Genomic DNA, 140264 nt, shown 5'->3' with positions numbered 1-140264 from the left:
AAACAGCCAGATGCATTCGAAACAAAAATTATCAACAAGTTCACTTTGTATGGATAAGAGTCCTTGACAGCATTAGTCCCAGATAAGAAATACTCCAGATTGAGAACAGTTGAAAGCCAGACAGACAGACAGACAGAAGCAAAGAAAGAAAGAAAGAAAGAAAGAAAGAAAGAAAGAAAATGAAAGGAAAGAAAGAAAGAAAATGAAAGGAAAGGAAGAAAATGAAAAAGAGTAATAAATGCCCTGTGCCATCACTATTTAAAATGTAACAGGTTCGGGTGTAAATATGGGTACGAAGTGGGGGGGCACTAAAACACTTTTAAAGTGTTGGGACGCAAAAATCTAATTTGCCATGTAGGCATTTACTGGTGCCCTCGGTATTTTTTATTTATTTTTTTTATTTTTTTTTAGTATTCCAGCTGCACTCATCACTCGTCATTCAAAAAATAAAAAAGAAAAAAGAAAAAAGAAAGAAAGAAAGAAAAAGAAAAAGTTACTCGATCAGTTGCAGTAGGGGCATGAGTTTCTGTATATATATATATATATATATATATATATATAAATGAGCAATACTACAGAAGGAGAAATTATCTTATGGTGCTTTCAGTTTCCCGGGCAAGTGAAAAAAATGTATATATGTATATATGTTTTTTTTTTTTTTTTCCACAAGCCGTAGTGAGAGAGCATTGTAAAATAATTTTAGGAATGTATTGTAACTATAAAACTCGACTTATGACAAAAGTATAGCTTTTAATATTTGACGATTTGTGTTAAAACAAAAATTGACCTTCTTGGTTAGTAGCGAGGAGAAAAATCAATGGTATAATTTTCAATAATTCATAACGCGAACGCCATTATGCTAAATCTTAACTATTAATCTTATCCTTTACAAAGTCTCGATTGATTTGTTAATAAAACATCTTCCCGTGCGTGGCAACAGCGGGTATAACTCTTTAAAAACCTCCAGAAGCAAGAAAATTACCAAGTAGCCCGGGAATGCAGATGAGGGCTTTTATTGATCGCCCCTGCCTCTCCCTAATACGCACCAATAAATCCCGCAACCTCTTGTACCTCGCGCTCGTCAGGCAGCACGCACGGCTTTTACAGGATCCGCGAGGGGAGGCAGCGGGCTTTTGCCGGCCGTGGGGGGGAGGGGGGCCGGCCGCGCGGCGCGGTGCGGTGCTGCGCGGCGCTGCGCGGTGCTGCGCGGCGCGGTGCGGGCGGTGCGGTGCCGCGGCGGCGGCCTAGGGGTCGCTGTTGACCGCGGCGGGGCGCGGCGGGGCGGCGCGGCGGGGCGCGTCAGCGGCGGGGCGGCGGGGCGCGGGGCGGCGGGCGCTGCCATTGGCCCGGCTGTCATGTGGTCGCGCGGAGGCATCGGCGCTTCCCCGGGAATGTTTTCCTCGAGATGTCAGCCTGCAAGGGACACAAGCTCTCTTCCTCAAATTCCTGCCCAAAATGTCCTTCCCCAACAGCTCTCCTGCCGCTAATACTTTTTTAGTAGACTCTCTCATCAGTGCGTGCAGGAGTGACAGTTTCTACTCCAACAGCGCCAGCATGTATATGCCACCTAGCACAGACATTGGGACTTATGGGATGCAAACCTGTGGACTCCTACCGTCTCTGGCTAAAAGAGAAGTTAATCACCAAAATATGGGTATGAATGTACATCCTTATATACCTCAAGTAGACAGTTGGACAGACCCGAACAGATCTTGTCGAATAGAGCAACCTGTTACACAGCAGGTCCCCACTTGTTCCTTCACTACAAATATTAAAGAAGAAAGCAATTGCTGCATGTATTCCGATAAGAGAACCAAACTCATTTCTTCAGACGTCCCTTCCTACCAGAGGCTGGTGTCTGAATCATGCCCCATTGAGAACCCCGAGGTTCCCGTCCCAGGATATTTTAGACTGAGCCAGACCTACGCCACTGGGAAAACCCAAGAGTACAATAATAGCCCCGAAACGAGTTCAACTGTAATGTTACAGTTAAACCCTCGCGGCAGCTCCAAACCGCAGATATCTTCTCAACTTCAGATGGAAAAGAAAATGAATGAAAACCCGAACAACCAAGACAGCGCAGCTAAAGTCTCTCAAGTGGAAAGTCCCGAGCCCAAGTCCACGTTGCAAGACGAGAGGAGCTGCCTGCCCGAAGGCTCCGTGTCCAGCCCAGAAGTCCAGGAGAAGGAGAGTAAAGGTCTGTATTACCGAGTTTAAACCGTACCGTGGTGTAACTCCAACACGCCAGCACCCTAAAGCACGCTCTGATATACTAACGAGCATCACAGCCAGCACATTTAATGGTAAGAAGTATCGGGCTGCAGGTGCTGTGCCTCTGAAGATTTTGGCAGGAAAAAAAAAAAAAAAAAAAGATACACAAAAGGGTCCAAAGCTCTGCTTTAGAGACCTGCCTCTCTTGTGCATGCAGACCGGCTCTGTGATGCGGGGAATATCTCTGGGTGCTCCTTAGTGCACTGCAGCAGCCAAAATCAGCCAAATACCCCTAAAAAAGCAGGTCTGGAGGTTGTAAAATACTACCAGCTCAACTTTTCTCTCGTAATATTTCGCTGATTTCTTGTTTGTTTGTTTGTTTGTTTTCACTGAGCCTGGCTGCTCTTTGATTGCATTTAAAGTTAATTACGATCCTATTAAAATAGGTGAGGAATAGGTGCTACCAAGCTGGGTGAAGTTGGAAACAAATGCACAATGCAAGCAGCAGCCCGCTGCCTGCCTGATCAAAACGTGCAAGGTTTGAACGTGATGCTTTAGATAACCTTGGGTTTCTCTCCAAAAAGTGCAACGTTATTTTGAAAGGCGTACGAAAGCTAAAGGTGGTGCTTATCTAATTTTATTTTCCCCTTAGAGGTGCAATAAAGCCTTCGTTTCGAACGGCGTGTGTCGAGGAATCCAAAACCGGGATTTTTTTCCTTATAAAAATGTACTTTGCAACCTCTAGGTCGATTTTTGCCCTACGTGTGCATGGAGATTCTCGTTATATGAATTACAGCTAACGGTCCAGGTCTAGGTTGATGTGGGGCGGATTCCTTTCTGGTGAAAAATAAAATCAAATCTAAAAGGAAAATGGAAAAAAAAAAAAGAGTGAGAGAGAGAGAAAAAAAAGAAACCCGAGGTGGAGGGTGTTGGTTTCACGTGCATCATTTCGGCTGGGGAAACGTCCATGTCTGCTGCTAGGTGTGCGTGTGTAGCTGAGCTGGGGGCTGTTGGGAGGCTGCAGAGGAGCAGGCTGCGGGGCTCTCCTGCAAGCGGGGCATCTCCCCGGCCAGCGCGGAGCCGGCCGAGCCAGCCCCGGGCGGGCTGCAGGCGCCAGAGGGTGCCCGGCGGGCTGCGGGCGGGCCGGGCGCCAGCCGCGAACTTGAGCGAGCCCCTCCCGGGCAGCCCCGGGGGCTCGGGGCCGGTGACGGGGCCGGGGGCTGGGGGTTTGGGGACCCCCCCGGCCCTGCAGAGCCCCGCGCCCTGCCCGCGCCTCGCCCCGCCGGGGCCTCGGCCCCGCAGCCCCCAGGTCTGCCGGCCCCACGGAGGAGGGTTCATGGCCAAGGGTACACTCTAACAGCCGGAGGGAGTTTTGATTTTTTTTCTTCTTCTTCTCCTTTGATTTTGATAGAGGAAATCAAGTCTGATACTCCAACAAGCAATTGGCTAACTGCAAAGAGTGGCAGAAAGAAGAGGTGTCCTTACACTAAGCACCAAACACTGGAATTAGAGAAAGAGTTCTTATTCAATATGTATCTCACTCGAGAGCGCCGCCTAGAGATCAGTAAGAGCGTAAACCTCACTGACAGGCAGGTCAAGATTTGGTTTCAAAACCGCAGAATGAAGCTCAAGAAGATGAGCAGGGAGAACCGAATCCGAGAACTGACCGCTAATCTGACCTTCTCTTAAAGCCTAACCCTGGGGGTGGAAACAGTGAGAAATGGGCACAGCACCACCAGTTGCTAAATGCAGGAGAGACTCTGGCAGAACCCGTCATTTTCCTTTTTTTTTTTTTTCCTTTTTTTTTTTTTTTTTCTGGTAGAATGTGACTCTTCGTCCTTCTTTTAGCGCTGCAAGTGAATATGTATTACTATGACGAGTATATATAAAACCTAGCACGTGTAATTTATTTTTGTTCTCATCGTAATGCAGGGTAACTATTATTGAATATTATCATTTGGTCTTAACTTATTGGAACTGTCGAACATCCAAGCAATGTGACTTTTTCATGTTTTTACTAACAAAATGGTATTTATGTGGGGCTGTTACACGGGCCATAACATTTTGAGTACATTCAATACTTTAAGAAAAAGGGGGGAAAAACTTTGGGGGCGGGGGGAAAGAGAAGCACATTATAATGTAACTATCCTCGCAAATGAACTTAGAGATTGTCCTTCGTAAAATGGAATATTTCATTCTTCTCCATTGTAGACATTTTCTTGTGGTGCATATGTGGAATAGTAGTCGTTCAGCAGCAATATGTCCTTCTTGTGCATGTTCTGTTCGCATGTATAATGCAATAAACTCTGTAAACTACTGCGGTTCCTTTGGTTTTCTACAAACGTTTGAAGTACGGCTGCAGGTTGGTTTCCTGATTTTTCCTTATCAGCAGCTCTTTGGACTGATGTACATTCTTGCCTTCTTGTCCATTTTCTGGTCTTTGTGTGTGTCTGCCTGCTTTTCTTTCTTTCTTTTCTTTTTTTTCCTCTTACCTTCTTTTTAGGGGTGGGGTGGAGACTAGGGCGGGAAATGATGTAAAGCTAATTTATTTATAATTGTGTCTGTAAACAAATGATTAATTGATAAAATGTTGTGTGATGTTCGCAGTCTAACAAACTGAATGCAAAAAAAAAAAAAAAAAAAAAAAGTGAGAGAGACAGAAAGAAAAAAAAAAAAGTAGTAAAATATTATGACCTAAACTGGACATCCTCATCCAATCAACTCATAAATGGTAAGTGATAAAAAAATTTTCTACTACAAGCTGTCAGCAATATGTGTGTCATTTTATTTGACGTTCCTATGTTGATTTAAAAAATAACAGTCACTGCCTGCTTACAATGTGTAGACTTTGATTTCGTGTCCTTACTTGCTTTAAAAAAACATCATACCAAATGCAAAGCTGGGTATAAATTAATGCGAGGAGTTTGCTTCTTGGTCAGCTCAAGAGCCTTTAGAAGATGGTGGATGGGGAAATATTCCCTCAAACATCTGGCAAGGTTGGGCTTTTGCGAGCAGGAAAGCTCCCAGGCATGCTTACAGAAGTACACCATCCTCTCCAGCCCTACTTTTGTGCCCCTGCACCATTTTTGTTTGCTCAGAGCTCGTTTTATTTCCCGCAATTCCATTTTAGTAGCACACGTCCAGATAATGAACTTCATGACTCTTAACCCTTTCGGCGCATAGCTGAAAAATATTATTTGCAGGGTCCCTGCCCTGACAGAGGAGGAAGGGGGTGCGGGTGAGCGGGTGGGAGCAGAAATACCGAGCAGAGCTGGCTTGCAAATGAACATGACACCAAACCGAAGTGTGAATACTTGGGCATACTTTCACCTTCAAATACTACTGGAAAAATAGCGTGGCTGCTGGCTGCGCTGGGAAAGCAGCTCGCCCACAATCAACGCCCAGTCTTCCCCTAAGCAGTTGCTAAATCAAGAAATGAAGCGCAAGATAGTGCCAACGTTTTCTGCCTTGGTGACACTGATGTTGCTCATGTTGCAGCTGGTGGCGTTGCATTTTGCTCGCTTGTCGCGGATATTGAATTTCAGCAAATGCTTTCTCATGTTTGCTCGTAGGGCAGAGGAATATTTTCCTCAGCCCAAAGCATCACCATTTTGAAGCTGTGGGAGCCGCAAGCACATAGGTATGCAGTGCTTGCTCTTGTTTCGAAAACAAACAACAAAGCGGTGCTCAAAGCCCACCTCTTTAAATATTGCGCACACTTGAACCATCTTTATTTTTATTTTTCCTTTAAAGATACTCGCTTCATCACCGAAGAAGTTTCGGCAGTGGGGACTAATTAACTGGCTCCATACCAAGTGTTCAACGTATATAAAAAAGGAGGTTCACACTAATCTGCCCGCTTTATCAATTTCTATCTGTGTGCAGCGAGGGGCAGTTCCTCGCCATACAACAAGCCCTGCTTCTAGAGAAAATAAAGGGAAGTCTGAAAATGCAAAGGAAAATGCTAGATCGAGATGCCCAAAAACTAAACAGAAAAAAATAAAAAAGGAAAAAAGGAAGAAAACAAGCTAAGAGAGTAATAAATCATTAAATAAACAGGAATTTCAGTCCCTTCCTCATACCGGCCCGCGAGTAGGAAGTGTTTTCGCAGTGCTGTTGTTTGTGTCCTCAGCGGGCTCTGCTGTGGGCTCTCCACTAACTGTGTGCGTTTCCTCCAGATCCCGACACAGCCACCTTCCCCCGCTCAGAAGAGCAGAAATGTGCGGAAGACCATGGGTAATCTGGTTTTCAATACTAACCGGGCATCTTGTGGCTCGGGGAAGGGGTACCGGCTCGGGGAGGGGAGAGAAGGAAGAGAAAGCGAGGAGGGCAGAAAGCTCCCGCAGGCATTGAACGTGGCCAGCCGGGGCTGGCCGGCCCCGGTCCCCCTGAACTCGGGCGGAGGAGACAGCGGGGCCGGGGCTGCTGCGGGGCCTCCTCGGGATCCCCTCCGGCCGGGCTGCCCGGGGGCTCCGCGGCCCAAATTTTTTCGGGTGCAGCAGGGGCGTGCGCCCAGCCACGCGTCGGCCGTGCTGGGAGACACAGGCTTCGCTGTTCCCATCCGTCCGTTTTATTAGGGACACATTAATCTATAATCAAATACACCTCATAAAATTTTTATTGAAAGGCATAAAATCATTACAGAGGTCTTCCACCTGTTTTAAAACAACACAATGGGCATCTCTTTTAAAACGCGGATCCTTCCCATGGAAACTTTCTGCCGAGGGAGGGGGGCACGGGGACGGATAATACTACCCGCACACGCTCTGAAATATGGAAGTACCGCAATGTGCTTTTACTGTAACATTTTCCTGTTTTATGAGAAGTCGTTACAGTCCCAGCTTGCGATGGTTTGTTTTTACAGGCAAGAATCCCCCCTTCCCAGCGGGTTTCCTCAGCAGCTCGGAGTGTGATTAGCAAGCCAAGGCTGTTGGATTTATTTAAACACCCTGCCTCTCGTTGATTAAGAAATGAATGGCAGAAATCACTCAGACGACATGAAGAAATAGTCCGCGCCCGCCGCGGCCGTGGGCTGCCAGCGCGGCCACGCCCGCCGCGCCCCGGGCGGGCAGGGCAGGGCGGGCAGCGGGCAGGCAGCGGGCAGGCAGCGGGCAGGCAGGGCAGGCAGGGCAGGCAGGGAAGGCAGGGAAGGCAGGGCAGGCAGGGAAGGCAGGACAGCGGGCAGGGAGCGGGCAGGCTGCGGGAAGGCTGCGGGAGGCAGCGGACAGCGGGTGGTGCGGACGGCGCGGGCGGCCCCGGCGCGGTGCGGGTGCGCGGCGCGCTGTGCGGTGCTGTTGTTGATGATGATTTTTTTTTTAATCACAGCAGCCCCAGTTTAGCGGATTGATTTACTCGCAGTATTGGTAAATATGATCACGTGGGCCCCGCGACCAATGGTTGAGGCTTGCAGTCTGCAAAATACTACGATTGTTCTCAGGGAGGGTATCATATACAGTTAACAGTGTAACCTTTTATATGACTAAGAGGGGAGCCTAAAATGTCGTCTAGTGGCACCATAAGTAACTATTATGTCGATTCTCTCATAGGCCATGAAAGCGAAGAAGTTTACGGGAGTAGATTCGTCCAGGGAGGTCACAGTGCGACCTCCAGGCCATCAGGTGTTGCAGAGAGTTCAGATTTTTCCTCCTGTAGCTTTGCGCCAAAATCCACCGTGTTCTCCACCTCCTGGTCCACGGTTCACCCTCAGCCGTCTGCGGCAATGACCGGCATCTACCACCCCTACATGCACCAGCCCCACTTAGGGGCAGCCGACGCCGGCCGCTACGTGCGCTCCTGGATCGAGCCCTTCCCGGGCTTCCCGGGCGGCGGCGGCGGCGGCGGCGGCAGCGGCGGCGGCGGCGGCGGCGGCGGCGGCAGCAGCGGCTCCGCGTCCAGCTCCGGCTCCTCCACTGGGCGCCACTACGGGATAAAGCCGGAGACGGGAGCAGCCGCCTCCTCGTCTTCCTCCTCCTCCTCCTCCTCCTCCAAAAGGACTGAGTGCTCCTCGTCCCGGGAGTCCCAGGGGATCGGTGTGCCCGAGTACACGTGCAGCTCCTTCCTCCAGGAGCCCCGGGAGAAGGCGGCTGCCAGCAGCTCCAAGGACCCCGCCGCCTGCAGCCACAACCCCAGCCCGAGCAGCGATCTGAAGGAGGAGAAACAGCAGCAACTTGACCCAAGTAAGTAAAAAAAAGGAGAGAGAGAGAGGGGGAGAGAGGCAAGGAGAGAGGCAGGGAGAGAGGGAGAGAAAGAAAGAAAGAAAGAAAGAAAGAAAGAAAGAAAGAAATTGCCCCTTTGATTTATTGCCGAAACCTGTAAGGCTCGAATGTGCAAAACTGATAGTTTTACTAACCTATAAAAACGTCTAGACGCCTACCCCAGCGCAAGCAGCAACAAGCACCCATAAAAGACTCCACATAACCACCTACCATCAAGACATCATTTGTACAGTAAACAGACTGGGGCATTAAGGCTTTTATGATAATTCCTCCGAAGTTGTGAAAACAGTCCATCCTTCGTTAAATTAATTTAACGACCTTTCTCCCCCCACCCCCCTTCCCTATATACCTCCCTTCTTTCAGATAACCCTGCAGCAAACTGGATCCACGCTCGTTCAACGAGGAAAAAGCGTTGTCCCTACACAAAGTATCAAACTCTGGAACTGGAAAAGGAATTTCTCTTTAACATGTACCTCACCCGAGATCGCCGTTACGAAGTAGCTAGGATTTTAAATCTCACAGAGAGACAGGTCAAAATCTGGTTTCAGAACAGAAGAATGAAAATGAAAAAGATGAACAAGGAGAAAGGCAATAAAGGAGACTAACGCTGGGGTAGAAATGCAGCTGGGGAATATTGCTTTAGTTTTGAGTTTGGGGCTTTGGGAGATATTTTTTTTTTAATTTTTAATTTCGGTTTGGTTGGGTTTTATGCTTCCCCTGCCCCCCTCAGCCCCGCATACGTTTCTCCTCCTCCTCTCGCGCCCCCCCCACCCCAGGAACTTTAAATCAATCTGGTCTTTTTTAGATAGAAGTGAAACGTGGTCTATGTCAGGTATTTTGGGAAATTTTGTCTTGCTCGCCAACGTGTTTTGCAGAGTCGCTTCATCCCCCCCTCCTCCTTCCCAGACCGTTTGGTTGATGATGTTGTGAGTGCACGTTAGCTTTGGGAACTTTATCTGATGTTAAATGTTTGACATGTTTCTTAAAAGTGATGTAGTCTAGGTAGTTACTTTGCCAAAATAAAGGTAAGGAAAATAACTATAATTATGGTAACAGGATATATATTAAATTACAGTCGCTTCAATCAGTGGGGGTGTTGTGTCGTCCACAAGTTATTAAAAGGAAACCTTACCCCGACCCTCTGCTTTCTAGGTCTGAATTGCGCTCCTTCGCAATAGATGCCACAGCGAGGCCACGAGAGCCCCCCCCCCCCCCCCTTTAGTGCACTGTTAGGAGGTTGTCTCAGACCCGAAGCCGTTCGCAACAGGCCTCACGTTTCCCGGTCCCCCGGCTCGCTGCCGCTCCCGCCCCCGGTAAATGCTGTACTACCCACCACGTCTCTGCCTCCCGACCTGCTGTAACTGTTGTCCGCTATTACACAATAAAGGCTGCGAACGAAAAGCGCTGCGCTCGGAGCAGAAATCTGTGCGTCCCTCACCCTGCCCTGCCCGCAAAGCCCCTCACAGCCCCGCAAAACCCCGCACAGCCCCGCGCCTCCCGCCCGCCGGCCCCGACGCTCCTCTCCGCGCCGCTCCGCGCTGCAGCGGGCACGGCGGCCCCGCTGCCAGCCCCGGGCCGGGGAAAAGCTCCCCTGGCTCCAGGGGCTCGGCCGGGTGCGCCCGCCTCTTTGCTGGCTTTGTGCGCGGCCTTCGGGCTCGCTCGGGGAGCTCTGGGGGTCATTTAGGAAAGATTTCCGCACCGCTCCTCCTAATAAGCCAAACGGCGCTTATTCGCCCAAACCGTTCTTGTTTTGTTTTCCTTTTCTTTTTTTTTTTTTTTTTTTTTTTTTTTTGGCCGTTTCTGTTCCCCACGCTCTTTAATCTGGAGGTTGGGGAGCTCTGGAGGGACCAGGCTACTTCCAAACCTGCAGCGATATTGGCGAAAGCTCATTTCGCAGCACGTCTCATGCCTTCAACATTTATAAACACACGTGGCTTTATCAAGATAATTGAGATGAAGTTCATTGTAAAAAATGCTTTGTTTAAAGAGCAACCATTAAAATGAAGGACCCGTAAATATTTACGAGCAGTTCGGTTAATTCAAGATTAAGGGGAGAGCCGAGAGACCTCGCGTTTAATGTTTTCTACCTCTCTCTCTCTCTCGCTAAAAAAAAAAAAAAAAAAGGCAAAAAACATGTAGTGCCAGGAAAAGGTGTTGCATTGCTTCCCATCTATTGTCGAGAAGATACCTATAATTCTTTTAAAACAGGAAGAACCGTGGTATAATAAAACCATTGAGATGGCTAGACGTCTGGACCTAATGAGTTTACGATATGCTATGGCGCTTTTCTTTGAAACCACCTTATTTTGATGTTTGTGTTTGTTAGAGGAAGAAAAAAGCCAAAAATGCAGACAAACTAGGTCTTAAAATCTTGGACTATAAATTTCAACACGTCAGCGTTGGGCCAAGGCAACAGTCTCAAAAAAGACACGAAGGTCACGAAACAGATTTTACCAAGTCCACTGATTAATGGAAATGTATTTTGTTGGATATTCTACCGTGCTGAATCCTACCGTCTTAGCGTTCATATTTTCGAAAATAACCGGTCTGTGTGTGTGTGATCTACAGCTAACAACACGTAAACTATATTATTGCCACTGAGCACTGTTAGGTTGGTTCTAGCAGAGGCTCTGCTAAGAACTTGTCACCAAGCCCACACCATTTCCTTTTAATATTTTATCTCAGGCACAATGACGTATTTTACCTAGTATATTTTCCTTTTTTTTTTTTCATTTTCTTTTTCTTTTACTTACTTCTGATACTGTGTGCGCTTATTTCAAAATGGCAGAAAGAAAATGAAACGTCTCGAACGTCAACGCGCAGTTCCTCCATGTAAATCGCTTTTAGTGTCAAACTAAACAATAATTTAATCCCTACCCGTTGGTTGTGTTAATGTATGTTTGTACATATGCACAGTCGCGTGCACAGGCACACACATTATCCCGAATAATTCACAGGCATGTGTGATGGAGCGGGGGTAAACAAAGATTCATCTTTACTTTCGTTTACATAAATCAATCTATAGATACATAAACGCACGGGCAAACAAAATAACATGTTCAAGACAAAAACGGAGAGCTCTGAAACTACCACACATGGAGTATTCATGGTGTAATATGTGGGGAAACATGATCGAAAACGCGATAGCAGCGCTCTTCAAAGCTCAGGCGTCTTTGCTGGCTGCCATGTGTAAACGAGGCGCATTCTTTGTATGTAGTTAATTATAGCACTGGCAAAAAATTAAAAGAGGGTCACCGAAATGTGCTGAGAAAATGGCACTGGAAACTCCGACAGACACCACAACCACCACCACCCCCTCCCAAAAGAAGAAAAAAGAAAAAAAAAAAACGAGGAAGAAAAGCAAAACCAAAAAAGAAAGGAAAGGAAAAGCTGCTCGTGACCGAGATCGTCGAGAGGCGAACATAACACCGCGCCGATCTCTGGCGGCGGAAGCGGCGCCCTCCTGGTTCTGGCGGACCCCCCTTGGCGGCGGGGCCGGGGGCCGCAGTGGGGCTGCCCGTCCCCGTCCCCGTCCCCGTCCCTGTCCCTGTCCCTGTCCCTGTCCCTGTCCCTGTCCCTGTCCCTGTCCCTGTCCCTGTGTCCCTGTCCCTGTCCCCTGTCCCTGCTGCCGCACGCCGCCAGAGGGCGCCCGCGCTCCACCCTAGGCGCGGGGCCGCGCCCCGCCGCTCCGCACCGCTCCGCGCCCCGCGCAGCGCTGCGCGCCCCCCCAGCCGGGACCCCGCTTTCGCTGCCGGTTCCGCAGAGCCCCGCGGGGACGGTGCCGGGCATCCCGGCGGGACCCGCATGCGGGGGACGGCCGCGGAGCCTTGGTTGTAGCTCCGCGGGAGGCCGCGGAAGCAGCCGCTGCCCCCCCGAGCCACGCAGGGCTCGGGCGGTGCTTTTGTGTCTCCCCCCTGCCCGGCCGCCCCCGCTCCGACCTCGGGGGGTAGCGCTGCGCTGCTCTCTCGCTGCTCTTTCCCTTTAGCACCAAAAATCCGTGTGCCCCCCAACACCCGGGGCCTCTCACGTCCCCCCCCAGCCGGTCTGTGGGGTTAAGGGGGGGGTTGTGTCAGCGCAGAGCAGCCTCGGTGAGGAGAGCATTTGGGCACCGTGCCGCTCTGGGCTCCAAAACCTAGGGCACGGGGGTCCCTGCGCCTCAGGCCTCGCTAGGCCGGGCGGAGAGCGTCACTGTGCCCTCGCTGGGCTTGGCACAGCCTCACCACGGCCGGTGGGCTTTTACCGGCCTCCGTAAGGCCCTGCTTATGTGCGGGGACCCGGGCCGACCGCCGAGACAAAGAGAGCGGCACGGCGAGGGCCTCGGACACGGGGCGGGGGCGGGGGCGGCGGGGTGTGATGGGGAAGGAGCCTGCGATGTCTTTTATGTAACCACAAATACTTTTTGTCAATTCACACCAGACGGTCACACGTGGCTCTGGCGGGGCCCGTATTAGATTTCACCTCCATTTTTTCTTCTCTGTTCAAAGCAGGGCGGACTCGAGCTCCTGGGGGTGTCTGCCCTAAAAAAAGCTGGTTCCCGCTGCAGGAAGAGCAGTCAGCCAGAAGCGTTGGGAAGAGAGGATGGGGAAGACGGCGCTCCTCGGACTGGGGCAGTGGGGCCTGCGCAGCCTCCCGGGCCTCCTTCCCCGAGCCTCCGGCGCGGAGAAGGCCGAGGGCAGCGCTCAGCGCCCGGCTGCGCTCCCCCCGCGGGGGCCCGGAGCGAGCCCGGCGGGCAGCGCCTTCGCTCCTTCCTTCCCTCCTTCCTTCCTTCCTTCCTTCCTCCATCCCCGGGAGCTGGGCTCGCCTGTTTCGCTCGGACGGCGTCCCCGAGCGGAGCTGACGGCTCACCCACACGCCTTTCTTCCTCCCTCTCTCTGCCTCGGTAATGACGTCCTCCAAGGGTGAAATGATGGAAAGTATATTCATAGGCATGATTTCCATTAAGTATCAATTAACCTGCAGCCTCAGCCATGCGTGCACGGCGTCAAGGGTAAATGTGCATCTCATTTCCCAGCACTCCGCTCGCCTGCGAGGAAATGACCCGGAGGGCCCCTGCCCCTGCGAGCTGCCGCCCTCCCGCACCGGGACCCCCGGGCCGCCCTCGCAGCCTCCCGGCCTCCTGGCCGCGGCTCCCCCGGCGGCTCGGCCTCGGCGGGACGGGCGGCGGCGCCCCGGGCAGAGCGCCCGCGGTTATCGCGAGGCATCTGCGCGGAGCCTCGCCCCGCGCGGCGGGGGACCGGCGGCTCCTGGCGAGCGCGCACCGGCGGGGGGAGCGGGGGCGCCGCGGCTGGGGTGGATCCGGGCAGGGCCGGGCCGGGTTTTTTTTCTTGCCTGAGGAGCGGCACATGTAAACTGAAGCCAAAAGTCCCCCCTGAGCTCATGAGCGTGTGCGTGCGTGTGTGTGTGTGTGTGTGTGTGCGTGCGCGGGCTGCTGTGTGCCTAATAGGAAATAGTAAAAGCAGTGAGGCAGGTCATTTTGGGAGCGATTATATTCCAGTCCTGGTCACCGCATACACGGAGAGCAGGAGAGGGGAGCGCACTGGCGAGCGGCGGCGGCGGCACCATGAGCGCGGCGTAGAGGCACCGGCGGCGGCGGCGGCGGCTGCGGCGGGGGGGAGCAGCGCCCCGTGCCCGCGCCCGCGCCCCCGCCGGCCGCTGCCCCCTCCCCGATGAGCTCCTACTTTGTCAACCCGCTCTACTCCAAGTACAAGGCGGCGGCGGCGGCGGCGGCAGCGGCGGCGGCGGCGGCGGCGGGGGAGCCGCTCAGCCCCCCGTACTACGACTGCCACTTCTCGCCCGAGGTGAGCGGCCGCCACGCCGCCGCCGCCGCCGCCGCCGCTGCCGCCGCCCTCCTCTACGGGAACGGCGGGGCCGCCGCCGGCTTCCCGCAGCCCGCGGCCGGCGGGGCGGGGGGCGGCGGCGGAGCGGCCGCGGACTTTTACCAGCCGGCCGGGGGGAGCCCCACGGCCGCCTACCAGCCACCTCCTCCTCCCCCTGCCGCGCCTCCGCCTCCTGCCCCCTGCAGCGGGGTTACCTGTCACGGGGAGCCCGCTAAATTTTACGGATACGATAACTTACAGAGACAGCAGATTTTTACGACACAGCAAGAGGCCGAGCTGGTACAATATCCTGACTGTAAATCGTCCAGTGCTAATATTGGCGAGGAACCAGACCACTTAAATCAGAGCTCGTCTCCTGCTCAAATGTTTCCCTGGATGAGACCACAAGGTTGGACGCAGTCAAAATTTGCTTCCATCTCACGTCTGAGTTCGAAACTTTTCTTTTCCTCCTCCCGCTTCTTTCCCCCTGCCTCCCGCTCGCTGCCTCTGCCTCCCTCTCTCCCTGCCTCTCTCTCCGCGACTCCTGTAACCGCGACGGCTCGTGATAATAAAATAAGACAGGGAGCAAACAGGAGCCTCCGGGAAGGCGGCTGCCACCCGAGAGCAGCCCGCAAAAGTCGCCTCCCTGGCACCCGGGCGCAGCTGACACGCACGGCAAGGCGGGAGGCTTGAGGGCGGGGGGCAGCTGCCAGATAGAAAAAAGGTGCCCCCCAAACTCGGCCCCGCCACCTCCGAAGGAGCCTGATGCATCTGCGTGGCTGGGCTTTGGGGGTCTATTTTTGTATATATTTTTTTTCCTGCGCCCGTATGTATGGCTCTGGGCTCCTCCGGGTCCTCCGCGGTCTGCTTTTGCCCCGCGTCTCCGTGCCGCTTCTCTCGAGGGATTTGTGGAGGGGCCCGAGCTCTGGCTGCCCGGCCCGCTGCTGAACGCCGTGCTTTGAACGACAGCACCAACCCCCAAAATCCTGTGTTTTTGTTTTAAACAGCAGCGCCGGGTAGGAGGAGAGGAAGACAAACATACAGCCGATTCCAGACTCTAGAGCTGGAAAAGGAGTTCCTTTTTAACCCCTATCTGACCAGGAAGAGAAGGATCGAGGTGTCCCACGCACTAGGACTCACCGAGAGGCAGGTAAAGATCTGGTTTCAGAACAGAAGGATGAAATGGAAAAAGGAGAACAACAAGGACAAATTCCCCGCTTCCAGACAGGAGGGAAAGGAAGGGGAGGCCAAAAAGGAAGCACATGATCTGGAAGAAGACAGAGCAGAAGGCCAGACGAATTAAATTTTGCCCTAAAAGCCTTGGAGAAAGGCTATCGAAATAACGAGCGCCACAGCCCGAGACATCTCGGCCCCGTGTCCCCCTGGACGTGGTCCTGCGGGGGACGAGTGACCCCGTGTCCTCCGCCTGACGTCCCCCTGCTTCGGGTGCTTCGGTGCTTGCGGTTTTGTTGCGTCTTGGTCTTAACCGTTCCCGGAACAATCTCTAGATTTAACAGTTCATCTAGTCTTTTTTTTTTTTTTTTTGAAATTTGATACAGAGTTTGTAGCAATACATTTCTAATGATATATATATATAAATATATATTATTTTTTGCAATATTAAAAGACGGTGATTGCGGGAATCGACATAAACTTCCAATGATAAATACCAATAAACGAGACATTTAACAATGCTTTATTAATCAAGACAAGTGCACTCGTACTATTTTAATTCTTGTTCTTATCTAAGGTTGAATAAATTAAATAAATTTAATAAATTTGAATAAAAGATCTTAGAAATATATAAATCTTCTACTATTGATATTTGATTAAAATAAACCAAATTTATTCAAATATAAAATCGACCGGCTTCCTGACATCCTTTCTGTAATACACTCCTCCAACAAGCGCCGGAGCCTCTGGGATAATCCCATCCGCCTTTCCCCTGCCTTTCTTCTCACACTGGAAATTTGGGAGGTGATGGAAATGGCCCCTTCCAGTTCAAGCTCTGCCTTGGCCCCCAGTCCCGGGCGGGGTCCCTGTGCACCCCCCTTCGCCACCGGCGTGTCGGGGACGCGGAGGTGCCGGGTCTGACGGACAAGAGGACCACGACCCGGGCTCCTCCCGTGGGTGACCCCACGCTCCCTGTCGGCCCCGGGACCCCCCCGACGTGTGCTCCTGGGCCTTGCTTTCGTGCCGAGCAGCGCAGACCTCGACCCCGCGGCGCCGTGCGCGCTGCCATTCCGAGGGGAGGGGGGCAGCAGCAGGACCCCCCCGGGGCCCGGCCGGCTTCGAGGGGCTCCGCCGCGGCCCCCACCCGTGGGGGACTCCCGGCCCGGCGACGCCCGGTGAGGCCAAGCCGGGTCCAGCCTCCCCGACGGGGGGCGGGTGAACAGGGAAGAGCAAAGTGTTTGTGGCCTTGCGTGGGGGTTTCTCGGGAGCTGGGACGGTTTGTGGACCCAAAGCAGGCATAAATACAGAAAAAAATAGGGCATTCCCCCGACGTTGCGGCCCCGGGTGGGTGCATTTTGCTGCTGCCTCACGCGAGTGCGGGGAAGCCGAGCCCAGGCGCAGACGCTGCCGCCGCGCCCGGAGCGGTTTCCGCAGCCACGGGAGGAGAAATCCGCTCTGAGCAGCAAAGCGCTTTCATTTATCCCCCCCTTTCTTCCCTCCCCTCCCTCTTGCTCGCGGCGGGGTCGGGCAGATCGCGCTGTCTGACGGGGCGGCTGGGAGCAGCCTTTGGGGAACAGCGGGCGGAGGGGACAAACCCCACCAAGATTTCGGCGTCGCTTTTTCCCCGGCGCCTCGTGCCTCCAGAGAGCGATGGCTGCCTGGAGGGAAGCGCAGGAACGCGGTGCGACGTGCGACAAACTCGGGCTATCTGCCCGAGAAGCAAGAGCGCTGCCCCTCGTCGGAGCAGGCACGAAGCCGGGGCCTCGCTAGGAGCCCGTCCTCCCCGGCCTTTCGCCCACTGCCCGCTCCCCCCGGGACACCGGCGGCCTCCCCGCCCCTGCAGGGTCCCCACACCACCGAAAAGGCCGGGGCTATCTGGCTCGGGTTTGGGATTTATACAGGGGGATTTGTTCATTTCTTTCCCCTTCCCCTCCCCGCTCTCCGCTGCCCAGCAAGGCACGCTTCAATTCCTGCGAAGCGCCAGCTCTAGAGGGAGGCAGAAACAAGCGGAGTTATTGTTCTGGTTTTATTTTAATCGCGTAATTGGTTAAAGCTTGTAAACGCGTGGAAACTGCGGCAAAGCCGTGAAGTAAACATTTTGCTGCATGAATTTGCATAAGTGCGCCGGTACCCCTAGTGTCCGGGAAGGATGTGGGTCTGGCTGTAAGGAAACCCAGCCGCCTGGCAGTGCAGCAGGCTGCCCTTTCGGAATAATTCCCGCACCGGCGGCACCGGCACGTCGCCTCCCGGGGCCTCCCAGCCTCCGTCCTCCGCAGCCGTGGTGGTGGAGGCTCGGGGAGAGGCGGAACGGGGCCCTCCGCGTCCCCCCCTCCGTTTCTCAGGCTAGCGTTTGCTCGGGAAAGAGCTGCTGCCGTGGTTGGTTTTAATTTCCAGACAAAGAGAACGAAATTAAAATATTCCTGACAAAGTTTCCGTTAGCGTTGCTTTCCCAGGGCCGACTGGGAATGCAGCCACGCAGCCACAAACTAACACTGGTTTGTAAGGGCCTAGTGGTAACGGGGACTGTCCCTATCTTTTTTTTGCCAAAAAAAAAAAAAAAAAGAGACTTTTTATGTACTTATAAAGGTATTTCCCGCCCGTAGCCTGGCAGCCGAATCTCTCCCTCGTTTTTACTCGGAGTCCTGCTGAGAAGAAGAGAAGCGAGGCAGGAGCTGGCCCTGACGGCCGGCAAACCCTCCGTGAAACAGGGGCCGTCGAGCTGCGGAGCCAGCAGCGGGCTCTGGGGAGGGATATGCCGCAGACGTGCGGGTCGTGGCAGAGAGGGGCCGCCCGTGAGAGCCGCAGCGCGGTGGCCCGGCGCCCTGGGTGTGGGCAGGATTTGTCCCTTCCCGCGCGGGGCAGCTCTCCGCGGCCGTGGGTGCTGCAGAGGCCCCGGGGAAAACGCCCGGTGCCTCGGCCAAGCGATGCGCGGCACGGGTGTGATTTTCACGGGCGTCTAATTCACTGAAGCAGCGTGTTGAAAAGACCCCAAGTCGTTAGGAGGGTTTATTTTGTCTAGCTTTATTTTCCAGGCAGGTACGACCAACACGGAGGACACCGACGGAGGGCTCTTGCTGTTCTCTGAAACAAAAACGAGCGAGAAACAAGCACAATTTTCGTTCCCTGAGCCGAGCACTCCCTGTGGGCAAGGGGCAGTGTTTTAGCCTTTTCGGAGTGTTTTCTGCGAATTACATTTTCCCCTCTCGGTGGCTCCCCCTGGTCCGAGTGGCCCCGCGGAGGTTTTGCGGCGGAGGCAGCCCCGCACGAGGAGGCTGCGGGGAGTCCCCGCTCCATGACAGCGCCCGGCGCAACCTGGGGGACCCCCAAACTTCGCCGTGGGGACACGGCATCAGCTCGGCTCAGGCTAGCTCTAGGTCGGCGGCGACTTCGGCTTCAGTAGTGGGCGCTAAAGGAAACACGTTTTCTTTTGGGGCCCGGCTCCGCGGGGGGGCGGAAGGCAGGCTACGGCCCCCTTTCGTTGGGGCAAGAAGCGGGTCCACCGGGGGGGCAGTTAAGAGCCTCCCTCTTATCTCCCACCCCCGTGGGGCTCCGCGGACTGGCGGCTGCTGCGCGGAGGGCGAGCCTTGTCCCCGCTGCTCCGCGGAGCTCCGCGCCCCTGCCCGCGCCCGCGGGGCCCCGCCACCCCTCCGGGGGCGCGCAGGCCGCGGGCAGGCGGGACCGAGGAGGGGAAAAAAAAAAAGAAGTGCAGCGCGCAGGCGAAAGAAACATGGCGCTGGGAAGCAGTATGTGCAAAATCCGCAAGGAATTGCAGTAAATTCCTTTTTGTTTGAAGAAAATTTACAACTTGGTAATAGACCTTTTTATGACCTATTTGGGCTCGTCATTGGCTGCGGCTGGTCATGTGCAGGCAGCGAGCGCTTTCATGGCCTTTTCCTGATTTCCCTGGCGAATTTCCCCCTGCATTCTGCCTTCAGAGAGCCTCAGCCCCTCTTTTCCTAACCTTTGTCTACGCTGAGGTGTACGGCAGTCGCCGTGATGTTTGTGCACCGCTCCCCGCATCCCGCGGCCGGCCCCGCCGCCGCTGCCCCGACACCTCCCCGGCCCCGCGACGCCTCCTCGGCGGAGCCCCGCTTCGCCCGGCGCTCCGCGCCCCCGCCGCTGCCTCCGCCACTCGGATTGCTACGCGGGCGCAAAATGGATTACAGCGACCCTCCCGGGCTCCTCTGCAGGCGGGCAGAGCCGCGAACCGGTAAGCACTCGGCTCCCCGCGGGCTGGCCGCCGCCGCCGCTCCGAGCCCGCGCACGGCCCCGCACGGCGGGGGAAGCGGGGCACGGCGCCGAGCCCTGCCCCCGGCCCTGCGCCGTCACCTGTCCCTCGGAGCCCTTATTACTGCCGCTATTCTCATTAGCGGGGTGGCAGCTAGCGCCGTTACTGCTGCTGCTATCCCAAGCGGTCCCGGCCGGGCGGTGCGCGGTGGGGCGCGGAGCGAGCCGCGGCCCCGCGCAGGGCAGCGCAGGGCTGGCAGCAGGGCGAATCCTCCAGCAAGAGGCCCCGTGGCTGTGGCTGTGCCTCCCCCGCCGGGCTGGAGCCCTGCGCCCTGTTTGCGCGCCGGGGCTGCCCTTTGAGGAAGGGCGCTGGCGTAAGCTGGCAGCGGAACAGGTGCTTCCTGCCGCCCCGCCGGGAGCACGGCGCTGCTGCCCCCGGCCGCCGCTTCCCCACCGCCAGCCCCGGGCGGCTGCAGCGGGGCGAGTGCGAGAAACCGCGGGGCTTGTGCCGCGGTGCGCACAGGAGATGGGATTTGTCCGCCTTGCCTGCAGACGCGTGCAGGTCCCACACCGCCTTGCCTATCCGTGTGTGTACACCCGCTGCCTGTGTGTGTGTCTGTACTTGGCTACACCTCTGTGGAACACACTCCGAATTATATTATTTTGAACGCGCCTCTATAAATTCTTAATCTTTTTTATTATTATTATTATTATTATTATATTGTATATCTCCGCTTTTAAAATGTTAATCCGCCGTAGAAAATCCGCTGCCTTGTATTTAGCGCTCACAGCGTTGGTCGATGATGGAAACGCACCATGCCATTGCACTGGAGGAATTTACCAAATCGCCATTTACCTCAAAGGCAGCCACTTATTTAACGGTAAAGCAAAATGCCTTGATTAAACCATACCCAAGAAGGGTGGAAAGGCGTGGAACCTGTCCCTCATACATATTTTGAAGCCACGGGGGAAATTCTTCTTTAATCCGCCCTCGAACACCTATTCGGCTTGCAAAAGCAGAGCCAGAGCCAGGCTAAGAGATGGGGTGCCTTTCCCTCCTGCTCTCGCTGTCCGTGCTAGCTGACCGCTCTGTGCTGCTACAGGATTTGGGGATTATTTGGGAGGAATCGTTTGCAACACAGCACCAGTCTTCGAGAGTAACTTGGAAAGTATGTATTACGTTAGGTATCAGCCTCTGAATACCTCCTAGGTGACACAGTAATTATAGTTGCTTGATAATAAATCTCAAAGAATTTCGAAAAATCCTGTCCTTCAGCGCTTTTCAAATTATTCGTAGCCTGCGGGAAAACAAGAAAACAAAAGCAGGGTGTTCTAACGAATTCTGATGTGCGTGTGTGTGTCCACATGTTGACACATACGGATACACACATGCATTTATGATCCCACTAGTTTATGTGGGTGTTCGGCTTCTTTTTTCCCCTCCTAAACGGCTTCCTTCCTTCTGTCCTTTTCTCTTTTTTTTTTCTTTTTTTTTTTCCCTTTCATTCCTTTCATTAACATTAAAACACACATATGTATGTGTAAGCTCTTAAATACGCCTACGTGCGTCTATTCCTAACAACGCCTTTATGCACATATCTATATATATACGGCATATATGAGGATCGCATTGTTATTTATATTTATATAAATACCTATAGAGAGCCTATATGTCTGTATATGTGTATGTGCGCTGAAAATTGTGGAATACAGTTTTCGCGTTCAGATTTCTCACACCTGCTTCATTTTTCCACCGTGGTTAACAAAATTTATTACTCATCTCTCTCTCTCTTTTTTTTTTTTTTTTTTTTTTGAAAGGAAACAGATGATTCCTAACCTATACTTTACTGACGTAGGGGCTGTAAAAGAACAACAACAAAAAATAACAACCAGGAAATTGCAGCTCGCGCTCCCTGGCAATACCCAGGTATTGCTGGCGCCGACTGCCATTTCGGAAGTCAGGCTGGGGTCCCGATTAGCCGCGGAAAGTTGCCTGGAGGAGAAGGGCAGCCTCGGCTCCCCGAGTCTGGCAGGGGGGTGCTGCAAGGGGGAAAGCGGTGCGACCTGTGGACCCGAGAAACCCAGTAAGACTGAGAAAAGAAATACACGTTGGTTTTGTGCTCTGAAGAACCGCTAATCCCACCGATTCGTTTATGTCCCAATAATGTTTCTCTTTTCCCAAACAAATATATTTCTCACGGGGTGTTTTATGAGCGCTGGGGGCAGAAAAAAAATCGGAACAAAGACAGTATTTCACCCCTTGGTTGGCAGGCAGCTGTTAAAGGTATTTACGGCTCTACTGCAGTGCGGCACTCAATGCTGCTGTAGCGCGAGGGGAAAAAACAGGAAGTGAAAGGGAAAGATGAGGCACAATAAAGCTTGCAGCGGGGCTTTGGGGCCGGGCTGGGCGCGGAGGAAGGGTCCCTGCCAGAGACAAGAGGCAATAAAAGCGCATTCAGTGCCCGCGGGGGCTGCTCACAGCCCGGAACCTCCGCGGATGCGCCTGGGGGAGGGGGCGGCCGGGGAGGAGGGCACGGTGGGATCTCCCCCACCCGTGCCCCTCCGGCCTCCCCTCGAGGAGCACCCTGCGAGGCCGTGGGGGCCGTGGGGACGGCCGTCCCGTCCCAGCCACCCCGCCGAGCGCCTCCAGGTGCGCCCCGAGGGGGCGGCCCCGACGCGCGGCGCCTCCGCGGTCCCTCGCGGAGCCCTGCGCGGCCGCAGCGGGCCGGGGCGGCCGGAGGCTCTCGGGCCGCTCGGGGCTGCGCCAAGCTCCGCGGAAGCCCCCGCTGTCGAGGCCCGGCCGTGGGGTGGGCTTGCGTTGCGTGTTAGGGACGCCCCGGCCCCGACGGCGCCGTCCAGGGTCACCTGCCCGCGGTGCCCGCCCTCGGGGCCGCCGGGCCTCGGCGCGGTGCTGCCGCCGGGGGCGCGGCAGGGCCCGGCGCCGCCACCAGCCATTTTGTCTCCCACGGCCTCTTCCAGGAGAAGGCGCTGTAGGACAAGCCTGGCCGCCTTCCCTGCCCGGGAGAGGGGCCCTCCGCCCCGCCGCCCCCCGCTGCCCGCCCCAGTCCCCGGCCCGCAGCCCCGGCCCACGCCCACGGGAGAGGCCCACCGGAGGGCCGGGGGCACCGCCGCTCTTTGGGGGCCTTCCCCCTGGAAGTCTCCCCTCTACCTCCAGCGACGCGGCCCTGCGCGCATCCTTGCGGCCCCTCCGCGCCCCCCGCGACGGGCAGCGACCCGGGGCTCACGGCGAGCGCCCCGCCGCCCTCCCGGCCCCCAGAGCGGCTCCAATGTCAGGCAGCCACCGCATCCCCGCTCGCCCCTTCGGCCTTTTCGGTGCCCGCTGTGCCCCCCGAGCCTGGACGGCGAGTCCCCCTTCCTGCCCCTCACCTGCAGCCCCCGGGGCTCGCCTTCCCCCGCCGTGCCCGGACGTGACCCCGGTGGCCCCCCGGCTGTGCCTGCCCGAGCCCGCCGCTCCCACGGCCCCCGGGCTCCCCTCCCTGCCCCTCGCTCCTCGCCCTCTTCCCCCGCGGCCCCGGGGAGCCGCCGCTGCTGCCCCCGTTTGATGTCGGGGCGCGGCTGCCGCCGCCCTGCCTGCTCCCGGGGCTCCGCTGCCGCCGGCTCTGCCCGCGGGATGCTGAGGGCAAGTGGCCTTTGCATCCCCACATCCTGCTCGGCGAGGGTAGGGGCGTTGGGGTGACTGCAGGAAGGTCGGGGGTGCGATAAAAGCAGGCAGCGCTAATGGCGTCGGACGCTCTCAGGGCGCTCGGTCGGGCTTCAAAGGGAGAGCTGGAGCCTGTCATTTGGTCCTGGGGGTAGGATGCTGGTCGTGGCGGCTATCAGGTAGCATCAGGAGCGACGGCGCTTTACCCATGCGATTCAATTTCCCCAACCCTTTTATCGCAACAATTACCAGAGGTAAACCAATTATTATTGGGTTATTTCAGTCCACAGCTTATCCACCTCCAGATCATCAGCCCCGAAGATGAGAGCTGTCATAAAAACCTAGAGAATGAACTGGCCAGAGCTTCAAAGTCAACTTTCATATCTGCATGTTAGAATAAGAAATGTGAAAATGCCCATAATTCCCTCTTCAAGGTACCAGGGCTGGCATTATTCAGTTGCAGAAGCATTCATGTCGCCCCTAAGATCACAGGGAGCTCCATATCTCTCCTATCAACCCCTCTCCATCCCACAGCCCTTTCCCAGCCCCAGCCCCACACCTCCAGGACACTTTGGCCCCCGGCCATGTTCGGCCCGGGCCGCCACTGCCTCCCCGTTTCCCAGGCCCCGATGTCTCGGAGCCGGTGGCCAAACCCCGGCCTTTTCCTCCATTCCCTGCGTGCCCGGGATGCAGTCCCCACATTAGCGACTCAGGATGCAGCCCCCCGGGGGGCAGAACAGCTCCCACCCCAACCCCTTGCCGCCACCCAGAGCTCCTGGGCGAAGCTCCCCGGCGTCCCCCGGTCCCATAGGCCCTGGCCCGGCAGCAGCGGGCAGAGCAGGGCCGAGCCGTGCATCGGGGGGGGGGGGGGGGGGGGGTTGTGCTGGGTGGTGAAGCACGGACACAGAGCAAGGGGGCCAGCGGTAGGCAGAGCATCCCCGAGCCGTAACGAGGCAGCAGGGAGCCTCGGGACGCCTCCTGGTCTCTGGCAACAGGAGAATTGATCGGCTGTGACCCCAACAACATAAGGAGTAGGACGGGAGCTAAAGCTGCCCCTTTTTGGGAAATTCACGGGGATACGACCGGGGCTCGCCGCCGGCCCCGGCGGTGGGAAACGGCCGAGAGAGCGCAGACCAGGAGGGACGAGACTCCCGAGTCTGACAGGCAGCACCCAGCCGGGGACAACCGGGGCCAGCAGGGGCCAAGTGGGGCCAGCAGGGGCCACCCGGGGCCACCGCCCCGCAGGGAGCTGGGGCTGACGCGCTTTGGGGCGCTGAGCCCCGCGGCAGGGGAGCGGGCGCCGCTGGCCGCAGAAGTCCGCGGGTGGTCACCGTCGGGGCGGACAGGGCTCCCCGCCCTCTGGGGAGGGACAAGCCCCTCCTCGGAGGCACCAGCAGCTCCTGGCCACTGCGACTTCCTCGTCGCAGCCGTGATAGATGGGGAGCTGATGCCCGGGGTTCTTTATGCAAGGGCGACTGTGTGAGTGCCAGGGACATTTGACTTCCTGTGCTCAGGCTCCTTGAAATTCTCATTTGCTAACTAACACCCTGCTCCCTTCACACCAGAGCTGTTTTATTGTTTTATAACCCTCCTTAAACTTCCAGTCCTCAAAGATCTCATTGTGGCAGGCTTCACACTTTCTCTCTTCCCAAAGCCCAGTGCCCTCGCTGCTTGCAGCAGTTTGGTCGCTTGCAAACGTCCGTCGGGTGCCTGGCAAGCCCGCAGCCCTTGGCACCGCTCCCGCGAGCAAAGCGCAGGAGGTGAAAGAGTCAAAACCGTTTTTCAGGGGCTCCTGACCAAAAAGTCGTAAAGGTCCGGGGAAGACAGAGGGACCCCCCGGCACCCCGACCTAACTCCGCGCTTTGTCCCGTCGGTGTGCCTCCCTGTCCCCTAAGAGATGCGAAGGGATGCAGGGAAGGGCTTGAAGTGGTACCCACGGCGAAATGCGGCCGCTCCTCTCTCAAGAGCAATTTGGGAGCGCTCAGTCCCCTCTTGGCAGCTTTCCCTGCAAGATGCTCGTTAAAAAGGCCGGCATAACGCCACGGAGCTGACCTTCCGCCCATCCCCGCTACCCTGAGCCAGTCCCGCTTTCCAGAGCAGATTCAGCGGACCTTTATTTAGCGAATAAAAGTTTAAAGCTGAAGGTTATTTATGGTTCCGCGGAGATAGGTCCTGAGTGGCTATTTAGAAGCACGTGATTCCAATAAACTTTGTTTTATGGCTTGAGAGTTGACAAGCCAAAATATAATTCCCACCATAAATTAGTTTAAGAGCATACAAGTGCAGATGCTTTCGTTCCTGGAAGCAGTAATCGGGGAAGTGTTAGCAGGGAGCCGTCTGCGGGAATGCGGCCGTGCAGGCACCCCCGCTCCCCGGTCCCCCCGGCCCCGGGGAGAGCGCGCAGTAAGTCCGCTACAGCCTTCCTTCGGCCCGGCGCGCTCCAGTCGCTCCGGTGTCTTTGTGCCTCTGGGAACTGGGCGAGCGAGCGAGGTCCAAACGCTGCTTCGCCCGGAAAGCCTTGCCCGAGCCTTGCGCTGGGCAAACGGACAGGTAGAGCTCGAGGGGCCGGGGCAGTGCTGGCATTAGCTGGCTGCGCCCTGGCTGAGGTTTCCGAGTGTGGTGAAGCATCTTATTCGAAACTAACCTGGGAAAAAAAAAAAAAAAAAAAAAAGATTAAAAAAACAAACCAAAACAAAACCAAAAAAAAAAAAAAAGAGAGAAAAAAAGGGGAACAGAACAGTAAGGTAATGCTCAGAGCCGAACGGCCGATATTGTTCCACTGACCTCGCCGTGCTATCCAGAGTGCACAAAACTAAAAATATATTAAAAACCAAAAACTGTCTTGGGAATCTCTATCTAGTGAGCTGTTGATACCTAAGCTATTGCTCTGTGTGTAATATAACTCTCCAAGGTATGGTAGGAAAGCAATAGAAGAGGTGAAAAATCGCTTAGAGGAGAAAAAAGAATCACAAAACAATATTGGCGTTTTACTTTTAAATATGCAATGCTTTTCAGGAGCATTAGACTGAATATGTGTTGTTTTCCTTAATGTGAGCTTTGAATGTATTTCTTAAAAGATGTGAAGGAAAGTTCAAGTCAAATTTGTCCTCCTATAATGCAAACAAAGACGCACGTCTCGAGTTTACCGTTTGGATAATTGTGTGATCTTAAAGGGCTACTCTTATCTCAGAGAGTCCGAGATTTATTCCTATAAAAGTGTCGTTCTTTTTGTTCTTAGCTTGCATACAATGCTGTATTGCATATTGTGACATTTTCTGGGTGATGTTTTGGCGAAGGTGATCTGAATATTTCATTTGTAAGTGACTGAATTGCCACAGAACAAAAAAAAAAAGGCCTTTGTTATTCTTGTTTTTTCCTTCAGTGAAAGAGGGAGGTCTGACTTTTCATCCCTTTAGAAATTATGTGGTATAAAATCTAGACTATGAATATTAAAAGTGAAAGATCACACCCCAGGCACAGGGAAAGCATGTATTCATAAAAACTGTCTGAATGCAATGTGGTCCTCATTCGGAAGGGGCTTCCACCCCATCACTCCGCTGCTCGCAGGATTTACCACCAGCTCCTCTCTGCCTTCATCTATCAAATGTGTTCTGTAACTGTTCTCAAGCAATATCACCCGTATGTGGAATACAACAGTAACAAACGTTTTTATTGCAACAGGTTCGGCAACATGGAAGGACACCCACGGTAAGTAGCCTCTTATTTCTTGCAGAATTGGAGTTGGTTGGAAATGCTGTTTCTTCCCCTCGGACCGGAACAATTAAACGCGAGGTATCCCCGCTGAACGTTGCCGCAAGCAATCGAACAGAGAGGGCTGCGTCAGCGTGGGAATGCTTTGGGGAAGGCTTTGGGGAAGGCTTTGGGAAGGCTTGGGGAAGGCTTTTGGGGAGTCACCGTGCGCCACGGCGTCCCAGTCAGCCCCGGCTGGGGACAGGGCGTGGGGACAGGGGCTGGTGGCGCTGCCTCGGGGCCGCACAGGTGTCAACCCTTGGCCACCAGCAGTGTCGCCGTCCCCGCGGTGGCACCGCATAGCGCCTCCCCGGCGGGTCCCCAGGCAAAGCCGGGCCCCGGAGCCCAGCGCCCGCTCCCCCTCCGTTTCTCCTCGGCTCCTTCGGCCTCGGTCGCAGCGCGGCCGGGGGGTACCGGCCGGCGGTGGCGGTGGCCGTTCGTGCGCGGGGTGGCGATGCCGGAGGTCAGGGCAGGAGGGGAGAGGAGCGGAGCGGAGCGGGGCGAGCGCTCCCCTCCGCGCCTGGGGCGGCTCCGCGGGCGGGCAGCGTGCTGCAGGGTGGGCGGGGGGGGTCTGGCTGCGTGAGGGGCTCGGGCTTCGGGCTGAGGCTGCCCTCAGAGAGGAAAAGCAAGGCTGCGGTGTCTGGGGATTCAGTACGTGCACGTCGCCCTCCCCGCTCCTGCAGATCGCGCTCTGACTGGGAGCGTGCACAGGAGCGGAGCCGCGTTTGGTCGCGTTTCTCCCTGTTTCCTCTCCCTGCTCGCGATAAATAATCTCTTTCACTACTTCGGGCCGGGCGTCTCGTTCTCGTTTTGCCTTGCGTTGCGATATGGGGTTTGGAGCCATTTAAATACGAAATAAACAATAGCCTCGAGCGCTGCATTTTTAATTTTGTTCCGTAGGTAACTTTCCTCCTCTCATAGCTAGCCCTGCGCTACGTAGATGCCCTTGGCGTTTTATTCCCGGGCTGGCCCTAAATGTATGGATTACTTGTTTTCTGCCAACCTACATTTAGCATACTGATTATGAACAGGCATACAAAAAGCCTGATAGATCAAAAGCATTTTGTATGGGCAGTTGAACAGGAGGTGAATATATAACGCTTTTGTTCATCAATAACTCTTTGGCTTTGACCTGTCTGAGCAAGTCGTGCAATAAGGTGAAACGCAGGTCACAGCGTCTAACAAATATGAAAATGTGTGGTATTAGGCAGAGCAGGGACTTGCCGCTTCCCCACCCCAGCGCTGCCCCCCGGGCAGCCCTCGGAGGGCTTGTCCGCTCCGGGGGGGCTGCCCCGAGAGCGAGCTGGCTTTGGGGGGCGGGTGCTGCCCGGCCCGCTCGGCAGGGCGGGGGATGCCCCCCCGGAGGGGGCACCCCCTCCCTTCAGGGAAAGGAGGGGAAACCGGGAAGAGCCGCTAAAATTGCTGGGAGGAGATTGAAACGATCGGGGGGGCGAGGGGGGAGGAATTAGGGACACGAAGTCGTTTCGAGTTGCACTTGCTGTGGAGATGATCCCACGGCAGTCGTAAGAAAGCAGAAGTTTAAAAATAGCATCCCCCAGATCGGGCAGCTGGGAGCTGCAGCCAGGCAAACAAACCGGTGCAGATCGCTCGGACAAACGTAACACCCCCAAAAGTGCCCTCTGCAGCGGCTGGATGTATCACACCCGCACCATTATTTGTCCTTATGTTGCACGTTTGAAATAGTCGAAGGAGAAGAGGTTGACCGCAGGACAGCAGCGAGGAGCTGGGTCAGACACAATTCATGAACTTTTGTACTCCTGTGTGCTGCTGTCGACAAAGTAAAAATAATGAAACTTGGTGATATGTTTGTAAATGATTTCGGCTGACCTCTCGCCCTGCCCTTCACCATAAACGCTACGGCGGGGAGAACCTGGGAGGGTGCGAGGCTGCGGCTCACACGCAGCCGCGGGATAATAGCTAGACCGGCATAATGGGACGAAGGTAAATTTGGAAATTCTCTGCTTCCCGAGAACAGCTCCCTCCAGCCTCTAATCTCGTCTTTTTCACAAATCGCTGTTTCTGTTGTCGTCTGTTTTACTTCTGTTTCGATTTTTTTTAATTCTTTTTTTTTTTTTTTTGGGGGGGGGGGGGGAAGTTCTAATTAGGGAGAATCTGTTCAGATTCGTATTAGACTAAATAGATAAACACCTATTTTCTGTGTGATTTTAACTGTTATTATTCTAAATAGCGCAATTCGACTGGTAGCGTCCGTTTTCTGTAGCAAGGACGTAAACGGCAAGCATTTAAAGTGCTCAGCAGGTCCTTCTGAGAATTTGTTAGTCGAAATTCGTCGCTATAAATTGGTGCAGAGTCATAAAGCTCTATTTCATCAATAATAGCAACCGTGAATCTTTCCTGAAATCCCACCTTCCTGCAAACCCGTATTTCAGATCTCAATCCCAACAGAATAGTTTGCATTCCTCAGAAGACAGTAAGGAATAAGAGAATGGCAATGACCTGCTATATGGTAGATGAAAACAGAATGTTATTACGTTGTCTATATATACCCTGTAGAACCGAATTTGTGTGATATTCATATAGTCACAGATTCGATTCTAGGGGAATATATGGTCGATGCAAAAACTTCACCTTTCTGCAAATGGTTAGAAGTTTAGATACTGACGGAATCAAAAGACGTGTGCGTGTTGAACACGGAGAAATTCTAAAAGTTTTGCTGCCTCTCTCCTATTTACCAGATTTCAGAACGTCTCTTAAAATTTCACTTGTCGTTCAATCGTAACTCTCCCTGGCAGACTGTGAAGTTAAACAGTTAATCTCACAAGTTGTACAAAATGCCTGAAAAAAAAAATCTACCAATCAGTGAATGAATCTTTAAAAAGATACTGATACATTAGCTAGACGCGCTAGACGTTAGAGAGTTAGCAAAATTTTCCTGTCAAGTGTCCAGATCTCACCAAAATATTTACGACACCAGCAAAAGCAGCACTCGACTCACTGGAATGTATTTCCTTGTGCTCCAGGAATGATACTGGTGAATGAAGACTGAATTTATCTCATTAAACCTGTGATATTTTTAACCTAATTAAATGCCATCTCCAGTCCATTTGACTGAACTTTGGTGTCTAAAAATGGACAGTTTCTTGTTATCTGTACGATTTCATATGCACATACGCCCAGACTTTTGTATAAGCGTGTGCGAGCCTGTGTGCGTGCACACGTATGCACACGTATATATCGAGGCTTGCACAGTGAATGAGAAGTTACTGATTGCCTAATTTTATTCAGCAGAACTAAATTCTGGTAACTTTTGGATGACCTCTGCAAGACAAAGACAGGACAGATCTATTGTACATCATATTACCCTCTTCTTTGATGCCTTTTCTTTTTCTTGCCTTCTTATCAGTTTCCTCCCTTTAATCGCCCTGCAGCTCCTCGCTCTGCATTTCTTTCGATATTTTATTTTAAGGCACGTAACAAACCCTGGTGGAAATTCTGGCTGGTAAATCAGACGAGAGGGCAGCGGAGGTTAGGAAAGTCAGCCCAGACAAAAGGCTGCCTGTACCTGGGGGTCAGGGAGGCGGCGGCCGCTTGATGAATATTCCTAAAACTCCGGTATCTGATTTGGAGGGTGAAACCTGCCGGAGAGGGGTCACTTGCTTAAACGTATATTATTTAGTTAAATTCGTGGAAATTATGAGCTGCACACAAATCCGGTGATCAGCTCCCTGCCTCCCCATTGGCCGGGCCAGTCACATGCACGCCTAACTTTATTCAGTTGACAGCAAGTAGGAGGGCTCTATGGAAGGAGAAAAAAAGACAACACGAGAAAAATTAGTATTTTCTACCTTCAGAAATTAATGGCCATGAGTTCGTATATGGTGAACTCTAAGTATGTGGATCCCAAATTTCCTCCTTGCGAGGAATATTTGCAGAACAGCTACCTAGCCGAGCAGGGGGCCGAGTATTACAGTGCCTCGCAGGGCTCCGATTTCCAGCATCAGGGGCTCTACCCACGGTCAAACTACAGCGAACAGCCCTTTAGCTGTAGCAATGCCCAAGGCTCCGCCGTGCAGCCGCGGGGTCATGGACAGGAGCAATCCGGCCCACCGAGCCACTTCCCCGGTCAAGCAGAGCATTGTCCACCGCCTCCAATGTCCAACTCACGAGCCTGCGGCCAGCAGCCAGCCCTCAAAGCCCCAAACGGGTCAGCAGTTAAGCAGCCAGCAGTAGTTTATCCCTGGATGAAGAAAGTCCATGTTAACTCGGGTAAGGATCCTCTTCTTACTTTGCTCTTCTCCCCCGCTCCCGATTGTCCTCAGAGATGCTTTGGTCGAGTCCTTGCGAGACTCGTGGACGAGGGTTTGAAGCCGAGGTAGCCAATTACACTCGTCATAAATTTTTATTGCCGAGGAAATAGGCCGGTGGCCGTGTGGGGCTTTGCCGAGCAGGAGAAAACTCGGCTGCAGGAGCCGGGGAGAGACTCGCAGCCCACCTAGCTTGGGGCCGTGGCGCCCGCGCTGCGCACGGGGGAGAGCAGCACGTCCATTGTGAGCTCCTGGGCTGGAGCCAGCCCGGCCACATGCTCGCAGCTCGTGAGGTTTTGTTTTGTAAAAGTCGAACCGGAAAGTCAAGATTAGCTTTGTAAAGTTCTCCGTATTTTTTTCCCAGTGAACCCCAATTACAGCGGAGGGGAACCTAAGCGCTCCCGAACAGCTTACACCAGACAGCAAGTCCTAGAACTGGAAAAAGAATTTCATTTTAACAGGTACCTGACCAGGCGCCGCCGTATCGAGATAGCCCACACTTTGTGTCTCTCTGAGCGCCAGATCAAGATCTGGTTTCAGAACAGAAGAATGAAGTGGAAAAAAGACCACAAACTGCCCAACACTAAGGGCAGGTCTTCCTCCTCTGGTTCAAACCCACATTTACAGACTGTTCCCAAGGACCATCAGACTGACTTGACAACTTTATAGAAGAGGTGAAATTTTCCATTTCATCCTTCGATTCTGACCAGTACTGTACATAACTGACACTATCCAAGCAGAACCTGCATGTAGCAGCTAAGGACTCGAGAAACTGTCATCTTTCTTTAAGGTACTGTTGTACAAAGGAGACAAAATGACGCTACTTTGGACTTTATTTTATTTGCCTCTGCTAGCACAAACTTAAAAAAAATAAGGAAAAAAAAAGCATCATGCAGGCAGTGGGAATTGGGAAAATATTAAACGAGACCTTCTGTCCATAAAAAGTAATAAATCATTGAAAATGAAACTGTCCTGTGTTTCAGTTTTGAATTTGAAAGCTTGATGCTTTATTTTGGGATTTTTGCTTTTAATTGTCTTTTGATCCCATGCAATTTCGGGATGATGCATTTGGGCAAGTTGAGGACAGGAAATTTATAGCATAGTCTTTCATTTGAGCATAAAGACTAGTATTTGTGAACTTTTTGTGCTGCTTTACCTTTCTTGGTGTAATGAAAATACTTGCTCATTTCCATAACGTCTCAGAAGATGTGCATAGGAGTTAAGTGAAAACGGGTTATTTTATGCTCTGCTAGTGTTAGCGTATTTATTTATTTGTTACGTAGAAGAGTGACGATAAAAAGAAAAGAAAAAGAGTCAAACCAAAAATGGGAAAGGCGAGCTGAAATGCAGGATTTCTCCTTCCCAGTGTCATGAACACATGCATAATGTTTACTTGTCTTGAATGTACACAACTTTCTTGTCCCATTTTTTCGAATTTCCTTCTCTGTGACTAGGAAAAGTGTCCCTGCTCCTTACCGTGTCCCCTCCAGGGCTAACAGGCTAGAAATCCGTTTCCAAAGCCTGCTCTGCTCAGCGCTGTCCTTTAAACCAGCGGTACCTCATTTAAAAACGAAAAATAAACTAAAAAGAAAACCCCGGAGTGAAAAATCAATGCGATTGCTGGGATCGTCCGAGCCATTCGAAGCTCAAAGCTAAACGCGTTCTTTCTGTCCAATTTTAAATTTATTTGCTGCCCAACAGAGGGACAAGCTGTGTGGGTTGTGTCTTTGTTTCGGGGGGGTTATTTTGGTCTGTTTTTTTGTGTGTTTGGTTGTTTAGTTGGTTTGTTTGTTTGGGGGCTTTTTTTTTTTTTTTTTTTTTTCCAAGAATAGTGATTGTTTTTAAGCAAACTACGACGCATGAGTGAAATGATTGGAAACCTCAGCAAGTTAAACCGTGGGTAAGGTTTGCATGGGAGCAGAGCTGGTCTGATACCCCAGTATTTGTCTACGGCTGCTGCTTGCATCGTGCCAAAGTTGTAGTGCATTGAGCCTCCATTGTAACTACCAAACCCAGCCAAACCAGCTCCCTCAGCCACCTACACCACCGCTCCGGCGATTTTAAAGCTCAGCCCTTATCTTCTCTGCCCTCAGGGCAGCCTGGGAGAGGGACCATATAATCGACATTTTAACTAGATGATTCCATTATTAAAGGGAAAAGGGAGAAGAAGGAAACCCAGGGCAAACGCTGAAGCTGCACTTCTGCAAAGGGAGCTCGAAACAGCAGCGTGTGAGTTAAGTGCCCATCTCTGGGCTGAGTGCTTCCCACTGAGGACTCGCTGCTTTCTGAGCTCACTCGGGAAAACACTGGCAAAAATGGGCTTGAATGAATTCGAAAATAAAGGGCGAGCTTTTCAAAATGAGGGTATTCGTCAGGATTAACTATGGCCAGCGGTTAATTTCTGCCCTTTTCTCATCCCTAGAAGTCCGCGAAGTGTCTTGTAAGACTTGGTCTTTTGTTTTAGAGCCTGGAGAAAACTCTTTGTTCTTTCTTAGGGTTAGCCCAGTTCTCAGACTTGCACATGGCAATACTTGAATATCTCCACGTCGTGATATTAAAGATGGATATTCCTGCATTATTCGCATCATTGTCTCTATGACAAAAAGCACAGAGTTCATACATAGTAAAGACGTCTTTTTTCTGACGCCTTCACGTTGAGAAGCTGAAAAGGTATTTTACTGAAGTTCGGCTAAATTGCAGGAACAGGTTCACCCAGAGGACAAATTTTCTATTCGATTAGTTGTATTTCAGCCGGGAAGAGTGACCTCTAAACCCTTAACCTTTTGGACCCAAACTGCTCTTCCCTTTCTCTGCCATGGAGAGCAGTGAGCAGCGGCGCTTGAGGAGGGAATTCCTTAGACGAGTTTTCAAGTTTTGTTACACCCAGTCCCTGCGGTAGGAGCCTTTCGTCTCCAGAGCTGGCCAAAGCCCTCCCTTTGCTCTTGGTGTGCATCTAGGGAAAGAAAAAAATAAAAAGGGGGGGGGGGGGGGGGGGAAGAGGCGGAGAAGGGGGGAAAAATCCCTCTCTGGCTGCTCTTCTTGAAAATATCCCCCTCTCGGACCCCCACTGCTTACTTAGAGCCTGTGATAAGTTGGCTCGGAGCAGGGCAAACACGTTACTCGGGAGCGAGATGCCAAGTTTGGCCTCTGTGGTACGATTCTGAAAAATAATGTCCTCGGATAAGGAAACCCTGGCTTTGTGCTTCTTATCGACCGAGATCGCTCCCCAAGTTAAAGGGCCCGATTCTGCTCCCAGCTTTCCTTCCCCCGCCCACTGAAGTCAAGCAGGGATGTAGCTGCGGCAGAATTTGTCTCATTGTCTTTTGAAATGTTAATATCTCCAGGACGAGTGTTGGGTTCAGCAGGCACAGCTCTTACAACCCTCTTTGCAAGTCCCCTTTGAGCAAGGCTGGGGCACTGTAAGTTTACATAGTTGTAATTGCGTTGTAAGCCCCGAGAATATGTGAACTGGAGGCAGAAAGGACCAAAATAAATAAATAGTTTCCAGCTGCCCATGCTCTGAAGGGTCAGGAATGTGGGCACTAGCGACCAGGAGCACTCACTGGACGTTATCTCCCGTGGAAAACGAACCTGAGATTTCATTTCCATTGTTTTTTAGGCCATCCCCAGAGTTATTTTGTGCAGGAAAGGGGGCTGTTTGTTTTTGTTTTTCATGGATGAAACATTGTGTATTGAAGCCTTTGTTAAACGATCACATTGTCCAGCAATACTCATCTCTGTCAAAGTGTGATGCTTTTTATAGACTTTACCAATGTTTTGCTGCCATCGATTAAAGCGTTATTTATACTATTTGTCGCCTGTAGTTTTGATGTAAGCCCTCCATATACGTTTGAAATAATAAAAGGTGTAGAGAAATAGCTTCTGTTTTGTACCTTGAACAAACAGTCCTTACGAGGTGGGTCTCTTCTGTGGAAATGCTTGGCCCTCCCATCATTACAATGTTAAAAGATGGGTGACTCTGCATAGCATCCTTCCAAATGTCCCTTTGAACAGGTTTGCTGATTGCCCCAGCCGTAATGGTGTGACTCTAGGCCAAGCTGGAGTCTATATTTACATTTAGGCTGCTGTTAAAAGTGCCTGTCATCCATTTGCTACTGCTTTGCATTTAACAAGCCCTCCTAGAATGACTCCCGGATTTATGCATGTGTGGTAGGAAGCAAGGAGCCACACCTGAAGTCACCTCGATCCCCACACAGATGTGTGCCTTTTAGGTGAGCCCGGGAAGAAGCCAATTAAGAAAGAAATGGCAAGCTGAAATTACATTGCAGCGAGCAGCTTTCTCTGAGCAGCAAGTTTCACTTTTTCAGCTGATGCAATAGAAAGATCACACGAAAACACAAACTTGGAGAGTCGAAACTTTCCCATGCACCTAAGGCAAACATCATTTTTTCCAGCCCTGCGTAAGCACCTCAGACAACAATACGTCCCTCTGACTAGGAGAAGTCGATGGCACTGTTTTTGTCAGAAGTATTTGTCAGGGAGGACTTGTCCTCTCTTGGAGCGTGGTCAAGGCACGAGTCCAAAAATACAGTATCTTGTTCAGATGCTGAAAGGAGCGTAGTGCACAAAACAAGGCAAGTGCCCTCAATGCCTGAAGAGCGGGGGGGCGAGGGGGGGCTGTGTATTCACAAGCACACTCTCACTAAGTTTAAATGCTGAGACACATTTTGTGATTATACTTTCTCTGTCTGCTGTTTAATGGCTCCTCCTGTTACTACCGATACATCAATACAGTTCTGTATATTATATCACCACTAGTCGTTAAGGTAAGAATGAAGAGGAAAGGCAGAGTCAATAGCAAACACCCCTCACTGTACAGTACAGTAAATAGGGACCTCTCAATGCAGAGCCACACAGCCTCCAACGGCCATGTTTGTTAGCCCTTTCCCCTGATTTTTTTTTTTTTTTTTTTTTTTTGCAAGCCTAGAGACCAAAATAATCTTGCTAGGAACAGTCATAACAGGCAGAATTTCAAAGTGCAAGGAAGATGATAAGAATAGATTTCTACAAGTCCTGACCACGTGATTTGCGAAATAATTAATTCAGCACGTCCCTTAAGAAACACGGAGTCGTCATTAATCTGCCAAGCAAAGGACTCTATCAGACTTGAAAACTGAAGAGATCCCAAGAATATAATATACAAAGGGTGCAGTCCCTCTCTCTGCACACCTAGCTCTTTGGTAGCTGCCGAAAAAGAGACGCCCGGTATGTAACCATTTTTTTTTTGTACTTTTATTCCTTCTTATTTAAGCCTTAATGAACTTAGCTGTCAAACGCGTGACAAATAGGGCACGCTGCTTCCTGATTTCCAGCTCGGCAGCGGCCGGGAGCCGGACCGGGCGCAAGCGGTGACCTTTGGTTCCCAGGGAGCGGGGGGAAGCGGAGCGCGGAGCGCCGCGGAGCGCCGGGAGGAGGCTGCCGCGGCCCCGGGCGGCGCCGGCGCTGGCCGCTGCCGCCTGCGCGGGGAGGCGCGGAGAGGCGCGGAGCGCCCCGCGGAACAGCGCGGCTGCCAGGGCATCCGCCGCCCGCTTCGAGCCGCGGGGAAAGGCCCCGGACTTCTTTTCAGCCGGGGTAGTAAATCTGGCCCCGCGTCCTGACAGCGGGGCTACCGCGGAGGCTGCGCACCCGCGGAGCCAGCCCCGGGGGCGCCGTGCCCCGCGCCCCGCCGCCGCCCCAAGGCCGGCCCCGCTCCGCTCCCGCGCCCCGCTCCGGCCGGCCCCGGCCCCTGTCTGTCGGCCCCCGGTCCCCGGAGCACGGCCGCGGCCGCCTGCCGGGTCCCAATCGATAGCCCGCGCTGAGGAGAATCGGAGGGCACGGTGCTATGGAAAGGCGCTCTCCACAAACTCTGTGAAATATGGACCACGAGCCTGAGGTTTCTCTGTTAAATCCCAGAGTCAGCTGGAAATACTTTCTGCAAACAGGATATTCTTTATTATCCCTTGCTGGAGTAATTTCTAAAAAACCCTAGATGGTAGCTTTTTATTACTTCCGTTTCGGTGGCAGGACAGAGACAAAGTTTCCGATGTTATGAATTATACATTCAAACAATAACACATTAATTCAATTATTCAAAGATGACAAATGTTTATGTGCTTTGGTAGTGACTAAGGAACAGATTTGCTACTTCACCAGAACTCCTACGTTTTTATCAATGAAGTTTTATATTATCCTGCTGGTCCGGGAAAGAAACCAAACTCCACCAAGGCGCGCAGTAAAATGGACCCGACCATAAATCGAAGCCCTTTCATAAGAGCGTTTATTCCTGCATATAGCCCGGGCTATTTTATCAGTTTGACAATTGCCGGAGTTGTTGTTATAAATCATCATAAGTAATTCCTGAAAGGGTGCGAGGCTGCTGGGGGGCGGGCGGAGACTGTAAATCTTTCTGTTTTATTGCTCTATGAACATATGCTCCGATTGAAGAAGTCTTAGATCCTTTACTGGAGACAAATTCACGCAAAGCTGGAGTCCCACCAGCTCCGAGGATTAACATTTCCTTAATACTTTCTTAGTCCCCTCTGCGATGTCTTAATTCTGGTGGCGAGGGCGCTCCTTTCTTCCTGCCGGCCTCCATTTTTACCTTAAATTTCACATTTTTTAGCCCTAGCCTCCGAGCAGCCACCTCGCGGCCGCGGGACTTTTTCCAGGGCTTTCCGAGCTGCCCCCCGAGGAGGCATTTTCTTCCCCAGCCTCCTCGTGCTCTGGGCTCGACTGGAGCCCAACTTTCCCCTCTCTGTGGTGTGTGGGAAGAGAAAGACCTCGTCGTCATCCCAAATGCCCGAAGCCCTGCAGAAGAGCCTTCGGCCGTGTGTGTACACACGCGAGCGTGCACAGGGGCATGCGGGGCTCCGCGTGTGTACACACGGGCGCGGGGGCTCCGCGAAAGTACACAGACGCCGAAATATATGGCTGACGGAAAAGGATATAAAGAACCATTCCCTCTTACTTGAGGCGAGATTTAAGTGCATCATTTCGAAGAAATATAGGATTATAAATCCGAAGCCGTACACAATAATTTACATTGAACTTACGCTTCCATCACCGGACTCCAATCTTTTTATAACTGGTTTGCAAAGTCAGGAAAAGCAATGTAATTTAGATAAATGTTACAATGCACTTACGGTTAGTATTGTAAGGTAATACGTTACTGTCACATCCCCGTGCTTTGGATGGTAATGAAATCATAGCAGATGTTAGATTAGGTGTGGTGTATTTATAGCTACTGATATGTTAGAAAATCAAACAGAGAAGCTAATATATATGTATTTTGCCGAACTGGAATTGTTGGGGAGCTTTGTGGGCACACATGACGGATATACACCGGGGTTGCTCCGTGTCTCTACACACACACGGAGAGGGGAGGCAGGCTCAGGGCAGACATACACACGCACAAATGTCATGAGTTTTTTTTTTTTTTTTTTTTTTTTTTTTTTTTTTTTTTTTCCCCGACGCTTCTTTAGCCTCCAGACATCCAGACAGGGGTAGTCCCAGCAGCCCAGCATTTTTCCCGGGACGGAGAAGGAGAAACCCAAAAACCCGCGCTTGCCGGTCGGCCCGGGCGCCTTGCCGCCGGAACAGCGCTGCTGCCGAGCTGCCCGAGGCTCAGGCGGTGGGGTGCAGCCGGTCCCCAATTCCTCCTCTCGCTCCACTCCCTGGCCGTACCCGGCGGAGTTCACCTCTTCCCCGGCGCTCGGGCGGGCGCGGAGCGGCCCCGCCAGCCCCGCGGGGAGCGTAAGTGCGGGAGCCGGCCGGTGCGGTGCGGTGCGGTGCGGAGCGGTGCGGAGCGGCCGGGGAGCGGGGCGCGGGGCGCGGGGCGAGGGGCGAGGGGGTGTCGCCGCCCCCGGTCCCGTCTGGGCAGCCCCGCTGCGAGGGGGTGAGGGGAGCGGGCCAGCCTCAGCCCCGGCGAGCTGCTCCCGCGATCACGTGGGCGAATGTGGCTGGATTTTAGGGCAGTGCCTATATTTCTGGTCAGAAAGGGGGTTCTCCTGCTCTTCCCCAAAATTCATCCATGGCCGCGCGATTTAAAAACAAAACAAAACGAGAGCCGGCCAGTTGCCGCCTTTAATTCCAGAAGGCTGATGGCTAAAGGGTTGTGTGTTGATTTTTTTTTATCCCTAAATCCCAACAAATTCCGATTTCCACTCGGTCTCTTTTATTGGTAGTTGAGCCTGTGCCTGTTTTCGTTCTATCGGGAATTCTGGAGTGTGGAAATGTCTGTAAAACCGCAAGATCAGGCTTAGGACAGTATTGTCTGCAGACAAAGGGTGAAGGATATATTCTAAAAGCTGCAAGCACAGATCCTGAAAAGTGAGGAGCCCAGGTTTATGATAAATTGACACACAGGTAAGCAACTGCATGACAAAATGGGACCTTTAACCACAGGGGCTGCATTATCGCCTTTACTCAGGGACTGTCTGGAATTTGTTTGTAATCTCTGCCCACGACGGCTGCAAATGCATGAAGTAATCTCCACCTCCTTGTGCGTTTTAAGCTGTATCTCCTTTTTATTACGCCGTTTGAATAAAAAGCGAACTCCTTCCCAAAGGCTAGGAGAAAAGGTTTATCATTCTCCTATCCCCCATTTTCGCTGGTTTCAGGAAGGGAATTACAAATAACGAAAAAAAAAAAAAAAAGAGGGGGAGACAACTTTGCTGGACGCTCCCATCGCCAAAGATTGAGCATCCCATTAATTCGTTGCCGTGGGTAGCCGGGCAGGGGGTAGCCGTGTGGATTTGCACAGTGCGATTTGAAATAGGCTCATAGGTAATGGAGCCCCTACGTGTGGTGTCTTAAATACTCCTGCCGAGCGCGTTGTCGTGCCTTCTCCCCTCTCCGTGCTCCTCGGGGCCGCTGCTCGCCTCCCCCGGTGTGGTGGTGCTGCCGTTGCCGCTGCTCTCACGCCTCCGAGCCGCAAGGGCTGGGGAGGCTCGGTGTGATATTTGTCTCCCGAGAAGTTTGCGGCCGTGCGCTGGGGCGGTGTGATCAATGCCGTGCCAGGAGGATGCCCGAGGCTGGCCTGGGGCGGCCGCGGGGCTGCAGCCGCTGCAAAGGGCCCCGCAGCCTCCTCGCGTGCACCCGCGGCTCGGCTCCCTCCTGGGCTGCTTTCGGCTCCCAGGAGCGGCCGTCTCTACCCCGGGGCCTGCCCGCAGCCCGGCCGAGCTCTCGGGCCGTGTGTTTTGGGGGGAACCCCCTGGAAAAGCTCGCTTTGTGGCGGCAAGCAGCGGCGGGGATTAGGCTGCGCCAGGTCCCGCCCGCCCCGAGCCACCCGGGCGAGTCCTCCTCGGGGGCCGCCGCAGCAGGGCGATGGGGCGAGGGGACAAAGTTGGGGGGGTCTCCTCTCTCTCTCTCTCTCTCTCTCTCTCTCTTTTTTTTTCTCTGTTGCATCTTGCTCTGCTCGATCAGAAGTTAAAGGCAGTGAACATTTTTCTTAGCTGTATGCCTCCAAGCTGCTGGCCTGCCAAGTTAGTCAGCTGAATCCAATTACTGCAAGCAGCATTTCATTTGGCTCGATGGAAGCACTCACTTATAACTTCACCTAAAATTTCAATAATACCTATATTGGGCCCATGCCTGAATAATTCTAAAGATTTCCCTGGGTTGAGCTCTGGCAACTTCTTCTCTGCAGTCGGCTCGGTCGGAGCAGAGCTCAAGCCCGGCGAGCCCGAGATTCCCCTCTTCGCAGCGCAAACTTTGCAGGTTCTCCTTCTGGCCGTGGAAATCTAGGTATATGCCCAACCTGTCGCCAAGTAAAGCATGTCCAGAGCTTGAGAGGCTGCTTCGAAAAGGGAAGAGAAGTCGATAATTAATTAGACGCAAGACGAAAACTTACCACGTTTAGCAACAGCGGGTAACAATGACTTGGTGTGCAGTGTTACGCTCCCTCCGCTCAGGGGCTAAGGTGCAACCCAACTTACGCTTTCTTTTCTTCCTGCACGCCGTAAAGTGCTATTTCTAATGATCTCTGTTAAAAAAAAAATAAAGCACTTAAAGTTGACGTACGCCCACGTGCATATATTATATAAGACGTTACCGGGACAGGCCCAGGCCAGGAACCTGAGCGAGCACCGTGTGTAATCATGAAGCTTCACTTCCCTAACTCCAGTTTGCCAGCATAAATTAAGGTGATTTGGAAGGGGAATGCCGCATCCTACTGGGTTTGGGTAGGGAGAGAGAAGACTTGGTGGAAAGTTGTAATGTCTGTTGTGTTGTGAGCTATTGGAGGCGCTTCCGTTGGTTGTTCATTAAGTGGTGAGTTATTGCTATACAAGCCAAAGGTCATTTCAAAGGCTTATGGCTGCTAGATATCGTCTTTATAATGACCTGGGCTTCTTTGTGGGGGATTTTCTGGCACTCTTAAGTTCTTAAAGTCCTGACTCGACACATCACACGACGAGATGCAAAATGCGCGTTTCGAGCCACAAACGTTTGCGGCGTATTTTCAGCGCTGGGGTCTCTTCGCTTCTCTTTCTCTCTGTCTCAGCCGGTGGATGGGGAGCCGGGGGGTAGGGGCGGAGAAGGACCCGCGCCAGCTCCGCAGGAGCCGAGCCCTCCGCCGAGCGGGGGCTGCCCGCGGCTCCCGGGCGCTGCGGCCCCGGCTCGGACCCCGCCGGCTCCCCTCGGCCTCGCTGCGGTGGAGGCGGCGGCTCTCCGGGGGTATTTTGCTCGTTTCTTCGCTCCCCGCCTCTCCCAAAGCGTTATTAATAAATGAAGAGAAGCGTCTGCCCTTTGTCTGGTAAAAGATCTGACGTGGACTTAGAGACACGGTGAGGGGCTGCGGACAAGACGTGCATTTATTAACAAAGTCCTAAGGAAGAAAGTCCAAAACAAACCAGCTTCCGCTGAGAGTTCTCACTTTTGTTGCAGGTCCGTGCCCGAGGATTATCCCAAGGAACCTGAAGATCCTACACACACTGTTAAAGTCAAAATTCAAGAAAAAACATAAGTGTGGTGAGTTCTCTAAATTTCCTTTTCCGTCCGTCTCCCGCTGTCCCCGGCCCGACGGCCCCTCCGGAGGGAGCAGAGCCGCCGGGGATCGGGGCCGGGGCTGCAGGCTCCCGGGGCTGTCGCTGCATGGAGGCCGAGGAGCAGCAGTCCCTGGGAAGCCCCGCCGGGACACGCAGCTCGCTGCCGGGCCCGGCTGGGGAGCAGCCACAGCCTGGGCCCAGCGTTGGGGAGAAGGGGGGCTCCTCGGGGAGGGGGGGTCCGGACCTGCTTTAAGGCCCCGCCAGAGCCGGAGCCGGCCCTCCCCTGCCCTCGCTCCCCCGGCTCCCCAAAAGGCAGGGACTCCCCGCTCGGCTCGGCCGGGTCCCCGGCAGCCGGTGGGTGCCCGTCCCGGCAGCCGCCCGGTTCCCTGCCCGCGGGCCGGCCGCGGCCGCCGGCGGCCCCAGAGCTCCCCTTATATACGGGGCTCCCTCCGGGCCGCCGGCCGGGAAATGTGCCGAGTGGGGAATTCTTTTGCCGGGCTCCCTCCTACGCGCAGGCTGCTTTGCACTTCTGAAAGTGCTGGGGCTTGGGAAGTGTTTTCCTTTTCATTCCTGGCCGGAGCGTTTACTGCCACAGCACTCGCGGTCATAAATTTTGCTACAAACCGCAATGACAGGTGCATTGATATGCACCCTGAGAGCTCCGGCTGCCTTAATAACCGCTCCACTGGCCGCTCTCGCCGCCTTTTATTTATTCGGTATCATATGAGATATTGATCCTCGGCAGAATTAAGTGTAGTGGAAGTTTTAGGAGAGAACTGCTTAATATGGAAGTGCCGGGGCGCAGCTGGCCGCGGGCCCTGCGCGGTCGTGCGCGGGTATCCGCGGGTGCAGAGCGCAGGGCTCGGGCGGCGGGTGCTGAGCCCCCTCAGTGGGGGCACCCCAAAGGCGCTGAGACCAGCGGCGGGACAAAGAGCCCCATTATCATGTGTAACGCCGAGCGGTTCAGCTGAGGTTTACCTTTCTGGAGAGGAGGAAGGGAAATTCGAAACACAGACATGGATACTTTGCTGTTTCCTACCCTCAGTGCCTCCGAGCCCACCTCCCACGGCTCGGCCTCGCCATTTGGATGTCACCTTTTTTTCCTGGAGGCTGTTTCTGGCCAAACCACCAAGTGTCGAGCCCCTGCTTTGGTGCTCCCTACAAAAACATCACCCTGGGCCTTGCACTCGTGGAAAATCAAAACCTAGAAAGGTCTCTCTCTTCCTCTTTCTCTCTCTCTCTCTTTTTAAGATCTAAAGATGAGCCACCAAACAGTTGAGCATTGTCCATGTGATTTATGGCCCATAGCCTCCTTTTTAGGTTCAAGCAGAGTTCACAAGCAGTTGGTATTTCAGAAAAGAAATAAGGCTTTTAACAGCTTAACAGCAATATTCTTTCTTAAGATTCTGCGTATTCTTTTGGGAACTATATTTTACGAGGCACATAAAAGCATATGCTCAAGGCAGTGTTGTGCTAACAAAAGTCCTCAGTCCAGACTGCTCCTGAAAATGTAGATGATAGAAGTGGAAAATGAGCGACAGAGTTATTTTGCAGAAAAATACTTTCAAGGCTCATCTAGATTATAGTAGTTTATTAAAACTCATCTGAATCCCCACCCTTCATTCCCTTAGACATCCTTTTACTAAAACTTTCCAGGAGAGGAAAATAGCTCCTTTCCCATTCCTATCAGCTTCCCAGATAATCCCACGCTTTTGTTCAGGGAAGAAAAGGATGGCGGCGGTCTGTGACTGGGGATCAACTGTCGAGAGCGGCTGCGGGCTGCAGCTTTCCCCGTATAGATGTGTATGGCGCTGAATTTTAGGGAATTTTTAGGTACTTGACTATACCAATTGCTACGGGAGAAAGAGTAGTGCTGTTGTAGTGTTGCCTAAGTACAGGCTGGAGAATGGTAATTTTCAGACACTGTTCAAAATTTTCTAGCTACTTTTCTCTGGCATGTTAATAGGCTTGAACCCTGAAGAAATATAATAAACTCCTAAGGTACATAGAGATTCAAACTTATACAGTCAGCTGAAGTATGTGCTAATCTTTAAAATTACTAAAAATGTGAGACGCAAACCCAACCCGACAAGAAAAATACCGCGTAAAATTGAGAACAGGGAATACTGAAAAGCCGTAACCAGATTGCAGGCGAGTTTCTGTCCTGCAGCAAGAGAGAAGTCCCGGGTGCGACCAGGGGAAAGGCAGCGCCCTGCCCCAAAACTCAGACCTCCGGGGACCTCTCATCCCCGGGCCTTTCCAGGCCGGGCGGCTTGATCGGGGGGCGGGGAGGGGAGCACCATGAGTTTGCAGGCCGGTAAAAGGAGAGATCATAGAATCAGCATTTATAATGAAAACCATCCCTTAAAAACCATCCCCAGTGTCTCAGGTTCTTTCTGCTGGGGACAAATGAAAAGGACGAGAAACGTCGGGTGAGGGATTTTAATTCATCACAGAATTAAAATAGGGGAGCTGACCTGCAACATCCTTTATAGTGCAAAGTAAAGTTAGTGAATGGCGTCGGTTATACTTTAACTCCGGAGTAATCCGGGGCAAGAAGGAGGCCGGGTGTACAAAGGCGACGGGATTTTTCTGCCTTCGCCCGTCTGCAGCCCGGCTCAATCCATCATGTCAGCCGTGCGCGGCCGTGCGCACGCATGTCAGCAGGCAGCCGTGGGGGATGCCCGCGGGATCTCTGCCCAAATGGGTCCGGGGGGGCTCTGGGGACAGCACCCACCCGTGGCCGGGCCCCTGACATGGTTGCGGAGCAGGGTGTCCCCGGGCAGCGGAGCGGCGCTGGCCCCGCGGTGCTCTCTGGGAGCCTTTGCCAGATTCCTGAGGAAACGGCCCAAAGACCGAGCAAAACGTAACAAGCAAACAAACCAACAAGAATCCCAGGTCGCCAAAGACCCTGAGAAAACTGTCTCTAGGAAGCCCCACCAATGCTCTCCTGCTCCTCTTCAGCACCATCCTTCTCGGGCGGCTCCTTCCCTGGGGTCCCCTGGGCCTTCCCCAGCACGCCCTGGTGACCCTGCTCCTTCCCTGGTGCCCTCTGCTTCCCCCCTGGTGACTCTGGTCCTTCTCTGGTGTCTTCTGCTTCTTCCCTGGTGTTCCCTGCTCTTTCCATGATGTTCCCTGCTCCCTCCCTGATGTTCCCTGTTCTTCCATGGTGTCCCCTGCGCCTTCCCCGGTGTCCCCTGCGCCTTCCCCGGTGTCTCCTGCTCCTTCCATGGTGTCCCCTGCACCGTGTCCCCTGATCCTATCCTGGTGTCATCTGTACCCATGCCTACTGTCCCCGCTCCCCCTGTCCCACTGAGGCCAGGGACTCAGGGATGCGGGACGTGCCGGGGCCAAGCCGGCCTCTCCCAGCCGGGCACCCACCACTGAAGGTCTCTTTTGTGTCCCCGCTGTCCCCCTCCCCAGGTGGCTCCCGCGGCGGCGAGTGGCCCAGGCCGACGACGTGAGGCGCGGGGAGGCAGTCAATGATATTTGAGCAGGGGCCGCGGGCCTTGGCGATCGCAGAGTGCAAGATGCAGAAAGCCGCCTACTACGACAACGCGGGGCTCTTCGGGGGCTACACGTACAGCAAGGCCGACACCTACCCCTACGGCGCGGCCCACCAGCCCTACGGCCCGGCCGGCCTGGACGGCGAGTACCCCGCCTCCGCCTGCTCCGTCCAGGGCTCGGCGCCCGGCCGCGGCCCGGCGCACAAGGGCAGCGAGCTGAACGGCAGCTGCATGAGGACGGCGGGGGGCGGCCCCGGGGGCAGCCAGCCCCCGGGCATGGGCGAGCAGCAGCCCCCGGCGCTGCCACCCTCCTCCCCGCCCAACCCTCCCAGCGCGCCCCCTCCGAAAAAAGCTAAGGGGGGCCCCAACTCCTCGGGCTCCGCCACCGCCACCCTCAGCAAGCAGATATTCCCCTGGATGAAGGAGTCCCGGCAGAACTCCAAGCAGAAAAGCACCTGCCCCCCCTCAGGTAGCCGCCCCGCACCCGCCCCCCGTTTCCTGCCCGTCCTCCCCCCCCCCGATGCCCGCCCCTGCCCCTGCCCCGGGGGTGCATCCTGGGAGCCGGCCCCCGCCTTCCTCCGGCTGCCGGCTCGGGAGTCCCGGCTCTGGGGGGGGGGCGGCCTGGGGGCTCCCGTCCCGCTCCCCCCGCAAGCCCTGGGGCGGCGAGAGCGGCCCCCGATGGGCCTGGACGGGCTCTGGAGGGAGGCAGCAGGGGGAGGGAGGGTGCCGTCGGGGGGTGGTGGCGGTGGGGGGAGTGTGTGTGGGGGGAGGCCGCCCCCAGGACCCCTGCGGAGCGGGAGGGGGCGGGGGGCTCCGGGGGACCCCAGGGGGCTTTCGGCGGGGACCAACGGCTCTCGGCGCCTCTTCCCCGCAGGAGAGAGCTGCGAGGACAAGAGCCCCCCCGGGCCGGCCTCCAAGCGGGTGCGCACAGCCTACACCAGCGCGCAGCTGGTGGAGCTGGAGAAGGAGTTCCACTTCAACCGCTACCTGTGCCGGCCGCGCCGAGTGGAGATGGCCAACCTGCTGAACCTGACCGAGCGGCAGATCAAGATCTGGTTCCAGAACCGCAGGATGAAGTACAAAAAGGACCAGAAAGCCAAAGGGATCATGCACTCCCCCGTGGGGCAGTCCCCGGACCGCAGCCCCCCCCTGAGCGGTCCGAACCACGTCGGCTACTCCAGCCAGCTCCCCGGCGTCAACAGCCTCAGCTACGACACCCCCTCGCCCACCTCCTTCGCCAAGTCCCAGCAGAGCATGTACGGGCTGGCCGCCTACACGGCGCCGCTGAGCAGCTGCCTGCCGCAGCAGAAGCGCTACGCGGGCGCGGAGTACGACCCGCACCCCCTGCAGAGCAGCGGCGGCTTCGCCAACCCCGGCCTGCAGGGCAGCCCCGTCTACGTCGGGGGCAACTTCGTGGACTCGATGCCGGCCTCGGGCCCCATGTTCAACCTGGGGCACCTGCAGCACCCCTCCTCCGCCAGCGTGGACTACAGCTGCGCCGCGCAGATCCCCGGCAGCCACCACCACGGACCTTGCGACCCCCACCCCACCTACACGGACCTCTCCTCTCACCACACGTCTCAGGGACGGATGCAGGAGGCGCCCAAGCTCACGCATCTGTAGCGGGCCGGGAGCGAGCGGAGCGGGCTCGCCTCTGATTACCTCACTTTTTGGACGTGACCGTGTTGCCGGTGCCAGCAGTATTAGTGGATTTGCCTCCCCTAAGAGCCACCACCCTCCTTCCCCGCAGCCCCGAGTAGGTCCGTGAGCAGGAGCCGTCCTTTTCTAGCTGTTCTAAGCATGACAGTGCAATATACTGCAAACCAAGGGACTAATAAGCTGGTAATGGTGTACTTGAAGGTAAGTCTTAGAGATCCATTAGTGTTAGCAGCGCGTCATGCTGAGGTGTTGTAGACCAGTTGTGAGCGGTGGGAACTTGCCCGCGTGTGAGCTTATTTCAGATAAGTTAATTTATGAATTCTTCCGTAACGTGAGGATCGCAGCGGACTAAATGATATGTATTTATTATTTTAAGCGAGACATTTTTGTATCACTGATTATTTATCCTCGTCTTAATGTATTTATGTGGCTATTTGTAGAGTTTATTCACCAACGCTTCGGGAGATCTATCCAGGTCCGTGGTGACTTACATTTCACCTATTTAGTATCTTCGGTCTGAGCTAGTTGAGAGAGTAGTCTTGAACAGTTGTAACAGTGGCTGGTGTTTGTAGTTTATGTAAGGATTAATTAAGACAGCGACTTGTAAGTCATTAATAGAGTAAAACAAACCGTGGCGTCACACAAAGAGCCGTTACACTCGAAAAAAAAAAAAAAGTTAAAAAAAAAAAAAAAGCGCAGTATTTTTTTCAAGTATTTATTTCAGCCCGGCTGGCACCGCGGGGCCGCCTCCGCGCTGGGAGCGCAGCCGCGGGGAGGAGGCGGTCTACGAGGCTTGGCCATCTTGGGTCAGACCAAATCCTGCCTACGAAAACCTCGGTGAGGTTAGCATTTATTTATTGACTAGGGATCTGTCGCACACATTTTTCGGTGGGCTATTTTCTTTCTTTCTACTTTTTTTGTTGTTGTTGTTCATTACATTCTGGCTATCTGAAATAGGAAAGAAATTAGAAGCTTAACGCAAAACAAATATATTAGAAACCCTCTGATAGTGCTAATTTCATTAGGGTCTCCATAGCAATCCGTGCAGCAGCTGCCACCTCCTTTGTTATTTATACTGTTGTCTTTATACTAACCATAAATCAAATTTTTAGACATCTTTGGAAGCCTGAGCTTTTCCTCTTGTTTTTATCATAAAAATAAACTTTGAAAGAAAATTGACAATCAGATACATACAGCCGAAAGGGAGCTGCCAGGGCGGGGCGCGGACAGTGGCCCAGAGCCCAAGACAGCCCGGTCCCACAAAGGGGACAGCTAACACATGGGGAAGAATAAAAATATTAAAAAAAATAATAAAAAAAGGAGAGAAAATAACAGAAAGGAAAAAAAAAAGAAAAAAAAGGAACGATGCTCTGAAACCTCGTGTTTTCTCCTCTTTAGTTACACGGCTGTGTTGAATCCCTCACTGGACTTACAGAGACACTTTCTGTAAAGGTTGGCATTAAAGTCTCTTCCTGACGGTACATGTCACTCCGAGAAGTCTACTCTTATCTGTTTCTAAAAGTGTCGAGTTAAAGATTAATCAGATCTTCTGTATTCCCCACAAAACCATCTGACGCGTCACTTTCCAGTTTGACAAACACTGCAACTCCTACTCCATCCTCTAATGACAGGACCTGGAATTCCTATTGTGAGAAATATTTTAACTCCTCCAATTCTGGTCAACACAGACAAGTTTCTTTCTTTCTTTCTTTCTTTCTTTCTTTCTTTCTTTCTTTCTTTCTTTCTTTCTTTCTTTCTTTCTTTCTTTCTTTCTTTCTTTTCCTTCCCTCCTTTCTTCTCTGTCTTCAGATATTTGTGTTTGGCTGGACAGTAATGATTCAAAATATCACTTAGAGTTTTATTTTCCCCTCTGTGCAATTTTAATGATGTTGTACTATGCTGAAAAAGTGTATCTTTTATTAAATTTCACTTTTACCCAAGCAAATTTGGATATATGTGTTGTAGATGTGTAAACAAAAGAGAACAGAATAAACTACTTTGGTCAGAGACATATTTTAACCATTTTGAGCCCTAAAATTGTTCTCTATGGAAGTCCTCACACGATCATTTCTTAGAAGCTCCATCCTGGAGCGATCAAAATATACAAATGACGTGAAAAGTAAGGCTAGACACTACTCGTGAATTATATTTCGATGATATTCCATGAGTATATATATATGTTTGTATCTCCAAGCCTTCTGTAATTGATGTACCCACGACTGGAATTGTCCATGTATATTTTTTTGTGTGTTCTTGAAAACACGACGTGTCTCTCATCATCTGCTTCCAGCTGCAAAATGGCAAGACGGTACCATCTCTGCGGGGCCGTCCCTGGTGTAACCCAATGTGCTTTTCCCAAGTGTTTCCCACCTTCGTGCTCTGTAGGCTGTTCTTCAAACAGTGTCTGCTCTGACTTACACTATTAGTCCTTCATAAAATCCGTTAAGAGAGAAAAGGCCGTGTACAGATAGCCCTTCCCCAGACCGGAGGAAGACGGGGTTTCCAGAGACGCCGCCCGAGTGCCAGCACCGTGCCGCCGAGGCGTGCTGGCCTCTCTTGTTCCTGTGTGGCGACGGCGAGACGGGGTTTGCAGACTTGGTCTCCAGCGGGGGAGGAGGAGGAGCGTGTGCGAGGGGGAATCTTGTTGTAAATAAATTCACTTTCTTCTCCGTGACTCTGGCAGAGGCGTCTCGTTTGTAACGCGATAAAAGTCCGTGATGATAACCTAATTATTAGAAGTAATGTTACTTTAGTGAGATCGCTGGCATTTTTACAATGTTTGTACAAGGATCAGCAATCTAGAGGAGAAAGACACTTTGGCACAAGCCAGACTTTTTCTTGGCCCATTATTTAAAACTCATAAATTATAAACGAGCCCCTTTCCCTCCACACTCAGGAGCAACTCAGCTCCTTTGCAACAGCGTCTGATGCGCTGAGCTCCAGCCACCCATTTAAAACACAACTCGTTGGCCAAGGCCAGCCCTGGGGCTCATCCCAGCCTTGCCTTTCTTTGCAAATAGGAACCACAGCACCCCTTCCACTTCCTCCACCTCTCCATCCATCCTCTCCAGACCCAGGGGCAGGGTCACAGAGCTGCTCTGGCTGAGGGGCATTGGGGGGCACCAGGCTATGGTGAGGCCATGCCCCGATTGCAACAATGGGCTTTGGATCTTCATTTGATGATCTGGTCCATGCAGTAACCCCCTCTTGAGTGGGGCTGACACCAGTTGTGCAGGACTGAAAAAGCAAAGCTGAATGTGCTCTGCTTTGTTAGCAAGAGCATTGTGGGCTCTCAGCCCTGGTTCCCCCAAGTGGCTGCCACCATGGGACCATACCTGAAGGATGGAGCCTGTTGGCACCACCAGGAAGACCCCTGACTTTGTGGGGGTCCAGCAGAGTCACTAGGGCTCCATTGCCAGGAGCAAACTGAAGGCAGGATGCACCTCGGGGGTCTTTGTGTGCCACCAGCCCCATGCAAGCCCCGTGAACCAGCCTGCAGGAAAGCCTGGGCACAGAAGGGGCTCCACTAGGCAAAAAAGCCACGGAAAAGGGATGGAGCTGCTGGGCTGCTGCTGACGGGGTGCCTGGGTGGCAGCTGCCAGCTGGGGTGGCAGGGAAGGAGCCGCAGTTGTGCTGCCATCCATCCAGCTCCATGCCAGTGTGCAGCATGTGCCCAGTGGGACAGACACACCATCAGCCCTATGGGGCCACATGCTGCCGCAGCCCCACAGGAAACAAAAGCCATGAGGCAGATGGGCAGCACAAAGGAGCCGGTGCTGCTGGGCCAGCCAGTGGCTGGGTTGACTGGTTGGGGCTCCCTTTCTAAAAGGTGGGAGATGGGCCCAGCCACTTTTGGGGGGCTAAGCGCCAGGCTGGCAGGCAGGCAGCAACCCCCATTGCCAGGTGAGGCAGGGCAGTGGGCATGCTGTGGGCCTCGTGGGGAGCACGACTGGTGGGGGAGGGAGCAGGGTGGCTCTGGTCAGGGCTCATCAATCACACCCTGTGCACTTTTCATCCAGCAGCAGTTCCTCCTCCTTCAGCTCGGGCCTGAGCCAGCTGGGTCCCAACCAAAAGCCCGGCCAGCAGAGCCACAGCCCAGTCCCTGAGCTGGAGAGCCCTGGTATAACATGGCTTCCAGCCGGCGGGAGCATGACCGAGCCCCTTCGGTAACAAAGATGCCAAAAGGGAGCCTGCAGGCAGCGAGGTGTCTGTGCCTGCATGCCCAGGCCTCCGCTGATGCCCAGGGTCCCAGGAGCTCCCTGAGCTGTGCTGGGATGAGCCCAGAGAGGCTCAGCTGCAATGGCCATGAGCACAAAGCTGAAGGAAGTCAGCACGGGATCTGTGAAGGGGCACGATGTGGGGCTCCTGGGGAGAAATACTCCTGAATGTACAATTCCAGTATTTGCATTTGCTTTGCAGCAGCAGAAGCTTTGGGAGAGAGTAGATAACCCCACAGGAGTGAGGTGTGTAAGCTGGATCTGTGCTCCTGCGCCAGCTTTTAGGATACCTTGGGGCAAAAAGGGCTAGGCAGGGCAGCAGGATTGGTTGCAGACCCTTTGACACCTCTGTTTTTCACACTGCAGTGGGCTTACCTTGATGCCTATGAATGATCAATACCTGTAATTTCTCCTTCCTACCAAATTCACAGCCACGTGATAAGAAACAGGGAATTACATGGCACAGGGGCCCATGGGGAAATCCCTCTTTTAGGGAAATCCTGGAGGAAGGAGGGCAAGACCTTCCTCTTCCATGTTTGTGCAGAGGATCCTTGTAGTTAATCCCACGTAGTAGGAGAGCACAGGTCCCTGTCCCAACCTTGCTGAAGCTGCCCCGGGGTCAGGCAGGAAAGGAGAGCTTGTGGCACGCAAATATCAAGGGAAGAGGAAGACGCACCTTCCTCAGGAAGAGGTGCCTGCCCGCCTGGAAGGGCCGTGTGTTTGCTGGAGCTGCGCCTGGAGCTGTGTGGGAGAGGCAGGGCGATTTCCCTTCTGTGCCCTGGGGTCTCTCTACATCCCTGCTTTTAGCCACACTCTACAAAATAAACTTCCCAGGGATTCTTCTTCCCTCATAGCCTTCCTCCCGGGGCCCTTTGAAGACCTGCCAGTGTAACAGGGCCACTGAATGTATTCCAAGTGCTTGGATGGCACACATCCCCGCGCACCCCTGGGCACTGCCTCCAGGAACCGGCTCTCACGGCTGGCAGGTTCCTGGCAGCAGAGGGACCAGCAGAGGGATCTGTCAAATCTCTTGTGTGTTATTGTGGTGATAACTGTGGCAATATTGTGCCCCAGGCTATTTCCATCACGCAACCTTGAGGTGGTGTCTTTGGCTGAGGGCTGTCACCATCTTCAGTGCATCTGGTGGCATGGGGGCTGGTTGGGTCCATCGTTCTCCCAGAGGTTTCTGCTCCAGCAGCTCCCCTGGCTCACGTCATCACTGCACTGCTGAGACATTCCTAATGCTCCTGGGCATCCACAAATTCCCTTTGATGGCCATCATGTTTCTCCCACTCTTCTTTTTAATCCAGTTTTCTTCCTCCTCCTTGGACGTGCAGAGACTCTTACCCAGTAGACCTCTTGCAAAACGACAACAACAACAAAAACCAGCTGCAGTCACTCAACTTCATATCATTGAGACTTAGCTATTTAATGCTGAACACTGTGAAATCTGGGAACGTAGAGAATTGCAACCCCCTCCTCAAAAGGCAGAGCAGCAACAGGAGACACTTGGCCTGTGTGTAGTGAATGGTTTCTGCTTTCCACATCCTTGAACACTCCTGCAAAAACAAACAGGTAACGAGTGAGAAACTCAGTAACAGGATCCAGCTGGGTGAATGGAAAGAACGTATGCTCCTGTTTTAGCATTTAAAACACAGCTTTAGGTGTAATTAAAGCAGTCATGTTCTGCAAACAGAGGAGCTGAGTAAGGCAGCAGCAGCCCTCCTCCAGAGTCCATGCTGTCTGCCTCACTGCGGGCGGGGGTTTTTACAGCAGGGGGGACTGAGGAGGGCAGATGCTTTCCTAGTGGACATCCTTTCTTTGCTAAAGAGAAAGTCTGGTGTTTGCAGGCTTCTGTTCTATCAGAAAAAGACATGTTCCAAACCTCTCTCCTTGCCACGGGTGTGCTGAGCAAGTTTGCATCACCAGAATTTAAACCCTCCCTCAAAACACAGGTTTCATGTCCAGGTGTATTTGATTTAAACTGTTCTATGCTATACCTGTGTCCTGTGCATAGGGCAGCGTAGGTGATAATCCTGTTAATAGTGCATCAGGGTAGCACAGCCCCTAACCATGAGTAAGGCTTCATCTAAAGAACACCTAATGGCAGGGCTCTGGGCTTACAGCAAAGGCTGTTTGCGGGCTGAGCCTGGAGTAAGCTAAAACAGCAATCTGTATAGCCAGCCTGTGCCCTTAAAGATGAGCTGGGTGTGCTGGGGAGAGAGCGGGGCTGTTAGAAGGCCCTGCTGCTGTTCAGAGCCCACACGCAGCGAAGTGCTCCAATGTCCTTGCCAGTTGGTGCCGGCTGGCCCCAGGGATGGGTCCCCCAGGACCTTTACAGCGAAGAAGAGCGCAGCTGCTCTGCAGCTGTGCCACCAGTGGGGCATGGCGGTGGGGCTGCTGGGGCTGCGCTGCAGGGCCAAATCCCCAGGGATGAGACCTGAGGCCGTCAGTGAAATGTCCTGATTGCATCTACCCATGCTCTTCCTTTGCTGCCACCAGCCCAGTCCTCTGAAATCCACAAAGGACCCAGTGGGGTTTTAAGTTCTCTGGGCCATCCTGGTTACCCTTGGGTGGCTGGCACCATCTCTGGCCCTCGCAAAATTTGTGTGCCTCTTCCAGGCCACAGTGAGCAGTGCTTTGGCCAAGAGCTCATCAGACTTTTTGGACTGTTGAATGGAAGGCGTTGGATGATGGATGAAAACATTTTAGTTTCAGGCCTTTATTTGGGAATAAAATATTTTGGTGGCAAGGTGCAACCCTTGCATTTCCCAAGTGAGCCCACAGGTACCCCCTAAAACCTAGGAGGTGAAATTAACTCGATGTTTAATTCAAAGCCGAGAAGTGCAGCCCTTCTTCGTCTTCCTTCCCTACCCAAGTGTGTCATCCAAGCCCAAGTGTGATCTGCCTCTTGCCTTCACTGCACTGACACACGACTGTCAGTTTCAGGAGTTGGATGAAACCCACCAGTATCCACATCGAGGTTTTAGGTAGTTCAGACTGGGCTGTCAAGCTTTCCTTGCAACCATACAGGGAAAGATGACCACTTTTGGAGTTCAGGGTTCCATCCTCCGTGTTTCTTCCTGTTCCCTGCCGTTCAGGGAGAAGAAGACTAAGAGAAAGTGTTGGAGGGTTTGGCTGGGCAGTGCAACTCGCTGCACTCCTGTGCCTGCTGCGCTCCTTTCGCTTCCTGTGCCAGCTGCGAACACTCAGTGAAGAATGCCGAATCGCCAAGGGAAAAATGAAAGCCCATTAGCGTGGTGAGCCGGGGGATTCGCTGCTGAGAGCCTGCAGAGCACTTATCTGATGTAGCAAGACCATTAAGTGCCGGGAGGTGCAGCACCCCCCGGGTGCGGACAGCGCGGGGGTGCCCGCTGGCCCGACGTCCTGGGATAGCCCCGTCCTGGGACAGGGACAGGGGCAGGGGCAGGGACAAGGGCAGGAGCCTGGGCGGCGGCAAGGCGCCGGTTCCCCTCGAAATCCCGGCTCCGCAGTGAGCGGCGGCTCCGGCGATCCGGCCGGTCCCAAGGTCCCGGCAGGGCTGGGGCCGGGGGCGCTGCCCGCCGGTTCCCGGCCCTGTGCCCCCCCCATCACCCCCTGTCGCTGTCCCTCGGCCCGCAGGGTCAGGCCGGGCCGAGCTGCCCGCCCGAGCCCCGCGTCGGAAGCGGGCGGCCGGCACCGGGCAGGGGAGCCGGCGGCGCCCGGGACCCCCGGTGCGGGCTGCCCCCGGCGGGCTCCCATTGGCCGCGGGGCGGGACGTGCCGCCCGCTCCGGCCCTATATCAGGGCAATATTGCCCCGGCGGGGCGCGGGGCAGGTGCCGGAGCGGCGCTGCCCGCGCAGGCATGGACCTGGGGTACTTCCCACTCGGGCTGTGCCGCGGGGCCCAGGTGCCCCCCTGCCCGCGGCGGGGGCCCGGCTCCTTCCCCCCGCCGGGCATCGCGCCCGGCTCCGCGCCCCCCGCGCCGCCCGCCTGCGCGGGGTGCACTGCGGTCCCGGGCCCCGGCTACGAGAGACCACGAGGAGCTGGGACACCGGGCGAGGGCTGCGGGGATCCGCCGCGACCCGACGACCCCGGTATCCGCCGTCCGACCCCTCCGGAGCTCGGCCGTCCCCGTCCCGGCTCCCCGGCTCCCGGGGCGGCCCCCCGCACCTTCGAGTGGATGCGAGTGAAGCGGAGCCCGCCCGGGAGAAGTGAGTGGGGCCGCGGGGCGCGGGCGGGGACCGCTCCCATCCCTGCTCCCCTCTGCCCTTCTCCTGCCCCGACCCTCGCCCCCCAGCCCCGATCCCTTCCCCCGCCCCCGCCCCGCTGAAGCGCGGTGTTTTTCGGCGTTGCAGGCGGCGCGGCGCCTCCCGCCTGCCCCCTGCGCACCAGCTTCAGCACCCGGCAGCTCACGGAGCTGGAGAAGGAGTTTCACTTCAGCCGCTACCTGTCGCGGGCCCGCCGCCTCGAGGTGGCCCGCTCGCTGCGCCTCCGCGACGCCCAGGTGAAGGTCTGGTTCCAGAACCGCCGCATGAAGCAGAAGAAGCGGGAGCGGGAGGCGCTGGCAGCCCCTCGGGCAGCCCCGGGGAGCCCCGGCTGAGTCCCGCCGGGACGTCGGGGCTGCGGCCGGCTCCTCCGTCCGGGCCGGCCCCGCTTTCACTGCCGCTTACCTGCGGCGTTACCGCGGAGTATCGGCAGGGAAAGTTGCTGCCGGCCCCAAGCGCCGCTGCTCGGCTCCGTCTTGGAGAGAGGGGACGAGAAAGGCGGACGGGAGCCGCCCCGCGGGGCCGCCGCGGCCGGGCCGGGGGCGGGCAGGACCTGATCCCCCGGCCGGGCCCAGCCGGCGGCCGTCGGGGAGCGACGGGGAGCACCGGGGGCCCCGAGCTGCCGCCCTCTCCTGCGTTTATCTCGTGGGAAGGGAGCTGCGCGGGGCGGCGGCACGGCGGGTGGGCGCGCACGGCTTCGGGCAGGGCTCCTGCAGGAGCCGGGGGAGCCCCGACGGGGCAGGGCAGAGCGGGGAGGGCTTCCCCTCACGGCGACGGGAGGGATGCTCGCCGGTACCAAGCGTGGCGCGGAGCCCCCTTAGGACAAGCGCCCTTATCTCCTTCCCCGGGGCCCACGGTGGCAGGGCCCGGCCGGTGCCCTCCCGCGGCTCAGCTCCGGGCACCTCTGGGGTGGGCGGGCAGGGTCGGGGCGGGACAGGTCGGGACGGGACGGGAGGGCGCAGGGCCTCCTACAGCTCCCCGAGCCCAGCTCCCGGCCGCCCGCCTCCCCCGGGCTCGGCTGTCGCGTACGGGTGAAGAACTGCACCGCGTTAAATCCGTATGCAAAAGGGATTAAAGCGCAGCAGGAGCCCGGGGATTCCTGTGTCTTCCTCTCGGAGTAGCGGTTCAGAAAGTGACAGCCACTGGTTGCTCCACAGAAGCGCAAAATTCACCAGGGATCCTCGCTTCCCCGGATTTCACCTTTCCCAGAGGTAAAGCAGCGGTATCCAAGAGGATAGAGCAGCTGAACCCGGACCCTTCTCCAGCACCTGGCCCGTGGCTGGGCGAGCATCGTGGCGGTGCACAGAGGGATGCCTGTGGATTCACGGGACAAAACAATTTTGGACGACTCTCCCTCTGCTTTGGACTTCATCTGGCTGTGGGACTTCGGGATGAAGAACAAGCCGTGGGGAGAGGGATCCAGGGGGGCCTGGGAGCACGGGGTCCCCAGCCGGGAGCCAGCCCCAGACTCCCACAGCTGCGGGGCCTCGTGTTGTGCCTACACACCGTGTCCCCACTGTACTTGGAAAGTACAATAAAGCTGGCGGCTGGCGGCTGTGCATGCACACAGGGACTTTTTTGTTTTGTACACAGGGTCACAGCTCCTTCCAAGTAGCTGATGCACTTCACAGGTTACCACGGAAAAATTCCCAAGGCAGAGCTGCTCGTATGAAACCCGCAGCAACCAAAAGAAATGGTGTGCAGTTCCCCATTGCAGCAGTGACACCAAACAACCTTTTATGCGGCAGGATGATCATTCATTAAAAATAGGAACTAATATTTCTGCCAGCTTTTTTTTTTTTTTTTTTTTTTTTTTTTTTTTTTTGATAAGGTACTCAAAGCAGAACAAAGCAAGATGTGTTACAATTCATGGAAATTCACATCAATCACTTTTTTTTTTTTCAATCTGATCATTAGAAGCAAGTCAACTCCAAAACAACTATTTTCAGCTGCTTTTAAGGTTCATTTTACACCATATCTACTGTTAGTATTCTGTTTCTAAGCAAAAAATACTCATATACATGCAGCCAGAATAAGCTGTCTTCTCAGAGCGCATGGTTCACATGCAAACTTCAGAAAACAGCTGTGTTTTCAGTTGCCTCCAAATTTGTCATATGCCCATGGGGTTGCTGGTTTGTCAGCCTTTTATTTTCTTAATGGTTTTGACATTTGTGCTAGTCAACTTCAGGCCAGAGGAAACTTTTCCACACTGGTGGCATGCTCCTACACTACCAAACTGGAAAGAAAGATTCTTATTGATTTCAGTGGTTCTCGACCAGGCCATTAGACCACACTAAGTCTTTTACAAAGAATGTTTTCAGGCCATATATTTTCCCAACTAAAGAAATACACGTGCCAGCCTCATAGCAGTGCACAGTTCTGTATCAGTCAAAATGACACAGCCTGAATATATAGAGATTTACTTGCAAATTAAGATGAAACCTTACAACTCTTTTATGGCTGTCTGAATAAATTTGCTGGTATGAACACAAACATATTCTGTTTAAAAAACTGGTACTTAGTATTAAGTGTAATTTCTGCTCACACAACAGGGACGGTTTAATGACATCTCTCTTCCTCACAACCAGTTTTTACTGTGTAAGATATTACTCCTTTGCACTGTTCTGTCAGCAAGATACCCAGAGGAAGGAGATAATGCAAGTCATGTGCCAATTCCTGAATAATTAAATAAAAATGCCTCCGATATACATGGGTACACACGAGACAAATAAATGATAGATAAGGTCTAAGATTCACTCATTTAATATCCCAAGAGTTGTGTCTCACACATGTTCAGTTTGATGCCTAACAGTTGGAAACAGGTTTTAGGTTATGCAGATAGAGGTAAGAGCATGGGCTGTAATTCTCACCAGAGTCAGAACAAAATCCTCCAGACTTGCCTCAGTAAATACCCACCACCATATAATTTATCACAAACTATGAAAATACTATTTGCTGGCCTTATTTTCCCCCAAACATCATTAGAAACCACAAAAAGACCATTCTATTTCAGTATTATATTAATTTTTGCCTACTGACTATTGCTCAAAGGGCCACAGGCTACCAAGGGGATATGAACAATAACATTTTGTTTATGTGTTCCCATTTTGCTTGAAACAGAGCAAAAAAAATGATTTGGAAGGCTTCCAAGGAGAAAGAAAATAAAAAAGTTAAGTTACTGTTCATAGGCAGTATATGTGAATGTATAGATCTGATATCCTTTGGCCGGGTAAGTGATAACAGAACATCGCACATCTTTGAAAGCTGAGCTCAGGCAAGAAGCCAGGCTGGCTTTGGTATCTGGCTGTCCATGCAGAATAGAAAAAGTATATGGTCACGTGCCAACACAGCACAGGGAACAGTTTGCTGAGGGTCAGACCAGCTACTCTGGTTTATGGTATCAGCTGCATATACAAGTCTATTTTGAGCATCAAAGAACACAACAGTAAGCCAGAAAACAAAAAAATATGCAACCCAATCACCACATTTTAATCTCCTTTTAAAAGTGTGCCATTTCCTCTGTTGGTAAAACCTAGAACAGTGGCTTACACATAAAACAGTACAGATTATTAACAGAGTAAACCAGACTATTACCTCTTTTAAGAAAAATCTTTGCAGGCAAAGTTACAAAATGGAAAGACCTCCTTGTAGTTCCAGCCATTTGTCTCTAACAGCTAATAAATCATACTTATGATATGTCCTGTACTGCTCTGTTAGCCTAAATTCCGGTAAATCCTGAGAACGGTTGCAAATCCCCGATGACCAAGGAGACAGAGGTATGGAGAGTAACCTCAAGTAAGATGTGATTGTTACCAGTTTAGCATTAATAGGTGACTGAAGTTTAGGGGAAACTCCTTCTCTTGGTGATATATGGCTACATACTTTTATATGTGACTCGCTCAAACTCAAGCATAATTTTTTACTGCTTTTCCTAATGTCACTGAACACTAATGTCCTCTAGGAGCCTTTGGCCAGGAAAAGGAATCCCCCTGAAATAAAGAAAGAGGTGAAGCAAGTCAGTACCCATTGTGTTCTCTAATCATAATGACATCTGTTAGTCAAAACCACCCCTCAACATACCCCTATAAAGGGGCTCCATACTAATTCTGGGCAATATCTAGGAAAATATACTTCCTAAAGCCAGTGTTCTATTGTATTTTATTTTTATCAAAAAATAGTTGCTGTTTGGAGCCAGAGGAGCAAAGTAACCCTCAGCTGGGCAAAATTTGAATTTTCTGTGACTTATATTTACACCTGTGTAGAGTGCTAAAATCTCGGATAGAGATACAGCCCTCAGAGCTATTTGTGAACAGGATAAGATTTCCTCTGCACTGAAAAAATTAGGCCATGGGCCCACGAAAGAGCTTTCCACAAACATTTTTTTTTCTTGTGTTCTTGTTTTTGCAAATGACAACAGCCCCTGGTGATAAACAGATTGAAAAACAACTGTGTAAGTAAACAAATACATGAACTAATATATCAATCTATCAGACTTCCCACCACCTGGAAAACAAGTCTTTTAATTACCCTTCATCAGAGAGCATAATGTTGCAAACAATAAAATAAATTTCATTTTTTTCTGGAGACCAGAGCATTTTTAGCCAGGATGGCATACTATACCTTATGAAAATACTAAGACAACTGTACTCAAATTGTCTGGTCCCTGGCCTTACAGTGAGACCCCCATCCCATCAGAAAATGGGGATACACCGTACTGGGGTGCTCACACCCCTGCCCAGCTCTGCTGAGAGCAAAGGCCTTTGCAATGGATTGATTGGTGCTGCTCTGGCTGTGCATAAAATTACAGCTGGGTGAGAATTCAGTCAGGAGAGCTGCTTCTGCTCGGCAAAAGGAGCCATTCATTTTGCCTCTACAGCCTATGAAAGATGTCTGTGTCCCAGTAATATAATTTTTGTGACATTAGTATAGGAGTAGAACCTGAGAGCTAAGGCTTCCCAGCCATTACTCTTCATCTTGACTGTTGTGAGACACTAAATCTGCATTCCTAATGTCCCTTTTTATGTTCCTTTAACAAGTAAACTAGATTAAAGACAATAAAGTTTAGAGTGGTACTTGAAAATAGATAAAAATCTCACTAAATTTTTTAATGGCTACTGAAGATCAGATTTTGCCCAGTTACTGTTAAAATAATGGACACAGCTTTTATTCCTGGCACTCACTCGTATCAAATCTGTATCTTAAGCATAGATATTGGAATAACTGTTTTTAAAACCCACACATTTATGGATTTATAAATTATACCATTTATGTATGGAGACATTTTCTCCAACACCTGAGCGCATCAAATCCAAAGACAATTATCCAACAGTGTTAAAAGCCTGTCAATAAACCCCATCTATCTATCTATTTAATAATTCATCTGAGTAAATGTGTGGTAAGTGATGTCAATGGGTTATCACACCTATTTCCTCATGCTGGAGAAACTAGACCCCAAAACATGTGCATACAATGTGGCGATGTTCTACAGTAAGTTCAAGATTTTGTAAAATTTTATAATTGTAACCAGCACTGCAACTTTCATTTTAATGTGACCAGGCAGCCAGTTCAAACAAAAAAAAAAGGTACGGGACTGTTGAACACCCTTAATGTCACGTCTCACTCAAGAAATGGACCACCTGGTGCTTCTGGTTGCTTTTCAGAAATAGTACCAAATCAAATTGATTTGGTAATATGATTTGAGACTTCACAGGTGTGAATTGTTATAGCAAGAGCGACATGAGAAAAGGATCATCACAACTCTGGGGCTAATCATAAATGTGAAAACAGAAACAAAAATACCCTGTCTGTATGTTGTCAGTATCATCCACAGTGCTGCTGCGTCATCCGTGATCTCACCTACCCCAGAGGTAGATGGTCGTGCTTTCAAAAGCGAACTGGAAGAGCACAGCTCTGCCCTGTTCTTCTGAAGTTTTTTCCTAAATATAGTCTGTTGGATTTAATAAAAAGGTGATGGTATATCTGGATTTTGTCAGCAGTGGTCACATCCAGGCTGGGACACCCACATCTGCAGTCACCACCAGCCTGCAATTCATTTCCTAAATCCCATCATATAAGGAGTGGAGAAGAGAGAAGCATAAATGAACCCAGAGGTAAAACTGCCTACGTCAACAGCCATGATAACCCGAGACTGCATACTTGCGGCTGCATCAAAATGTGCTCTGTTTTTAAGACGGTGCACCAGCCCTGGGGAGAGGGGGTCCCCCCATCCACATAACCTGAACTGTCTTTCAGGGAAGAGGCCCTGTGACCAAGCCAGTGATCACAGCTCTGGAAGACTTTTTTCTTCATTGTCTCTGAAAGCAAATTTCTACTTTAGAATGACTACAGGGCATTTGCTAGCTCACAGACAAATGCAGATGGCGATACACCATGCTGGGTGGGGACCTAGTACTGAACTAGCCAAATGTTACGGTTATATAAAAAAATAAAGAAATAAATAATCTATCCAGTTTTAAAGACCATTTGTTCTTTATCTAGGTTTTACTGTGGGAAAATTGATGCACAGGGCTATGGCATTTGTTCTGCAGCCTGGACAAGCCCAAAGTGAATACCACCACCCTAATGATAGTAACGGGGTCCTTATAGGAGAAACTGTGAAAATGTTCTGACCTTCCACCATGCATAGCTCTGATTTTTGAATATCATGAGGCTCCACCTGGAGATGGGCTCAGGGAGCTTGAGACAGGAGTGGAAGCTCTGGTGTGACATAGTGACTGTGCATCTTGATAGCACTGCCAGAGGAAGGAAGAAATGTCTGAAATGTAATTCTGTTCCTCTGCACATAACATCATGATGATGACAGCTTTGTAGTTGAGCCTCCTAGAGGAAGACTGCATGGTCAGCATTATAATTGACACCCCATGCTGCAGAGAGATCATCACTCACGCATTCTCATGCTGTTTCCAGACTACAGCTATGCTGATAGTGCAGGCTGACTGACCATCTGACCCATCAGTGTAAGTCTCCTGCACCAGAGCTGAGATATATTGGCAAGCCCAGGTATTCATTTTACTAAACAAATTTAATTTTGAGCATCTGACTAAGAAGACTTCAGATTCTAACAACATTAGCCTTGTAACTTTTGCCAGCCTTTGGGGAATTAAGAGGAGATAATGAATTGGGGATGTCACACTTACATGTGGCTGGTAGCTGGACTGGAGTTTAGCTAGCCTCTGCTTTTTGCACGTTTGTGGAAACGGAATCTGGCACATGTGGCTCAAAACACTTCTGAATGAGACATTCCATTTTCATGTCCCAGTGTTAAAAAAGCTTCAAAGTGCATATTCTTTGCAAAACATTCTGAAATCACTGCTGCACTGCTAAGTGAGCAATGTTTGCTCACACAGCATACACTTTTTATTTCTCTGCTTGTCTCAAAAAGGACCAAAGGAGATGCCTGGTGCTTTTCTCACATCCTTCTACTGGTGCCAGAAAAAGAATCTATCTGATCTCTGGAGGTATCCAGCCTCACCAGCCCATACCCACAATTAGAAGACCATATGTTTTTAATGTGTATACATTCAAGTCATTTCAGTCATCATCATTTTTTTCTTTACCACTGTTGTACCCTGGGGAGAAACAACGTCAAGTAAGAACTTCTACAGCCATAATGAAGGTAAGGCAAAGCTTTTCTTATTCCCTTTATGGAAAAAGACAGTGACTGTAAGTGGAGTAGATTCAACTTCTGAAGTTTCTGTTACATCATATGTAGTGAATCAACTTTCAGCCTCCCTCAGAAATACACCAGGACACTCCTGTATGGCCAGGCTACATGTTTAAACTGGAAGTGTTGAAAAAAAAATCTAGAGAAAAGCTTCTTATTTATGAGGCATACAGGGGGAATGATTCAGAAAAATAAAAATTCACTTCCCTGTAAGCTTTTTAAAGAAAAGGAGATTTCACATCTAGAGGCAAACAGGTTAATAAAATATGACTCAGCTCTATAGCATTTTTCTGTAAAAACAGAAAGGTCCGTACAAACAACAGATTGCTCTCTGAGGACTGAGTAATTGGGCCAAGTTCTCTACTCTTCTGCTGCAGTGAGTCATACAGTGCCTCCTGCATGAGAAGCTGTGAGCTGTGTCCCATCCTGACTCAGCAGTGAGAGTGCTCACATGAGATCAGAGGTGTTTGTTTCCCTGCTCCAGTGTGTTGATTTGTGCAGAGCCCTCAGCCAGGAAACCTCCTCACTAGAGCACTCCCCAGGGCTACGCAGGTAGAGTGGGATGGTTAGGACTCCTGGAATCTCACAGCACACTCTCATCTCAGATGTTATAAATTTGTCAGAGTTTTGTTTTGCAAGAGAGTTGTACACATAGGACTGATGATTTTTTTTTTTTTGTAGGTGGGTCTTGCTTTCTGTCTTCTATTTCTAAGATCTTTTGAAGGGTTTTGGTTTTATCTCAGTGTGAAACAGCGACACATTTCTAATCTCAAAAATCTTTTGGGAGAAGGAAACCATTTCCTGCCCAGCTCTGCAATTAATCACAGTACATCCCTCTTACAGTGTGCTACGGATAAATAATTCATTATAGCTGCCTCTTCCCTCCATGCAAGGGAGGCTGTTGTGATCATTTCTACAGGAAAAGTAAGAAAGTTGATTCTTTCTATGCTAGCCTTCAGAGAAGGATTCAGATCCTCTCACAAGGAGCTTTGATGAATTAATAAATCTCCTCAGAATTTACCACACTTGTCCAGAAACTGAGCTCAATTACAGCTCTTTAGTTTTCCAGATAACATCTTTAGAGTTTGAGAAGACTTGCCTAACAAGTGCCTACAGTCAAACTGTGAGCAATTATTCTGACTTTCGTTGGCACGACGGTTCAGGATTTTGCTGCAGTATGAGCTATACAAATATGAGGATGAACCTTTAGAGCCATTGCTACCAACAGCTGGAGCCGTGATTGCTACTTTGGCATTCCTGCAGTTTTGGTGATGCAACCATGATCCATGCTTAAATATATATATATTTTGTGTCTGATCAATTAGTGATTAAAAAAAGATGGTCAAGAATGGAAGCAGTCTGTTATCACAGGTTCGACCTAAGGCAGCCAAAGGTAGAGTCAGCATGGCAGGGAAGGTGGAGGAAAACAGCAGTGACCACGTGAGAGCATGTGCAGGGAAAGTCCAGCTGAAGCTGCTGCCTCCCTGCTGGGAGCTCCTGCTTGCAGACCCCTCTGAGGGGAGTTCTTGTTTAAGAGTCCAAACCTGGTCCCATATAACACCAACTATGTGGAACTATTGCTCTGAATCCACCACTTGCATGGAGAAATGTGCTCCATGTGCAGCTGAGGCCCTACCAGGGCCCTGTGTACACTGATGGGCCCGACAAGCCCCACCTGGGGCCCTCACCACACCCTGCCCAATGGCCCAGGACACCTATTTAAAGCTCAGACAAGGACAACATCCCTCTTTACCTAGGTAGAGCTCATGCATTTACCTAGGTAGAGATCATGCTTGGCTGTGCCCTCAACTATGGGTTGATGTCCCTGTCCCCATGGAAGTGACTGATGCCCTGGGCTGGGCCTGCTGTAGAGGCTCTGCCCTGCTAACCCTTGCTGTGCCCTGACACCACCTGCGGGCAGCCCCCAAATGGAGGCTCAGGTAAAGCTGGGAAGATCAAGACCTAACTTCAAGATCTATCTGTTTCTCAGCACAGGGAAAATTTCCTCAGCAGCTGCTGTGAATGACAGCAATGTGCAGAAGCCTGGGGGCTGATGATGCCTCCAGTAAGAAAAAAAGTGAAGCGAGGATTTCTGCACAACTGCTTTGATGCTTGCTCAGTGCAGCTGTGAGGATGACAGATGTGCTAAAATAGACTTGGCACCCCTGAAAATCTGACCCTGCTGAATAAAAGAAGGCAAGAAAGGAGGTGAGAAAGGGAGGAGAAAATGATTCATCTAATGGCTTTCATACGCAGTTTGAGATCCCCTGTTTGCTTTCAGAAATGCTATTTTTGTACCTCTTAAAACTCTATGAAAACTTTCTGTCCTCATGTGGGTTGCTGGAAATGCATCAGCATTAATTGATTTGTCAATTAAGTATGTGGTGTCTTCCATAAGTGCAAAGTGGTTAGTGTTAATACTCTGACTACTGAATTTTTATAGAATTATGTTCCTAGAAGTTGTACCTTATTCTATTTGCACAACTATTAGACCAAAATTTATATTTGCCTGGTGATAAAAATAAGTGAATACTGTGACCAACATGCAGCTAATATTCATAATGTGAAGTCTATTCTAAAATACACGTGAACTTTCACAGGAACACCTTTATTCCCTGCTTAGTCATGAATGCTACTACAAGACATGCATGTCAGCTTCCCAAGCAAATACACAGGAGATGTGGAGACCAAAGTTAGGCCTCAGGTTTGCCTTTGGGCTCCCACATAGAGCAATACCTCCTTTACCCCTGTGAGTAAGCTCTCAGGACTTTGTGTGACTGAAAAACTTGGAATTTGACTTGTACTTGGGTGATTTTGGCACCACTCCTCATACTGAAAAACAGTGGATTGTGCGAAACAATTGACAGGCAGATACTTGCATTAAAAGTATACCGAATACCCTGTGAGATCTATTTGATCACGTTAGTCTGGATCCATCTGTTTCTGTTTCTCTGTATGCTCTGCCAGGCTGCTTAGCGCATGGAGAACCTCTGGCATGAAGTTGTGCTAGAAACACCCTCCTGCTGCTGCCTGGCACTGGATGTGTTGGCGGGGAGGACATGCTTGAGTCTTCCTTCATTGCAGAGATTCCCAGCAGCCATAATAGCTTTTTAAAGACACTGACAGGCAGCATAATTCAGAGCAGCCCGCAGGATGCCCTAAGTTACACCAGAGGGGCAGCCTGGCAGCAGGCCAGGCGAGGAGAAGGCATTTCAGTGCTGGTTTGTTTGCTGCCTCTAAATGAGACGAATCCCTCACTACCACTTGGCCTATTCTCAAACACCAGCCATACCACACAAGCAGTCTGTTTCAGAGATTTCACTCAACAGTGAAATTTCTGCACAATTCTCTTTCAGAAAGAACCATTCTTAATTGAATCTACGACTGTCAGTACTCCTGTGTTTTGGAAAGGCCTGAGTTGTTAGAAACCTGCTCCATGGAAATGGAGAGCAGCAGTTTGGGCAGAGCTCCCCAGTTGTGTGCTGAGAAAGTGCTCTGAAGGGGTCTGTCAAGCAGCATGTGGCCTGAGGCGGTTGTCTTCGGATGAAGAAAGGTCGCTCAGCAGCACAGAACAGCTCTGCAGTATCCACCACCACCTCTACGGTGCTCTGAAGAGGAATGCTTGCTGTTGGTGTTTGGCACACAATACCATTGTGTCCATGTTCAATTGGACTTACCCTATGATGTGTTTCGTGAACTTGGGAACCACACACGTGAAACTGAGCAGAACTCAAGTCTGGAAAAACTCAAACTCCTGCCCTCTCTGGGGATTTGCTCAATCTTATGTCCCATCATGCAGCTGCCAGCTACACTTTAAGTTGTATGGCCAGCAATAGCGGATGTGTTAAAATCTAAACAGCTTAAAGCAAAAGACCAAAGTCTTTCATTGTTATCTCCCAATTCCTCCTGTAAAAATATTCCGAAAAACTCAATGCCATCTGCAAAGCTGATATTTACAACTGCAGCTATTGGTATGTGCTATTGATAGCGGTGCTGTGCATTTTATTAAATATTAACATGGAACAGAAAAGTGATGCAAATTAAATATGTATGTTACAAATTGCCCAAATAATATTAAAGAAACTAACAAGAACAGTCTTGGGATTTCCTAGGTAGTAGATTAATCTTTATTCAAATTTAATCAATTTTAAATTGAGCATATATATACATATATATGACCTAGTCCTGCTTCCCTGGTGGACAGTTCAACCCTAGCAATTAACAATTTACCTGGTAAAGGCAGCCCATGTGGAGAGGTGAGCTATGAGAAAACTGTGCTTCATCTTCTGGGCATGCCTATGTAAGGTGAGACCCTTAGTACGGGGTAATGGTTCTGCTACAGCTGCTCCATTTGAGCCTCTGGAATAAAAAGCCCCATGGATAGTCTAATTCTGCCTTTTGCTTTCCCTTGAAATTCTATCTTAAAATGCATTCTTCTCTCAGTATCGAAATGAGAGGGACTAGCTCCTTGGGATCTGCTGTTATGCCTTTAAAATCTGTGAAAGCTGGGAAGCTTTCCATGGTATGAAGTAAGAATTACCAGAAAGAAGCTTGCGAATCCTGTGGCCAGCTGAAGAAACAATTTGCATGCAGGCCCTGCAGGAAGCCAGGCTCAGCAGGAGCGATTCCCTTCCTCAAAGGGCAAGGGGGAGGAGAGAGGCGTGTTGAATAGAGAGGTAAATGTGGTGATGGAATCAGCTTCATTTCTAACACCTATCATCACTAGATATCTCCCTGGTGCATTTCCTATAATACTCTGCATTCACGGTCCTTTCAGTGGGAGCAGGGAGGGGGACAGTTAATACAGGAACAAGAAACACCACCCCGATCTTCAGTCCCAGGGAAGGAAGCCTGAACACTTCTGTCCTGCCACACTTTGAAGGCATGGAGCATGCTCCATTCACAGCAGTTTTCTTCCTATTTTGGCTACTTGTTTGGATTTGTTGGTGTATTTTTCTTGATATATATTTGTCTATACCTGCTGGATTCTTTCTGTAATTCTCTTCTCTGAGTTAGTTTGCATAATCCATCTCCATTTCTGGAGATGAGCTGTTTGTACCAAACTGAGCCCTACAGAGAAACCTTCCTTTCTGGTTAGGTGCTAACTTGCATTTGGCCTAGCTCATACCTCATTCACACTCAGCCTTACCAGGGCAACTTTTGCACCATCTTGTTTTTGGCCTTCTCAGTACTGATAGTACTTAATTTAAGCTTAATTTAGACTGTTGTAATTTCTTAATACAAGCCATTCAACTTCTCAAGGCTGCTCAGTTTCTGTAATTTTGGTGCTATTCAATTTACAACTTTAACTGGAAATGTGGCTTTCATCAACATTTTAAAATAATCAGTCCTCTTTCATATCATTGATTTCAATCTTCAGTCCGTTGTCCCTGTATATTTGCTTCAGTCCATGTCCCAGTATATTTTCTTCTGCTTTTGTTACTGCTCTAATAGCACTCTTCCACTCCCATGTGAAGTGGAATTTATTTTTAGTAACAATGTTGAGTAATTAAATACTAATTGTCAGGGAATTTCAAGTACTTTGCAAACATTAATACCGTCCTGTATTCGTTTCACAGATGTCTTCTGGTATGTACCAGCAAACAAGACTTAAAATCTTACCCTACCTAGACTGAAACACATCATTGTGTTATCTGTCCTTTCCAGTACAGTAAGTCTATTTGATAAAATGAGATATTCTTAAAGTATAACTAAGTCTTTCACATCTCCATTACCTTCTCTGCAACCTGCATATTGGATTCATGATTTAATGTTACAGCATTTTTCTAAACTTTGGATAGTCTTTATATCCAAAGACTAAGAAAGACTTATATCCAATTAAGACTAAGAAATTAATGGTGCCTTAAAGGCAAGATGTACATCTCAAAATGCAAAGTTTGTCTTGCATATGGAATCTTAACTTGGGATGAAGAAAAGGCAGCTATACCCTTAATTGAGTTCCTTTAGTTATAACTTAATGTCCACAGGACACTTCAGGAAGCATTTTCATCCAGTACGTTGAAAAGAACATATTTGGTATGATCCATAAAGAAAGCACTTGTGATTGCTGGAACAGCCTTCCGTCAAATTCAGATTGTTTTATGCTCACGTTGCCTCTTCTCTTTGCTCATTTGTTTTAAAGGTCAAAAAATTAACGGTCCAACTGATACACACTCCAGGGATGTACAGCCATATCTAACATCTTTGTTCTTGTTCATTTCAGGGAAGAATTCTAACTTGCAATTAGTGTGGCATGTTCAGGCAGTTAGAGGTTAACCTTTTTTCTACTTTCAGGCTCTAAACCATATTTAGTCATTTCCGTTATCTCCAGAGAACTATTGGGATTAAATCCTCATGTGTGTTGTAGCTCCATAAAGCTTGAGTGCCAGAGGAACTGAAGATGGATTGCGTTGCCTTTCTTGGCAGATCGTAGGGCTGGTTACAGCATTCCCAGTAGCTCTTTCTACACTGAATTTAAAAATGAAAAACACTGTGATCCTTTCATCCAAAAAATGTGGAATAGCCTGAACTCACACCTTTCAGCTCCTTAGATGTTGCCTCTACATGTCATGTGAAGCAAGCTAGCTAAGCTGACTTTCCATCAATAGTAGAGAGTGCCTGTGACTGGGGACTTGTCTGATCCAGGGCATGTTTAAAGGTCCTTTGATGTTGTTCTACCGGTCCAGTGTACCCTTGCCCTCACTCCTCTCCACAGGATCATAATCAAAGCTGTGTACACATAATATATCACAAAGAGCTGCAAAGCATCTGCAATTATCCTTCCATGTATTTTTCTACTAGTACAAATCTGAAGTGTCTGCAATATTTCAGAATTAAGCCATGTTTACACTGCTGAAGGATTTGGCATCTGCCATGAGTTAAACAACAAATGTCATTGCTCCCCAAGCATACGCTTTACTACTGTTTACTGGATAGAGATGTGGGCAATAGTCAACCCAAGAGTCCATCACAATACTCAGAATTAGGATAAATATTCTCATCTATCATGATATTGGCCAGCATTTCTTGCTACCATTTGACAGATTGCAGTTGTGTTTTCACTCCCCTTGTGATTATATTTCCAAGTGAAGAGAATTATTACACCGCGGCTAAGTATGCAGTTGTGTCTCAGATAACATTTCAATTGGATGCGAATTTGAAGAAATTTTTACTCAGACTGGATTAACTAAGGAGATCAAGACATAAGTCCCAAAACACCACTTTGCTCGTATGTCTTTCTAAGTTTCTATCCTCTACCCACTAAACACTTTAAGGAAAAGTTCTATTTCAATGATGTACAATGACAATACTCAGAAAAGGCAGTTGAGTCACAGTGAGACAAGTAGAGCTTCTTTTGTTGGTATTTGTATAACTGAAAATGCGTATCAATACACAATGATGTCCTCCACCATTTTGTGCCTGCCTTCTATGAAGCATGAAATTCTGTGTGGCTATCACAGGTTTGCAGAGAAACCAGAGGCTGTGCAACCATCGTATGAATTGGTGGGAACGTGTCATTTGTGGTTTATGGCCCAGAGCACCTATGGAAGATCTGAGCTGCGTGTTTTTTTGGTCCCCTACAGAACAGGAACTCAAGCGACAGAATTAAGGTTGTTTGATTTAGTGCATTTCCACATCTTGAAAGGTTTGTATTTTAGTTTTATTGCTGCGCGTGTAGCTCCACGAAGTATCATGTGAAGACGGCTAGCGAGTCTCTGACGTTACACTGCAGGTACGCTACAGGTCCCCGTGCTGGCGTTACACCACATGTAAATTCTCTCTGCACTTGTTTATCGGTACGCGCGCTCTTACACAGCACGTCCGCACTTCCCACAGGCTCTGCGGCCCAGAAGCGCCCCGAGGCACTTTCCCTTCTACCCCCCCAGCCGGCAGGGCGCAGGCCGCGGCCTCCTCCCGGCCCACACCGCCCAAGCCCCGCCCGCGGCGGGCAACTGCCCAGCAAGACCGCCCGGGCAGCGAGCTCGGTCGCGGGCCCCGCCCCGGGCGGGAGGCGGGCCCGGGGCGGAGCAGGCCCCGGATGCAGTCGGCCCCGCGGCGCGGCCCCAGTTCCTGCCCGTGCCCTCCGCCTGCCGGGGCCCGCTCGCCCTTCGCAGCGCGGCCGCGCCATGTCGCTGGTGGCGGAGGTCTTCATGAACCAGCTGGCCGGTGAGGGGCGGGCCGGGGCGGGCGGGCAGCGGCCGCCGGCTCCTGTCCCCCGGGAGCCGCGGTTGCGGCGGGGCAGGCGGGGCAGCCCGGGTGACCTCGGGCAGCGGGACGGGAGGGCCGGGGCCGCGGCCGCGCCTCGCTCCGCGGGGTGCCGGGGAGCTCCGGCCGGGCGCCGGGGGCGGGGTGGCCGCGGCTAGACCCGAAATTCCCCCGTCTCTGCGCCCCGGGCAGCGGGCGGCCACCGCGGCCACCCTGCCGGATCGCTCGGGGGCATGGCCGCGCGCTCACGTCGGGCTGCGCTCCGTTACCGCCCGTGGCTCCTGGCTGTGCTGCCGGGCGCTTTCACCTTGATGCAGTAACTTTTTAAGTACGTCCTTTCCAGTGGTTCAGAAATACATCGTATTTATCCATTTGGCCATTGCAACCCAGCCTCCTGTAGGAGAGCTCAGTGCGGTGCCTCACTCCCCGGGGCATGTGCCGCGTTGCTTTGGGAAGCCGAGAGGCATAAGGATGCCTCTGCGCTCGCTGGTGCTCTGGTGGTTCACAGCTGGGCCGAATAAACTGGCTGTAAGCCTGGTCGTAAAACAAGTGATGTGCATCGCTGCTGAGTGCATTAGCCAGACATGCTCTCAAGGAAAAACCATGCAGCTCAGATTATTCCTTGGTAAGGTGTTCAAAATCCACTTAGTGTCTTGCGCGCTGAGAATCGGTGCGTTGGCCAGATTTCTCCTTACTCATTTATCACTCTTGCTGATTTCTTTCTGCTACGCAGACTCACAAAGTATAAATACTGCAAGGAAGCAGCATACTTATCTCTGCCACCCTGTAGAGGAAGAAGTTGGCATTTGTCCCAGGAACTGAGTTGTCTCCCACTTGGTGGAGGCTCTAACATGGAAGCCCAAGTTGGATTTCTGATATGAATTTACAGACTCTAGAGCAGACTTGTTTGGGACCAATACATTAGAGGAAAGGCAGAGGACCTTGAATCTGTGCGTGCAGAGGGACCCACAGGTATCCTTGAAACTTGTGCTAGGCTCTTGGACTGGAATTTGTTAATTCATAGATGCTAGCACAGGTCATGCTCACGTTCTGAGGGCCAGAACCCTGGTTCCTCAGGGCATGGGGATTCGGGCGTCAGCATTGCTTTGCTTTGTGCCATTTACTGGCACCATCTTAGTGTGGGAAAGGAATTCGCAGGGAGCTTTGTGCTGTTTCACACATCCCTGAATTAGAGATAATGAGGAAAACAGCGGTAGAACCAAAACCTTGAGCAAGGTGGAGATAAAGTAAATTGGCTACAGTGTTAAAGATGAGCTTTGGGCAGTGGCCAATTTCTGGCTTGCTCGAGGCATGTGTCTGAGGGTCTCTAACCAATTGTATGACAGATTCGGGTGCGTGGGGCTACGGGGAAAGTATATGTAGTAGTGAAAAAGGGAATAAATGTCTCCTGTTCAAGAGCCATCAGGAGTCCGTGTCTTGCATCCCTTCATCTTAGTATAGTTTATTCATTTATATTGTGAAACACAAGGGTAATTACAAACGTGAGTAGGTGTTGATTCAGCTGTATTTGTTTGCTCTGCGGCCTTTTGAGTACTCTAGAGCGACAGGTTGCTGATACTTACTTTCTGCTGGACTTACAAATACCAACTCAAAAACTGTATTGCACGTAGGCATCTGTACAGTGACAGTGTAAGAAAAATGTGTTTGAAAAGCTCGAAACAAGAAGATGAAGTTCTGCAGCACCTGCCTCTTTCCTGTCCCGTCTTTCCAAGCTGTTCTTGCATTGTTCCTGGGCAGACTCTTGCCTCCCGTTTGGGGCAGTTGCATGCCCTCAGACAAACAAATGAAACAACTGTGCTACTAAAGTGGGGCTCTGAGGATATCAGAGGTGTTCGTGTACATCTGGACCTTCCTAAAACGTAATAGGCCTAGGACAATAACACCTCATCTTTTACTTGACAGTCATGGGTTAAGTGATGCTCCTTTTCCTAGGTGAAGAAATATGTAGGTAGCTAATACAGAAATGCTGGCAATGCTTCACTATTTTTGCAGAGCAGAAATGGTTCTTGCTTACTCTATTGATCTTCTACTTCTGCTGGATGTGCAGCTACTTACTAGGACTTAAGGTACGGTACAAATCTTTGTTGTGGGCCTGTCCACTGGATCATTTTTTAAAACAAAATTACGACTTTGCCTTTGCTTTTCTAAAAGCAAATCAGTGTCAGAAGCAGTTATCTACCTTGAAAATAATAAATACCTTTGCCAGTGGGTCATGGCCTTCTTAGCTCATCTGTATTATGTATCAGTCCCAGACTGAAACTAAGTAAAGGCAAAATTGCTCAATTTTTTCATATTGGAAAATTTTTCTAGAAAAATTAAGTCATCTGGGATCTTGCCCAATACCCACCACAATGGGACATTGCACAGACACAGAGAATATTTCATTCTGCTACTGAGAAGATATATACGTCCCACAGATATTTTCGAGGAAGAAAAATGATGTGTCTGGGAGGAAAAATACAGCTTAACAGAAGTTTTTCTAATAGTGCCTTATCTCCATATTGTGAACACTTTCTATTATGTATGGGTGGAAATGCTGTGTTGATGCTGTGTCTCCAGGAATAATAAATATTTTCATAGCTTTGTGAATTGCAGGCATGTTGTGCCACATTTTAAATAATCGATTTCTGAACTGTAGCAAATATTAATTGCATAATATGGTAGAGAATTTGTTTAGAGTAGCTTAGCATCAATCACACTGTAACAGGATAGGAAATGAGTGTTTATACTATAAGAAGAATTAGAATGCCAGCTTTCAAGTGGTCCAGAATATTAATGTCTCTAACTCTAGGAGTTCGGAGAAGCTGACAGCTCAAATCATCTAGAAGAGATTGTTGAAAAGTTGTTTAATTGATCACTAAATTGCTCAATATGCTTAGTCCCCTTCTTCCGCCCTCTCTCTCCCCCATTAGTTTTAGATCAGCGATCAAAAAGAGAAAATAATATCCTTGCTTGTCATTTGATCTCTGGAAAATTACTTCTGTTTACTGCAGTTGAGTTATGTCCAAAGGTCCTAGGCTGGTTTTAGTACTAAGGGAAATGAATACAGTTTGAAAAACAGATGCCCTTCTGCCTTTAGATATTTTACATTCACAGCGAGTCTACCTCCAGTGTGATATGCCAGAGCAGAAGTAAATCTCCTATGTGCATGTTTTATGTATTAAGATGAGCTGCAACTTAGCTTAGAACAAACATAGGGAATGAAAACTGACCTCTTAAATTGTTCCTGCACATAAAGGATGTAAGATTTAAACTGAGTATGCATTTTGTGTATCAGAATGTGCATATGTAAATGTTATCAGCTTCTGTCTATGTATGGTGAAAGAATAGTAATTTTTTCTTAATAATAAATTGTCTGCAGCACAGCTTATTTAAGCCTGCTACAGAGGTGCTTGTAGTCAAGAGATGGTTTTGAAAATACCAAATTTGTTAAGCTACTTGATTTTATCTTACAGCGTACTTCAGGCTGGGGACATGCACGTGTGCTTTTTTTGTGTGTGTGGGTGTAATCAAACTAAAAGGATTCCCTTTAACTCTTATTCAGTTTCAATAAACGAATCTCCTAGGCTGCTCTTGGCAGTCTGTGCTCGGGCACATGTTTTATGACTTGATTTGAACCAATCCTTTGAGTGGATTGCCTGTCTAGCCTTTTCTTAGGGCAGAGGAAAAATGACTTTATTTCATAATTATCGTAGTCCAGTACGTATTTCACTTTGAGTTAGTTATATTGCTTCTTAAAAAATAATTACAGCTTATAAAATCATATCCTTCTGCAGTTGTTTCTGGCTCCATTAAGACTAAGCATTCTTCCTCTAATCAGGATTTTATTATTACGTGTTTTCTGCTAACGTGATATCTTCTTTTTTCCCATGGCAGGAAAGTGTATTGCTCTAGAAATACGACAACAAAATTAGTAAACGAAGAGGAATGCTTATTTTGATGTTGTCTAATTTGATTTGCAAGTGAGGTTTCATCAGTTGTGAGGTGCGTCGGGTATGATTGCTCTTTGGGAGCCTAACTGTTCGGCTCAGGAGAGGTCCCAGAAGTCTGACTTTGGGGAGAAAACAGGTTTTTCTCTGTCTGCCTCCTTGTTGCACTCAGGACACCCTCCTCTCGCGCTGTCCCAAGGCACTAACCTGGTTTCTTTCTGTAGGTTCCTCCGAGCTGCACAAGAATGAATGAAAGCTTCGTTCCTGTCTTCCTTCCTAGCTGTTGTGTAATGAAATTGGAACCGACGTAATGCTTGCATCCCTACCAAGAACTTTCTGAGAGGTTTTGTGCAACTGCATATGTATATTTTTTTGCATTTGAATGCCATATTGGAGAAATTCTGGAGATGGTAGAGTTTGTTCACTGAAAAAGTCTTGAAAAAGAAATGAGGAAGACTGTGAGGGTATGATGATGAGACAGGGATAAATACATTCAGATTTTGAAGCAGGGAGTCTGCAGTGTTTCCCAGAGGCGAGGAAGAGGCTGGGAGATACTGTTGCAAATATTGTCATCTCTTTTTCTTTTTTCTTTTTTTTTTTGTGTGTGGGTGCCTTGAAGACTGTGAGTCCTAAAGCAGCAGAAGAGGCGCTGACATCTTCCTCTTGCTACTAGCCCTGCTTGCATTTATGCCAGCGATGCTCTCCTGTGTAGTGGTTGCGGTGCTTCAAGGCTCCGGCTCAGTCTGTTGCCAGCACGCTGCGGTGCTTTGCGCTGGACATGAAAGAGAAAAGAGAGAATGACGATGAGCCCTAATGAAAGGCTGCAGGGGCCGGGTGGGCAGAAGGAGCGTGCATAAGGAGTCGCTTTTGGAGCAGATAGGGGTTATTGAGGTCTGTCCGGTGGGACAGACGTGTAGGATGTCTGTCATGGATCAGAGGTGCTGTGGATGAGAAAGCAGCGAGCTCCTCAGGGCACTTTACAAAGGGGTTTTCAAACTGCCCGCCAGACATCCTTAGGGGAGGAGGAGTTCAGACTGCTGCAGGGAAGGAGGGGTTCTCCATCTAAAAGAGCTTCTAAAGGACTGTTAAAGTGTATGGGTGTAGATAACATTGCTCAGAATCGTCCTAGTCCAGTAAGGCACTTACGGCATTCTTGAGTGTCGTACCTCCACTGTCCTTCTCTTCAGGACAGCCCCTGTACTTGAAGCTTCATGTCTTGAATCAGGGCCAAAGTGGCACAAAGGGAAGAGGCTAATTTAGAGATCTATTAAAAGCTATAATTAAGAATTGCAGAGCTTCTTTGAAATGGAGCCTTTATGCTGAACGTCAAGAATAAGTAAAACAACTCTAGCTTGGCAGGACTTGACAAATACGTCTTTTGAGGTCATTGAGCTGGCACTCTCCCCACTTTTCTGGAGAAATCCAAATGTTGGTTTAGGAACGATTTGCAGGCGGGAACTTGATTCTGTTGAGCTCCATTGGCCCCGTTGGTGAGTGTGAGACGTGACTGTGTGCGCGGAGGCACCGAGCCACCCCCAGCAGCCAGGGTGCCGGGCTCCGTGCAGGCCTGATGCACAGCTGTTGGCACAAGGGCAGTAACAGAGTTGGACAAGCGCTTGGATACATGCAATTCATAGCTTTCTTGGAGGGTTGAGGAGCACATCATGTCATACTAAATGGCTGTTGCAGTCACGTCACGCTCAGCCTCTCATAGAGCTCCTGCCAGGGGAAGCTCGAGTTTGGGAATTGCTGCTGAGATTGAGTCTTTATGGTGACACGTGTGCTCGATCAATAATTACTGAACAGTCATGATTTATCTGAATTGTAATATCTGGAAGAAGGAGGCCTGGGACGGATTTAAGCAAATGATGTAATTATTTGATACGTGATTTAATGCATGCTGTTTAACGTGCGTGGAAGTCGGTTTTCATTTGGCAAGGCGCTGTGAGACGCTTCTTGGTCCTTTGTCAGCAGAGCCAGGGAGTTGCTGATGCTTTCATTTTTTCTTGGCCCTTGTTAGTTTACAGTATCAGGCCGATTACATGAAATTGATCTGTACTCAGTGTGGGTGGGTTGAAGGCAGCTAATTCACAACTTTCTCATACTTCCTTCGTTGATTGCCTTTAATGTATGAGATGTGTATTTTTAACTGTTTTGGTTCCAAAGTGGCTGCAGCTTCATGATGTCAATCAAAGTATATTCCTACGCTTACTTCCTGTAGTAAGGATGTAGAGATGCATAAATTCCCGGCATTTTCTCTTTAAACAATACATTGCTGCCTCAAATATGACTGATTTGCATTACAAAAAGAGAAGCAAGTTATCACCTGCTTCTTTTTGTTCACCTTGATGTCAAACTGTTAATAATCCTCTTCCCTTCTGGAGTCTGTGGGATAGCTTCCAGGGTGGTTTTCTTTGGGTTATTGCACCAGGGATTTAGGGAGCAGCAGTTCCCCCCGCACAGCACCAGTCTTGGGGAGCCGAGCGGGTTGACTGCCTTCCTGCCGCCTGATACGATGTTTGTAACATCCTGGGGACTTGTAAATAATGCTGTTGGATGTGGCTGTTGCCCAGATGTAAGGCTAGATTTCTTGGTGTTTATTCTTGTGAGAAAACAGTTTTGAGGTATCTCATTATAATTTAATCACTTTTGCACCTAGGGAGAGGCTGAAGGAAACTATGTGGAAATAATGTGTAAGTTAATCTCTCCAGCTGTAATATTGGAATACAGTGATTCAAATTAATGCCAACTTTTTTGGTTTTTAATAGAGGGTATCTTGCCTCTTGGCTGTTTCAACAGGCCTTTAATGCCATGTGAACCAAACTGGTAAATACAGATGTTTTAGTTTTCCTCCTCTTTATGCGAGTTTAATATGAAAGTGCTTAATATAACAGAAAGGAATATGATCTGTGCAAATCTGGTGAGTTCAGAGAAGCAGTCTTTGTTTCTGTACGGTCTGTAAACTTCCACTTAATATTTCAGGAAATTGCTCTGTCCGAGAAGATCAGGTGTTCCCAGGCCAGGCTCTACCTTCACCTACGTAGCAGCACACAGCAAACTGCGTGGAAGAGGTGGTTAGCTGATTCAGAGCTTTATTTACAGAAGCTGAAAGAAGATGCTGAGGGATACATTACTGGCATAGTGAGAATTCAGTAGATTTTGGTTTACAGGAGATTTGAGGCAGAGAGTGTCTTGTTTTACTACTCCTTTGGCTCACAGTGTAGTTTCAGTACTTGAAAAATAATCTATGGGATAATAACATTTGGTGTTAATTCTAGCCTTGATTCTTAGAAAGCGTATGCTAGTTTTATAGCTAGAAGTTTGAAAATAACTTCTCTCTGCATTGCCTTTTGAAAATGTTCTTGCCCCACCCAAATTCTGTGGTAGTGCCGAGAACTGGGAACAACTTAACTTCAAGTTGAACATTGTCCTGCAAAATATTTTAATAACTTCATTTCCCACACAGGAGGGAGCACTGATGCCTGGACCCGGAGGTCTCCTTCGTGTGTCTGTGCCCGATACTCAGGAACGCTGTAGCTTGATAGCATATGCTGAAGGAGTGGCAGGCTAGCAAGGCAAGCACGTCACGTACCATACTGCTCGAAACTGGCTCTTCACACTAGGCGTCTGAAACTGTGAAACTGGTCTTTAGCATATTCCACAATTTAACATGTAAAGAGTTCTAGTCTTCTCTATTTTACAGTCAGACTTAGTTTTTAAGGAATGGGATTAAAGGTCTAACTGTAAGCCATTTATTTCATTACAACTCTTTCATCATTGTGAAGCTGCTTGGGGAAAGGGGATGAAAATGTCTGTTCCCCCCATCCATCCAGGCATCTCTGACATGGGATGAATAGTTTCCCAGTTATTAGAGTGTAGGAGTTGAAACAAAGTTTGGTACTCTAATAAGATGTCTGAACAGCCTGGAACAATTTGCTGGTGGGACTGAAGCTTTGCAGGGAGTCTTGAGATGTGATGCCTTCCTCTTCCCCAGTCGTCACTGGGGGAATGTTATGGCAACCAGTTCTTGGAACTGAAATTCACCTCTGTGCAAAGACCCCAGAGAAGTACAGTGCATCCTGTTTTGAGAGCATTAGTTGGAGTTGAGACGTGTGTAAGCCTCACCTCAGCTGCTCATCCCCTGCTGATACTGAAGCCTGGTGCTCTTAAGTATCTCTTCTTAGGGCATATGTGCATTCTCCTCTCTTGCTGTCCCAAAAGTATTTGGATGCTCTTACAATTGGAATGACAGTCTTGAAACATCTGGAAATGTTGAAATCAAAATGCTAATTGAATATCTCTCTGCCCTTAGCGTAGCTCAAGTAACACATTTCATCCCAAAATCTGAAGAATGCACCTGATACAATATTTTTTTGGTGGCAAAGAATTTGATGGGACTGTCATGCCTCATTCTGTGCTTTGCAAACTTTTTCCATGAACAGTAATGTTTTGTAAGTCATTCCTAGCCTCACGAGGAGGCTAGGAATCTGTTTTAATAGTTGTAAACCTGAGTAATTAAAACTACACTGGGAACATGAAACATACCAGTTCACAGAGTTTTCCTCTAAAATTCTAATTTGATACCAAAGAGCCCTGTTAACTCTTTGAAATCTGCATTTTCTATGCTAAACTGTTAATAAGTAAAATGCTTTGACTAACAAATGTGTTGAACGTAGTGAAATTTTCATTTATTTTTAGTCATTTACAAAACCAAAGGAGATTTTTTTTGTAGGCAGTCTGCTTGACATTTGACTTCTCTGCTTCTCGTGTTGCTGCATCTGCTAAATTCTCAGCTCCTGGGATAACCAGGCTTATGTGGTGATGCTTTTTGTGTCCACGTCCCTTTAATTTTCACTTCCCAGTAACTTAGGAACACAATGCAGACAATTTTAATAAGGAGGGCTGATCCCACAGATGGGTTGTTTCCTATAACTGGCATAAAAACAAACAGTATTGTAGGGGAGAAGTAGGGAAAGATAACAGGATGAGGTTCACTTGTCCTGAACAAACAGCAGGCAATCCACATGAAAGACTAAATATTTGAATTCATTAGGCATGGGAAAAAATTCAGTAAGGTGGGAAAACAACCTCTAATAAAGATCGCAAGCCCAAGAGACAGACCTATTGAAAACCACACAATAGTAGTTCCTCTGGTTCTGGAGGCAGAAGGAAGAACCAGAGGGTTCCTTATTGCTAAGGTATGCAGAGAAGTGTTCCTGTAAGGCGTACTTCCAGGCAGTTGCCTCATCCTGTGAGCAGCTGATGATAAAAATGTATGTTGCGTAGGATCTGGCACGTAAATTTGGTGCTGTGTTGAAAGCTGCTTCTGAAACTGAATTGCCATAATGTTTGTTAATTTTCTCTTTATGTACTGCTACGGTAACCTTTGTTAGCTAGGAAACTAGCATCTACTGACCAGAAGATTGTAGTTGCTGAAGGATAAACTGGATTTGACTTCATTAGCGCACAAATGATAAGTTTGTGAGGAGTTATTATAGCATTAATCAACTTGATGGATTGGAAATATGACAGAACTGAAGCAGCGTGTAATATTAGTGCCTATTATTCTACAAATTATGTCTTCACCTACATTCATAAGGCAAGAGTCATTGCTGTACGTTAAAGATGTTGCACGCTTTCTCCTTGTGGAGGCATGTGGCATCCCTTCAGCAGCTCTTCCTCCTCGGCTACCCAGCGGGCTTCTGGGCTCCCCGAGCTGCAGGTTTTGGCCTTGGCAAGTGGCTGAAGGCAGCTGTGGGGCTGGTCTTTGAACTTAGCTTGCACCTCACAAACCCGGACATCTCATGCAGCAATGTGTATTTAAACTTCTCAATCATCAGAAAAAAATACATCATACTCAGAACACCTGAGAAGACAGAGTAAGTAGAAGTTGGAAGACAAGGGACGGATAGCGACTAGGCATTTAACCTACAGAGAATTGCCCGGGCTTTGTGTGTGTACCTCTGGTATTGTTGAACATTGTCTCTGCCGCATACAATTCTGAAAGCATGCTGCAGAATACTTTTCCTAGGGTATGTCTAATAATACGTGAATCTTAGTGTGAAGTTGATTGTTTTAATATCCAACCTGTACAGCGTCAGTAAAATCTTTGGTTTGCTCTACTCGAGAAGAAGCGAAGGCCTCGGTTCAAGGCTCATGGGCACGTGTCCACCTCGTCCAGACACGGCCAGAGTTGTGACCTCCCTCTGGAGCCTGTCAGAGGCTGGGAACAGGGGGATTACTCTTTTATTTTCTTAAAACTGTTGAAACTTGGAATTAAGGTGGCCTAATAAGAATGGCTGAGACTTTCATGCAACTCTTTGGCCTTGCGTCATTTACTTGTCCAAAGACGTGTTAGTATGCAGCTGGGTGGTGGATGAGCAAATGCAAAGATTTAAAACTACCCTCGTGCTTTCCTTCCCTTTAGTTTGGTGTGTGCTCCTGTATATGCTAAGACTATATGTGGTAAAGACTTCATATCATGACTGATGAAATTAGGGTCAAATCTGCAGTAAATACGATTTGTGAAAATCTGTATGTGGTCAGTAGAACGTGGATGGAAATTTTAAGCAGATAAGGGCCAACAAATTTCAAAACCATTCTGCTTGTATTTTGTTTTATGACACAAACATGTTTTTTTATAACATAGACATGGCATGCTGTAGCAGTGGTGTCTTGTTGGATTCTGTGTGCTAAGAAGCTGTGATATATATCCAGGGCTGCCTGTACCTTAATGCCAAGATCAGACTGCAATTAGTGTTTGAACTTCTTGAGACGTACTTAGCTCTTTTGTTGGAACGTGAAAAGTTCATTTAATTTTAGTGGGCCTGAGATAGTTCAGCCACATGCTTGTGGAAGAACAGGCTGCTTCCAGTTTGGGCTGGAGTCCAGGAATTTGATATAAATCTGACATTCCAGTCTGAAAAGGGTCAGGCAGAAACTATCAGTTGAAATGGGCTCGTGCAATTTCAAGGTCTCAGTACCATTTTGGGCATGGAAAAAGGATGTTTTCTGTTTGCTGGCAGCGTACCTTTGTGACTTAGTTACTTTTGTAAGTATCTCAGGGTTCAGCACTGCAAGTTTGCTGAAGTACAGTAATAACATTCTTAATTCCCTCGTTCCATTTGCTATAGCAAGACTTCAGTGGACCTGAAGAAATGTATTTTAGATAAATTATTTTAAACAGTTAGGGCTGTAGTACCACAGACACTATCTAGTCTTTATTTCAAGAAGTAAATGTGCTTCCACCTCAAGAATTTTTACTCCAGGGCAAAACTTTAATGGAGGGGTGTAAAACCAGTAACTGCTACAATAAAACATAAAACATTTCTTTGTGACACTTAAGTGTGATTAGTTGCTTTCTCAAGCCCATACTAGTATAGCTTTGATAGGCTCTGTGCCTTAATGTTAAAGGTAGTGACCTTTGTAAAACTCTGCACAGTGTTATAAGCTTTACAGTTCTATGTGACTTCCGTAAAAGTTAACTTCATGAGTATTTTCTTGGTGTTTGAGGGCAAAGACACAGAGAATGACCTTACGGAAGCCAGTGGCATATTTCTGTCTGAAGTACACATAATTATTTATAGACTTCACTGCTTAAGAAAATCTTTATTTATGGGATTAGAACATTAATTTTATTTACAAATAGCTAGTTTGGATAGAATCCAAGTTTGAGTTGGTATTTAAAAATAGATTTCTAAAATGAATTTAACGAAGAATGTAACAGAGACCAAACAATGCGATGACCTGTTATCCTAATGCTAGCATTAACAGTAAATCACTACTGATTATTATTTTTGTTTTCCCATAAATTCACACGGTATATGATTGATTAAGTGCAGCAGTTCTCAGTTGGGAGATGTTATTGTCTTCTATGTCTTTGCTTTTTTGTTTTTGAACAACTGTTCAGCTGTTTTGAACAACTGATGATGCAGGTTTTTTAATGAATATTGACATTCCCATTTTAGGGTTGACTGGTACATAATTTAAAACAAAAGGTAGTCCTGGTCTTTGTGGTGGGTTTGTTTCTGACATGCCCGAGCACCTGGCTTTGTGAGTATAATATTGGACCAGTGAGGACACAACCTCAAAAGGCAGAAAGCTTTTCCATTTCTCCGAAGCATTCTTCACACCTGGTTTTGAGGTTTGTGCCTCTCTCCTCTGTGTTTTGTTCTGTTCTTTCCAGAATTCATTGTTTAGTACCTTAATAAATAATTGCTGTGGAGAGTGGCCAGAATTATGATGGCAATGTACGCATGTTGTCTTTCTGGCAGAGGGAAGCTACCTGCTTTTGCTGCGTGATAATTGTAGGGCCATTCTACAATGGAGATTGAATTTTAGCTTTTACTGCACCATTCAATTTTGGGACTTAATTTTCTGCCCTGTGGTGTACCTCTGTGAGCAAAAAGAAGTACAGGAGAAGTGAATGGCAGTGGGACATTTTTGGGGCAGGTCAAATCTTGCATCAGCATCCTTACAGTTTGAGTTTCTGCTCTAGGTAACGTTCGTGTTCAGTTAGCATCTGCAGGCGCATTGTCATTTGGCTTGCTTAATTAATTCTTCTTCTTTCCACAGCCGCAGAGCCTTGGCCTGAAAACGCTGCATTGTATCAGCAACTGAAGGGTGGGTACACTTCTTTGCAATTAGTAATTACTTTGTTGTTAAAAACACATTAAATATGCACTAAGATAATTAACTGCAAGGAAGCACAGAAATTGTTAAAAGATTTCTTTGTGTTGTTTGTCTGGTCAGAGGTTTTCGCTACGCTTACATCTGCCAATATAAACCAGCTATTCATGGCCTATAAGGTCCTTGGTTTATTATTGACTCATTATATTGGCTGCTGTAGGCAGTGTAAAATGATGTGGTTGCAGGCACAGTTGGCAGATTTACTGCACCAATAGCTGAGGCAGCAGATTTTTGAAGTCTTGTGGTAAAGTGGGCTCTCAGTAAAAAGGAACTGTTAAAATGTATAGGCTAGGATGGTTCAGGCTCCCTTTAGCAGCTCTTCATATATCATCAGATCACATTATGGCCCCCATTTGGGGCTCAGCAGCCTGCTACAGTTGTCAGAAGACTGCAAAGTAATGAAGACTAATAGGTAGCAGCCCTAGTCTTCTAAGCATGGAATTTTTATTGCAGTGAACTTGTCATCTTTCTTTTGTGTGACAGACCTAGACACAGTGTGCAATATTAACTGCAAGCCGTTTTTATAGGTTTCTGAATGCTTTTACTTTTTAGCCAGAGGAGTTATGAAGATGCGGTTTTATTTAACTTTGATTAGAAGAAGAGTAATTGGCATAAAGCTCAAGCATTTGGTTTTCAGTTGTGAGCATTTTTATTGTACATTGTTGGTATAATATGATAAATGCTGTTGCATTTGCAGGAGAAATATTCCTGATGCATTTTTTTAATATTCATATCACAGGTTTTCTAGTCCAGCTGCGTAATAATTATGTATGTGCTTCTTGTTTTATGTGTAAGAAATGCAATCCAGAATGACTTACAGTTACAGGTTGGTAGCTAAAAGGGCACTGCTTTTTGTAATCGTGGGTTTTGTTTTTCTTTTTTTTTTTTTTCTTTCAACAGAGGATCAAATTTTGCTTTCTGATAATGCATCTTCCCTTGCTGTTCAGGTAAAATGTCATCTTTTCTAAACTAAAGGTGTTAATTACATTTTATATTTTGAATGATTATCTTCCAGCTAAAATAACTGTATTTACCTAAGTGAATAATTTAAGAATTATTTCTGTCAAAATCAGTGACTTATTTCCTGCATCTGATGTGTTTTATGTTGTCATTGACGTGCCAGAGCCTCAAGGATTTTGAGTGTTCTATATACAGTGTGGCTGCTCGTACTCCTGTTTATATTGTATTATATCGTACAAAATTTGCTTGCCTGCCTAATCTAGGACCCGTGTATGGTTCCCATCTTTTGTCAGTTGGCATGCTAGTTCCTCTTGTAATATCTTGCATGATGATTGCTGCATATTCATGCCCCCAACTCAAGGCATCCGTGCTTCCTATCGTGAGCATTGAATCTCCATGTGTCTGACAGTTTTTCTCAATTTCATCATGTATACATAGTTGAGATCCAATGTGGTTTTTAGAAATAGTCCATATAATTGACAAACTTGCATCTCTAATTGACTTAAAAGCACCTCTGTGGCTGTGAAGTCCGTGTAAATTCCATTAACCTGTTAGGTTCAGTAACCCCAAATCTCGAGGGGATGTTTTCCCCATTAGCAGAGAGGGTCTGGCTGTCAGAAGTGTTGGTGAGCCGGATGCCTGTAAGGTTCCTGTTCTCGAAAGCAAACTTGCCTCCGCTTTGTGTAGTAGGGAGCTGCACTGTTCCCCTGCTTCTTGCTTTTAGTGTGTGGTCGAGCTCAGAGCAGCTCGTCCAAGCGATCTTTGAGGGCTATCAAAAAGGGAACTGAAGACTGTAACTGGTGTTACCGGTAAGAAGGTTAGGACGGTTTGATCGTGGTAACTACTTATAGGATCTCTAACTGTTTTTTTATTCCAGTCTGGCAATGTAGGAGATACCTACACTGTAAAATTCTATCACAGCAAAAAGGTACCTTTATCTCGTGCTCGAAAGATGAGTCATCTCTGAGATACCAAATAAATGGGGCGATATTTATTTGTTTGGGCAGTGTGTTTTATATCATGCCTCACACTAAAGCAAATAAGTGGTTTTGTTGCCCATTTGATCTCAGTGTTCCTTTTCAGTCCAGAAACCTTATATTTCGTGGTTCTTATGAATTTTCTTACCATCTAGTAATGCATATAGGTGTGGCTTGTATTTAAAACACAAACAAAAGAAACAACATAACCCTAAAATTTCCTTTTCTAATGCATCATTTTGCTTTACTGTTTCCAGTCCATTGTTATCCTACACATGCCACTTAGATGATAAATTGGCTATAATATATTAAAAACGCTTGTTTTTCTTCAATATTCTCTAGCTGGACAGCTGATAGTAGCCATGACTATAAATATCGCTCTGGTAGATATCTGATCTTAAACTTTATAGAACAATTTTGTATTGGAGAATCATATCTATTTGGAAGAATCTGTGCAACAAGACTCTGACTGTGAAAGAATAGTTATCCTTGGTGTATTTGATCCATTTTGAAATGATACTAGGATCTGTAGTTATTTATGTATTACTAGCGAAGTGATCAGAAAGCTTTAAATATACCAGTGGTGTGGTTTGCATAAGGAAATTGCTGAGTGCCTCTGTTTCAGAATTTGCTTTTTATGCTGATGAGAGGACCTTTATCTTTTTACTGCATATCTTTTTCTATTGTGTGTATTTTTTTTTAATTTCTTCCCTGAGGAAGAAATGGGGGGTGTGTGGGGTGATATAGGAGGAGGAATAGGGGCTGGTACCTGGGGCTTTTTTCCCCACAATTGCCCTTCCCTTGTCCCTACTACAGATGCTGGGTAAGTGAATATCACCAGAGAGATGCGTAGCTTATTCATGGCTTGATGAACTTGCATATGGTGAAAATGCATCAGAATTTTGAGTACATCTGATCAAAAGAGCATACGGAGTCAGCTGTCATCAAATCTGAAGGAATGCGGCTCACATCAGGACTCTACATGTGCTGTAACTGGTCTTTCAGATCTCTCTCAATCTCTTTACAGCATCTCTGCATCACGCTGCTCTGGGATAGCTCTCAGAGAACACATATACAGATAGATCTAAAATAAATAATAAAATCCAATGCCATCGTACGTGGAGGTTGGCAGTTGTAAAACTGACGACCCAGCGGTGCAGCTGGCACTTGGGGGTACCTCTCGTCAGGAGAGCGAGCAGACGGTGGCGCGAGTTGCTCTCAGTGGAGGTGTAACAAAGGCTGTTGTGGGTATCTTGTTGGAGTTGGTGGGTAGTGGGGGCTGCAGGCTGAATGTAGGAAGTTGGTTCTGTCTTGCTGCTCTGATAGCGATTGGATTTAGGATTTCTCCGTGTGCGGTGCAGTCTGGGCTCCTGACTATAGCTCTATCTCATATAAGAGAGGGGAGGACAGTGTCTTCTGGGAATTGCTAAGCAGTTGTGTTAGTGGTGCCTTCAGCAGTTAAACAAACAAAATCCCTCTCTTCTTGTGGAATCTTTCTGCTGATTCTGGTAGTTTTTTGGCTTTTGTTTTTTAATTCCTCTTCTACCCATTGTTGTTCCTGAAAGCAGGCTGGTTTAAGAATTCCTTTGTCTTTTCTGTGTTCAGGTCCTTTAAATTTGCTGAAAATGCAACATAACTTCAAATGAGCTAGTGCGTTATCTCTGTTACATCTTGGTGTTTGTACTCCTTGTTTGTTAATGTGAAGTAGGGTGTTACACAGTCCTGCTGAAAGTGAAGCCCATTTGATCTTTGGCTGCAGAGTCTCGATATTGAATGAAACTGTTTTCACTGCAGAGGAATTAGTATTTTCCCCTGATTTTAGTGTCAGCAATGATTTTCCAGCTACAGGAATGAGAATATTGTATGTAGAATGAAGGCTGTGTTCTTCTCATGGGATGTTCAGCCCCATTCTCATTAAAGTTAATGAAAATACATATACTTCCTAGGTAGTGTGACTCATGGTTAAAAACATTCTCCGTTTATTTATTGTATGGCTTCCATTATACAGCATTCCTGCTTATCAGTCGTATCATACTAAAAAAAAAAAGTCACCGAAAACCAGAAGCAAAGACAGAACTTATTTCAGTCACAGAACAACCGAAGGTGTTTTGTAAGGGGGTTTTGGGTTACCATTATCAGACCACGGGTCGGGGAGAGGGAAGAAGGGAAATGAACGTTAAATGCTCATTCTCAGTAATGTAAATACTTTTTGTATTCACAACCTTTTTATTATTATTATTATTATTATTTACATTTGTCTGCCAGGTACTTGAGGTGCTGCTCAGCCTGCCTTTATGCATGTCTGGCCTGTAGGTCTGGTGCCTTTAGACACTGTTGCTGTGTACTGGCAAACAGAAGATAGAATGGGTGTAAGTTTCTGCATATAATTTCTTGCAACGTAGTGTTTTTATATGATACTTCGTGTGGAGGTATCTGGGAGAAAGAAACCTAAGTAGTGCGTGGTCAGCTGGAAAAATAAAAGAAAGAATTGTGCAATTTAAGAAGTGGGTTATGGGCCTTTCTGTAAGGACGATCACCAGACCCAAGGCCTTCCAGAAGCCAGGCCACCCTTGTCTTCATCTCTTACAGATGGTGAGTTAGGTCTGCTGTGTGTTTGTATGTCTATAAACACTTTTTTTTTTTTTTGAGTTTTATATACTTTAGGATACTGCTTTATTCTTGTGCAGGTAGGCTACGGTTTTTCAATTACTTTCAGCCATGAACTTGGATCAAACCTGATAACCAAAGGAGACCATGCTTCAGCCTGAAGCAGAGGGCCTGCCCAGGCCCCGTCTTCCTACTGATACTGGGCGCAGATAAAGCCTTTTGGCCAGCGACTGGGCAGCACTGGTGCAGCAGAGGAGGCGGCAGGGGCTTAATGCAGCTGTGCTTTGCTGGGCCTGTGGCCTCAAATGCAGCACAGAGCATCTCTGTGCTGTCCCAACTTGTCAGGAGGAGGAATGTGAGTGGTTAGACTACCTCTGTCCTTGCAGATTCTTCTGAAATATTTATGCAGGTAGCGTTAGAGTCTTGCTTAAAAGGCTGTCTAGATTGTTCAGGACTGTGGAAATTCTAGTAGCTATCCTGAGGTTATACAGCTCATTACGTTAAGATATGTATTAATTGCTAGTGCAATTGATGTCCCTGTAAATGGTCTTAATATATTCCAGGAAAGTGCATTTAGAATTGTCTGTTCTTAGTCCTGAATGACAGAAGGATGTTTGGGCAATTTAAAATTGTGTTACACAGACTAACTGCTTATTTACTTCAACAAGTAATCAAATAAATGTGTAAATCACACATGATTAATTGCTCTCTACAGATTTGTGATTTTTTTTGTGTGTGTATGAATTGTGGTTTGGTTTTCCTCTAGACAAAACATTAGGAGAAATTTGAACTTGTTGCTGAGGTTTGAACAAAGGCATAGTGAAATGAAAATCTGATGGTCTCTTTTTTTTTTTTTAAAGAGAATAAAAGCTGGAATTCTTCATGATGAGAAATGCAGTATCAACATAATCAATCTAGCAGCATTATGTTGTAGCTGAAAACATGCTTAAATCCCAAGCCATACAGGTACCTTTTGTGAGTGAAACATCTTTCATATAGTTCTAAGATGAAATTACCCCTGAATGAATAGCATCTTCATTTATCTTCAAAACCTCTGCGCTACCAGTGAATCTACTCTTTCCACATTCTACAACTAGAATTACATTATACCATTAGAGCAGTGTTGGGCTGCAGTCTAAAATAGATTGTTTTGGAAAATGAACATGGCTTTGCTATAAATTACGTTCACAGGTACAAAGGAATTTGTTATTTTGTTTAAAATAGTCACAAATATAATTAAGCTCTTAATTTATGTTAAACTACAAATGTGGCCATTACCATAACTGGATTAGGAATTTAATCTGTCACTCAAAGAATGATACTGAACAGTTTTCATTTATAACCTTAGACATACTATTTCAGTTACAGGGTCTGCAGCTGTTTGATATGAAAACTGAATTATTCTGTAGATTTGTTCATGGTTTTTAATTTTAAAATGTGTTCCTGCAATAAAGTAGAGAATAACTCTCTAGTTGTCATCACGTATTGTCCTTTGTGTGCTCATGAAATAATGTAAGAATGAAAACAGAAAATGCCTTTTACTCTTTCTTCACAACAGTATTGTGTGAGTGCTTTTAGAAGTGCTGCTGAATAGAGTTGCTTGGAATGGCTCGTTCTTTATTAAAAATCTAATCATGACTAAATCTTCTTCAAATGAAGCCTGGAGTGTGTGCCATCTGAAAATAGTGTTCCTCATGTGGGGACGTAAGTTGTGAACTATTTGAGTCTTGGCATAAGTAATTTCATTCTTTCCTCTGATCTCAGCAACTGCAATCTGGATATGATTTACATCAAGTAGTAACTCATTTTTAATGAGTATATGTGTTTGCTCATATGTATTATTCTGAGAGGGGGCTGGGGGGGAAGAGGAGAGCATTGTGTTGGAGCTCTGATGGGGTGATTCACTGCCTGAAGTGCGTTATGTTTCCAATCGACAGCGCCCAATCTTAGTTGGGCAGGGCAAAGATGAAGGGTGAGTGAGGGTCACCGAGGGAATAAATACAAAACTCTCCCCTCTCTTCTCTTAGTCCTTCCCATTGTACTTCATGCACAGTCATTTTCTATCCTTGTCATTGTAGGAAGACACAATGGCATCACTTTCTTGCATTGTTTTGGGGGCAGCAGCAGAGCTGAATATGTCAGTTATATGAGAAGTGGAGGAGAGGGAAGGGCTGGGGTGACCTGCCTGTGATGGGTAGCGGTTTCTGGGCTCTGTGCTTTTGAGCCTTGGTGAAGCAGCACAAACATGATGGCGCTGGTTATTTTTTTAGGTAGTTGAAATCCAACGTACTATTTACATTTTGAATTTGAAATTGGGTAAACTGTAAGAAAACAAAACAAGCCTTCAGTTGATTGTGTCCTCTAAGCAACACTGTTGTAAATGTCCTCAGTAATTTTGTCAGGAGGTGTCACCAGCCATGATTGGAGTGATAGGCATAAGTTGTTTGATTAATTTTGTAACAAGTGTCACCTCAAAGCTTCAGATCAACCTCGTTCATATAACTGCTGATTGTTCATTCTCTTCATTTTTGCTGCAGCAAAAATACAAACTGGCTTGTTCCACACTGACTTTCAAAACAGAGTGACTTTTGCCACTGTTTGGGAGAAGAACACAGCAGCCCAGTGCAAACTGTAATCCTGTGCTGGGTGCGTTAGGACAGGAGATGCACTGAGAGGCTTCTCTGTGCTTTTTATTAGTTTACTGTCCTTGTTCCCAGACTCTGTCTTCCCTAGACTGTAACATTAAATATGGGGAGGGCAGGGAAGGAGAAATGTAATTCATTTTGTGGCATGTTTTCTCCCTTCCTCTGTTCCTCCCCATGGATCTGCAGCAGCTCTCCACTTTGCAGTGTACAGCAAAGCCTCCCATTAAAAATGAGGTGCACAGAAGAGGTAGAAACTTCTGACTGAGAGCTTTCAGTCTGGAAGAAGGCGGTGGTAGCATTGCTAAAAAGTTACTGTTCACATTTCTCTGCTTTTCCCGGATGCCAGAAGAGTAGGTGTTGCTACAGGTACAGAGGCTGGACTGGCACGAGAAGGGGGGGATTCTCAGGGAAGAAGGGGGGAGAGAGCACATGTGCAAGAGATAATGACAGACCCCATTAAGTCAAATCTTTATTTTTTTAATACCTTTCTCTGTTTTTCCCATTAACCTCATTCAAAGAAAGGACAGTCTTTGTTCCAGAAGTAACTGGGAGAAAGGTTTTTGAAGAAGACGTTACACTGGACATAAGTTACTAACCTGGACTGTCTTCCCATCTTCTGCTTCAGTCATTGGCCAATATCGGTACTGAACAAGAAGTCAGGCCCATGTTTAAATTAACAGAAATGCAAATAGCCAGTGATATATATATATGGATACAGGAGGAAGTCCTGCTGATGCCAGGGGAATGAACTCAGTCCTTCCCAACCTGAGATTTTATTGCTCTTGTAAATGTTGCGTTAGCTAGTATGAACCATGAAATTACTCATTTATTTCAAAAGCCTGAGCATTTTGGTTTGATGTCCTTCCGTTGTAGTTAATTCTGTATGTTTATGCTTGAATGAAGTCTTCTTTGTTTGTATAAAGTGTATTGGGCAGTTATCTCGGATCTTCTGTAACATGTGCAAAGGGAAATAAGACTATTAATTCTTTTTCTCTATTAATTCATCTTAGTAGTTAACTCTTTGGATAGTTGTTAAGCAACTGCTTTAATATTCTTGCATGAGAGTCCTAAATGCTGGAGGAGATCCAGGTTGTGGATTCGCTCTATTCATTCTGTGGTAGAATTTTTTTTTTTCCCAGAGGAGGAAGAGAGAGAGGGGAATTTAATGCCTTTCTTTGGAATTAAAAGCATCTTTGCAAGGTATGACAGTTAGGCTTGTGCTCAGTTAAGTGTCAGGTTTCTAGTTTTGCCATTACTGCCTTGCTTACCAGTTTTTAGGTGATCTTTTTTTTTTGTAGGATTTGATTAACTATCTTGGAATTCAGTTGACCCCTTCCAGTCTTTTTAAGTTGATCAGCCAAATTTATGATGTTAACAGTGATCTCTGATGTACTAGAATAAGGCTGGGCCCTTGATCTTTCGGGTCGCTCAGCTTTTGATGCCATGTCTTTGAAGGGGTGTTGATATCTTCATAAATCTCAGCAGAACTGCACTGGGGTGGTTCCAGCCTTCACTCTGAAAGCACTCGGAGGAGTGGTGCTCACTCCCCGTTTCCTGGTGGCTTGCTCAAGATGTGTATGTGAAGTATGTACCCAAGGGAGAGCGAGATGTTCTGAGCTGGAATAATCAGTCTTCCACTGCATCTTTTATCGGGGTTGGAAACCGTAGTGGTCTGATACCACCTGCACACCAAATGTGCTGGTGCTTAACATTCTATGTGAGTGGGCAAAAAGGGAACACATCCTCCCTTGATCACCAAGCTAAAATGTTAAAGGGGATAATGCCTCACAAAAATTGCTGCTTTGTCTTCTTTCTCCTATGTTTTCTCTGTGGGATTTCCTTAATTTATGCCAATTTCAACTGTTTTGGTAAGTGTTCATGCTGATTAACCAGTTACTGGCTAAAATCTAATTCATCTAGCTGAATATATCAGAAAGAAAGTTGAGGTTTTCCAGCAATGAATATTTATAAGGATGCATTGGTCATAACTTTTGTCCATCTCTTCTCTAAACGAAATCATAATTATGTGAGCATTCACTGTACTCAAAAGTCAAAGAAAAAAAAAATAATAAAAGGAACCCACCTGTGTTGTTAATACTAGTAGTATCCAAAGCTTCTCAGTCATCTTATACTAAGTACTCCTGCAGTGATGCTAATTGCAAGGTCCGTTTCTTAGGCTGAGCCCTTATAGTGGAATGGTGTGGAACTTTCCTTCTACTTTTCATTTTCCTGCACAGGAATATTTAAGGAGCACTTAAGATTGCTTTGGGTACAGATTACCGGTCAAGCATATTGGTATTTAATTCCCTGCCTTTGTAACTTTTTAAAGGCATGATAGCAGTTTTTCATTTTCAGATATTTAGGTTTGTTGTATGGCATTAAGTGATTTTTATGATTAAATGATCTCTTTCACTGATCTGTTTTCCCTTGGTTTTGTATTTTGTTTCTACTTCACAACTTGTTAAAGCTGGTCCCAAACACAGACAAAGACTGGAGCAGAACAGGTGTTGACACGCAGATGCTGCAGGGAGTTGCTGGAATGGGCTCATGAGGCTGTGAGAGAGGCAGCTCAGGTGTGTGGTGTTGCTGAACCTGCAGGAGGGCTGTTGGGGTGAAGGCAGAGCTAGATGGAAGCACCCAGTTTTAACCTTGAATCACTCTTCAGCTTCTCCAGCTCAGTTCTGGTCTCCCATCTAAGAAATGCTCATTGGAAATGGAGGCAATTCCAAGGATGTTTTCTCGTTGTGTTGTGTTGGGGTGGGTATTTTAAGGGTCTTTTTTAAAGCCTGCTGAGGGTAGACCAGCTGACTTCTAAGCTTGCTAGAGTCTGCTCTTTGTTATGCAGAGTAGTGAACGTTTTGTTTAGTTCAGTTAAAATTTCTTCCCACGTTAGAGCTCAATTCTAGTTTAACCTCCTCTCCGTGCTTTTCTTTAAGTGCTGAAAAGGCACATGGACCCAGCGTGTTTGCATTTCCAAGATGTCCCAATGGCAACGTGTTCTCAGTCCACTTTGAACTAGGCCAGAGACCGAGGTAGAATTTTCCTGCCAAATATAATAAGGGTCGATATTCTGTGGTCTGTGGATGTTTATTGAGGAGAAGGAGAGAGAGAAAGGTCACATTTAGATTTTTGATGGAATCTTGGCTGAACTCTTTACACTAATAAGATTTTATTTATAGCTTAGCCTCTGTTGAGAAATGCTTTTTACAGTTACAAACTGTGTATTTTTTGTAGTAACCTTGTACTGTGTAGAAGCCTATGTACAGTACAGGCAATAACTTGCTGAAGGAACTCCTGTAACCTAAGCGTTCTGTGCTGGCATATCTCATTTTTGACACACTGATATGGAAAAGTAAAAAATAGTTTTATGAGTCACTTCCCCGTGCTTGAATGTGTCTCTGCACTTGCAAGCTCTTTAGTTATTCATGTGTTACTCAAACTCCAGTGCAGTTCAGGCGTTCTCTTCTGCACCAGCAGTGAGAATAGTACATGGTGGTCTTAAAGTTCATCTCTAGCTTAATGCAGAATTGCAGAGTTAATTTAATGCCTTACTGCAAAGGGAATTCATTTGGTAAGCCCAGATGAAATGAAACTTCACATATTTTTGAGGTGAAATTCAATGGCTAGGGATTAAGTAGTATGGTACGAGTTCAGTCCCCCTCTTTCCTGCCCAAAGATGAATTTCCTTCTGAAGCTGCTGTCTGGTGCCAGCAGTTCCACCACAGCACAGAGCTGCTGAGGGGAGGTTGTGTCCTACTGTAACAACTGACAGAGCTGTGAGAAGAACCAAATCTGCCTTCCGGTGGAGTTGTTGGATGTTTTCAGCAGGTTACACCGCATCCAGCAGTGGCACGCTAATAAGTATTTAATCTGAACCAAAATCACCAAATTCTTGTCTTTTGTCTATTTCCAAAGTTCAGTATAGAGCCCCAGTCCGGGCAGAGGACATGATGCATATAGCAGTACCTGGAACAGTCTGCACCATTCCTAGATCCCGCAGAGCCAAGAGGCAAAGGAAGAGGTCTAGGACTGAGACCAACGCCCTAAATTCCTGTTTAAGAATTAGTCTTTTGGGTATTCTTGCTGTTTACATGGAGTTCGGGAAGTTGAGGCTGCAAGAGTCTTGGTATGTGGTGGACTTCAGCTGGTGCACACTTAAAGAGGGGGGTGTTGTCAGATGTGAGCAGCACCCTGTGTTTTCTGTGGGTGATAGTTGCTGCCTTAAGCAGTTGTAGAGGTTCTGGTAGGGAGGAGGCTTTGGCCATCAAAGGACCGGTTTATTCCTGAGTAGTGCAAGACTTTTAGTACTTGGCAGATGTACATACACACAGTTCTGCTTGTGGCTGTGTAGTAACTGGCTCCCAAGCAGAGCTTTCAGCTAGGATTAGGCTGAGGAAATCAAAATCTGTGGAAACCCAAGTTATCCAAGTGAATTTTGCAGAGCCTCTAGAGTTCAGAGGCAGGCTGCTGTCAGCTGCAGTCAGTGTCTTTGTAGCAGTTCATGTCCATAGCTCATCTAAAAATGCACGAGCCAAAAGGTGGAATGAACTGTGCGGTTCTTTGGTTGGTTGGAAGAGGCCTTGAAAGGGACCAAAGATTTCAGCTTTTGTTCCCTGGGTACAGTTAGTGTCAGTGCTTGGGTTAGGGTTTGGGAACGAAGCACCGAAAGACCATGAGGGAGAGGAGGGGGATTGTTTGATGGATACTACAGAAGCCACAAAGCTGGGAAGGGTGCTGGTGTCAGTGTTAGTTAATGCCTTACATACTTACTTAGTGTGGAGACGAGCAGTCTTAGTGCAGTTAAGGTTTGGGTTATTTTGGTGTCTGTGGTTAGGGCCTAAGCATCTAAAGCTGTGAGAGCAGAGTTTACTGCCAGATCTTGTAACCTGAAGAGCTAGGTGGAAGCTTGTGCAGAAAGCGGCCAGTGATACCTTCTGCTGTGGGCACTGGTTTCCTGAATGTAATTATGGTTAGGTCACGTTCTGGGAATCTGTGACAGGGCTCTTGCTGGGTGCTATCTACTTTATTTTCTTTGGCTTTCTACTCCGTCTCCCAGATGAGATCCAAGTGCAAATAGAGTACACATTACTCAAGCTGGGAGAGCTGTTTCTAAAACAGTTTTAAAAGTATGCTGTGCTGTTTGCCATTCTCTGAGACCTGAGGCACTTAACATTTTTTGGCTTTGATCTTCTCACTTGCAGCAAGTGCAGACCACACCTTCTGTCAAGATAGAGCAGCATTTTCCTTCATGGTTGGTTGTGTTCTTGGGGTAGGCTTTTTTAAACCTCAAGCCACGGTGGATAAATAGGTGTAATGTTGGAAGTCTGCAATTCCGACCTTTCTAATTGCAAAGACGAATGATAGGACTTCAGCCCAGTTGTGAGAGACTACAGTTTAAGAGGTTCCTTATGTGCCATGATACATCTAAATTGCAAGTATTTGTCTTGATGCTTTGCTTTTTAAACAGAAACACACCAGGGATTTGGTAGTGACAGCAGATGCTGACAAAAATCAGTATCCTACTGAGGATGCTTTGGATCCAAGGTTAGAGATGAAAGAAACAGTAAATTGATGAATTGCACTCTCTGTGATTCACACAAATTACAGATAATAAATATTTCCCCCCCAAAGCAGGCTGGTGCTCTTAGAGTGTCGTAAAGCAAAACTTCTGGCAACTGTTGTAATGTGGGAAGGTGCTATGTGTGTTTGCTGTGTTACATAGCATGAGTTTGGTTAGCCAGCTCTAGCTGCAAGAAGCAAGTACTGTGATTTTCAGGATGGGCAGTGTCACTTAATTCTGTACAGCCACAACACTAGTTGTGTCTTTCAGATGGTGCTTCTTCGCTCCTCTTGGGGGGGGGGGGGAAGAAACTTCATTAGAAGAATGCCAGTCAATGACAGGACAATAAACAATTGTCTAAAAATGTTAGAAAACTGTGTTTTTCTTTTTGCTTAAAAGCAGTATGCAAGGAACTATATATCATAGGTATGTGCTAAGAATTTGCTAAAAACATAGTCATATGGATCGAGAAGAATACATTTGTCTGTCACTGGTATATCAATGCTTTTTAAATGCTTTGTTTGCAGGCCTTTTTGCAAATGTGCAACCTGCCGGTCCGGGTGGTTTGCAGGGCAAATGCTGAGTACATGTCCCCATCTGGTAAGTGCGGCCTTCATTTAGCTTACTACATTACACCTCCAGTTTGATGTCATGGCAACTGAGCCTTGTCTTGCTGATAAGTCGGTCCATGCTACGTGTCTGGGATGCCTTCCCCCTCTTCTCTGGTGCAGTTTCTTTCCTGTAAACAATTAAAATAGGTAAATGTAAAGTAACGATGGTACAATACGTAAGGAAGCCTGTGAATGCCATCCTAAGGTGTAGCAGACAGTTCAAGTGCCTGGTGGCAACCGTCTCTAAAAAGCTTGAGGATTGTGACATGAAACAGACAGACATTTCCAAAAATACCTTTAATCTGCATCCAGGGAATATTCCTGCTGATCAGTGAACGCTATTGTATTTTCCTTTCCTGGAGCGAGATAAAACTGGAGAGAGTACCTTTTGTTACATGGTCTGGGAGATGGTGGCTGGTATGTAAATACAGGGGAAGAATGCATTGTCACTCTTACGGGTGCCTGATGGTTTTAAACCTCTCTCTGATACCCAGAGAGAACTGCTGAATGCAGGGCTCAGAAGTCTGGCAGTCAGTGCGCTCCATCTCAATTTTTGTTGTGTTACAAGATACTGTTTGCCAATTGCCTGGCTCTAGCTGACACTTGCCACATGGAAAGGCCTGTCAGTATATGTCTGCCAACTGTACGAGTTCTGCTGCTGCTACTGATATTTCAGTCAAAGCAGCTGGAGTTATACTATTAAGAAAAAAGGAAAGCTGCTTGGCAGCAGTGAAAAATACCAAGATAATTACCTTTTGTAAATAAAGATAGCTTTAGAATGCTGAACATCTACACAGAGGAGCTTCTTAGATGTGCAAGAGTGTGACTGGTGGCAGCTGCATGCCCTCTCTTCTTTGCCATCCACAACCCATGTCCACACTTGCTGGCATCTGCCATTTTCCCAGTTTCCTTTCTTTACCACATTTTCATTCTGTAAGGATAATTTGAAAAAAGTTTGTATTTGCTCCCTTCCTGCCACCCTCTGTCTCATAGCAGCGGTAGACAGAGATCTGCATCTCATCGCTTGGGGGTGAAGGTTATTTACTTTGTCGTCGTCGTAATGACAAAATCCATTCTGAGGGAGTCAAAAGTGGAATACTGAAGGATTGTCTTTGTGTGGAAAGTACAGCCCAGCTGAAATCGTTGAACTCTGCAGCTCAGAAAGGTCTGCATTTCCTTTCGCAGTATGCAGTGTATGGATGCAGATGGAGCCTTTGTTGGTGTGGTGTACTTCATTTATTACCCTTAGGCCAACTGAGCCAGTGAGAGGGAATTTCAGGATAAAAACCATGACTGAATGTTGCGAGCATGAACTCTGTTTGAACTAGGCCTAACACTAGGTTTTATGTGTTTCAGTGGAGAGGAATGCATGTATTGCTAATAACGTATTTGGAGTCAGGCAGGTATTGATGGATCTTGCTCTTTGGGCTCTCTATAGAAAGCAGAGTTTGCCCACAGCAAGAGACAGGAAAGCATGTGCTATGCCCCGTTGCACTGGGCAGACTTGTTTGCTGTCTTCGGTCATGAGGGCCTTCTCAGTAATACAAAATGTCCAGCATTTGTCTCCACTTTATGGTCGACTTCAGTCATGTAAGTAATCATATAAGACTTAGTCTTCAGTTTACATGGTGTTTACTTAAGGTTGGTGTTTGTCAGTTGCATTTGGATGAAGATCTACAGAATGAGCAGTGTGGTTAGGGTGCATTGAAGCAGGAACACTCAACTTCACATGCTTAAAGCTGTGAAAAAGGGGCATGAGGCAACTTCTGTCATTCTTTGTGGCTTGCTGCATGTAACACTGCTTCCTCACGGTTCAGGTCTGTGTTTAACAAAAGTCACCACGCAGAGAACACGGTCCATGCAGGCTCAGGAGCCTTCCTTCACACCATCGCAAGTCCTACCAGTACACAGTCACTGCCCAGATCCCTTTTGCGGACTGGCTGGTTTTAGCCCTGCTCGATGCTGGGCCTTCTGGGCTGAGCTGTATAGACTGAGTGTTGATCTTTTCTGATATTAAGCTTTAGCACAGTTTTGCTTCCATGATGATGAAAAAGCTCCCCACCCCCTTCAACTCCCCAACAGGGAAAGTGTGGGTCTAATGCTGTTCTTGACCCCGTAACCACAGTGCCCTAAAAACATGCTAGCTCACAACCAGAGGGTGAAGTCATCAGGGCAGTCATCAGGAGCCAGTTGGCCCGGTCACTGGAAATCTGAAGAACCGGAGGAGGGAGAGTCAAGATCCTGCCTTGCTGAGTGTGCATTTTGCTTCCCCCTGCTTGCTTTTCTGGGCACAGTGCCACCTCTCCCGTCATCCTTTCAGCAGCCCTTTCCCTGCTAGTGGGTTAGAAGGGAGGGTGGGAACGTGTTGTCGTCAAACTAGCCAAGGGCTCTGTCTGCTTTCCTGGGATTTCCCAGCTGTACTTCAAATAAATGTTGAATTCGGTCTTTCCAGCAAAACAAAACCCATTATTAAAATACAAGTCAATAGATCTCATTCAATAACTTCGAAATACACAATTGCAAATCCTGCATGTAAAAGTGGGTCAGGAGGAGGAAGATCAGGCAGTTATGTTTGTTATTACATATTAAAACTGTGTGAGTTATGTATCTAAAAAGTTTACCTGTTCTCATTTAAAAATAAAACCAAAAGCAACAACAAAAAAATGGTGTTCAGGTGTACCTATAATATTTAATTGCTTTGAAAATATGAAATGTTGTTTTACATGCATAAAAAGCTCTTACTAAAATATATTTTTCATTTTACAGGCAAAGTGCCCTTTATTCACGTGGGAAATCAAGTAGTATCTGAACTCGGGCCCATAGTCCAGTTTGTAAAAGCTAAGGTAATCATACATTGTCTTCATCAATTACTGAATAGTACGTTAGCTCTCCTTAGCACTTGTGCTTATTTGGTGTGCTCCTCTGGACTGTTACTTCATTTTTTAAAGCAGTGTGGAAATCAGGTGCCATCTTAAAACAAGGATACCCTGAAGTGGGAGTTCGCTGAGGTGGAAATGTTTTTCTTTGATATTACCTTAAATTCTGGAAGTTCTGTGCAGAACATCTGCATACCAATATCAGTTTCTGAGAATGCTTTTCTATGTGCCCTGTCTCAGTGTCTCAGAATTCTTAAACCCTGAAATGGCTGGTTTAAATTTTGAAGTGTCAGATAGTGTTTATATTTGCTTTTTTTTTTTTAGTATTTTCAAAAATGTTTGTCTTTTCACTGGGCACCTTGATAAAGCTGTATCACAGATGTAAACTTGTTTACTTCTTGACACAAACATATACTAACTGGGAGGTTGTGTGCTCAAACTGTGTTAACCTGTTACTGGTAATAGCCTATATTTCTTGTAGGTTAGCTATATCATGTTACGATGATTTCTTTTTCATTCTAAATACACTTTATGTAAAAAGTACATATGTAATTTGTTATTGAGCTATGTAAGAGATCAGCATCTAAGCCAAAGCTCGCTGACTTCAGAGGTCCTTGGGTCAGGCATTGCTGAATAGTCCAATATCCTTTCTTACATGTCTCTCTTTTTCTTTCCCCATTAGGGCCATTCTCTCAGTGATGGGTTGGATGAAGTCCAAAAAGCTGAGATGAAAGCCTACATGGAATTAGTCAATAATATGCTCTTGACAGCGGAGGTACAGCAAGCCATAGTGACTCTACACACTTTCATAAGTGATTATAGGCAAGAAAGCTTTAGGACTTTTTCCTGTACTGGAAAGGACGGGACTTTTTCCTGTACTTAAGTCTTAGATTAGGTCATCAACTTTGGAGGAGAAATGAGGCAGGAATAAATTCTCTGGATCCTATGGGACTATTTGATGAAATATTCCTGTAAACACAAGCCACGTGTATGATTCCCCCACCTACCTGAAGTGTGCCATGTAGCTGTAAAAGCGACTGATTTCTGCAGATGGAAAATGGCAGCAGTTCTTGGGATTCTGCCCCATCCCCTGGCTGGCTGGGCAGCCCTACTGTTGCCTTTCACAGTGCACGTGCTCATGTGCCTCGCTAGAAGCTGGGTTACCCATGGGTTGCATCCGTGGGCAGTTAACATGATGCAGTTCCAGCACTGGAAATGCTCACAAGCACGTAGCTGAGGGCTGGAAACCTGTGTGTTGAGTTGTGTGCAGCACAGGCAAGGAAAGTGGGTGGGCCTTCAGCTTCAGCTTTGCTCTGATGCTGGCCAACTAAGGATTAGCAACTGGGCATGTGGCTTCCAGTTTTAATTTCTTTTCTATGTTCAGAGGTCTAATAGGAGGAATTAAATTTAATGTAATATAGAAAAAAAATTCTACTGGTGAGAAATGATTGTATTCTTGTTTATTGGGAAGTTTAGTAAATGTTCTTTCTGTTCCTAGCTGTATCTCCAATGGTGTGATGATGTTACAGTAGAGGAGGTGAGTGGTTCTGCAACATTTATCATAATTAAAATTTAATGAGAAAACACTTTTGCTCACAATTGCAAGTCCCTACTCATAAATGAAACATTGAGGTTTGTACCATTAATGATATAGTCTTTTCGCTTTAATTTTGCTTGCATATACATTTTAGGGAAGTTGCGTCTTTACTGGAGGTAGTTGACTGCAAAATAGATGTGGGTTTTGCGTAAGTTTCTATGGTAATAGTTTTAAGTACTGCAAACTATAAATTCTGCACAAATAGTTGCAACATGTCATGCAAAACCCTTTCTATTTTACATCTCCCTTGGTGACAGAAATGTGTGAATATTAGCTATTTTGTAAATAGAGGTATCTGCATTTCTTCTGTTATAACAAAGTACCTTTATGTTTCTAAAACAAAGATTACCCACCCAAGGTATGGCTCCCCATACCCGTGGCCTCTTAACCGCATTTTGGCCTATCAGAAGCAGTGGGAGATAAGGCGGAAGATGAAAGCCATTGGGTGGGCTGGCAAGTCGCTTGAGCAGGTCAGTATGAAAGGTGAAGCTTGATTTCTTCACCACCTTTACCTCTTTTATTTAAGACTTCAGAGAAGTAATGCTTTCTTGAAACAGTTACAATAAAAAATATATATATTGTGTACTTTAAAATTATCTGGAGTCAGGAATCTACCTTCAGCAGCAATATATCTTAAATTATGTGCGTTCTGATGGGGTGGGAGGAAGGATGCTTTGCTATGTGTGTATTTTTTGCTACTGTTAGTTTAAGCCATGGTCCTGAAAATAATTTATAAATTACAATCCCCCAGCTGCTGTGGCATTAGTAGGCATGCTTTTCAGGATTGTAGCAAAAAAGAAAAAGGCAGTTTTGAGGTGTAAGTTAGTACTTTTAATTAAGCTAAGTTAAAAATCTTATGGAAAGCACTTAATTTGCTGTACGTTAAATGTTAGATTAAATAACACTTAACCACCTACCTTTAGCAGCTTTTGATGTTCCAACGTTGTGTATTCTTTGTTCCCTCTGTCAGCACAAATACAGTAAGAAGGTTATTTTTTTTTAATGTTGGTCTTTCTTGACAATATGATTATCTTATCTCTTGTGTGTTTTGATAGGTGCTTGAAGATGTAGATCAGTGTTGTCAGGCTCTCTCCCAGAGATTAGGAACACAACCATATTTCTTCAATAAGCAGTAAGTTACTGTCTTCTGAAATGTTACATCCACCCCTAAAAAATATTTTAAAATATATATATGGTGTGTGTAAATGAATATATGTATAAAAAGCATATGCATGTGCGCACACATATGTATATATACACACACCATATATACTTTCCATGTATAAATATAAAAAACTCCTGGTTTATTTCAATTCTGTGTTATTGGTTGAAGAAATTCAAATATGTGACTGGAATACAAACATGATATTTCAAAAAAAAAAAAGTAATTGTAGGTTTTAAAAGGAAATCTCTGTATGTTTGTTATTTTTTTTCTGTTGATTTAATTTTATTCCTGCTTGTCTTTTATATAGAGTCTACCACATCTCACATAGGCTAAAAATTTGCACCTTTATGCAGTTATCTTTAAATGCGTCTTTTTTTGTAAGAAACTTTACCTGTGTTTAAGTAACATTCTCTACTAGGTACAGGACAGTAAATGTACATCATGCCAGGACAGTTTTTCTGCATTGTTATATGTGTATATATATTTATATCTGTATATGCATATATAGATAAGCATAGTTATTTATTTATATATATATATATATATATATACACACTTTTTCATGTATTTGTTAGTGTTGCTTGATTACTTCCCAATTCTTAGATTGCATTGCTGTCTAACAGTTACTCAGAACAGTTTTTTTTTTTCTTAATCAGTCCTCACTTTACAAAATACCTGCTGTTTTTTTTTCATTTGTTTTTACAGACCAACTGAATTAGATGCTCTGGTATTTGGACATCTGTTCACAATCCTCACTACTCAACTAACCACTGATGAACTTTCTGAAAAAGTGAAAAACTATGGTAATCTCACAGCCTTTTGTAGGCGAATAGAACAGCAGTACTTTGAAGGTCATGATAAGGACAACTCTGGAACTGCTGCAGCCAGATCTGCTAAGAGGTCCTTACTGAGATAAGAAAGTTGTTTGGTTGGAGTGGATTGCATTTGTTTTTGTTGTTGTTTAATGAATGGGTTTGCAAATGGAAATGTGTGTTAGTTTTTGAAGCTGCCAAATCATTCTGGATCAAGAAAAACTCTAAATATAATTTTTGTGTTGTAGAACATACTGTGCACATTTAACCTGAGATGACTGTATGGGCACTTCCATTTTACTTCCATATTAATTGGCTGTATGCCACTTACTCTAAAGTGACCTTGGAAAAACGTTGTATCTGTATTTAAAAAAAAAATAAAATATTTTAAAAAGTTTCTCTGATCTACATGTCTTTTTTTTTTTACTAAGCTTTATGTGAATGTAATAGAAGTTTCTGCTCATCATTATAGCAAAAAGACAAGGAATGCAATTTGCATGAAATAGCAAACAAATAATTTGACTATGTAATAAAACTAATGATGAGAAAATACTTCTTCCTTCTGCCTGCTCCCCAGCCTTTCATGTGTTTGCACTTCAAAAATACGTGTTGACAAAGGGACCAACATTTATAACCTAGTGGGTAAAAATAGAGCTCTAGCTTTTATTTTATTTCTCCCCTCCTACTATTTCTATTAGAGTAACACTTCAACCTTTCTTTACATCCTTGCAATACAATAAGAAACTGCTGCACTTGTGGAATATGGGTAGTTAGCACCTAAGTCAAAGCTCTCACTACAGAAGGCAAGACTAATTATGAGCAACAGAAGGGCAAGCTTTCTGGTGCTGTCCCAGACAGATACTCTATAAGGAAGAAAAAAGGTCTTTATCCTCATCCTCTGCTTGGACTGCTGTTAGTAATGTCACCATCTGCATCAGTAGTGATGTGTGGGGATCAGGCCATGGGAGTGAGCTAGATGAGTGGGATCCTGTTGACAGGACACCTGGAGGATAGCCGTAAAATAGTCCAAATTGCTAAGCTGGAAATAAATGCATTAGAGAATTTAAGTTGCCTGCCTCAGCCAAAAATGCCTTTAGGAACTGGGTGACAAAAATGTCTTGGAGCTTTGCTGCGTACAACTGATGTGATTTTATTTAGTCCTTATGTCAAAATAGCTTCTGGCTTTCATGTTTTCTTATGTGTGTCTTGCCTCTATTTCTTGTTCACCTTTGGTTTTCAGATTTACATTTTTTTTTCCTTCCTGTGATTTCCCAATTCTCCTCAGCTTGTCTTGGTCTGTCTAAAATGAATTTGCTAGCTAAGCATCTGCCTAGCTGTTTCCACTTCCAGTATGTTAATGCTGCTTCTAAACTTTGAAGTACTTGCTGGGGTGGTTCTCTTAGCAAAGGGCTTGGTATGAGACTGGGGCTGACATGCCCTGGTCCTTCTGCCTCCCTGTCCTGTGATGCATGTAAGCACAATAATACAACAGTAAGCAAAACCACACAATTGTGGTGCTCCAAAACCCCTGGCAACCTGGAACTCTTCAAGGGATGGTGCCTGTGTGTAGGCCTCTAACTGGTATTTCCTTGAACACGTGAAACATCATCATTTTGCTCTGCTTTCTGGGTTGTGCTTGACGCTTTTCCAGAACTGCTAACAACCCAAGAAATGTGCTGGTGCCAAAACCAGTCCTTGTGCTCAACTGAGAACTTGCTTGAGCAGTCTGACTGGTTGGAACTGTTGTGCCTTGTTCCTACGAAACATGTTCCTTTGACTGCACCTCTCGGTGTCAAAGCACTTAAAGGCTTGAACTGTTATGCAACGGTCACAAGATTTTTGGCTGCCATCTCCTCCTCTCAAAACCTGAGCAGAAAGTAGCAGTGTGCCTTGGGTTGGCTGGGGCTCTTTTGGCTCTGTGGCTCGTGAACCACTGCTACTTATTCATGCTGCGGGGACCAGCATTGCCAGCTTAACTGGAATAGGGAGCTGAATTCCTACTGCCTTCTTTTTGATACAGGATTCGTGCGGGAGTTAAACTAAGGTTAGTATCCATGCATAAGTGGGGCTTGGCTATCTATCAAATCACTTGCCAACAGAGAAAAATTTCCCTTGTTCTGCATTCCTGTCTGTTTCACAAGCCTGTTTCGTCTGAATATCTTCTCAAATTAAACCCCATCAGCTCTTGACTGCTTTGTGACAGTTTCTGCTATCAGTGGCGGTAGTGGAGATCCCAAACAATCCTTTAGCATTTTCTTTTCTGTATTAATGCAACTTCGGGAAAAAAAATATTTTTTTCTTAATTTGGGGAGAATGGCATATTGTGATATGTGCTACTTTGAGAGAAAACTACTCTCTATGGTCTCTAAAGTTAGCAGTGCCATGGTGGTAGGGAATCCTTTGTGAAAAATGAAGTATCTTAATCCAGAGTGATTAAATTTGGCATTTACTTCCTATTATGTTCAGAGCACCATTTATGACTGAAGCTTCTGTGGTTTTGGCAATCCTGCTACCAGTAGTTTACTTGATGGACTTCAAAGCCACCTATGCGCAGGCATTATCTTATATACAGCTTGGCAGTGCAGGTGGCCATGTGTTCCTCCTCTTTTAAGGCTGCAGAGGCTATTAGCCAATTTGCTACCAAATTCTAGAGAAAGCTTTGAAATGACAGCATTAAATTAAGCCATGTTTTTACATTTTGTCAAGAACAGGTTTCCATGAGGAAGAGCAAGCAGTGGTATATGACGCTTTGAATGCTGAACAGATAGTCCTTGCAAATTTTGTGTGGTAACACCTAGCGAGCTTTTAACTTCAGAGGGAAACAAACAAACAAACAAACAAAAAAACTACTGAGGTAGCCATATGCATGAACCCACTTTGAATGTCTCATCTAGAAATACATCTAAATGCTGTGGAAGTGGTTTGGCAAAAGATAGTGATCTTTATTACAAGCAAAGTTTTGTAAATCTATCTCAGCTACTCAGACTACACTTAGGGATACGGAGACAGGCAAATTACTTGGAGTTTTCAATACTGAAGTGAGAGGACATGCAGAGACTGAGATCTGAAAGTTTAACCACCCCTCTCCTTGCTCCTTTAGTGCGACTTTGATAACTTCATTAGTAAAACAAAATTTAAAGGGGAAGGGCTATTTTTGACTTCCTTAAGAGCAAAATTGTTCACATGGCATGTTCAGACTGCACATCCTTCTAGGCAGTATCTAAATTTAAAACTGTAAGAAAAATCTTGGCTTTGGTGCCAGTGCTGAAGATAGCTATTTAAGTCATAGGCAAAGGACGTTGTTCTTCATAAATCAAGAAATCATGATGTGATGCTTCTTTAAGTAATATTGCTAGCATGCTACAGAGAAGTCTGAGCTGAACACTGAGGACCCAAGCTTGCAGACCGTGCTTTAACGCGGGGAAGTCACAGTCATATAAAGGACACTGATTGCTGCTGAACCGTTGTGCACAGCTCAAGAAAAAGAATGAAAAGTTGAAACACGAGCAGCAATAAAAAGTGGAAGACAAAAACAAAAAACAAACCCCAATCCTAATAACCTGTATAACAAGGGAGTTGAGCAAGTCAGTCGACTTGCCTCATCCAAGGCAAAGCAAAGAGGGCTTTCTATTAGTCTGAATAGCCCTCCAGGAGACAAAGGCTGTGAACGTGCAGTCTTTGAGAGTTTTACACTTGGGTTGTGTCTTTTTCTAGAAGACAGCCCCTGACTGAGTGAAGTACAACTGCACCAGGAGCAGGAATCAGGTCAGGAAGGCCTATGGTCTGTCTCATGGAGCAGGACAGTGTGGATGGTGATTTTCTTTTATAGCTTTTCAAGCTCAAAAATTCTAAACTCCCAGAGGCTGTTTTGGGTGAAGCAAGCAGGCAGCTGGAACTTATTGTTTCCTAAAATTAAGACGAAAATTCAATTTCTAACAAAAGGGATATCAGAAGCTGCTGCACCATGGCTCCACCATGCACCAATGTACGTCCTCTGAATATGCTCTACTATGAACTGCAAGAGTCACTCAGCCAAAATGGTACACAAAGTCATAAAGGCACTCATATCTACAAGTGAATGGACATTATCACCAGGAGGTGAAGAGGTGCCTCGTTGGCACAGTTCAGCTTGGCAGGTGGAGGTGCGGGTCCCATGAGCTGCATGTATGACATGGAAAATGGAGCAACCATCCTGCTCCACTGCAGGCAGTGGCAAAACAGCCCGTGATGTGAAAGTGGCGAGGATTTTAGCCACGGGCTTCACAGTGCTGGATCTTGGTTTTCAGCTGGTAGCTCCTCCTGAGCCCCTGCTTTTCCTGTGCCTCTCTGAAGGCAGCTCTCCTGGACGGGGGAGCCTCTGACGCTGCATTTTATAATGTGACAGGATTACCAGAGAGACATTAGGTAAAGGATCTTTAGTTTTAGCAGCTATTCCTAGGATCTATCACTCCGTACATCAGACAGTAAAAATTGTAGTATTGAGTGGTGTTAATGGGATATACATCTGCTATTTTATCTGCCTTTTATTTTATTTCTCCTCCTCCTCCCCACGGAAAAAAAAAATAACTGGGCAATCTCCTGCTTCTTAAAAGTATTTAAAACTCAGTCTAGTGGAAAAAAGAGCCTAGCACAGCCCTGCACATGGAGAATGCTGCTGAGCTGCACTTAATGATGCCTCTTAGGATCAGCCTTGCTGCTAGAAAACGCTTCATTTCCCGTGGCTTTCTTTCTTTACAAGCAGAGTGCAGCTCCAATGGCTCTCACAACAATTATCACCCACTTGTTCTGCAGGTTTGAAGTTTTTTGCATTAGTCAGGTTGAGAAATTCATGGTATTAATCATGACTGAAGTTGTTATTTATCACCTGCTGGGTGAGAAATAATAATTTTGGCACTGCTGGGGCAGCAGGCCAGAAGTACCAAATTAAGTAAAACATCTAAACACTAGCAAGGATCATTTCTCTGATTAATGAATTGTTACAAAGAAAAAGTGCTACTCGTTATCTGATCTTAGGATAAAAGTGGGAGTTGGAAGTAAAAAGCATTAGCAAAGTCAGGCTTTGCTGTGATGTAGTTTGAAACTTTCCTGGCTGATCTCTCCTCTGTCATTCACTAACTGTTAACATGCATTCATCTGCGTCAGAGGTTTGCAATACTTGGCTCCTGCCCCATTGCCAACTTTGCAAAAAGTAGCATTTGGCAAGCAGCTCAAGACCCATTGTGTAATCACCTCGAAAGAAATGTTGAAATAACTAACTCAGGGCTTGTCTGGGCTGGAAGGTTTTGCTATAGAACAGCTACCAGACTGGCAAAACACCATTGTGTGAAGGCAATAATAGGGGTGCAGGAAACAAAATAAGCAACATCAGTAGAAGCCTATAACCAGGTAACTGTTTCCATGTACTGGGAACATTAGTCACCTACTGGATTAAAAAAAAATATATATATAAAAAAATCTAGCCACCTGATCAGAAGTATTTCACATGTAAATAAAAAAAGGGTTGGCCTACACTGGATACATTGAAGTGGGGTCTCTGTGTACTATTACAGCCATAAACCACCATATCATGCCACATCCTCTTCCTGCAAGACCATTGCAGGGAGCTGAGGAGCTGACCATGTAGCTGTGCATAGAAACTATTTTCTGGGCTCATAAAAAACACATAAAAACTTACTCTCAGCTTCGAATACAGTTGAGGAACTCAGGCCAGTAGGGACAAGCCACCACTGAAAGCGAAGAGTAACTTTGGATTCAATTTTGTTTGTTGTGGCTTAAAGAAAAAAGAAAAAAAGAAAAGAAAAAGAAAAAAAAAAGAAAAAAGAAAAAAACCCACATGTTTTAGAGGCCCCTTTTGGCTCCACCTAATGCATTTTCTGGAAAGAAGACGTTGGCTTTTTGCACAGAGAGCACTGAATGTTCTGATCTACCGCTGCAGACTCCAAATGAGGAGCTGGTTGAGGAGAAGAGCCTCCCACTGTCCACACAGTCTGGCTGCTTCTGCTGACTTCTGCGGCAGCCAAAATTACTGCTGTCCACCAAGCCAGCATGCACAAAGGCTGACTTGAAACTGTGAGCTGACATGAGAGGTTAGCATGAACTCATTCATGCCTTTCCTGTTTGGCTTAATGTTGACAGTATTCCCGTTTGCTAATAAAGACCTTTTTTTTTTTTTTTTTTTTTTTTTGTAAGAAAGCTTTGCCTCACATAAATGCCCCTTCATGTAATTTATTTATTTATTTATTTTTACCTAAGAGTTCATTTTGCATTTGAGAAGAAATTTAGAGAGCTCCGGGATGTGGGACATGATGGCCACCTCTACAAATGCTGCTCAAATCGTCATTCTTCTAGGTTTTGTGACTCCAGTTCAATGACAAGGATTTGAAACATGAATGAAGAGAATGCTCCATCACAGAAAGTAAGAGCAGCAGCTAAGGGCTTGGAGAACAGATCTTCCTAGGGCAAGCAGGCAGCCATCAGAGGGCACCTGAATGAGCCTTGGTGTGGGCACTGTAGGGGGGAACTTCTCTCAGAAACGCTTTACGCTTTCTACCACTTCTTCCTGAAAAAAACTATTTCAGCAGCAGGTCCACCCCACCTCCTTTGTCATACATCTGCCACTATCCATGAAAGGATGCCAAAGTAAAATTTTGGCCAGGTTTTCTTGACTTCAAAGCTATCTATTCCTGGTCACACCATTCTCTCACTCTTGTGACCAACAGTTTTGTCATTGAGGCCTAGGATTATCACCTGAGATTATTCTGTGAAAATTACCTCTCATTTTTCAGATGTTAGCCATCTGTTAGGCTAAGAGCTTCCACTTTCTTTTCTTCTGAATAATAATAAAAACTTCCCTTTAGGTCCACTTCTGTTTCTACCTTGATTCCTGTAAATTCCTCTCTAAAATTCCTCTGCAGTTCCTGTTGGCTCTTTCCCCCAGAAGTGAGCAGTATCTTGATCTATGATGCCTCCTAGCCAAGAAGTGTATCGCTAAGATTACAGACTATCACCGAGATCTCTTTCAATTACAGCTTAAGTCTGTGTTGTGGCACGTTTAAGGAACCAGTTGATGAAGATCATTAGTTTGGGAGCATTATGGGAAGGGTACACTTTTATCTACTTAAATAAATTTATCCCCAGCATACTTTGTCATAGGCTATAGTGTTTTGTAACAGGCGGGTAGTTTCATGCACATGTATGTGAAGATCACCAGAATTAGGCTAGATCTGGCTGTTAGCTTCTGTACTACCATGAGTGCAAAGGTCTTTCTACTGTGTTGAAACACACTGCTGTAACGCTGCCCGTCATCTGATGGAAACACTTTTGAGACACATAGGACAGCTCCTGCATTCCTGTTTCAAAGGAGGAGCTTTCATTTGGTTCGGTGCATGTTCCTGGCGCCGTCCAGCTGCTCCTTCCTGTTTGTGAGACCCCCCCACCTTTGGTGCTGCTTCCTGGTCTTCCTGCACTGGGAAGAGAAGCTTAGGCCTGTGGACCCCATCACCCAGTCTGCACTGAACGAGATTCCTCACACTAGTAAAATCACCTTAAAGGAAACAGAGAAGCCAGCATGCTTTCTAGGATTTGTTCAGACTAAGAAGCATCCTACAACCCTATCACCTTCTGCGATAGTGACTCCAAATGCTGGTTCCACAGGAAACAGAGGGCTTATAAAGCAAATCAGCTACATGGTGTATTTTTATAGACTATAATACCTAAAATCTGCTTTTCTAACTTATGAATCATAAAAAAATTGCAATAATGAAGTAATTGGTATTTTTTTTTTTTGACAAAATTCACCACTGCAAAATAATGGGAAGTAAGATTAAAACTCATTTGGATAATGCATCTCTCTCGAATTTCTTTAGCATTCTTGTATTATGATAATAAAAATGATAAATGTAGTCATAAAATGTGATTTACTGAGAAGCAGGCTGAGAAAAGCTTGGAAGGGCAAGGAGCAGATTCCTCACTCCTGAGGGGGTTAAAAGTGTGAAATGCTTAAATGAGGCTTTCAAAAGAAGAAAAACTGGTGGCAATAAGAGACCGGAGTTACCTTTCAATCCTTAAATCAGATCAGTGAGTTTCTCTGTATGTTGTGCTCCTCACCACAGTGAGTTGGAGCCATCACTTGCGCTGAAGCCAGCAGAAGTTGTTTGATGCATCACTACACGACACATTTGAAACGTCACTGGTCTGCAATCAAACGAGTGATTTCTAGCCAAAGATTACAAAATATTTGGCAAACTTATCCAAGTGGATGAGTCAGATCTAAAAACCTGTCCGACAGAAGAGTTGAGTCAAGCCACAGCAGTTGCAATTAATTTGTCCCAAATGTGAGCAGGGCAAAATCTAGACCAGGAGGCTTGAGGCTGGCTTTCCAGCTCCACACTCCAGCCATCACACTGCATTCTTTGCTTCTCTTTTAACCACAACAGCCTCTGAAAATAACCCTTCAAAGGCGTTTCTTGGTAGTAATAAATGAACCATCAAAACCTAAACAAAGAACCCAGCAGTTGAGATGATGCAACTTAACAAATAGAAATAACCAAGAGTGCTTTGTCCTCTGCTTATTTCCAAACGAATAAAACCCAGGTCATTTATAAAGACTTCCCCCTTCCCCTCTCTGTTGCAGCCCCTTGTGAGTCACCCAGGAGACAGCACCACTTTCCTTTGCTTTCCAATCTTTAAAATATATTCATTCCAGTTTTCAAATTGCTATTTTGTAGTGCTAAATCTCTACCCACACTAATTTCTCCAGGTCAGAATCTGACCCTGATTTGAACAAAATCTGGAGTCAAATATTCACACCAGAATGCTTTTGCCTTGCTGCATGTCAGATGCCATCTTTCTGCAAATGTTTCACACACCTTGGAGTGCAGCTTGTGGAACTGATGAGGTGAAGAGCACTGCAGAGCAGCTCTGTGCTGGTAATCACAGGACTGAAGAAACACATACATCATCTGCCACATAGGTTGGCATTTCAAGTAAAAAACCTTCACAATGTGTAAGATGTTGGACAAATGACAGCCATATGCATGTTTGTCTCTGTGCAGATGTCTTTGCATTCTCAGCTAGGAAAAAGCTGAGGTAGGCTTTTTTTTGCCGACAGTTTAATATTAGTGACACAGTTTATGTCCTCTGCAAAAACAATAATGGAGGATAAGGTGACATAAATTATTTGCAAATTGTTTGACATATGCAGGGCATTGTCCTTGCAATAATCACCATCAGTCTGTCAGTTTAAGATATGAACCATGCCACTGCCATTTTATATCATTGTGTTAAGCTTTCACATGTTGTAATTTTACAGATTTGTTCTTTGGAGAACACTGCAACACAAATCAAATTGTATTATGTTTAGTCATAGGCTGTATGGAGCACCTCGCTGCAATTAGGGGCGGGGGGAGATGAGGAGCAAACAGTCTCAGATAAGAGCCAGCTCCTCAAAAGTTAGCAAATTTGTTAGATACCATTACTCAACTTTCCTGGTCATTATTCAAAGCAAGACGAATTATTTAAATTCATGCTAACATCAGTTGTTGGCTGCATGAACAAAGTGAGCACTGGCAAGCACCATCCTGACAGATCAATTTAAAATAACCTTGTCTTTGTTTCTCCATAACAGTCAGGCACAATGTTTGATTCTTATGAATAATGTGGGGTTTTCTAAAGTAAATGGACTGATTTCTTTTCAACTCACAAAAGACCCCGCAGGTGCCTGTAGTATTAACCCTGCTTTCCATAGATGTACAGAATGTTTCTGGAATAGCAAGTAACTCAGCATTGTCTCTTTTATTCCAGTCAAATTAATTCCTATTGTATAGTTAAACAAACAAACAAACATCAACAAAACAAACAAGCAAAACAACAGAAAGACCTAAAGTAAACAGGTTATTTTTAATCTATCTCTCTCTCTTTTTTTTTTTTTTTTTTATCTATTTGAACTGCAGATTACTGTGGGAACTATTCACAAGTGTATTCTAAGTGTGTTCAGTGCCAGGTACCTTATATTAACCATCTGAGAAACATTTTAGTATGTAAGTGTGTCTTAATTGAAAAAGGAGTCAATAGGAAATATTGTAATATACATTCTGGAGTACTGCATTTCAGTGACTTTTTACTATATTTTGAATAGAGAAACATGATTTGTTTTCCCCTGGGAAAGTTCCCCACATTCAGTTGTCAGCAGAACAGAATCCTTCTGCTTCCAGTGAGCCCTTAAACTAGAAAGATTTATTGCACTTACACCCTTGAAAGAACATATCTTTTTCTTTGAAGGCAGCCATTATCACCATCCCATTTTATATCTTTTCTGATAAGTGCAGGCAGTAAAGTAGATAAACTCCTTGCATACCAATTAAAGACACATGCACACTAAGACACTGTGTACTATCAGGGATGCTCAGAGTAATATTCTTCCTAACACAGTAGATATATCTAGGGAGTTTGACTTTTATTATTCTCAGCTTTACACCTCTGACATTTCTAAAAACATGAAGGAAATTAATGAATTCTCGCCCAAGACTCTATTGTCTAATCTTGCCCCAGTGCTCATGAATTATGGAAAATGACAGATCAGCTGATGACGTACAATGGGCTATTTTAAAACTACCCTTGTAACAAAACCTGGGCCACAAACGGCACACCACTGACTTTTGTACAGCCACCTGACAAAATATCTGTCCTGTGTTAAGTGGTACCTTAAACAACTGCCCCTCTTCATCACATCCAAGATGATATGGTCCTTTTTATGCACAAAAGGCATGAAATCAGACCTGTGAATCTCAGGAAGACTCTTTTTTCTTCTCAGATAGGATGCTGAAGTGCGGTCCTAAGTCTTAGCAACCTGCCTTGGGTTTTTCCATTTTGAGATCTCCTCAGGCTAAACCTGGGATCAGTAATATTTTAAGGTTCTTAAACACAGCCTTCTCCATCTATCTATGTAATTTCTCCTTCAAGTGCCTTTTCCTAGGCAGAAAAAAGGCCTTTGTTCATATTGAACAGGGAAAGTGAAGGCTGGAGTATTTGGACGAGAAGGCCCTCCAGGATGAGCTGTAACGACCCAGAGCCACACCAACAGCTGCAAGACCAGGAGCTGCTGTCTGACCCGTAACATTTGCCTGGCAGCAAGAGGCCGCACTGTCTATGAAGCCTTTGGCTATGACATCTCCCACACCCTCTACATATGATGACGGTGGAGAGACCAAGTGCTGCCCTTCGCTTTGCTTCCCCTCAGAGGACTTTGGTTGGGCTTTCTGCTGTGACACAGAGACTCTCCACTTACATGTCAGTCCCCAAGTGCAGTGTGTGGCCACACGAATGGCTTCCTTGTGCTCCACGGGCTGAGACACCGCTTTTCTGTCAGGGTTCCCTTCAGATAAGAAACTATGGAAAGCGATACATCTTGTTCAAAACATCTGATAGAGCTGAAGTCATATAAAGCACTAATCACTAATTAATACAAATAAAAGAAACAATCTTTCATGGAGGTGGTAATAATAACACTCCAGAGCTTGTTCTAATCCATCTTTTTGTCAAACGAAGCACCAGGGAATTTGTCTGCCACAATCAGGGTATTTTCAGAGTCTCTGCTTCGATTTGCAATGTGGGTTTTAGAGCTGTTAACACAGGCCTCAGAATAAATAATCAAAAGGAACGATTTTTAAACTAATAAGCTAGGCTTTAATACACAGAGGAATTCTGCTATACTTTTATAAGCAGTTGAGAACTAAATTTTCCAAATTAAGAAGCCCTTTTTTAACTTTACCTATGAACTCTGAGTGTGACAGCATCCCATTGCACAAATCCTGGCAGTGCCCTTTCTTTCATTATAAGAACTGAAGGCAGCTGGGATATCGGGCTTCTACCCTCCTGCTCCAGAGAAATAGCACCTTCCATAACATCAGGCAGTCCCGAAACCCTTTAAATAGCACTGTATTCATTATATTTAGTGACAATTACACAAGTGACTTCCTGACTGCAAATATGATTCATTACTCTGCAGCAGAAGTAATACCTCTAATAGACTATGCATTGAGTTGACCCAAAATAGCTGCTGAGGAATATTTGTTCCTGAACTACTCCATGGATAGATTTTTTAAATGATTATAACCATATATAAGCAGAACAGATTATCCTGCCATGTAATTATTTGGCCCTACCCCTAAATCTTTATGTAAACTAAATTTCAAAGGTGAACAACAATAAGCAATGTTTAATAAGGAGTTTTTAGGTACAATTTGTCTGGAACTTGCTGGGAGGTGATAAGTCCTATTTTAAATTAAAAAATTTGCATTCAGTGTTTAGTCACCCTTTAGCTCCATTATTTAGCTCCATCACTCTTCAAGTTAAAAAAAAAATGAAGAAGAGAAAAAGAGAAATATAAGAGCAATTATTTCTTCTGGGTAAAGGGAGTAGAAACAGAGTATTTCCAACCCTGCTAGACCTGAGGACACAGCTCCCGCTCCCACCCCACTCTGCAGCAATGCAGACCACAAACCCTGCTGTAGACAGCGCTACCCCAGGGCCTGCACCCCCGGCTTTACGGGGACAGTGCTGCTGTGCTATTGATTTTGATGCCTACACACTGATGAGCATAGGGTTTCAGGGCTTAGACAGGTTAGGAAGAGTCCTCAAGAGATCATCACACATCCATTCCCCTAGTGCAGAGCCCTAAACCATAAAAAAGAGACCTATTTTGCTTATGTGTGATCCCTGTCTTCCCAGGAAGAGGCTGCCCACAGGCTGCACTGAAGATCTTCAGGACATCCCCAGCAGAGCTCAGCCCTCCTGCATGCCGCTGTGGCTCTGGCTCACCCTGGCGCAGAGCTCCTCGGCACAACCTGTTCCTAAATGTGCCACTGCAGAGCAAGGCAGGCAGCGGGGATGGTGCAGGTCCCGCTGCCACGGGACTTTTAGCACGGACAGGTGCCTGCCTTTGCTCCTTGGCTGAGAGGAAAGTGCCCTCTGGAAGATTAAATTCTTCCTGTGGGTACTGAAACACCCGTCCTGCTCAATGCTTGGCTTCTCAGACAGCAAAGAGTAGGTGAGAATCAGCCTCTTACTGCCTCCCTGTCCTTGAAACCAATTGGATATTTTCCATGAGCTTCAGGGAGGCCAAAATTTCATCTGTATTGTTTAGGATTTCACCACACAAGGCAGACTCAGGTACACACAAATGAAAACAAAAACAAAAACAAAAACCACCACCACTACCACTAAAACCCAAACCCACAACCCTATCAGTCTTCAAAAGAAGCTACGGAAATTCTCCATCCCATTTACATAGGTGATAATGAACACACGTGCAGCAATATTATTTCAGGTTCTTTCTTTTTTCTTTCCATAGCAGTTGCTCAGTGCAACCTCCCAGACAACAGCTACTGCCAGAGAAAGCTGTGAGACCTGAGCTGTGCTTGATACTAAATTATCCAAGTGGTGGCTCTCAGTTCAGCTTTAAAATTTTTATTATTTTTTCAGCTTCCTGTCCAAGCACTGTTCCTGCTCTCTTGATTAGAGAACAGCAATTTGCACTAAGCCTCACCCCGCGCAGTCTCTCATGCTGCTGCTGAAAAACGTCACTGACGAGGTCTCAAAGTAATCCCAGTGCCCCAGCATACCATGCATCTCTCTGTTCTGGCTTGTAAAATGGCAGTCTACAATGCTGGTATGTAATCTAAAAATCATCATAAGTAATAATTAAACATTAAATCAGATTAATTCCAGGCTTGTTTGCCCTTGATAATAATCCTATTAATTCTCTAGAGAGGAAAGCAAGACAATCATGAGAAAGCTAAGCACAGATAATTCCATAAAATGCACAGGAAATATTTCCAGTATTAATTTTGCAATATGGAATATTCATTTTGTATTATGGTGGTGACATAAAATATGCAGCAGCAGCAACAGAGGAAAGTTGATGGACTGACAAAGCTGTTTCTCCTTAAAATGCAGATTGCTCTGGAGCAGTTAAGCTCAGTGCTGAGATGAGACTGCCTACACAGGCATTTTCAAAGGGCTCGTTCAAGGCTGACAGGCCACTTTCGGCTCTGATATGGGATCAGAATTAAAGCTTGGGATCACAGGAAAACCCAGCCAGACAGTGTGGGACAGCCTCAGAGAGGAGGTCTAGAAGAGCTCTCTTTGTGGCCTCGCAGGGTGTTCCCATGCTTGCTGTCTCCATATCAAAGATGCTGTGTTTATAGACAGCAATCTGCTGGTGCCAGGGAGCGACGGCCGTGTGATATATGGCCGTTGGCAAAATGATCCTGTCCGTGGGCCATCACTGGCTCTAATTAAAGGAAGACACAGGCTACTGAGTCGGGGTCCCTTTCATCGGAGCTGAGAGGACAGCAATCTCCACAAGAGCTGCAAAGGAGGACAGATTCATTTGACTGATTGCATGATGTGTGAATTAATGGTCAGGAAAAGAGCTATTATTGTGCTCTTACTGGTAGGCTGCCTCAGAAAGCTTTTGCTGTGCTATCTTCTTGAATGTGGAAACTAAAGCAATATATTCCTTCATTACATGACTATATTACAGATTTTTTTTTTCTTTTTAAATTTTATTTTAAATTTTATTATTTATTTTTTAATTTTATCTCTCTATATGTGTATTTGCTGTGTTTGTATGAATAGTCTGGCATTGCCCATGAGCCATGTGTGCGACACTTTTTGCCTTTGCCAGCCCCTGTCTAAGGGCTGCAGGGTTATTTCAAGCCTTAAAGCCCAGCTGCTGGTGGGTCAGTCTCAGCGTGCCCCCCCCTCAATTTCAACATGTGGGCAAGCCCGCTGCCCTGTTGCCTTGTCCTGCTGCTTTGGGCAAAGCAGGATTTGGGCTGCGATCTCTGCTTTTGGGGATGACAGCCTGAGCTGCTGTTTGCAGGTGAGACAAATCCCAGTATGGCGTGCCTCTCCTGGATCAATTTTACAAGGCTGAGTGTCTAATACATAATGAATGTTCAATAAGCTCAAATACAAATACTTTGTAAGGAGCAGGCTGTTAGTCAAACAAATGCTGCTCTAACTTTTAAGATAGTCTTATTGTTTTATTGATGATGCGGGTGGCAGAGACAAAGCAAAGCAGGACACAATACAAAATGCAGCACCAAACTACTCTGGCTCCTGGTCTTCTTTGCGTCTCCTTGTTTCTGGGGCTGGGGAAAGCTCACTAATTAAATCCTTGTAGCAAAGCTGGAGCTGCTGGGAAGAAAGGAGTGAGGAATAATTGCTATCAAATAGCATAGAAATGGCCAGGTGGCCCAGCATGTGTTTGACAGGTGGGAAAACCCTGTTCAAAACCTTGGTGTTGGGAGCACACTCATTTTTTAAGGGGGGAGGAGGGGGCTCAATTTTTAAGAAAACATGCTATTCTTGGTGCATGTGAGAAATCTGGCTTCTTTCAGGATTTCTGTAATCCTTCAAAACTGGAGCAAGTTCCAGAGCTAAAATTAAATTCACAAGCTGCAGCAAGCTTGCAGGCTGGAATGAGCTTGCAAGCAACAACCTGCTTCCAACATTACATTTGAATGTATTGCTTACATTTCCAAGATCTTCAGGATCACAACAGACTTCTAGCTAGATCATGTGGCTTGCTTAAGCTCTCGCCAGGAGCTGCTGGATCAAGCTGCAGAGGTTCTTTAGTGTGACCCTCTAATACAAGTGAGACTCATCAGTCCCACCCCACTCAAAGTACAGTGTCTGAATTTGCTTCTGTGGCAAACTTTTCCACTTTTGGGAGAGATCCGCTAGTAAGTGAAAGTCTCATATAAGACAAAATGAACTCAACAAAAATGACAAGCCAGCCTAATTCCTGGTCTCTAGTTTGCTACTTCTCTTTGGGAGTGGGCAGAAAATTCTAATATGAATAAGTTACAAACCTCCACTAAGCCACCTGGCAACGACCTCCGTGGGCCTTTGGCTCCTGCTGAGCACAATGCCCCTGGAGGCAGCACAGTGCTGGAGCAGGTCAGCAAGGGAGCCTTTCAAACCTTCAGCCTTGTAGGCTTTTGAAGCTTGGCTATGCAAAGCTCTGGCTGGCCTGGTTTGGAGATGGCAATAGACCTGATCTGAGCATGAGGCTGGACTACAGACACAAGTGGTTCCCTCCCACCATCAGCTCTGAGCCTTCAGCTCTCTCTTAGTCCTTCACTGCTTGAGCTATCTAGAAATTTAGGAGGCAAACTTCTTGGTCATGAATTTCTTAAGAAATTCTCTCAAGGGTATACATGTAATTCTGTATTTCTTTAAGAAACGTGGCTACTTATCCAATAAATTAAACCCTTATTGATATCTTGCTTTCAGGAGCTCAGACAATAGCCTTTGTAAATGGATATATTAGCACTGATACAGACAAAGCCACTGGGGTTCTTAATCATATATTTATATGTGATCCAAGCATATTAAACTGATAGCAGTCATTTAAATATTTAAATCAGTAGATCATACAAAGAAAAAGGAACGATAAAGTTTTAAGACCTGGCTCAGCTTTATTGAATAGATCTGTAAAGTGGTGCTTCTGGTTATTTTTGAGAGGAAAAGTGATCACTTACTAAATTGTTTCTCATTTATAGCCAGCATAGGCTTAGGACTTGTATTTGTACGGCCAAAAATGTTATGAAAATCTGATCTGGTTGTGTAATCTGTAGAGAATATCAACCTACAACAATTTTCTCAAGCCCATAGCACAACTTGCAAGTGCAGAAGTGGTACCTGTGAGTATAACTTGAGAGTAATTGCTTTGTTTATATTTAAGGTGTTGCAAGTAAACTTGATTGAGATACTTGTTGGATATGTATACATATTTGGAAAAACATTCAAAGTATACTTTTTTATTTCATTTAACTTCCATGGAATTTACTTATATATCTAAAATTAAGCACACACTACAGTGCTCTGCTAGTTGAAGATGATACACATACACAATTTTGAATGTTATTTTTACAGGATTAAACCATATGCAATTTGATATCATGTTCCTGAGCTTTGTGAATAAAAATTAAAAATCCCTGATAACAAATGCATATCTTTATTAACTGATGCTTTTAAAAATCATTTATATCTTCCGGTTAAAAATGCAGATAAAGTGAAGATGCACTGACAATATTTTGGCTTAGCAATTCCTAACAGCCACTGATTTAGGAAAGGGTGCAAAACTCATGTTACTAACCTGTTGAACAGTGCAGAGGTGAAGGGCAGCAGCTGCATGGTCACTGCAGCTCCACTGAGATGATGCTTTTACCAAGATGCAGACACTACCTCTAGTAACATCTACATGATTGCATTACTAAACATGACTGAATCTGTAAACTCACAGAAGCTGAATTACTTCAGTGTTTTGTTCCAATTTTTTTTTCTGTACAATGCTTTTGCTGGAGACCTTGCTGAATGTGGTAGATTTTTCCCCAAGAATAGGATCAGATAGGCCCTGAGCAGCAGAACAAGTATCCTGACAACTTTCCTGTGCCAATGCATGGAAAAAGCTTTTTTCAACATCTGCTTATTTTATTTTATTTTTTTTAACAGGAACAAATCAACCTATTTTTCTGTCAACTCATTATCAGGAATAGTCAAACATTTTTATTTGATTAAAAAATCATTGTGAGTCACAGCGAATCTCAGCTGTTCTGATTACAAATTCAGAGAACAATAAACATGTCAGACCACAGTCTCGTAATGGCAAATATGAGGTGATTTTAACCATGCCAACACCTCTATGAAAAATGCAGAAATAAGATTATATATCTTCCTGTTTATTCAAAACAGTGTCAAAGTGCTGTAATTTCACTACATTCATTGTCAAAATGTCCCTTCTTGTGCACTTCCTAAAAGAAACCAGAATTACTTAATGTAGAAGGAAAGATTTAATAAAACACTTCCCTTGTTTTTACAATGTGCCTTCACTGAGAGTTACTGAGGACTCCTGAAATACCTATTCAAAAGCCAAAGCCATTCAAATCACCTTAAGAATGTTATGTGTGTGCATGCACGTTTATACACAGGCTCAGTCAACATAGTAGGAATTCATACTTTTGCGATAAACTGGAATGGCAAGAAGAAAACACAATGAACTATACTTCAGAAGAAATACAAGAGAAAGAAGAAATATAAGGGAAGAATTAGATAAATACAATTTAATGAATATGCTACAAGAGGTATTTTCCCATTATCAACTTAGATCTTATTCATTCTCATTTGATGTTAACATCAGTTTTGCCATCACTATTTAACACTATGCAGTACTACAGCTAAATGCTGCTTCTTCAGGAGTCTGTTAATATAGAATGAACTTTTATATTGGAATATTTATATTGAATAGGTGCATATTGATTTAGCTCTTCTAGGCACACAAATGCCTTCCTAGCAAGCAGAGACACCATGTTACTGTGAAGAAATATTTAAAACCACGTGTTTACAACATTAACTTTAGTAGCTTCTGAAAAAAAAACAAAACAAAACAAACAAAAAACCAACATATTTAAACAATCAGCATTAGGACATGGAATTTATTTTATCTCTGACAATTAAAAAGTCTTTTTTTTTTTTTTTAAAGTCATGACTCCAAGGCTCTTCACAGCAGGGCCCTACAGGGTCAGAAACAAATCATTTGCAGCCATTGTATTCAGAGGTCTTATCACCTTTGACTCTGGCTTCAGAACAAGGTCCAATACCAGAGCTGCATTTTGCTCATCCTTCTTTTTCAGCTGGTGCTCCAGGACTATCTGAGTCTCCCAACAAGCACCACGTACTCCCTGATTTAGATTGCTTATCTTTCATAATGATACAGAGCCAGTGCTGACCCTCCTTTCATTCCCAGACACCCTCGCAACATGCTCCTGTGGCTACAAAAATGTTCATGCATACTTTAAAGCAATCTGGGGATGATTTATTCAGTGCACCTGCATGAGGCTTGAGGGAACATACTGCACCGCCCACAGCCTCCCAGGCACACACATTCCCTCTCAGACTTCATGGTCATGACCCTGTCTCCTTCTCCCTCAGCCCTGGATTGCATATCTGAAATGTTTAGCAGGGAAACATGTCCAAGGGTGTTGGATAAGCAGCGGGGAGATGGGGCCAGGACGTGCTTCCTGGGTCTGGTGAAATCTGCTGCCATTTGCATTCGCTGCTCCATTGGTGTGCTGTCCTCTGGCTGTACACTGAGCAGAGAGGGGGTGACAGTGCGACATGTCTGTTACAGCACCTCTTGTACCTCTGTGTTACGGCTGTCACTCTGACAGGGAGTTCGCTTGTTTGTCTATCACAAAGCTTGTGAGTGACATGTCTGCAGGGAGGAGGTGTAAAAGTGGCAACTTTGAGGAGAAACGGGGATGTGGCATCGGTACAGTGCCCTGAAATGAGAGCTGCTTTTGCCTTGATGCCTTAAAAAAGCAAAAGAAATGCCCTGGAGATCTTACAGGTCCTGCATCTGGCTCTGCGTGCGATCTTTCTTTCCTTCATTAACACTTTTGTCAGTTTGGATGAGTTAAAAAGGAAATCCCCTAAAATTACACAGCAAGATAGATAAAACCGGAAAGCGATGCTATCCCCTTGCTGATAGCACTTCAGCTAATGCACACATGCAAAAGGTCGGTGCTTTAAAAAAGGAAGCTAGCAGATCTTTCAAGACTTCTTTGGACAACCTCTTTGAGGTATTAATCATATCAGTGTTTGCTCCATGAGGCTGTGTGCATTTCAGGCACCGTTCTTTCCTCCAATTCTTTAAACAAGGAAATACTTCTTTCCTAGTATTCAGAGGTCAAGTTTGGTCCCCTTTTGACACCTCAAATCCTTTCAATTTGCCTGCTGCTGCTAAGCTAAATGGTGGTGTGAGGTAATTTATTTGGGAGCAGGGTTAAAGTGTTAATGAGAACACCACATTTTTCTTAAGCTCAGCAGAACTGAAAGCAGAATTCTCAGCTGAGAGAGAGCAAAAAACAAATCCTCAGCACATACTGGAGCCAAGAAGCATATGGAGCCATTTTAATCCACAATTGTACAGCATCTTCTCAGGTTTCAGTGAAGTAAATCTACAGCGTAGTTTGAACCCTATACGTACAGGAAGTCCATGCATTCGACATCACTATAAAAGCAGACTAATTGGAGCCCTACTCTAGTGAGGTGCTGAGAGCCTTCACCTCCACTTGGAGCCAAGAGGACGGGTAAGCTTAGCACCTTGAAGGATTAGGCTTCTAAATGTTCCTACTGCTGATAGCACATTTGCTAGGAGAATTGATTTGACAAGGGTAGCGATGTATGGCCATTAAATTGTTTGCAGATTTGACCTATCTGTCCATAATAAGAAATAATACCTGAAGTGCCATAACTCTGTCAAACATTTCAAAGGAATACTTGTTCAAAGATCGAATCCATTATGTAATCTCATAATGTCAGATTAGGACATAAAACTATGGAACATGACACAGAGCAGCATTACAAGACATACTGTGTCAGAAATTTTATAAACAATTTCTTCTGGCCCGCTCACATGTTATCAGTTTGAGTAGTGACTATGATGCATTTCAAATTTCTTCTGGCAGCTGGAGACAAAATGATGTGGCAAAAATGTGACTGGAAATATCATCCAGAGGCTCTTGAAAAAGTATTTTTCCACAGCAAAACACTACAGTTCCTGTTGTGGGGGAACATATGGGGAGAAGGGGAAAAGAGAAAGGAGAGCAGAACAATCAAAAACAAGGAGAGTGACTTTAATGACTGTGTGCCATTAAAGTGAACCAGAGCTCTCAGCTAACAGCCCTCCAATAATTCATAATAAAGAAAATGTAAAAATATGTTACCTAAAGCCAGTGCAAGGGTTTAGACTTACCCAATGCTTATGCCTACAATTCCATAAGCATCATTTTTCTCCATATGGATTTATTTTTATTACTTTCTATTTGTCTGGGTGTAAGACTACCTAGGAAAGATAAATATCTTTTACCTTGGTAAGATCTATCTGATCTCTGTTAAGTATAAAGCATGTTGGAATTTGGGGAAATAGAAAAGCAAAATAAATTCCCACAAACTAAATCTAAAATCAAGACAGGTATAAAAAACAGAGCTGAGAGGGGAAAAGGAAATAAACCTGCAATCAAATAAATAGTGATCTTCTTTTTGAGACTCATAATAAAGAAAAAATATTTTAACTTTCCTTAAGTGACAACTGGTGGAAAAAATAGGAAGCAGATAAAAAAAATAACATTGAGCATGCTAGGCTGGTGAACATCAGATGCAGCTTTCTTTTCTGTTATTTTTCTATTTAATCTTCATTTTTATGACCTTATTCAATTGAAATAATGTATAAATGTATGTATGCTTATAAAAGAATATATGAATGTCATATGCAGCATTTTTGTGAATTGAAATTTAATCAAGCAGAAGCACTGGGCCCCTTTGTCATCTTCTGCCATGGCTGGCACAGAATAGCAGAGCCCACGAAGCAGTGCTGTAACTGGAAAGCTCCTGATTTTTACTCCCATGTCCCACCTCCACCAGCCTGCCCCACTGACAACACAAGGGAGGTTATAAAGAGACTATACCAGGACAGAGGCCTTGTGAAGATCTGCTCATCGCCCTTGGCAAAGCAGCATGTGGTGAAGGGATTGCGGTTCTGCAGCACATCTCGGAGGAGCGGATGGCTCAGGCCTGTCAAAGCAGCACCAAGGCTCTCTGGGATCTGCCAGCCCTTCTCAGAGGAGCCTGCAGTGCAGCAGTGAAGTGGCACCCCAGATACCACCCTGCTGGCCTTCCCTGGTGCTCTGCCTTGGGGAAAGGGTGACTGAAGAAGGATGCCAAGACACAGCTCTGTCGGGGACCAGCTGAGCGGACTCTGGGTTTTTGTCTTGCTTGTCTTAGCACAGCAAGCACCAAGCTGGTCGCACACCCCAGGAGCAGGAGTTTTTGGGAGAAACGTGCAAGTGCTGCTCTACTTGGCACAGCAGATATTAAATGGGTTTGTCTCCCTCTGTGAGCCATGTGGGCAGGCCCAGCATGGGTACACATCAAGCATGATGAGTGGAGGGGCTGGGAGCTGCTCTGTGCTTCTGTACACTCTCTGCAGGAGTTCTGCCCCTTGGCTTCCCCCTTCCCTGCAGGCTGCAGGGCCTGCACCCTTGCTTTTCCCACAGGTAGCATCCTGCAGGCTGAATTTTGCTTCTGCCCCAGGACAAACCAGTACAAAGTCAGCTTCCCATCCCCCTTCTCTCCGTGTAGGAATCGTGCAGAGCAGGGCTGTCAGGAAGCTCAGACTGGACTGTGCTGAGCAGCATTACCCTTGGTAGCAGCCCCTGCAGGATGCATCACACACCAAGAATGTCCGCACCCTGTGACGATTCCCCATGGGCGGCTGCTGCCTGAAAGCTGTCAGTTAGCCAGCACCTCTGCATTAGCGGATGCTAACTGGGTCAGTATTACTTGCATTAGATGTAATCATGCTCTGTTCCCTCCTTTCTCTTCCTAATAAGTGGCTGCTTCCTTACATCCCTTCTGGTCAGCCCTGCCTGTCAAATGACATATCTGTCAAAATATGCATTATTCAAAAATGGACCTGTTGCCAGCTATGTGAGGCTGGGGGATGGGTTCATGTATCATATCACTCTTCCCTTCCATACATCTCAATTTCCTGCTTTCTGCATGATTAATGTACATTTGCTTCCCTCTACATAATGTAGACAGCAAAGAATGAATTATGCTGCTTCATTACATTAACTGGTAACATGTCTTTCCATACCTATATACTCTAATCACGGCTTTCCTGTGCCTTATGTTTGTAAATGAACTACATAGAAGGAGTAAACATAGAATAATAGCGTGTTATTATACCATGTAACATTCTCCTCTAATGTAACAAAAATCAGAGGGGGACAAAGAGGTATTTCTCCTACTACAGAGTTAGTTTAATTTGTCTTCATAATTTTAAAGTTATCACTGTCCTCACTATACATACATTTGATCTTTTATGTTGAATTTCAGTAGTTTTTACTAAATTCAAGGAACAGAAGATAGACATTTTCTGCATTTGATAGAAAATGAATAAAAGTAAGAACTAAGATGTACTTTAGAAATGCAGGCTATAAGAAATTGATCACACACGGAGTGGTTAATCTCTGCCTAAGCTTAAATCTAAATAATACAAGCCAATATTGGCACTCTCAGACAAACTCCAGTATTGCATCTGGAAATAACAATATTATGCAGACTTGAAGATATTAGCAGCTTGAAAACAAAGAGCAATACCAGATGCTATAAAATACACAGAATCAATCCTGCTTGGACATTTATTGCATTAATACTATTTTCAATTTATTTAGCAGCAAAGTGCTTTTATTACTGACTACTGACTACGTATGAGTGAGAGTGGGTGTGGGTGTTGTACACACAAACGTGCATATTAGCTGCTTTGCCTGGCATAAACAAACCCTACGAGGATAGCAATAAACTGCTTTAACAACACATAGCATCATAAGATACGCCATAAAGACACAGCGCAAGAGAATATTGATTCCAGAGATCCAGTTGGAGTTTAGATACAGGGGATAAAGACAATATTAACCAAAGATGGTTGTGTTTAGAAAATTAGCACTAATAGCTTATCTTTGAGAAATTCAATGGGGCCTTTAACCAGAAGCAAGAAACCAGCTGTTGGTTGCTGTTTGTCTTTTTTTCCCCACTTTTACTTCACAGAGCCTCCAGAAGCTTATGTAGAAAGAAAATCAATTAAATAAAAATGGACAATGATGAAGAAGTCAAGAGAGCAATTTTAAAATCAATACATTGCTTCAAAAGAAGCTCACAATGTAGCTGCAGAATATGGAATAGGAGCTTGACATACCATGCAGAAACAACACTGAAAACCAAAGGAATATCCCACAATACTTTCATATTTATCAGAAAGGATGGTATGGAAAGATTTGTAATAACCCCAGGCATTGTAAGCACATCAGATTGATCCGCTGTTGCCTATTCTAACTCCTAGAGGATAACCAGTGAAATTTCAGACATTAGGCCTTGTCTTTGAAGTAATAAATGGACAATGCTTGAGTTTAAAGAACCCAGAACTTCAAGAGTCAGCCAAGAATGAGCTCTTGTAGTAACTCAGGATCAGCACAAATATCACCCACTTCTGCTAAAAGTACAAGACATAATTTTCCAATTTTCAAATAAACACACGGTACAGGCTTTAAAAAAAGAAAGAAAAAGCAACAATTAAAAAATAAAACTCTGCCAAAGCTAAATGTTCCATTATGCATGCAATTTTCTCCCCAAGGAGTGGGCTGAAGAAAGACCAAACCACATGTGAAATGTTAGTCATGTTGTTTGACGCACTTCTGGGTGGTTCTCAGATAGTGTGGTAAGGACTGTACAAGAGCTTATACAGACTAGTGAAGAAATCAAGGAAAAAACAAAACAACAACAAACAAATGAACTTCATCTTAATGTTTGCTTACAAGATGATGTGGGCAACTTTAGGAAACCATCAGTGATTAAAGTCACTTAAATCACCATAAAATATGGTGATTGCAAAATATTTAACAGGAAACATGAATGGCAGAAAATGGTCTTCAGATAGGGAGAAACTTGCTGCAGTTAGCTATGCTTTAATGCTCCTAAAGTAGCAAACTGTACAACTCAGACCACGAAATTTCTTGACTTGCTTTGCTGTGTCAAAATTATGGCAGAATTAAATGTGACTCAAGTAGTCAGGCAGAGTATTGAGCCAAAACATTCTTAGCCATATTCACTTTTCATTTCAAAACCATTTCTGTTTTACTGCAAGTCTGTGATTCTGAAAACATAGCTCATAAAGATTGCTCTAAAGAAATTCCTTTTTTTTTTTTTTCCTTTCTTTTCTTTCCTGCTGTGCAAAACATCTGTGTAGGGATATACCATGATGAGCATGAGGCGTGCAAATACAACTCAGAGCAACTGGCACTTCTGTCAACACAGCACTGAAAACACTGATGTCATTTGGTATTTGCGGTAAGCCCCAAATATTCCTCTTGCAGCAGAACATTTGTTGTCTTCTTCCTATGGAATTTCTGAGCTGGAATCAGGACCAGCTACATCATATTTTATTTCTTCCCTTACACCAGGTTTTCTTTTTTGAATTCTTCAGTATCAAATGCGCACAAGTTCACATCTGAACATGAATATTTGGAAGTCTTACCTCTCCCTGAAAAGAGGCTTGTTGGCTTTTCTTTCAGCCGTTATTATTTGCAGATGAAAATTCTTGCTCATGCTGATGAAACAAAGCAATGTTGTCATGTCTTCCCTTCAACCAATATAGTATTTTCATTAATTTTTGTCACAAAAAATATTTGTAATGAGAAATTTGAATTTAAATTCTTATTTTTCTGTAAGGTATGCTTATAAATCATTAAAATTAATTACTAATACTGTCACTACACATTTAGAAATGGACATTACCAATGTCTTAGGTATTGTTTGGCTGAATTCTGTAGTGATGGTAAAGAGAGCATCGGAGAAACTGAATCTTCAGCTCTCCTGTGGTTAATACCCTAGGAACATCAGGGATTATCATAATAAAAGCAACAGCAAAGGTGAAGGACAAATCTAATGTATGCTTTCTCTGACTGCTACCCTGAGATCGAGGCACTGCTGAGCTCTGTGCCAGTTGTCTCTGGACCAGGAAAAGCTAGTATAAGAATGTGAATGGGAAAACTGGAATTAAAAAAATATTGGAGCTGTGTATGTGAGATTTCCAACATATTCAGAGGAGGTATACGCAGCTGGGTAGGCATCAACAAGTGTGTGAAGCTGGCAGTGTCATTACCAGGAAAACTTCAGCGTCCATCTGACTTCCTCCACAGCAGCCACATGCTGAGCTCTGAATTGCTGCTGCTGCTGCTCTGCAGCACACACAGGGCTCATGGTCACAGGCAGTGCTGCTGCCCTGCACGTCTCACTTCCTTTCACTCTGTACACAGACCCATACTGCTTTGTCAGGCGAGAGTAAATTTGGAAATGAAGACTAGTAGCACCAGGGCTGTACCTTATGAGTCCCCAAGTAAATACCTCCAAAGGCTGCATCTCTGCTTTGAAGACCTAATGGTCTGGGAGGAAAAAAGTTTTCACGGTTCTGGAGATTGAGCAAAATACAAAATTTACAGAACACACTGGGTTGAGCTCTGTCTTCTAACCCAAATTCACTGTAACCCACCAAAGCACCCCTTCTAGCAATGAACTCTGCTACAATGAGCCCACAAATTTGTTAGACAAAGCTGGGGCTGCTCTTTCGGACACTCTTTTGTCTATAACTGTGGTACGTATCACACCTTTGGAAGTACAATGATTGCAACAAATACAAGTTGATAAGGTACTCAAGGTCTTTGCTGGCTGCTTGTCAGTTAAATCCCTAGCAGGATTTAAGTTTGCTAGAATAAATACCAAAATATTTTCTGTAAAATATAATTCTGTTTGGAGTTCATTTGTGTATATATATATAAAGCTGCTGTCTGATTTATCAGGAATGAGCCTCACAGTTGATGTTCATGATCTGCTCATGCCAGCAATGGTTTCTTGGATTAACAAACTGACACCAGCAGAAACACACAGAATTTGAAAAAGCAGAAAGTCCCCAAAGACAAAATTAGTGTTATGTTTCAACATATACATTTCAGACACTTGAAACTAGTCTGGCCTTTGCATATGCATCTGTGATTTGTATATAGGAAACCAGGAAAATCAACAAAAGAAACCAGAACAAATTAATAATCCTCTCCTTCAGCAAATTAAACTTCACTCTGCTAAATTAGTTGACCTTCAAAGTTTGCCCCAGGGGAATGGTGTGAGATTGGAGGGTTTGTCTGAAGAAACAAAGATGAAAACTGGGATGAAGAATGTGAGGTGGCTAGTGGAGTGGATGGGCCCTGAAAGGTTTGTTTAGTTACCTTTGAAAAAGTTCATTGAGAGGGAGCAGTACCGCCACCTCTGCATAAAGATAGATTTGGTCATGCCTTGTAATTTATGGTAAGGGGCTTAATTACCACAGTAAGAAAGTGTGATGAGAGGAGAAGGAAATATTCTTCACAACTCAGCACAAAGTATGCTGCATCAGCTCAAAGAGGGAACCAAAAAAGATGACTACAGAAATCTGCTGTTTTTTTTGAGATGGTCCGAACTGAGGTAAAGATAGAGATAGATTCAGCTCACGCAGGCTGACTTTAGAGTGGGCATTATTTCAAACTGCCCCAGACACATGAGCTAAGATGATGTGAGTGTCTAAGGGCTGTAATTCAGCTATGGAGGATCTCTTTGGCATTTCAAACATATTGGGTTTCTGTCACAATGAATTCTTGGCGGATTGAATGTCTAATAAGAAAAGAAATAGGAGAAGTAGAAAAGAAATAATTATGCGGCTACTTAAAAAAAATCTTCCTAAACATAAAGTGTTAAATTTAAATAAGAAAATTTGTCTCTTGCTAGATTTTGCCTGCCCCTGCAGACTTACGGTCTTATCCCCTTAGCAGAAGGGATTCAGTGTTACATTGTATAAACTCTTCTTCTGTGACAAATACGTAGTTTTGATTATTTTTTTAGCTTTTATTAACAGTATTGCTACACAATTTTCTAAAATTTGTGATATGGGCTACAAGTATGATGATTGATGCCAATAATTGTATGAGAACACCGACATAACACTCCCACAAGTTCTCAAAAGATGAAAGTGCATGGTTAGTCCCACGTACTAGGAAGACTTGGATATGTCTTCCCAATACAGCTATAACTCTGTTGTCACGGGCACATTCTCTCTAGCAAGGCTCTTGCAAAAAGGTGATCTGACTAATATCTGAAAACACTTAAAGGCCTGCTGCATTGATGGAGAGCAGGAAGCATAACCTTTGACCAGCGAAGTAATAACAGTGTAAACTCTTCTAAACACAAAACCTAGCGGAATTAGTGTCCAGTATCAGTCACAAAGTGCATTTAGGGCTCTCTATAAATCTCTCCAAAGCATTTAATGAAATGGTCATCTTCCTTTGTAATTTGAAACTGATGTAAGAGCTTTGCACTGGCAATGAGGATGTTAAATGCCCAGAGGACCTGGGCTAGAACCAAAGGAGCACATGACACTGAAGGGTGGGGGCTTTTCACAGGGCTTGACCTGGTACCTAGAACCCATCTGCAGGACCTTGGTGTATGAAAGAACAAATGAGGGCTAGCTACCTCTGCATGGGATCTATAGCATCAGTATGCCAAGCAGGAGTCATGTAGTGCCAATCACTTGGAAACACTGAGGAGAGCAGGCTTATGTGGTCTTTCAGAAAATATATAGGTGTTTCCATTTTGTTTCACAATTCATGGGTCAGAAGATTTTTCTGAGGTGTGCGAAGTTTAGATTCAGTTCCCTCTTCCCCTTCTTCATCTGAGTGGTTCAGAACCCACCTGCTGTGTTTCCAGCAGAATCTCTCAAAGGAGCATAGGAGAAAGACAAAGCTCAGGTATCCTCACTGGTGCCTGGAGTGAATGGGGGTGGCAGGTCCTTTTTTTCACTGTGTTGCTACTGGGCATGTATTATCTCATCAGAACTCAGCGCACAGGTTCAAGCCCATACATTTTAGTAAATCAAGGATGGATCAACAAACATATTTTAAGTTGATTTCCATTAACTAATTAAAGCTGTTTTATTCTAATAAGGTGCTCGATGTCAGCCAGGTTGTTACTTTCTTTATTTGAAGAAGATTAATGGGCTTATTTTCTACCTAATTTTCATCATGATATTCAATTCTTATTGTGATTTTCTATTTAATGTGATATTATCATGATTGTTTAGTAATCATATTTGAGCACCCCTAAAGTGAAGCTCTTTCTTATGACCTTGCTGAAGATTTCTTTCTGGTGTCAGAACCCCTGCATGAGCAGGTGTTACATACTTTGGCAGTGATAGAATTATTCTTTCATAGTCCATAGAAGCTCTTAAGCTGCCTTCATCCCCATAGCGTCTAAACTCCATTGAGTAGCACATTAACTGATGAGACTAACATCCATCATCTTTGCTTCATTCTCCTCTCTTGAGGAAGTGTATAGAGAGAACATACAGCTTGGGTGGGGTTTCCACTGCATTTTATTTTTAAGCGTGCTTACTGCTAGGTTTCAAAGAAATTCTCCCCTCACCTGGAGCAGAGGCTGCAGAGAAGTTTCTAAAGGTCTTTCATTCCTGACATTATTTACACTTGTGTCTCCATTCACTTTCAGTCTTGTCAAGAAATTAGCTTTATTATGACATATGATCCAGTGCAAATGTTAAGAAAAAGAGATCCTTTTATTAGAGCATTTTATATTGATTAGATCTTTTGCATATATAATAGAAAAAGCTGTCCAAACTGTCTAAAGATTTTTTTTTGGTGCGGTTTCCTGGGTATGCATTAATACTAGTAGCTACAGCCATGACTCCTTACACACATAGCTACCAGTACAGACATCCAGCTGAAGTTTTACTGCTGAGTAAAGGCTGAGGGTTGCTAAAGGCCATCCTTAAATTTATGGATTATTTGTCATTTTAACTGTTCAGCTTGATATGCTAGGAACATCTCTAGGATAAGGTGGTACTAATAATGATGATAAAGAAATATTCTAGTTTGAGGGGACTTAACCTTGGAGAGTTTGACAGTCATTCTATATTTTGATTGCACACAACCTCTTAGTAACAATTGCAGATGAATGCTTTGGCAGTGTTACCACATTGGCATCAAAACACTGTATGGGTGCCACTCCCTTACTGCACTTTAGAGATGGATTATGAAAGCAGTATTACTATCCATCCAGAACATGATCATCCTGTAATTGTATTCCTTCACCGCTCTCACTGCCTTACTTCTGTGGCACTCATTCTCAGCCTTGGCTCGCTGCCACTGCTCCTTGGGGAGAGGAGCTGCTAAGTCCTCTAGTACTGTCAATCACCCTTAGCAAGACACAGCTTCAGACTAAACATGAAACAGGACCACTTCAGTGTCTTCAAATATGTAGAGGATAAAATGCTTCCTGGCCACAGGATTTCCCATCTAACCTCTCACCTGTCTCATCTAACTGGTCACTGTCTGTCACGGGCCAGTGAAGTATGTTGCAGCGGTACCAGCTCACAGAATTCTGTCACCAGCTGTGCTGAATTTATAAAGCTTCAGTTCTTAAACTCCCATGATTTCTTGAAGATCACAGTTTTTTTTTTTTTTTTTTGGAAACTAGTTTTAGCCCCATAAACAGGATTCAAATATGTATCAAAAACATACAAAAGAAACCCACACTGTACTATTTTAAAGAAAATTTCATTATATGAGGAGGACTAGAGTTGTGATCTGAACTCTCAGGTCTAATAGTGCTGATATTGCCAAGTATGAAGTAGCCCTTGCTGATAGATCTATAGGGAAAATTTGAACTCTGTGCAAAATCGCTGTACTTCCTAATTTTCCCTAGATTGTTTTGAGCAGATCAGTTTTCCTCTTCCTATTTGATAAGAAATCTCTTTTAACTACTCTCTTTACTCTTGCCACAAAGCCACACACAGCATTTCCTGTTGAATTTTACCCTCCATCTCCTGTGTGATTAGCATAGGAGTAAATTTTATTCCTGCTTTGATTTCTTTCCACTACTGCTGTTCTTCTCTCTCCCCACCTCTAACAGCCACTTCCCTTTCTTTTGCTGTCTGATTTTTCTCCATCTTTTCATTCCTGACACATTAGTCCTACTCCTACACTTTCTGTGTTCTCCCTCTCCATCGCACCCCTCCATTTTGTGTCCCTGTCAGCCCAGCAGCAGAAATCAAACTGACTAGCGTCCCCATCCCTTGCTGCTATTTCACAGCTCCGGAGCCAGATCAGTTTTGCACTGCTGTTAGCAGAGCCTGAGGAGAGGAAGGGGAGGGAGCAAAGAGGCAGCACAAAGGGCGTAGCAAGGAGGCAGGCGGAGGGAAGCTGCACAGGGAGCAGGAATGCGGCTCCCACGTGAAGGGAGATGCACGGCTCCATTCCTCAATCACCAGGCTGCATCTTCCCATACAAAGGCTGTGAGCAAAAGGCAGCAAGCATTTTGAGGGAATACTGGTGGCTGAGGTGCCTGTATGCCTGCAAAGGCTGCACAAGCAGATCTCTGTGCATGCTCACCAAGAGAGCTGGGACTGACATCAGTATTAAGAACTGCTGAAAGCAATTAAAATACGGGGCTACCTCTTGGCCTGATCAACATTTCATCTGCAAAAATGCAGACTGCTCCCAGGTCTGAGGGAGTGCAAGGTTGGAGTACATGCCTTGGTCCATGAACACAGTATCTAACTCACTACTTTGTAAATGCTGGTTTATCCTGAAGGTGTGTCCTGAAGGAACAGTATACAAGATGTCTACAGTCTTGCAATTAATATTTGGCACCAGAGCAACCACTAAAAAGCCATGTCTTTCCTTACTGGCCAACAACTTACTAGATACATGACATATCCTGTGCTTATTACTGACCCCAAAATACAAAGAAAACAAAGAAAGAAGTGCTTTTACTTTCCCATGAGTTGCAACGGTGGAAAATAATGTTTTCTTCCTCTATTTTGGGACTCTTCCAGTAGGGTCTGTTTTTTCATGCCATGGGGATCACTGCCATGGATGCATCTCTTATATTTTCCCCTTTCTTTTTGTAAAAAGATTGCATTATGTTGAACAGCTTTGGTATGTAGCAACAAAAATACATGTTCCTGAGAATGAGTGTCCTGTATCCATCCCACTGTGGTGAATACTGAGTATTTCACTGACATGAAAGCTCTATACTGCAGCCATCCTTATCCAAGGCAATACACCCCATGTATCTCACAGTCTGTTGACAGTTCACACAGTGACTCATCTACAAGAATGTGTATGTTGTTTTAATCCAATTCGGCATGATGCTGAGTTGTTATTCAAAACCACATCATCTTCCCATCACCCCATTCAACCTGCCCACTGGATCACTATAACAAAGACACATCAGGAAAAAGATCCAGAAAATGAAAATGAGTTGGAGGAGGTAACCAAATGGTTCCATTTATATCTTCATTCCACTAGATCTACACAAAACTGAAACGCAGCAGTTTTAATAAAGAGGAGGTGAAATCCCTTCTGGCCAATACCAAATTAAGCTGTAGCTCTTGCTGTTGCAGGAGTCATACAGATATTCCATGATAATTTTGAATAGGAGGCCCCAGGAAAATTTGCATTCAATAAGTTATGACATATATTCGGTTTACATATTATTTTTGGTAGAATTCTATCTCCTCATCCCATTCATAGGGAATTTGACCCATTAAAAAAACAAACAAACCACCAAACCAAAACAAAAACAGAATCAATTATTCATACAGACCAATTCCAGAAAACAACCTAAATATACACCTTGTAAAACAGTTTTGATCTTCAAGGTTACTTGACCAGGCTTTCTGGAGAAAAGCACACAACCATTGTGGCCAAGATTGGTCCTCCTTTATGTGAGTAATCCTTCTTAAATGGAACCTGGAATGAGCAAGGCAACTTGTTATGGTGTTTCTGGACCACTTGAGAAAGGAAAAGCTATGGAACACTTTAGCTATAGCCACACATTTCCAAATAAGAAACAGTCTCTTCTACCTGGAAAATCTACAAGAACTAGGAAGAATTGACATAGATCTCACATTCTCTCCACCCACACTACTGTCAGGTCTTTTGTCTAGATCAGGTCTTTTGTATGACCTTTCTATGTTTGGATGAAAAACAAAAGACTCAATTGCATGGGAAAACTTGAAGAAATATTATGTTCCAATTGGCCATTTCTAACACAATATAAAAGTCTAGATAAGAGAGGGTCTAAACTTTCTCTTTGTTAAAAAAAATAAAAATTATTTTAGTAGAAAATATAGTAACTATTAAAGATAGTTACTTAGTAACAGCCATATTACAAAAATGTTAAATTTATTTTTGTACCCAAGTGATCTTTTGATTTTATTGCTTATGAAAATTGCAAAATCTACATTAAAATTAAGGGGGAAAAACACTTTATTTAAGCGTAATGATGTGTTTTCTGTCACAGGCTTCTCTCTTCATCAAATCCTATTATATCCCACTATTGGGACATAATAAATAGTAGGGAGAATTTCCTACTCAGCAGTTTCATACATATGATCATCTGTCTTCAGCTCAAAGCAAGAGACAACTGTGTTTCTTCAGTATTATTGTAGTGAAACTGGACTCCTGCTTTGCCCCCAGAAGTAGCAGGTTTTTACCCCAATAGGCAGATGAGACCTAACTCCTAACTAATATTCCGAATAGATTTCTATTTCCCAGCTGAAACCTACAGCCCTGGGGAAGTAAGTCACCTCCTGCAGACAGAAATACAGGACTGTGCTAACTGGAAATACCTAGCCACTAGTAAACAGGATCTTTTGCAACATGCAAACATGATGGATCAACACTGTCATGTCTCTACAGGGATATGGTACAAATGCATGGAGGAGGCGATCTCTGACACAAATTAAAGCTCATACAAAACATCAAGTCAACCTACAATACCCAGACTTTATGAAATAAATATTTTAAGATGAAGTCTGGAATTCTGATTATGTTTGCGGTGTTGATGGGATTGCCCTCACTGTGGAGAGTCTTATTCTGCTTTCACCAGAAAAACATTTTAGGCCCAATTCATCCTCTCTATCTTTAGTGAAACAAACATAACAACTAGACTCTGATCTCAGCCTGTATTTTTTGCCATTCTTATTTTAAAATATACACTGTTTTTAGAAATAGCTACTTTCTGGGTAAGACACAGTCTGATAATGAAAACGTCATTAATCTATAGTACGGAGACAGATAGATCTTTGACAAAACACCTTGTAAATGGCTCTAACAGAGTAATATTGACTGATTCTGTCAATATTTAGTAAGGAATTTGTTGCAATATCACCGAATCATACAATAGTTTATGTTGGAAGGAATCTCTGAGTTGTCACTTGATTTAGCCTCCCGCTCCAAACAGGTCCAACCAGACGGGACTGCTCAGGGTCTCATCCAGACAAGTTTTGATAGTCTCCAGGGATGTAGACTTTACCTCCCTGGCCCTCTATTCCAGTGTTTAATTACCCTCACAATTATTTTTTTTTCTAATATCAAATGAAAATTTCCTATGTTGAAACTCGCATTATCTCCTCGTCACATCACTGTTTGGCTCCAAGAGGAGTCTGTCTTTTCTACAGCCCTGATCAGCCTCTAATCATTGTATACAGCAATTACATCCCCCCCTTCTTTCCTTAAGGCTGAATAATCGTACTCCCCTCAGCCTCTCCTCATACATCATGTGCTCCAGGGGCCATCTTGGTGGCCTCTGCTGGACTCGCTCCAGTGTGTCAGCATCCTTTTTGTGCCAGAAAGCCCCAGACTTGAGAAAATGCCCTAGACGTGCTGGGAATAACCACTGTCCTTGTCTTCCTGGCTATACCCTTGCTATTACAGTACAGTATGCTCTTGGCCTTATTTGTCACAAAAACACACTACTGTCTCCTTTTCAGCTTCCTGTCTACCGGGCGCTCCAGGTCTTTTTCTGCATCACTGCTTTCTATGCAGTCATTGCCCAGCTGTATGGTTGGGTGGGGTTATTTTGTCCCATTTGCAGGACTTTGCACTTGCCTTTACTGAAACTCATGAATTCCCTGTCAGCCCACTTCATCACCCATTGAGATCCTTTAGAATATCATCCCTGCTTGCCAGCATATTGACTACTCCCCACAATTTAGTATTGTACACAAACTTGCACTGTGTGTACACCTGTCCTGTTGTCTGAGCTGTTAACAAAGATGTTAAACTTTCTTTGTATGTCCAGTATGCTTAATTGGTCCTTTAATCTTCCTTTGCTGTAGGAAGTGTTTTACTCCCACAGACTCCACCACTAGGCTCAGCAGCATGAGATAACTGAGGGAAGATCCTACCAGTGAAAACAAAGGCAAAAAAGGCATGGAGTACTCCGGCATTTTTCATGTTCCTTGTCATTATGTTCCCTGACCCACTAAACATTGGTCCACATTATCCATAGTCTTTCTTTTCGTTCTTGTTCCCCTTCACATCCCTTTTTAGTTTCAGCTCTGGCTGAGCTTTCACTTTCCTAACTCTTTCTCTGCACAGTGGAACAATGTCTCTACATTCCTCCTGGGCAGCCTGTACCTGCTCCCACCCTAGGAATACAACATTTCTGAGCTCGGTCAGGAGTTCCCAGCTAGTCTGAGCTGGCCTTCTGCAATGCTGGCTAGACTTCCTGCAAATCAGAATGACCATTTGCATGATTTGCAAAGGTTGTCCTTGAAGATAAAATATTAATGTAAATTAAATATACATGTATGCATTTTGAATACTACTTAAGAATGTACACTTCCATGTATTGTATTTAAATAATTAAGAATTGGAAAGTATACCCTAAGGAAGGTTTGCTCGGTGCTGGGTATGATACTGGTGTGGCTGATACTATATACGGGTTTCTCATGCAGGAAACAGAGAAGTGGCTCAAACAAAATTTATGCAAGCTTGTCACCAAATATCTGCAAAGCTGCAGATTCATATTGTATTAGGCAAATATAATTTTTGGGAGGGACATTTCAACAACATTGCAGGCTCTGACAGCTACTTGCAAAACAGAATGATGGGATAAGTTTTGAGATGTATGAATTGCAACAAGAATGAACTGCAACAAGAATGAATTGCAAATCCTCAGGTCTTCCCCAAAAAGGGAGACCAATAAGATTAGTCAAATAACAGGCACATCGAAATGCACACGGTATGTACATTTTTTTATACCTTTTCTCTCATGTAAATTAACTGCAAATTTTTTTCAGAGGTTTGACTTTCCACTTGTGTCAAGATCTCATAATTACAAAGTAGGTAATTGGCCTGAATTGCTTTAGGGGAATCAACTGCTTTAGGGGAATCATTTTTATACAAAAGTGTTTACATGCTGTTACACAGAGACTCTTGTGAAAGAAAGATGTTTTTAG

The 140264-nt window shown here is 46.5% G+C and overlaps 7 protein-coding genes and 3 long non-coding RNA genes across 22 annotated transcripts; 8 read left to right on the top strand and 2 right to left on the bottom strand.

The window, feature by feature from the left end:
* Positions 1-1380: 1380 nt before the first annotated feature.
* HOXD10 (homeobox D10) lies at positions 1381-4689 on the top strand. The gene is made up of 2 exons (XM_040562007.1): positions 1381-2197; positions 3623-4689. Exons 1-2 carry the CDS (start codon positions 1456-1458, stop codon positions 3898-3900), a joined length of 1020 nt encoding a protein of 339 aa, XP_040417941.1. The 5' UTR covers positions 1381-1455; the 3' UTR covers positions 3901-4689.
* A 2894-nt stretch (positions 4690-7583) lies between these two features.
* Positions 7584-9561, top strand: HOXD9 (homeobox D9). The gene is made up of 2 exons (XM_040562006.1): positions 7584-8387; positions 8790-9561. Exons 1-2 carry the CDS (start codon positions 7709-7711, stop codon positions 9029-9031), a joined length of 921 nt encoding a protein of 306 aa, XP_040417940.1. The 5' UTR covers positions 7584-7708; the 3' UTR covers positions 9032-9561.
* Positions 9562-14068: 4507 nt separating this feature from the next.
* HOXD8 (homeobox D8) lies at positions 14069-16091 on the top strand. 4 transcript variants are annotated; one of them, XM_040562005.1, is made up of 4 exons: positions 14074-14224; positions 14504-14651; positions 15250-15392; positions 15467-16091. In XM_040562005.1, the coding sequence occupies exons 1-4, from the start codon at positions 14093-14095 to the stop codon at positions 15506-15508; spliced, it is 465 nt and encodes a 154-aa protein (XP_040417939.1). In that variant the 5' UTR covers positions 14074-14092; the 3' UTR covers positions 15509-16091. The 4 variants fall into 4 exon arrangements, with proteins under 4 accessions (XP_040417937.1, XP_040417939.1, XP_040417938.1 ...); XM_040562004.1 differs by having other exon boundaries at positions 14078-14224; positions 15250-16091; XM_040562003.1 differs by having other exon boundaries at positions 14069-14651; positions 15253-16091.
* Positions 16092-19500: 3409 nt separating this feature from the next.
* HOXD3 (homeobox D3) lies at positions 19501-47453 on the top strand. Of its 8 annotated transcripts, none has more exons than XM_040561995.1 (5): positions 19524-19625; positions 26985-27011; positions 42224-42307; positions 45748-46299; positions 46705-47453. In XM_040561995.1, exons 4-5 carry the CDS (start codon positions 45807-45809, stop codon positions 47451-47453), a joined length of 1242 nt encoding a protein of 413 aa, XP_040417929.1. In that variant the 5' UTR covers positions 19524-19625; positions 26985-27011; positions 42224-42307; positions 45748-45806. The 8 variants fall into 8 exon arrangements, with proteins under 8 accessions (XP_040417928.1, XP_040417929.1, XP_040417926.1 ...); XM_040561996.1 differs by lacking the exons at positions 19524-19625; positions 26985-27011 and adding exons at positions 37258-39091; positions 39523-39703; XM_040561994.1 differs by lacking the exon at positions 26985-27011 and having other exon boundaries at positions 19501-19625.
* On the top strand, positions 29742-32304 carry HOXD4 (homeobox D4). The gene is made up of 2 exons (XM_040562000.1): positions 29742-31301; positions 31704-32304. Exons 1-2 carry the CDS (start codon positions 30893-30895, stop codon positions 32006-32008), a joined length of 714 nt encoding a protein of 237 aa, XP_040417934.1. The 5' UTR covers positions 29742-30892; the 3' UTR covers positions 32009-32304.
* A 7880-nt stretch (positions 47454-55333) lies between the features above and the next one.
* On the top strand, positions 55334-56288 carry HOXD1 (homeobox D1). The gene is made up of 2 exons (XM_040562001.1): positions 55334-55899; positions 56044-56288. Exons 1-2 carry the CDS (start codon positions 55551-55553, stop codon positions 56286-56288), a joined length of 594 nt encoding a protein of 197 aa, XP_040417935.1. The 5' UTR covers positions 55334-55550.
* Positions 56289-71648: 15360 nt separating this feature from the next.
* MTX2 (metaxin 2) lies at positions 71649-104687 on the top strand. 3 transcript variants are annotated; one of them, XM_040561987.1, is made up of 10 exons: positions 71649-71803; positions 84367-84414; positions 85381-85427; positions 97757-97829; positions 100607-100683; positions 101399-101491; positions 102215-102253; positions 102658-102783; positions 103369-103445; positions 104184-104687. In XM_040561987.1, exons 1-10 carry the CDS (start codon positions 71764-71766, stop codon positions 104392-104394), a joined length of 831 nt encoding a protein of 276 aa, XP_040417921.1. In that variant the 5' UTR covers positions 71649-71763; the 3' UTR covers positions 104395-104687. The 3 variants fall into 3 exon arrangements, with proteins under 3 accessions (XP_040417921.1, XP_040417923.1, XP_040417922.1); XM_040561989.1 differs by lacking the exons at positions 84367-84414; positions 85381-85427 and having other exon boundaries at positions 71709-71803; XM_040561988.1 differs by lacking the exons at positions 71649-71803; positions 84367-84414; positions 85381-85427 and adding an exon at positions 94677-94701.
* Positions 85434-90491, top strand: LOC121072406. The gene is made up of 2 exons (XR_005821197.1): positions 85434-89379; positions 89885-90491. It is a non-coding gene; the product is annotated as an uncharacterized LOC121072406 (long non-coding RNA).
* Positions 88665-94588, bottom strand: LOC121072408. The gene is made up of 2 exons (XR_005821199.1): positions 92266-94588; positions 88665-91345 (listed from the first exon to the last, which is right to left on the bottom strand). It is a non-coding gene; the product is annotated as an uncharacterized LOC121072408 (long non-coding RNA).
* LOC121072407 lies at positions 97758-103441 on the bottom strand. The gene is made up of 3 exons (XR_005821198.1): positions 103231-103441; positions 98593-98771; positions 97758-97968 (listed from the first exon to the last, which is right to left on the bottom strand). It is a non-coding gene; the product is annotated as an uncharacterized LOC121072407 (long non-coding RNA).
* Positions 104688-140264: the final 35577 nt, after the last annotated feature.

This window comes from Cygnus olor, chromosome 6, assembly GCF_009769625.2.
Source record: "Cygnus olor isolate bCygOlo1 chromosome 6, bCygOlo1.pri.v2, whole genome shotgun sequence".
In the NCBI taxonomy this organism is placed as follows: domain Eukaryota; kingdom Metazoa; phylum Chordata; class Aves; order Anseriformes; family Anatidae; genus Cygnus; species Cygnus olor.
This window is presented reverse-complemented; position numbering and strand designations above follow the sequence as displayed.

Bases quoted from the DNA above. Each gene is read 5' to 3' on its own strand.
- HOXD10 (XM_040562007.1), top strand. From the start codon at position 1,456: ATGTCCTTCCCCAACAGCTCTCCTGCCGCTAATACTTTTTTAGTAGAC. The intron at 2,198-3,622 runs GTCTGTATTACC...TGATTTTGATAG, and splicing joins CCAGGAGAAGGAGAGTAAAG to AGGAAATCAAGTCTGATACT.
- HOXD9 (XM_040562006.1), top strand. From the start codon at position 7,709: ATGTCGTCTAGTGGCACCATAAGTAACTATTATGTCGATTCTCTCATA. The intron at 8,388-8,789 runs GTAAGTAAAAAA...CCCTTCTTTCAG, and splicing joins ACAGCAGCAACTTGACCCAA to ATAACCCTGCAGCAAACTGG.
- HOXD8 (XM_040562002.1), top strand. From the start codon at position 14,093: ATGAGCTCCTACTTTGTCAACCCGCTCTACTCCAAGTACAAGGCGGCG. The intron at 14,652-15,249 runs GTTGGACGCAGT...TGTTTTAAACAG, and splicing joins TCCCTGGATGAGACCACAAG to CAGCGCCGGGTAGGAGGAGA.
- HOXD4 (XM_040562000.1), top strand. From the start codon at position 30,893: ATGGCCATGAGTTCGTATATGGTGAACTCTAAGTATGTGGATCCCAAA. The intron at 31,302-31,703 runs GTAAGGATCCTC...TTTTTTTCCCAG, and splicing joins GAAAGTCCATGTTAACTCGG to TGAACCCCAATTACAGCGGA.
- HOXD3 (XM_040561994.1), top strand. From the start codon at position 45,807: ATGATATTTGAGCAGGGGCCGCGGGCCTTGGCGATCGCAGAGTGCAAG. The intron at 46,300-46,704 runs GTAGCCGCCCCG...TCTTCCCCGCAG, and splicing joins AAGCACCTGCCCCCCCTCAG to GAGAGAGCTGCGAGGACAAG.
- HOXD1 (XM_040562001.1), top strand. From the start codon at position 55,551: ATGGACCTGGGGTACTTCCCACTCGGGCTGTGCCGCGGGGCCCAGGTG. The intron at 55,900-56,043 runs GTGAGTGGGGCC...TCGGCGTTGCAG, and splicing joins GCGGAGCCCGCCCGGGAGAA to GCGGCGCGGCGCCTCCCGCC.
- MTX2 (XM_040561987.1), top strand. From the start codon at position 71,764: ATGTCGCTGGTGGCGGAGGTCTTCATGAACCAGCTGGCCG. The intron at 84,415-85,380 runs GTGGGTACACTT...TTCTTTCAACAG, and splicing joins ATTGTATCAGCAACTGAAGG to AGGATCAAATTTTGCTTTCT. The intron at 85,428-97,756 runs GTAAAATGTCAT...CTTTGTTTGCAG, and splicing joins CATCTTCCCTTGCTGTTCAG to GCCTTTTTGCAAATGTGCAA.